At 36.2% G+C, this 144,179-nt stretch overlaps 4 protein-coding genes across 4 annotated transcripts; 2 read left to right on the forward strand and 2 right to left on the reverse strand.

The window, feature by feature from the left end:
- Positions 1-5,775: 5,775 nt before the first annotated feature.
- LOC140166075 (uncharacterized) lies at positions 5,776-25,412 on the forward strand. Its single transcript, XM_072189455.1, has 4 exons — positions 5,776-6,098; positions 13,433-13,784; positions 18,651-18,756; positions 24,088-25,412. The coding sequence occupies exons 2-4, from the start codon at positions 13,436-13,438 to the stop codon at positions 24,743-24,745; spliced, it is 1,113 nt and encodes a 370-aa protein (XP_072045556.1). The 5' UTR covers positions 5,776-6,098; positions 13,433-13,435; the 3' UTR covers positions 24,746-25,412.
- An 8,330-nt stretch (positions 25,413-33,742) lies between these two features.
- Positions 33,743-51,214, forward strand: LOC140166076 (uncharacterized). Its single transcript, XM_072189456.1, has 4 exons — positions 33,743-34,247; positions 37,982-39,217; positions 42,660-42,816; positions 49,985-51,214. Exons 1-4 carry the CDS (start codon positions 34,160-34,162, stop codon positions 50,394-50,396), a joined length of 1,893 nt encoding a protein of 630 aa, XP_072045557.1. The 5' UTR covers positions 33,743-34,159; the 3' UTR covers positions 50,397-51,214.
- Positions 51,215-60,819: 9,605 nt separating this feature from the next.
- LOC140165510 (uncharacterized) lies at positions 60,820-77,715 on the reverse strand. The gene is made up of 5 exons (XM_072188799.1): positions 76,704-77,715; positions 75,881-75,977; positions 65,122-65,262; positions 64,070-64,128; positions 60,820-60,944 (listed from the first exon to the last, which is right to left on the reverse strand). The coding sequence occupies exons 1-5, from the start codon at positions 77,692-77,694 to the stop codon at positions 60,820-60,822; spliced, it is 1,413 nt and encodes a 470-aa protein (XP_072044900.1). The 5' UTR covers positions 77,695-77,715.
- A 6,328-nt stretch (positions 77,716-84,043) lies between these two features.
- LOC140166757 (uncharacterized) lies at positions 84,044-88,684 on the reverse strand. Its single transcript, XM_072190251.1, has 5 exons — positions 88,627-88,684; positions 86,838-87,506; positions 86,418-86,508; positions 85,465-85,599; positions 84,044-84,492 (listed from the first exon to the last, which is right to left on the reverse strand). Exons 1-5 carry the CDS (start codon positions 88,682-88,684, stop codon positions 84,264-84,266), a joined length of 1,182 nt encoding a protein of 393 aa, XP_072046352.1. The 3' UTR covers positions 84,044-84,263.
- Between the last annotated feature and the right edge of the window lie 55,495 nt (positions 88,685-144,179).

Genomic DNA, 144,179 nt, shown 5'->3' on the forward strand with positions numbered 1-144,179 from the left:
TGTACCCAAAAACAATGGAAGGTCATTATGAATTACCATATTATGTTGAGGTTAAAAAATTATGCCTTTGATTTAATATTTCGGTAAATCCCATAAACCTTTGCGGGTAGACCTCTGATGTCGTCACGCTGATGTGTGCACATCGTTACTGCGCACTTCACGGTTTCCAATGCGCAATAACAATGTTCGCTAAACGATGTTCGCATCGGTTTGTTATCAAATGACGACATCTCGAGGTATATACTATCCACAATGGCATTTTAGATTTATCAAAAAGATGAATTGACAACATTGAGGCCAATAATCAGGTATTCCCTATATCAATATATTGTCAGTATATTAGACCTACTAATTGCTTACACTCTAACTACAAAACCAAACTTTGACATATTCAACCATGCTTTCAAGGCAGCCTCCCAGCAAACACAAGAACGTTTTTAAAACGTTTCAAATAAGTTATATTTTGGGTTTTGGTTTAAGTAAAAACGTTTTAATAACATTAAAATGGCGGGTTATATAGAGGTCATGAAATCGTTTCGTGAAAACATTTTAAAAACGTTATTGTAAATATTTTGGGCAAACATTTTTTGCAAAATATTTTTTCAACCCCAAAATAACATTCTGTTTTGTATGAAAACACATTACAACAATATTTTTAAAATGTTTTCGAAATTTCATTGTAAATTGTTTTTGCAAACATTTTTGGCCAAATATTTTGTCAACACTTAAATAACATTATGTTAAAATATTTGCACCCAGCAAACACAGAAATGTTCTTAAAATGTTTTTACAAAACGTTTTAATAACATTTAAATGTCGGGTTATATAAAGGTCGTGAAAACATGTTAAAAACGTTATTGTAAATATTTTGGGCAAACATTTTTTGCAAAATATTTTTTCAACCCCAAAATAACATTCTGTTTAGAATGATTTGTACCAAGTTTTCAATAATGTTTTTGTAAAGTTATTAAAACGTTTTTATACCCTTTATATAACCCGACATTTAAATGTTTTCTGTAAAACATTTGTGTTTGCTGTGCAGTAAATTACCAACAAATGTTATTTAATGTTATGAAAACGTTTTATACCATTAATGTACCCTTTATATAACCCGACAGTTAAACGTTTTCTGACAACCTTTTATAATCTTTTGCAAATGATGTCGAAAACGTTTTGTGTTTGCTGGGCTCTTTCCTCCATCCCATGACAATAGGAGTGAAGACGTGAAAAAAGAAACCAAGAAAACGAGCAAAGGGGATGAATGAAAAAGAGGAAAAGAAATAGAAACATGGAAAAGGAAAAGAAACAAATAGTAGAGCAGATTAGTGAATCAATGGACCAAAAGGTGATACAGTCAACAGAATTGGTATCTCCTTGTGGGTCACTCTTTTTAGAAACATACATTTCGCCATTTGTACAATCCCAGAATTCTTAAATCAAATTTATACAAAGGTCAACATTCAAAGTTGTTAAAAATAATTTGCTCAAACTAATTCCAAAATATTTCTCTGCTCACAAGGAATCAGAAAATGCCGATATAGTTTGACCTGTGGTTTGACCTACAACTTATCGTTCCAGAATGTGTCCGGATGTGTCCCCACAAAGCTCAAATTCAGCCTCCTTAAATCTGCCATTTTAGGCAAATCCACTACATTATGAGCACCATAATGTAAACTCATTGAAAGCACATTTTCTATTAAACAATTATTTCGCATCATCTCCCGACACACCCGATTAATATTTAAACCGTGCGGTTTATGCAGACACCTTTCAGACTAGTCTTGAAATTTGGTAAAATATTCCATACTTGTCAAGTCTGTACCTCAAACATGTCAAATCATAACGAATATTAAGGGCAGATACGTATTGTTGATCCGAAAAATCGATTTTCATTATCTAAATCAATATAATTATTATTAAAAATAACACTTTAATGTTTTGCAAATTTATTCTACAATTCATATACTTGCTTGATTTATTTTTGTTAATGAGTTATATACGTTTTACAAAAGTGTTGTTATTTAAGCCCTCTTTATACAACATAACTCAAGAACCAAAGAACCAAAGAACCTACATCTGTGATATTTGAATTCTTCTACACACTCGCTATGAAATGATCAATGCAATTTTTGCCAAAGCTCACTACCATTTGCAAGATGCTGTGAACTACCAAATCGCAACAGTTTAAAATAGTTGCTAACCTTGATGACTTCAAGTTAAGCATCCATTATACGCTGACAAAGTGACGTAATACTAGTAAATCTGATTAACTACCATATAGCAATAGGTGAGAACAATTTAGAATATATCGCGCTGCACTACAAACAGGTTGCACTCATCACCTGTGTATGTCTGCAATCATAGATTGAATACAATACCGGTCTTTTCAAAGATACTGATCTTACAGGTGCGAGTGATCAGCACGATATGGTTCAATGCAAAGGTACCACGTGAACGGACCAGTGCAGCGCGGTATATTCAAAAATTGCTTTCACACATTGCTATGGTAGTTAATCCGATTATTACATAACTTCGCCAGCGTAGTCCCTCATTTCAAATTAGTTTCTCTTTTGTTCAGAAACCAAAAATCAAGGGATTAAAGAGTAGATCAGATCTGGTCTGCAATCATAACACTATTATGCTGGGAGGACCATAAGTATAAATAGCCTATTGTGCTAAAATAATTATTACCATGATTATCGGAAATCTATCCCCGCGACGACACTGAGTTGATGCTCTCTGTCGAAGGTGGCATACTTTCATGTCACTGTATAATTACACCCGAGTTCTAGGCCTAGAAATCATATACATGCGCGTATATTGAGGGTGGGGTGGGGGCTTTGTTTGTATTAAACATAAATGATGCATGGAGATGATTTGATTATGAATTAGTTTATTATCCCCAGTAAGCACAACCCATACCTCTTACCTAGGCTCCCCTACCTATATGACCTCCTCTTCCCTAAGTGTCTCCTTCTCCCCCCCCCCTCCACGCCTCCCCTACATCCGATATCTCCTCTATCTCGAGCTCTCCTCCCCTTCCCTTTTCACTTCCAATGCTCTCTCCCATCTGTTTCTCTTTCTCCCTGCCCTTACCTATCCCCCCCCCCCACACACACACACACACCCACCCACTCTCTCTCTTTCCCCCTCTATCTCCTTTTTTTCAGTAAAAATTGCTTCAGTAACAGTCATTAGCATATCGGAAGTCATATAATGGCCTTCCATCGATTGTCGATAAGGGCATGAATCGATTTTGTTTATAACACCCGAGTCGCCCCTTTTGTAATGTCGAATGCAAATACTTCGATGGCCTATATTTTTTCACAGCTAAAATACCCATAGCTTATTGGATTTTCTAAAGCACGTTTTTCAATGTAGAATGTCATGCTCCATTTCTCTCCTTGTGAATATTGCACTGCGAAATTTAAACATTTCTTTCTTTTGTATACTTAGATCAGGTAACTTCAAACCAAGTGATTTTCTTCTTCACACCATTATATAAGAAACTGAAATGTAAACCGTATCTCCTTGATACAAATTTTAAGTTTCTAACAAAAGGTAGAAACAAAGATATCAATAATCGTGTGAGTCAAGAGGTTAGACAGGATAATAGGAAACCACGTGACAAAAACCAATACCAAAACTCAATTTGAATGAGCGTATTGTAAAGACAACATTTACCACGACTCATTGCACAGTAAACAATAAGATAGAGGCCAGTACACGTGTGACTATCATTGCAGGCCCCCTCTACATGTCTAATGTGTCAGAAAATACTCCGAAAGAGGTGCCATTTGGTCCTGACGCCTCAATATTGACTCACGGGGAGTAATGTCCGTTGATTTGACACTGATATCGGAGTGAATCGACATTTTTACACCGAAATGAGTCGGCAAACACCAGTAAGGTGTCAAAATAGTATTTGGATTTCGTCGTCTTCATTGCCGGGGCAACATTGCCACGTGGTGTGTCATTTTTAGTTTTACTCACGGGGAGTAATGTCCGTTGATTTGACACTGATATCGGAGTGAATCGACATTTTTACACCGAAATGAGTCGGTAAACACCAGTAAGGTGTCAGTATTTGGATTTCGTCGTCTTCATTGCCGGGGCAAAATTGCCACGTGGGGTGTCATTTTTAGTTTTACACCGAAAAGTGTCGCCTCTGACACCCAATTTTCTTTCAGTGTCTATCACCTTGGTGTCAATTGTGACCCAAAAATTGATTAATCTGCAGTACTAAAAGAAAGGCGGGAAACGATAGATTTAACAATATTATAATAATATTTGTGTAAGTTTCAGTTTCGAAGACAATAGAGAGCAATATCTTTATGTCAATATTATTTTTCTTCGGATGGAATAAAGCTTATTTCTTTTGCATCAAACATTTTCCATATAATTAAATTTCATTGCTAGATATCAGAGTGTTGCTATATCCCATGACCGCGTACGCCCTTCAAACTATTCAAAACCACTCTCCTGTATCGGTGCGAGGTTGCTTATTTGGTCAGTATTTAATATGTTGCGCGTACGAGATGAACGCACAGACGAACAAGAAAAATCCCGGCACAAAATTAACACAATTTGTCCATTTCATTGATTGTTTTATTCTAATCTCTGTTCTTGATCACCTACTTCTGCTCAGGCGTCCCTGCTGACTTAGTTGTCATCTTACTATAATTCACCGGAATCTGTCTGTCTGTCTGTCTGTCTCTGTCCGCATCTTTTCTCGGAGACTAGGGGTCGCACGTTCCTCAAACTTGGTGGGTGGGTGCAGCTTGATATGAGGAAGAACCAGTTTATATTTTTTAAGGTCAAAGGTCAACGACCGGGTCAAGTCCAATCGAAGTCTAATTTCAAATTGCTCCTATGGAGCTCAAACTTGGTGGGTGTATTAATCTTGGACTAACAAATAAAAGTTTCCACGGTGACATTTCATATTCGTCAGACCTACGGTTATAGGGTCATAGGTAGAAATTTCAAATTACCTCTATGGAGCTCAAACTTGGTGTGTGGGTGGATCTTGGACTAACAAACAAAAGTTTCACACGGTGACCTTTTGTCAGACCTACGGTTAAGAGGTCATAGGTCAAAAGGTAGAAATTTCAAATTGCCTCTATGGAGCTCAAACTTGGTGGGTGAGTGGACCTTGGACTAACAAACAAAAAGTTATCACATTTTACTAATTTGTCATAAAATTTGTATCATATCGTGAATTTCAAAAAATGAAAATTATTTGATATCAGAAAGACATTTTTCGTATTCAGAATGCAATTCGATATGTCTGGTGTGCTCTCATGTCCCATAAAAAATACTGTCGAAACGCTCAAAACGCTCATTACATCCCTTAACCCAGAGAACTAAGTATAATAATTTTCATACTTATGTGACTTCGTGTATTTGTGATAAATATGCGTCGTGCTAGTAATACGAAGGTCGCCGGTTCGAATCCGGCCGGAAGCACTGGGTTTTTTTTTCAACGTTTATGTGCACTGACCTACTCTGGGGAAAGATTAAAATTTGTTCATCCTATTAACCCAGAGAACTAAGTATAATAATTTTCACGTCCCTTAATTGTCCGGGACTACGGGGAAATTGTAGGCCTACAACTAAGCAATATACAGATGGAATTCAATAATTTGGTAATATCTAGAAAGCGTTCAAGTTCACTCCACATCCGGGGCTTTCCTATTTCAATCAGTCTGAATAAAACAATTTATTATTGTCAACACCGCCATCCATCTAACAGTCATGACAATACGTGCAATTGTACTCATCTATTGTGCATATCAACCTGATCAAAATCAAACAATATATTTATCCGGTCAGTCCTTGGTGGAAATTATTATCCCTGTACAAGGAACAAGGAAGTAAAAATGACATACCTGGTGTATAAATACAAAAGAATGAGGAAATAAAAAAACGTCCTGGAGTATTTCTTCACGCATTATTTTGATCAGCGCCTCTGAGCAGACGACGATGGGATAGTGTGTAAAATCAACGTAAAAACTATATATAGCGCGCCAAAATGACTGAATGACGTCGTCCATTTTCACATCTTGTATATTGTCAACCACGTTGCTTCCACTAATAAGGTAAGTCATTTACTGGCTACAAAATGTAATTTACATTGAACGCCCATTTAAAATAATTGTAAAGGTTACGTATTAGATACAATTCCGTTGAGTACTGTCTCAAAATTGAGATGTTTTTTTTTTTTTTTGGTTTTTTTTATTTCAAATTTTGTATTATAATGTAGATGATCCCGATTCATTTTAATGGGCCTAAACACCAGGTGCTGGAGTTACCATAAAATTAATTCATACAGGCGTATGTTTTACAATACACACAATAATACTGTGTGTTGCGCTTGTATTTTTAATATTTTTAATGGTATTTCATCAGTATCAGGATACTAGTATTTTTTTTTCAGCATTGAAATCAAATTTAGCAGATGAACATAAAACTGGTTGAATAATAAATTATCATCATTATTTGGAGTACCGTTATTAGATCACAGGATTTGCAATCGCGGATTTAAAAACAAAATTGAAATCGTAGCCCTTTTCCCCGCGTATAAAATTTTACAGAAATAATATGAGAAATTTGATATTGCAAAATAAATGGACGTTTCCAAGTATTGTAAGAGGAACGCGCATTCAACTCAATGTAAACACATATCGGAATCATGATAAAAATATATCTACTATAGTTGGAGCTTCGCTATGTCACGTGCGTGCAATTAAATGTGTGTGCAATTAACTATCAACAATGGAAAGCTTAAATCAAGTTCAATGTTATACAATGTTATACACAGAAATAGTGATTTTAAATTAACATTTTGTATTCACATTATAGTAACCGTAAAAAATTGGGACCCATTTATAGAGTTGACTAAATAATGTACAATATCGTTATAGGCTATTGCAAAATGTATAAAATTAATATATGGACAATTTCGCGATCCCAGCATCCTCATTTTATGGCATTTTTTCAGTAGATATCCATGAAAAAAGCTTATTCCCAATATTTCAGTCGATTTCGATTTTGCGTTTTCGAGTTACATGATTATGTACATTACACTCCTCCGTGTTGTAATTTCGTTCTGAAACGAATCAATCTGCAAGAAATGTTTTGTACATAAACATTATGTAGCCAGATGTTTCCAGTGCAGTGGTATAAAAATCTCAACTTTTTGGAGAAAAGTGGGAGGATGATGCTGTGGATCACGAAATGCCATTTTGAAGAAGAAAAAAATATAGCTGGCTTAATAATAACCGATTCGTATAGTAAAAGTTAACCCCAAAACGACCCATCCACACATACATGTAGGCCTACCTATAGTAAGTAGCATCGTAAAAAAATACAATTTTTAATTTTTACATAGCAATGGGTAAAAAATGTAACCCTAATCAGCAGCACAAATGTATATTCCCGGCATGTTATTAATAAAATAAAAATAAAATAAACGCTGAAAAAGAAACGTCTTTAAAACTCAACGCTCCCTCCTCACTCATTTCTGACTTCACTATTCACCCCCTGTATTCTAAAATGTGGTAACGTAACTTAATTATGACCGTATCAATTTGGATACTGAGATTTCAGAAATCAGAAAGTAAGCGTATGATTTTCAGAATTTTCAGAAATAGCCGGTACAAATACAAACAACATCCAATATTGTTAATGATATACCGTGCAGTACAGGGTTCAAGTACTGCATTAATTCAATGAGTAAATGTCAATTGACACAATATGCATTTCCCTGGATTTCCGACAACATAATAAAATGTTCCGTTTTCTCCAATATGCTAAGTATACAATGCAGATTATGTATTACGTTTTTTGAGATACTGCCCGTTTTGCATGCATGCTGTCATTATCCTATAACAGATCATGCGTGGAGTACGCTAAATGTTTTTATTCCGAACTAAAGAGCAAGCCATTAGTACAGACAGATATTATAACAAAAGATATAAAAGAAAACGAATTATTACTATGGTAACGTGAAAATCATATAACACGAGTTCTCAACCTACGCGGCTAAAATATATAATAAACATAATATTATAGCGTTTATTAAACCTAATATATATATAGATAGTGACTGAAGCGGTTCATTCTTCGCGTTGAAAAAGTGAATACTACTACCAGTTGCTAAATACCATTCCGATTTATGTAAAAAAATATAATTATAACGCGTATTGCAAATTATAAGATCAATTAAAAGTAAAATATATTTTTGCCATTTTTAACATAATATAAGTCACGCCTTTTGTTGTGATTTTGTGCGTTCTAAGTATGTTAATTTATATTAAGAATAACAAAAGAAAAATGTTGCTCTTTTTTTGTTTTGTTTTTGTTTTGGTTTTTTTTTTTTTGGTTTTTGTATAATATATATCTCTTCGGAAATAGCTGAAACAAAAATGCTCTTACAAGTAGGATGAAGCTGTATGATAATAACGACCATTTAAAATGCGGCAGGTCATACAGTGTACAGAACAGACGACACACCCTACATGCCCTATAGTAAAGTCAAGAAACGGAAAAATTGGTTAACAACATGAGTAAACATGATATGGGCGTTGTACGGTGCTTTATAATAAAATAAACTCCATAACCCACAAAGTCATCGCGATATTGTCTATGATGTGCATGCATGAACACACTTAATACACGAGCCATCGAATTGAAAAGGTGTACGCTTTCCACTACCAGCATAATACTAGTATATTCAAATACATTTAGCTTGCGTTTTGTTACATCATGTTGATAGTGTTAAACAAAAGATACTTGCAAACATTCACAATTAAATACAAACACACCCCACACACTCACCCCAAATTCTCAATCCTGTACACGTACCCATAAACACCAGCCATCGAATTGAAACTAATGTGCACTTTCCACCACCAGGATCTCCTTGGTACAAAATATACGTTATAGCATGTGTTTTGTTACTACAGGGTCAAGTGTCAACAAAATACACTTGCAAAACATTCACACACCCTACCCACACACCCCCACCCACCCACCCCACCCCATCCCCAATTCCTTTAACCTTATGGAAATCACATGATGTAAAAATTTCACACGTTAATTGTTTCCTTGTCGAGCTAAATTATCTCAATAAGGTTACCTGAACCCATGATTTATTCCACATGGCAAAAACACACTAATAAAACACACCATAAAACACTAACAAACACGCAGGGTAGACCCCCTAGAGACCTTTACTTTGTGTTTTTTTTTATTGTGTTTTTTTTTTTTTTTTTCAATTTTAATATACACCTTATGCAGAGTTGGGTGCATGTGGGGATTTTTTTTTCTTTTGCTCATCACTATTGCCTCATACGCACCTTACAGCAATTTCTATGCCTTATATGGTGCAACTTTCCTTACGGAGCATTGTTCTATGTCTCCAAAAGGACAAAATATCTCCATAAGCGTTGATGTTGACCTTATCTCCATAAGGTTGTTCTGAAACACACAATTGGTTCTTCACGTCATTAGCAATGCGATAAAATACAAGCCATCGAATTGGAATTAAAGTGCGTTTTCCACAATCAGCATCTCCCTGTACAAATGCGTTTAGCATGTGTTTACAGGCAAGGATAAACAAATACATAATGTAAATCATTCACACTTTGAGCCGCAAAGCAGACAATGCCAGATATGTAGTCGAATCGACTGTGTGGAGCAAGCATGAGCCACACCGAGTTAACTATATATGAAGGAGAAATTAGGCTTACGCAGGTGCATTTTCGATTCTCAACCCCTTCCCCGGACCCCACAATTTAACGTATAACACAAACAAAACTTAGCGCAAATTAAACACTAATCTATAGCTAGCTTTAATACCTGAAATTTAAGGAGACAGACACAAAGATCAACCTCTATGACTGTATGATGTAATTTATTCAAATGTGCAATATCCTTAAAAGCCCACTGAGTGATCCCAGTGGAAAAAAATAAAAAAACAAAATTGTGTGTAGATTGGTTAAAAGTGAGGGATAAGTCATTGAAATTGAAATTGTATTTTCTAAATTGAAATGTTTGCCAAATGAAAATGTTTGCCAAAAAAAACCAAGGAAAATGCGTATTATTGACAAAGTTGAACAGCCATTCAAAAACATGTAGCTACTTAAGTATATACATAAAAATACAGTTTTATGTAAAATGTCATATTTTGTCTAGATTACACGGCTGTCGATTTTAGGTTATGATAGCACTATTATATGTTATGTTAGTACATCTCTACCATTAAACGAGGGTGCAAAAACTGAATTTTGATCAATTTTACGATTTATTCGAATGAGCAAATCGCTGAATACATCGCTGAAGACCTTTAATTAATAATAAATTTAAGAAGACTTCTTATCACGGCACCATTACCATGTCAGCCCATTCATTCAATTCATAGTTCAACTTTAAACCTTCTCATGTGAGGTCTATGAATTGTACCCTCACTGGTCATAAAGCATTGCAATTAACATCCCATAAACATTCAGGTTTTCTAGTAAAAATGAGTAAAATTGGGTCATTAACATCGATTCTACATGGGTAGTATAATACACCACCCTACGCCATACATAAATCGGCATCGCCCTTCCCTAAAATGAAATACTGCACAAGAACATAAACACAATGGGGAACGATTGCTCGCTACAAGAGGAAACTGAATGTAATTAATAAGAAAGAAAGAACATTTTACCAACACAAAGTGTTACAACTATAAACAAGATTTCAAATTAACACAATGCCTTCCGGCAGACAACCCAAAAAGCAAGGGAATGTGCCGGAATGGGATTCGAACCCACGACCTTCCGATCACTAGACGGACGTCTTATCCATTAGCCCCATTACCTATACTTTACTTGTAGGATATTATGCTGGGAAACGAATTAGCATCAGTAATCATCTCCTCTACTTACGTATGCGTATAATTATCTGTTTGTGTATTGTATACCGACAGTACCGACTGCCTATATATAGCCTACTAGTAATGGATAAGGCGTTCGTCTATAGTGATCAGAAGGTCGTGGGTTCGAATCCCATGTCGTCGGCACATTCCCTTGCTTTTTTTCAAGTTGAGATGTGTGCCGGGCAGGATTTGTGTTTACTGTTGTCTTATTTAATTGTAACACTTTGGTTGGGTTGGTAAACAGTTCTTTCTTTCTTATTGATTATATTCAGATTCCTCTTGTAGCGAGCAATCGTTCCCCATTGTGCAGGATACGTAGCCCCATTACATATTTTACTAATAATTAGTCATTTAATTAGTCATTCAATTAGTAATGCGTGTAAATGACAATTAAATCACGATAAATCGCGAAATCATAAATTAACCTTTAATCGTGCAATTTCTTATTCTTTACTTGTTGAATATTATACGCTGGCGAAGTTACGTAATTAATCGGATTAATTACCATAGCAATAGGTGAAAACAATTTTGAACATATCGCGCTGCACTACAAGCAGGTTACACTCATCACATGTGTATGACTGCAATGATAGATTGAATACAATACTGGTCTTTTCAAAGATACTAATCTTACAGGTGCAAGTGATCAGCATGATATGGTTCAATGCAGAGGTACCGCGTGAACGTATCAGTGCAGCGCGGTATATTCAAAAATTGTTTTCACCTATTGCTATGGTAGTTAATCCGATTATTACGTAACTTCGCCAGCGTATAAGTCATGAAAATAAACTCAACCCAGAAAGTATCGAAACGATTATAGATGGTCAGATATATCGGGAACTGAAATATATAGCAAAAACTTATTTAATGTATATAATGCGCAGCTTTCTCCTGCGCATTTTGATACCTCTTTTGTTGCTCTACGATATCATTTGGTCGAGTTATGGGCGCTTGAGTGGCTTCAAATCGCATTTTGAAAGTTGCACTTAGCTCCTATTCAAGCCAATTAATGCGTTGTACTGCACAGACGAATCCAGGGAGTGATAGACAGTGATGGTGGGCACACCAAGTATTGAGATATCAGCAGAAAGAGTTCATGAGATAAGTCAGAGATAAGTAAAGGGTAGCAAGTATTGAAGTTGGAAGTTTTGGTCGAGTTATGGGCGCTTGAGTGGCTTCAAGTCGCATTTTGAAAGTTGCACTTAGCTCCTATTCAAGCCAATTAATGCGTTGTACTGCACAGACGAATCCGTGCAGGGAGTGATAGACAGTGATGGTGGGCACACCAAGTATTGAGATATCAGCAGAAAGAGTTCATGAGATAAGTCAGAGATAAGTAAAGGGTAGCAAGTATTGAAGTTGGAAGTTGAAGGAGTAAAATAAAGTAAAGTTCATGGTTAAGTAAACAGAGCACATCGGTGTCCTTTGTCTTGATTTTGTGGGTGGGGGTGTGTGTGTGTATGTATACACGACGAACGCGTTTGGCTTGAATAGGAGCTGGGTGCAACTTTCAAAATCCGACTTGAAGCCACTCAAGCGCCCATAACTCGACCAAATGATATCGTAGAGCAACAAAAGAGGTATCAAAATGCGCAGGAGAAAGCTGCGCTTTATATACATTAAATGAGAGTTTGCTATATTTTTCAGTTCCTGATATATCTGACCATCTATAATCGTTTCGATACTTTCTGGGTTATTAGTTCTTTTAGTATTAGGGGCCTACATACATCATTTCCTCATATTTTTCTTGAATAACAAAAGTATATATCACTAATTTCAATTGGTCGAATTAGACTCTTTTTTGACTAACATAAGTTTAACAGTTAATATATACTTGTGAGTTGTGACCAGTGTGGGTATTTCCCGCACTTATTTCAAAACCCATCTAATCTTATCTTGAACGTACGTGTATTTACATTTCGTATATATGAAAGGTTTCGGTTTCCTATAAAACAAGATATCAAATAAAAATATTATATTGACTGGTATTAAAGTGATTGTATTTAACCCAATAACATTTAAAAATGAAATATCCAAGAATTGAGTGTATTTAGTTCCGTGTAACTGGACAACATGGTATACGCTGTCTGAATGAAATATTGGCGTACTTTTCTTTTATTTTAGTTATTTATTTATTTTTTATTTATTTGTTTATTAATTAATTAATTAATTAATTAATTTATTTATTTATTTATTTATTTATTTATTTATTTATTTATTTATTTATTTATTTATTTATTTATTTATTTATTTATTTATTATTTATTATTTATTATTTATTATTTATTATTTATTCATTTATTTATTTATTTATTTTATTTATTTATTTATTTATTTATTTATTTATTTATTTATTTATTTATTTATTTATTTATTTATTTATTTATTTATTTATTTATTTATTTATTTATTTGTTTATTTATTTATTTATTTTGGGGGGATTAGAAGTTTGAGTTTTACTCATTTTTGCTACTTAATGTATGGATTTTATTTTTTTGATTCTTGCAGAGCATGATGATTCTTCTTCGTACCCTGTGTTTTCTTGGCTTTCTTTGGTGCGCCTCATGTCAAAATATGACAACGAATTCAACAGATTTACCAACGACAATTAATACAACGGAAGTAACAGATCTACAAACGATAAATGCAACATATTTACCAACAACATATGCATTAATGCCAACGGAGAACGCGACTACTACCACATTGGTGACGTCACTAAAGCCTACAACAGCTGGAGAAGCAACTACGGCAGCTGGTACGACACAAAATGTTACAACTGCCGGAATTTCCACCAATATTTCGGAAATTACACAATTGAGTTCTACTCTGACAACGGACATAACGACCGAAGAGGGAGGTAAGAGGCATTGGAACGTAATGATAGCGCTAATTTTTCGGCGAAAAAGATCACACTTAAAGGCATACAACAGTTTTAGAAAATCCAGGCAAAAATGCTATCATATAGGCCAAGATACTGTCCGGGGACTCCGGGGATACTGTCAAAGGCACGTTGATGAATGTTACACTATTTTAATAAGCCATAATAGATATTCATTAATTATGTACATGTCTCTTTTGTGCGTTTTTATCATTTATAGCGTTTGTATTCAGTTTTACTAGTCAGGTAGCATGAACCATGTTCATTCAGCTTTATTTCATTCAAAATTTAAATACAACACCAAAACAACAAATACAAACATTGAATCAGAACTTGGGTACTCAGAAGGCCGGATGGTCTTCCCATTTATACCCCCACCCCCCCTAAAAAAAAGAAAGTTCGTTTTGTGGTCAAGAATATGCCCGGGAGAATATGCAAGAGACTATCATGATAAATTCAATGTAATGTTACAGATTAGAGTCACGCGGTAGCATGACCAGCAAGTTTTTAAAAAAAACGACTGATAAAGAAGAATAAACAGATGCACCGCGAGACTATATTTACACGGAACAAAACTCTATTGTTCTATGATATTTTTCGCTGGGTACAAAATATATCTAAAACCATGCTAAATCGTATTTACTGTCCAAAGTGTCATATTTTAATAACTCTTTATTTCAAAAGTTACACCAATCTTACAGTCAATCCGATTGTTTGATAATAAACAAACATTCTTGCTTTATTTCACGCGGTATTTCATAGCCAAAATTAGTGGCAAATCATAGCTAATCATACTGATATCCACAATCTTTCGACACTGCTACAGCCATACATGGCTGTCACTGTCGCACTAATTTTTCAGATTCACTTTCAAATATACCCAGGCATTTTCCTGGATACCCTTCATACAAATTATGGACCCCATTCGCCAAAAAATCAAGTTTTTCACAATTCTTTTATTCTTTCCGGAGCACAGCATATATTCATATTAATAAATACTCCAATTTCACACATCGTAGTAACGGGACGTCCCCGTGGCGAAGTGGTTAAGGCCATGGACTTCTAATCCATTTATGAATTTTTGCTCAAGTTCGAAACTTCCCACCACTTTTTTTTTAAATGTTTTATTAATCAATTTATTGTCGTAAATTAAGAATAACACCATTTCGAACATCCATTGCTATTGTGATATTTTTTTTTCCATCAAACAAACATGTTTGATTTTTTATTCACATTTAGGCCTATAGGCCTTGGGCCTACTTTCACCATCCAGATGCTATCGCCATGCCTGACTATCATGGCATCTTCGTCATTTAAAACACATTTATCAGTGGCTCTGTACACAGCTCAGACTGAAATTATATTTGATATAAATATTATAAATGAAAATCACAAACCGCGAAAGATCGCCAACAACTGCCGCTGAATATTGATATCCAACTAGATTTCCCCACAGGGCTAAAGGGCAGGACTTAATAAGGGAATTAAAATCACAAACCGCGAAAGATCGCCGACAACCGCCGCTTAATAGGGGTATCCAACTAGATTGCCCCGCAGGGCTACAAAGAACTACAAACCGCGAAATTTGGATATCCAACCAGATTGTCCGCAGGCCTATCGATTATATGGATATCCAACAAATTAAGACCACAAACCGCGAAAGATCGCCAACAACTGCCGCTCAATATTGATATCCAAGTAGATTGCCCCGCAGGGCTATAAAGAACCACAAACCGCGAAATTTGGATATGGAACTATTGCCCCACAGGTCTTCAAAGAACCACAAACCACGAAATATGGATATCCAACAAGCTTAAACTACAAATTAGCTCCCGATAGAGAGCAGGACTTGATGAGGGAAATTAAAACCACAAAACACGAAAGATTACAAAGAACCACAAACCGCGAAAGACTAGATTGTCCGCAGACCTATCGATTATAAAGAATCACAAACCACGAAATACGGATATCCAACAAGCTTAGACTATAAACTAGCTCCCGATAGAGGGCAGGGCTTGATGAGGGAAATTAAAACCACAAACCACGATATTCAACTATATTGCCCCGCTGGGCTACAAAGAGCCACAAACCCCGAAATTTGGATATCCAATTAGATTGCCCGCAGGCCTATCGATTATTCGATTATAAAGAACCACAAACCGCGAAAGATCAACAACAACTGCCGCTCAATATTGATACCAACCCATATAACATATACTTATTGGGCCAATATTGGCAAAAAGTTGCATTGGCATTACATCAGTATATAATATTGGGCCAATATTGGCTCACCATTCATTGGCAGCTGATCTCTGGCCAATAATAAACCAATCATTGGTTTAATGTTGGCCTTTATATATCGTTTGATCAGTATATAATATTGGGCCAATCTTGGCTTTCAATTGGCAATTTTTACATTGGCATCATGTTGGCAGCCAATATAGGTTATCACACCAATTTCGGTAACAAATTGGGTAACAATATGGTAACAAATAATTATTGTGATGAGTACTAGTGTTTGGAAGACCTTATTTAAATCCTAAATATTATACTAAGTTGAAATAATAGGAAACAAAACCACGGATGATAAAACGCAGGGCAAACGCTATTTAACACCACGGATTATTTATTTTAAAGAAAATACACATGAATTTTCGGCAATTTCAATTCTAAGACCACACTTTTAAAGATAATTTCTAAAGTACGTGTCAACATGCTATCAAATACTCTTGATGGCTATTCAACACCACGGTGATGAGTCGTATAGTTCGATCATCTCTTACCGCGAAGCGGGCAAGAGATGATACCGTCGTCTTTTCCCGAGCCAATTATTAAAGTAATCCATTGCATCAATATTGGCCCAATACTAAAATTACATATTGTTAAAACATTGGCAGACAATTGTTTGCCAATGAGAAATAGGTACAGGCCCAATGTTGGTTCAATAACTGTGACAAGGTTTGGGCCAAGCTGGGGCCAACATTGGCCCAAGCCCAATATTGAGCCAACCTTGGGCCCATGAGCAAAACATGATTGGCCCAATACTGTCAGCCAATGTTGGGCCAATTGAACTCAAACATTGGCCCTTCATTGGGCCACCATTGCCATGCTATCTGGGAACTAGATTGCCCCGCAGGGCTATAAAGAACCACAAACCGCGAAATTTGGATATGCAACTAGATTACCCCACAGGGCTACAAAGAACCACAAACCACGAAATATGGATATTCAACAAGCTTAAACTATAAATTAGCTCCCGATAGAGTACAGGGCTTGATGAAAACCACAAACCACGAAAGATCGCCGACAACCGCCGCTTAATAGGAATATTCAACTAGGTTGCCCTGAAGGGCTACAAAGAACCACAAACCGCGAAATTCGGATAGCCAAGAAGATTGCCCGCAGGGCAAAAAGAACCACCAACATTAAAACACGATTATCTGGGGCATTTAGACGCTTCCGTAGTATAGGCTTAAATATATGCGCATTTACCAGTTCCGACATGAAGTAGGCCTAAATCGGATTTACTCTATGTGTGTCTCTCTGGCATTGTCAACATTGGGTGTGTGTTGTTTATATTTACATTTTATTTACATATTTACGTAGCCTTGAATAATTAAAGTATATTAAAATGTTTATTGATCATTGTGTACGCCTCTGAACATTACAGTCACGCGTGACGAGCAAGTTTTAAAAATAAACGACTGATAAAGTTTTGTTTAATTATTTATTGTCATGAATCAAGAATAGCAACTTCAAACATTCATTTTTCGTTTTATTCGTTTTATGGTGCACTTCGTAACTTGACTTTCCAAGCTTGGAGCTGCTTGGCTACATTCATAAAAAGAAAAGAAATCTACCAAAAAACGTTGACAACGTAAAGAAATCAGCAAGTTTAAAAAACCCACCTCGGCTCACTTTTTGAAACTTGGTCCCATTTGAACACCAACAGCAAATCAGTGTTTTTATTTTATTTCAACAGAATACAGCGTTTCCAACAAGATTACAAACAAGCCTACATGTTATTCGTTTAATTCAATCATTAATCATGATATTATAAAACAAAACACAAAAAGATATTGGCTTATCATGCAAGAACAAGATAATAACCGTTCAGGTCGTTCCAGAAAGCTTACAAATTAATATCGCATCTGCACATTAAAGATACATAACACTGGAAATGTTTTAAATTGATGTAAATATGATAAATATGACACAGTACCTTTTACAATGGGACCAAGTTTCAAAAAGTGAGCCGAGGTGGGTTTTTTTAAACTTGCTGATTTCTTTACGTTGTCAACGTTTTTTTGGTAGATAATAAGATACACAATGAAAATTACTTTAAGCCATACAAAGATATTAGATAAATCACTTGAAATAATTATCTTTAACTTTGGTAACTTGATCGTCTTTATATGTTTCTAAAGTGATTTTTGCAGTAAATTGCTTAGATTTGAATTAAGTGCCAAAAAATATTGGCGGGTTTTGTAATGCCACAATTCTTGCAATCAAAATAATTGATCTATCTAAATACCGTGTTCTTTACTTTAAAAAAAAAAAAACACCGCTGTGTTGTAATATTTAACGAAATTTGTGGATTGGGCGATTGGGGTATCAAAATGCGCGTAAATATTAAAATCTTTATTTCTATGCTAAATATTTATTTCTGAATAATTAATAGCTCTGAAGCTATAAAATAGGCATATTTGAAACGGCTGAGTTACTTTTTGTTAGGACTTTATTTTTTTGTAAAGTTCAGCATTGCTTACAACTCAAAATGGTATTTAGAACAAATTTCGGAACCATAAATACAAACTGCACTTTGTTGTTTTTCTTTTGTTTCAGTGTCACCAGTAGCTCTGTCTACCTCAGTAATAGCTGTTATATCAATTGTCGGTGCACTTCTTTTTGTAGTAATTCTTGCTGGTCTTGCAGTTCTCTACCAAAGAAGGTACGTAACCTTTGAATCTCCATCTGTCCTTTATTTAGAAATATTATTGGGTGATACATCCTTACCTTCATGACCTTACCCTCTTCCTCCTCGTTCTTATCATCAGCATCATCATCATCATCATCATCATCATCATCATCATCATCATCATCATCATCATCATCATCGTCATCGTCGTCGTCGTCGTCGTCGTCGTATTATATGAAAATTAGTATTACTATTACAGTTCAATTCAAGTAAGCAACTAATGTTGACTTTCCAGGAGACGGAGCTCCTTATTCGTCCGTATAAAGTCTACACCAATGCGTATTATCTATCACCATTAAGTTCATCATCACTATCATATCCACATCCACATCAGCAAGAACAAACAAAATATGATTATTAAGATATTCAAATACGCCAAAAAAAAGTGCTGACGGTTTTATTTTCTTCATCAATATCTGGGACACTATGCAGGAGTGGATACAAAATTAACCAACATGCACTATATTATAATGCTCGTGTGTACAGTCACAATGGTAGACTGTTGTATCTAAGGTCCCTGGTATCAGCGTATTCAATATAGAGAGACTAGTCACTAACACAAGTTCAGTCAGTAGTCCTTTCCAAAAGTTCACAAAAGAAAAGGCGTGTAAAGGTGGGGCATTATTATTGTAGGCCTATAAATTGTGTTGAAACATAATTTTGCACTTGTTTGTCCACTACGCAGGGGGGCATTAGAGAATGAATTTGGAGAAAACCGTCTGATAATTACAAACACTGCTGGTATTGATCAATACAACTGATCGTGTACGGGCCGCATAAAAGGTCAAGGAATCCCAGAAGCGGCCATCCTCTAAAATATTGCCAATACAAGTGAGCAACTAATGTTGGCTTTCCAGGAGACGGGTCTCCGTCTTCAGTATAAGTGCGCTGTACACTGTTGTCAACGTCGCGATCACATTTATCATCATTTAGGCCCTATTTATTATTTTTTTTAAATATTTTTATTTGTAACATGTTGGGTAGCCCGATTTAGCCGAATCTGCATGGTCTAACACGGGGCCGCCTGCAAAACACACAAGAAAGTTATGAAATTTTATTTTGTTTAATGCCGTTTAAAAGTTTGCCCATTAACTGAGTTTCTAATTGCAATATTGTTCCATAATTGCACACATAAGTGAACGATGATCTGAATTCTAAAATATTCCATGACATAACCATTAACTGAAGGTGGCAAAGCCAACCGATCAGCAGCTGCCTGTCTTGTGTTTAAATCATGAGTTGTATCAATCTGTTATACGTAGCCTACATCATGTACATGGTTAAAACAGTTTTGCGAGATAATGTGGCGCCAGGCATTAAGGCTAGGCCTACATGCTCTTTTTGGTTGAAATTTTTGGCGGGAAATAATCCCGCCAAAACATTAAAGTAATCTTTTCCCACAACTAAATATCATAGTCAGGAAATTAATGATGCATCTGGTAGCTTAGATCATAACTTTCATTGCACTTAGTTGCAATTATCCCAGAAAATTCTTGATTTGTTTTTACAGAGTCTTGAATTGTCGATGTTTTTGATCAAAAACATCACTCGGTGTATTTTGAAACTCGAGGCATTAACTCTTCTCAAATTAGCCCCAAATCATAATTTATTATATGCACGTGTAGCAAACACCAATGGGAATAATTGGACGTTGTTTGCGGAGCCTAAATTTGGTTTGATTTTATTTCACAATAATTCTAAGGTGAGAATTTTGACCTGACATTTACTTTTTGGATTTCAAATTTAAATTTATTGATATACATATTTTGAATAAATAAAGAGTACGCTTACCTTTCTGCAACACTTTCCGGTATCATTAAGCATCTGCTGATAACCAACATTTTAGCTGAAAACAGTCCCTTCCTATCATTTTTGAACAAAATATGGTTCAAAAGTCCGTACGCTGCGTGTATAAACTAGCACAGCGAGATAACGAACAGAGCTATTTACGGTGGGGTATCTATTGTAAGCTATTAGGGTAGGCCTATAGTATATCTTCCCGCAAGTGACAAGATGTGTCAAGCAGGGCGGTATATTCAAACGCTATTGTCTGGATCATTGAGTATCGATTGAGCACGTATACATGCAGCACGGATGTGTGTGGTCCTCCCAGGTTTTGACATAAATTACAAATAACGTCGTGAATGACCCAGCGTTTTCATTTTATTATTACTAAATTAATCGTCGTTTATCCCGGGCGTTTATCACGAGTGCTAAGAGTTGTACCAGTTCAATTCATCAAAATTAATTTGTATTAAATGAAAAACAAACAGACAAGTAGAGTCATATGTCTTTCTATGACCGTATTCCTACCAAAATCAAAATCAAAATGATTTTCAATACACTAGAAACGTGTTGATATGTATATCTTTGAAAATCGCCGAATGTTAACCACAGTCACCGTGGCACAGCATAGGCATCTTTAGCATTCAGTGAAATTGGCAGTGGTTCGAACCCCGGTGAAAATTTTAGTATTTTTTATTCTTTTTACTAATGCGCTGTGCCGTTTTACAAACACGCCCCTGAATGAAACTCATGGGCATGTACCCTTAATATAAGCATAATACCATTAATACGAGTGTGTATAGTCGACTCGTTCCCAACCAAAAACTCTGTCTAAAATTAAATCGGATGAAGTTAAGTTGTTCACGCTCAAAATCACTCTTGCACAGCGTTTTATGAAGTACATCAAGTTTGGAACTGTCATCTTTTAAACGACCATATCAAGAGATATTGCAATAGTCAAATATAGGCTGAACAAACGATTAGAAAATAACATTTGGTGTATCAATTTTAAAGAAAGGTTTCAAGAGTCTTACAGAAAACCTTTTGAACAATAACTTGATCGTACCATTTTAATTGATCATCAATTACAACACATAATTATGCATTGGCTTTTTCACTCTTGAAAGCACTTTACTTTACCATTTACAAATACAGAAAAAATTGGTCTCATTAACATTCCTTAACTAATTACTAGCAGTGTCAGTCAACATAATATTTGTCTTTCAGTGTTCAAACACATTTTAATAACGTTCAAACATTTCATTATTGAATCAAGATCAGAAGACAATTTAGCAGGAATATCTTGAGGGTCTTTACCACTGATGGGAAGTGCTGTGTCGTCAGCATGCATAGAGAATTAACAATGACTTTGTTCATACTGTTTATAAATATAATAAAAACAATGGGCCTAATATACTGCCCTGTGGTACACCTGTTGAAAATAGTGCAACACAATACTTAAGAAGTAATCCACTCAAGAAGCACCAAACACTTTAAGTTTACTAAGCTTTGAATGTTTTGCGCAAATCTATGAACGTAACACCAATCATTTTATCAGAATTCATATTCTATTGGTCCAAATTCATATCATATTTGAAGCACGTTCCAGACGTTCCAGTAAACTGAAAATCAGAAAGCGGCCAGAAGCGGCCATCCTCTAAAATATCGTCAATGCAAGTGAGAAACTATAATCAGATAATGGTGACTTTCCAGGAGACGGATCTTCTTCGGTATAGATCCGCTTTCACATTGTACGCTATTGTCATCGTCACTATTATCATTAATTACTACCTTCATTATCACATTCATTAGCACAACCTCATCATCATAGAACTGGGGGTTCTTGGATTCTTATTTTTTGACATTTTTGATAAATTAAACCAAAATGTGACTTTCATTTCAGATACAATAATTTGTGCGAAGGAGGCTTTCACCGAAACTCCCGACGAAATCTAGTCCCGTTAAGAAATCTGGTCCCGCTACGGTTTTTTTTTTCTGGTTCTGCTGAGGTATATTTTTACTTAAAACTGGTCCCTATCAAGGAACCCCAGATGGGTACCCAGAAAATCCTTAAGACCTACAACCCTCCCCCACCCTGGGTATTTGAATTAACATTTTGTCTTACTACATAAGCGGAGCCAATGTTTTTCGACATCCTTACACCTCAAATGGTAAAGAATTGGAAATTGTTGGCTATCGAATAAAGTACCACAGTGCAATTCGCATGATAAGGCCGTATAAAATTAATGTTTTGGTTCTCGTCCAGAGGATTTTCATGAATTGATGAGGGAGGGAGGTGTTTTTTTTTTTTTTTTTTTTCAATGTAAAATTAGCATTGTCAGTAGTTTTCGGTCTTCTCCAACAGTGCTCGAGGAAACGATGAGGCCCTTTTTTTTTTTTTTCAAATGTGAGATTCTGAGGATAAACCCCTAGAGTACCACAAAAGACTTGGAAGTGATGCTTGTTCTCTAATAAACTTATTTATATGTATGAAGATTTCATAAATCATTCCAAAGTCTAAAAAATTGAAAAATCTATAAAAAAAAAAAAAAATCTTGACAAATCCCAGAAATTGAGGAGGGAGGGGACGAGAACCAAAATATTAATTTTACACGGCCTAACACAATAAAACATATTAGGTATGAGTGGTTGTGGGATAGATCTAAACATGTCCTCCAACATGGCTGCCATTTCAATTGTTATACCGTTCCGGTTGGTTTATTGCATATACGCTCCATACCTTGCTCGTTTTCAGTATTTCCACTTCAACATTTCCCTCGTTTTATTCTATGTTTTTTAAACTTTTCAACAGCAACCGATGTTTTTAAATAATACTTGCATACTGGGAAAAAGTCGTTTATTTTCCATTATTATGGGAGTGCCTTACTATGTATGTATATAGTAGTAAAAGGTATAATTTGTAGCCTTTTATAGGTAAAAACAATATTAGGCTATAATATAAATGTGATTGCTACATTATCTTGATTGCCACATTATCTTGATGGCGCTGCTCATTAATCATCGTTTTACTTACATATGTAATTAGAACATCAAAAGTATATCCTTTTATAATTTAAAATACGATCGCTTTTATAAAAAAAAAATTATCACACACGTAACAGTTTCACTGCCAATGAACGATAGTTGGAGAAAGCTTGTAGTCGCCTGCTCCGCAGCCAACTGATGATGATGACGATGAACGTAATAATATATGATATGCATGAATTTATATGAGCACTTTATTCATCATCATCATCATCACAATACCATCATCTTCATCATCATCATCACCATCATCTTCTTCGTCTTCTTCTTCTTCATCATCATCGTCGTCACCATCGTCCTCATTATCACCATCATTATAGTCACTGATGGTATTATAGTAATTACGTTATTCTTAATACAAGGGAGACACTTATGCTGACTTTCTCCTTCTATATAAAGTCTACGTTATTTTTATTACACCTCATAGTAACATTTTTAAATAGATAATTTTCCTTTCCTGTTTCTGAATTACAGAAAACGACAAAAGAAAAGACAACCACGAAAGAAAAGGAATGACCGAAATGACGTCGGTTTATCCATCCACAGAGCTGAAAGTGTATTAATTATAGACGACAATAACCATGATAACAGAATGGATACTTTTAACACAAGTCGTAACGTAGACACCATCGGATACGACAATTCTGTTTTCCTTAAAGACGAAGAAGGTAAAAAAGGAATACCAAATGGTGAAACTGGCACAGTTGTTGAAGCAAATGGTGGAACCACAACGTTACCGTCAAAAACGAGCTTGGTTATTACAAATGAAATGGACACTCCGGTAGGAATCACTAATCAAAACGGACTTGCTAATGGTGCGGATGCAAAAATGGAAACACCTATAAGTGAAAGTGATATGAAAGCAGTACAAAATACAATAGATGAAATAATAGCAGAACAAAAACAAATGAACGGAGATGTGAAATCACCGGATTATGTTGTACTTGAACCTGGTGATAGTGACCCTAAACCGGATGAGCCCGAATCACAGGAAGACAACAATGAGGACACCTTGTCAACTGGGTTTAACGAGGAGGAGACAGATTCAGAAAGACCTGAGAGTGGGATACCATATGATATTACAGATATGGACAGTGTCTTGGAAGAGGGGAACGAAGACATGCAATCATAGACATTTTCTGTGTCATTTTTACAGTGGCGTAGCTGGTGCCCAGGGTGCACGGATACAAATTGACATTTTCTGTGACATTTCCTCCATTTCCTGTGACATGGGGGAGGCTTCAAAATGTTTGCAACGGAGGTATGCGCATTGGACTTCAAAATCTGTCAATTTTGTTTGTGTCTTGGAAGAGGTGAACGACATGCAATCATAGACATTGCCATGGGTGGCTTCAAAGTTTGTGTACGTTTTGTGCGCATTGGAGTCTATCACTTTTCACAGAAAGCATCTGATATCGATTTTGTCAAAATTGCACATCTTTGACGAAACAATGAAAATAACTTGATAACAAAATATGATCAATTCTTATCATTCGGCATGTTCAGGCACACTTGTCTCAATCTACTCAGAAAAACATCGCTGTGCATGTGCCGGCCTTTTCCTTAAATTAAAACTTAAAAGGCTGGTAGAACATGTTGAAGCATATCATACGCACTACCATGATAAAAAGGCAAAATTGGCATATTGGTTACTAATATCATTTATTATTTAGTGATAATATTAGACAATAAATGAGTGTTTAAGGGCTGGGGTATGAACGTTTGGACAGTATTTATTTTGGGACATTAGAGCACATCAGACATATCGAATCGCATTCTGAATACGAAGAATGTCATTCTGATATCAAATAATTTTGATTTTTGAAATTCGCAATTTAATACACATTTTATGGCAAATCATTAAAATTGATATTTTTGATATTTAACAGTACTCGAAGTAAACTTTATAAATCTGATGATTTATACTTAAAGTGTATGTAGGTGGGATAAAGCCGACGATCAATTGAAAATTTTGACCTTTCGTATTGAAGATATGGATTTTTTTCCAAAAACACCAAAAAAAAATAGTTCTTTTTGGGTAAATAATCCATATCTTCAATATGAAAGGTCAACATTTTCAATTGACCGTCGGCTTTTCCCTCCTGCTACATACACTTTAAGAATATATCATTAGATTTATATAATTTACTTCGAGGACTGTTATATATCAAAATTTGAAAAATATCAAATTTTTATAATTTGTCATAAAATTTGTATTATATTGTGATTTTCAAAAATGAAAATTATTTGATATCAGAAAGACATGCTTCGTATTCAGAATGCAATTCGATAGGTCTGAGGTGCTCTCATGTCCCATAAAAAATACTGTCGAAACGAAATAAACGCTCATTTTAGATCCCTTAAGATGGTATTTGGGGATTAACATGATTAATGTGGAAAATGCCAGGAGCCATATCCGAGGGAATAACTTATTGTCAGTTGGGGACCGTTTACAAACACTTGTGGGGGGACCTGATGCAAAAAAAATTTCATCGCGAAAATGATTTGCCCCCCCCCCCCCCCTTTTCAGACCTCAAAAATTTCAGGGCCCCCTTTTTAAGCATGAAAATTATGGGTCAACCCCATAGAAAAGCATATAAACACAATTTTCCCAAGAAAATTTGTGGTCATTTTTTCAAGACCCCCCTTAGGAGGGTCAAAACTTTTAAGGGTCCCCTTTTGCATCAGCCCCCCCCACAAGTGTTTGTGAACGGTCCCTTGTGTCTATCAAAAATGGGGTTGAATGGCGAAATCCTCTTTTTGACGATGCTGTCAAAAGTGCAGGAAAAACAAAAATAACAGTAAAACAATGGCGCTAGAAAATCGACAAATGGCGCTCTTCTTGCCTTCCTTACCTTTTACTAGAAATTTTTAAAATTTTTAATGAATTAATTAGGGAAATTTATCAATGTCTCTTGCAAAATATTGATAAAGTGCTAGATTAAAGTAAGCGTAGTTAGGCAAAAAAAAGCTTGTTTCCTGTAGCACGCATTACGTTTTTAACTGCTTATTTTGCGCATAGGAAATTTTTTCATTTACAAATTTAGAAAAAAAAAACAAAGCGGAAAAAATCGCTAATGGAGTAAACATTTACACATTAACAAACGAGCATAGTGAAAAATTACTGGAGAAAACATCACACATTTTTTAAATACCTTTTTAATCTGCAGGTTGAAAGGGTCTCATAAATATGAAGAAATATGGCTTTTTTGTGTGTCGGAGAGACCCACTGTAAATTCCCATTCCAATTTGCAGCAAAAATGTATTTTTTTTATTTGAAGACATGCATTATAAAAAAATATTAAAAATAAAAAACGGCATTTCGCATTTGACTTTTTGACCTGCTACAGGAAACAAACATGTTTTTTTGGCCTTATTTCAAATTATTATCCTATTGAATTATTGAACTATTTTTATACTTGAATTATACATTGTACATGTACTTTACTCAAATGCTGCCCTCAATTTTGAAATGAGGGCGCAGCATTTAGTGCTCATTACATGTCACTATATTGCAGAGTAACTATAATAACAGGTACGGTTTTGTTTATTTGTTTGTTTGCTTGTTTTCTTTGTTTACTTAAGTCTCCTCCTAAAACAAAATAATTAACAACACTGAAATGCGCAGCGTGGACTTTGTCAAAATTCTTTCGGGGTCCAAGTATTTTACATGTTAGGCTACTCCACATTAAAAAAAAATACAGCACTAATTTTTTGAGATTAAAAAAAAATATTATCAACTTCTTCTGCCAAATGAAACAAAGCTTAATATTAATTATTCATTAAGTACTTATTGGCAATAAAAGTTAAATATCACTATTTGACCAAATTTATGAATTAAGGGCAAAAAACATGCATTTTAGGGTGTTTTTCACATGCCTGGTGTGATCGAAGTTTAAGGACACGTGAAGTAAATTTATGTATTCTAATTTTTGCGAAAAACAATTTCATTCTTATAGCTAATTATTCAATTAAAGTAACACAAAAAGTACAAATTCGAGCGAAATTTTAACATCAAGATTTTGAATGCTTAGACTTGTCCCAAGTCTTTGATTTTTGTGACTTGATTATACCGAAAATGCATGTTTTTGGCTCTTTTTCAAGAAATTAATAGTGAATTTTTTTTATCTCCCGTTATATATACTGTAGTACTAAATGAATGATTAGGATTAATCTATGATTCAATTAGCAGAACTTTAAATCTAATACTTGATTGGTCCCTATAATCACAATCCTTTTAGGATTTATTTTAAATCCTTGAAATTTAGAGTGTACCGTGACAAATTTGTTTAATTTTACACTATTTTAGCCCAAGGTAAAGGTAAATTTTATATTGGTAGTGGTAGGTGGGTTTAGAGTTTAAAACTGGTTTTAGGGTGTTCAGAGGGTTGAGAGAAAACCCCGGTCCCCGCACTCCGTGCATCCGCGGGTATTCATGCTTGTCGGTGAACTTTAAAAACACCCCCTTTTTGCATCTCATTTCGCGAAGTTTTTAGAGGAAAAACACCCCTTTTTTTAGCGATTTCGCGAATTATTTGCCCTTCGACAATACCCCTATTTTCGCTAAAACGCGAACTTTATTTCTAATATAACCTTTCCTGGCAGAAACGCGTAGGCTGGTCGATGAAAATACCTTTTTTTTAATTTCGCGAACACGTGGTTTGAAAAAACACCCCTTGTTTCGCGAATCGCGTTTCTTCATCTAAAAAACACTCCTTATTTCGCGAAATTTTCGACGAGCATGAATACCCGCGGATGTACAGAGTGCGGGGACCGGGGAGAAAACCAACTCATTTGGGGGCTGTAACCTACACAGTTTTTGTATTGGGTCCTGAATTACGAATATGCAGCTGCAAAATATTGTTAATCATTCTTTGGGTGAAATATTTTAAAGAGGAAGCCCCGCCAGAGCAGTGTTTCTGGGGTGAACCAAACCTGCCTGGTTATCAAATTTATCAGTGACAATTTTATCTCTGAATTTGTCAGGTGCTAATTGAGGCAATAACATTATAACATCAATTAGCACCTGTTAAGGTTATACTAAGAAACGTATAAAAAACGTATAAAAGGCGTATAAAGTTGTTCTCTAAAACAGAGTTTTCTCAGTAATCAAATATCGCAGCAAGTGAAATGTTGGTGCATTGGATGTAGCGTAACATTTTTCTTGTGTATTTATACACATTTTTAGAATAAATTTGAAAATCCTTCGTTTAAAGCCGTTTTACGCACCATGTTCACAAGATCAAAAACGCGTTCCATGACGTTTTTTTCAAATGTGCGCCCCGTATAAAACTACACCGAGTGATTGTTTTCTTCTTTTTTGTATTGTACTACAAATCGATTAAAGAAATAATGTTGCCATGGGGAAGAACCAAATACAGTACCGATTAAATTTTAAAAGCCCGTTTTGGGGGAACATTTTCGAGAATCTTGTCTGAGAAAACACTGTTTTGTGAAATTATCGATATCTTGATTACGGGACGTTAATTTAGACATCTGAATACCTACATTATTTCTCAACATTCTGCTAATTGCTATCCCATTTGATTTTCACTCCAAATTGAAGCTAGTATTGCAAAAAACGAGGTTTTTCCTCCATCAGTTCGTTCAAAATTTCAGCGCCGACATGCGTGTTTATTCTAAGAGCCATTGTGCGGACGCGATTGTAATCAAGTAATTGCATCAAATTATAGTTATATATACGCTTCGAGAACAAGCAATTGCGTAAGCAGATGTATGGCCGAGTGGATAGAGCGTTTGACTTGTAATCTGTTATGAACAATTTTTGTGGGTTCGAGTCCCCGTGTGGCTGAATTGTCTTTTTTTTTTTCTCTTTACTCATTTTTACTTCCTTTCTTTCCTTTTTTCTTTCTCCTTTTCTTTTTTCTTTCTTTCTTTCTTTCTTTCTTTCTTTCTTTCTTTCTTTCTTTCTTTCTTTCTTTCTTTCTTTCTTTCTTTCTTTCTTTCTTCCTTTCTTTCTTTTCGTTCTTTTCTTTCTCTCTCTCTCTCTCTTCTCTTCTCTTTCTTTCTCTTTTTCACTATTTCTTTATTCTTTCTTGCTCCTTTCGTTTTAGTTTTATTTGATTGATTCGCTGACTGCAGTGAATCGTGATTGATTGTTTTTCACCTTTATATAATTCAGAAATTTGTAGGCCTGCTAAGTCTGTCTTGTTGAATATTCTTCTTCCCAAATTCGATTTGCAAATAATTGCTTTTTGATATTGTTGTTGATATTATTGTTGTACCCTATTACATTGTAATCAGGGGAATAGCAGCATTGAAATCATCAAAGATATCAACACATTTTCCAGGGCGTAGCTTGACGAAGTGCCCCAATCAATTTTAAAATTAATAAAATCTTTATGAAAATTGCCGTAAACGGCTTGTGCCCCCCCTCGGCATCCGACCCGGCATGCCGCCCCTCATGACACCCCCGCCTCCCGACACCCACCCCCGACTCACGAGCTCCGGGCACGAGCTAAGCCAAGTTTCATGTCTTGACCGTGGATCGATATTCTATTGTAATTGTAGGCCTACACGTCCCAGTACGCTTGTTCATGTTCTGCATGGCTGTTTCTGTTATGAACTTACGCCCCTCTGAAAACAAGCGCATGGAAAACTCTCGGCTAACCTTAAACTTATAACAAGGGCTTTCACATGATGGTCAGCAAGTTTTGGATTTGGCGCCCGATCGGGCGCGAGCGCGTTGAAATTTTAGATGCTATATGAAGATGAGAGACATATCTTATAACAAGGAGGTATCATACGGTGAGTTAAGGAGTGTCATTGTGGGTTCAGGGGTGTCGTGGTAGATTAAGGGGTGTCCGGTTGGATTAAAGGGTGTCATCATGGTGGGAGTAAGGCGGTGTCGGGTGAGTTAAAGAGAGTCATGGTGGATTTGGGGGTGCCATGGGGGTTAAGGTGTGTGATGGGTCACGTGCATAATGAGATGCATATATATAATATATATTCGTACTCCAATGCAATACACAGGTGTTTGACTCCAGATAAAGTGGGGTTTAGTGTTTCGACGGTGAGGCCTAAATGGATTCTAATTCTCTTCCAATTCCTGACCACGTATACATTTTTATACATAGCAGTTGGTCATGTACGGTTTATCAAGATTTTCTACCTTGATCTCGGGTAATAATAAATTATTTATACGGTTCAACAATTTTAATGTGCAAATGAAATAATACAAACCATTGAGTGAAATTGAACAAGATGTTAAAGATAGCCTGTCATTTTTTGCCCAAATATTTGTATGTAAATATCACAACATAACATAAATAACATAACATAACATAACATAACATAGGTAACATAACATATAACATACCCGGAAAGTGGCAATTACAAACGCAAAAACGTTTTAAGAAACGTTATAAACGTGTCGTGTCAAAACGTTTTGATAACATTTAAAAATGCCGGGTTATATAATTTATGAAGTCATGAAAATGTTTTTACAGCCTCTTTTATATAGTACATATACAGCCTGTCTCAAAAAAAGTTGTGCAAGTGAAAAGCGCCATCTATGGCAATTAGAAAATACCGTTGTGACATGACGCTTATATCAACGCCAAGGGCATTGTCTTAGCTCTCAGATGCCGTTTGTTCTGTTCAATTTGCTTGTTTTAATCTCGAGATATGTTTAGTTAACCACGATAGGGTGAAATCACAATTGTGCCACTTTTTCTAGGGAAGAGTGCTGTACTTGTAAAACAAGTAGGTCCTAGATCAATGATAGCTGATGTTTATGTGTCTAATTCACTCCCCCTTCGGGGCTCGTGCATAAGACGCATCAACCTCAGCGCGCATGCATTATTTTGTCTAATTTATCTCCCAACAAATAATACGCGTCCATTAACTTAACAATTTGCAACATTTGTTTGTCTTTTAACATGTCTTGAGTGACAAAGAAAACAGTATTACTATTACCATCATTGACCATGATAAAATCATTGACATGCACGTGTATTTACTTTTACAGCAGAATGTGAAATATCTATTTCTCTTTCAACCTGTTTTAAGAGGGAAAAAAAGAGAATCATATAATACATGTATCATGATAAAACAGTAAAATCAGTAAAAACTATTTTTATTGTTGTATAATTGATGCATTCTTTTGATTGCACGAAGGAACTCTTGATAAACTTGATGCTATCATTGATTTACATGTACTCTTGATCTTCCCTAGTAAAAGTGGCACAATTGTGATTTTACCCTTTCGTGGTTAACTAAACATATCTCGAGATTAAAACAAGTAAATTGAACAGAACAAACGGCATTTGAGAGCTAAGACAATGCCCTTGGCGTTGATATAAGCGTCATGTCACAACGGTATTTTCTAACTGCCATAGAGGGCGCTATTCACTTGCACAATTTTTTTTGAGACAGGCTGTATACCGGGTGTCCCAAAAAACCCAACAAAGCCTAAATCCAGAAGATAGTTATTAATTTCACTATGTTGATGATAGGAGCTTATACAGCATGCAGAAATGCCTTCACCAAAAACCTGTTTTTCTAAATGACCATCTTCCATTATTTGTTACCACCAAGTGTCTAGAAGCTCTAAAACTGATCTACTTTCAGTGTGCAATATTTATTTTTTCAATTTGTTTCTTTTGTGCAAAAGTTCAATCATGAAAAATAAGAGAAAAAAAAAGCAATAAAGAAACAATATGCAAACAAAGGTGTACTTGTGTTAAACTTTCGTTGTGCGATATTGTTATCCACTCTTGACACCCTGTCATCTTGGCTTTTAAGATATGGAATTTAAACTTAGCAAAGAGTTGCAAGAAGGATGAATAAATAATATCTAAAAAGTGACATTGTTATGTTGAGCCATCACAAAATGCGATTCATTTTCTACATGTAACCTTTTTATGGGACACCTTGTATGAAAAATACAACAACAGTTGAAAATATGTTGTCAATTAAATAACTAACCCATGATTTCCTATTTTAATCAGGTTACAATACACCACCGAAACATCAGTTATACACTTTCAGTTCATTATTTTGTTTCCTTTTTCAAAGAAGTCCTTAGCATAACAATATTATTATTCAATATATCGTACATGATATTAATAATAAACATACAATAGAAAAATGACGTCACGTGTTATTTTTAATATGCTCTATCAAAAGGCTCAACGTTTTTTTTTATGAAATATATAAAGCAAGTTGTATTGCCAACCTGATACCATGATGAAAGCCAAATCAGTTATGATAATTATAACCACGAATTCCATTATATTAACTTCATTGTAATTTTTTTAATTTGACGAGATCGGTTAATTTTCGCACGTATTACAATTATAATCTAATTTCTAGACCATTAATTTAATTTAGTGAACCTTCACCTTGTAATTGTAAGACCCATTTGTAAATCAAATCAATTTGGAATCATTTGTCATTAAACCCCGTTAATAAAATGTTCATCAAAGTTCATGTTTTGAGCTTTGTTTTGTTTTTAATCAGAGTTAAATTTTAATTGTCAAACAACGAAGCAAATAAATATTTGCCGCATTTTAATTCTATTGTTTTTTTGGGTGTTTTTTTTATTTTTTATTTTTTTGTTTTTGTTTTGTTTTTTTTTATTTATTTACTTATTGATTCATTTAGGCCTATTTATTTATTTTAATTTTTATTTGTACGTTATTTTCAAATAAAATGTTACCTTTGGTTTTATATTTAAGAATTTGTATCCAATTCGATTTTATATGTTTACATTCCTTAAACAATGATTTTCCTTTGAACTAGTATTAATAATAATAATTGAATCAACCAAGTCAATAAAACATATCCGAATGCATTCTTAAAAAGTCACACCTTCAAAATTGATCAGAATTGAAAAGAATAACATAAATATCTTGGATCATTGATTCGATTGTTAAACACGACCTCTATCGAATCGTGGGAAGGGACCGCGTCATCATCCACCAGGTGTGTTGGAGCGTGGTGGCGCGTTATCGCCGCTGGCAGTACCACGTGTCTTATTGCTCCACCGTTCCCCATCAATGAAGAAAAGGTTAATGATCACCAGCTAAAGTTAGAAACTGGAAGTAATCTTGCCTACGGTGGAATTTCGCATTTTCAAGGTAATCCCTGCTGTAAGTATTGGTGTCAGGGCCCAGAGGTGAACCTGCTTGAAAAGAAAAACCGGCATTTGGTTGTTGGATCATTGGTGTCTCTGGACCACTGCCGAGAAGGAAGTAGTGTTGGATAATATATCTGTTGGATGATAAAAATTAAGTTTTTGTGAATTGGTGAATGTCGTGTGTTTTGATGATTCTTGTATAACCTTGATATAAACTCTAAACGATGAATGGAACATTCATGACGGGGATTAAACAAACCGTGTAATTGGTATCAAAGTATTTACACGGTCGTGACCAGAACTATTATACGGATTTGTATATAAAACACATAGTGACAGTCTTGAGATGTAGTCCATTAGAAGCCAACATCGAGTGGTGTCAACACATACCTTAACACTCTTTCTCATGTGGAATATATTTTGCTTTACATCTTTTAAATACCGATGGAGGAACTATACATCATGCGAGGCGTCTATCGTGAACTAATACTGCTTCTCAAATACTTGATCATCATCTTTGCCATCGTCTCAGGTAACTGGGTAACAATTTCAAAGTATTAATTGCAAATATAAATATATAAACAAGAAAATATAAAGGTTCAGCTGGTACTGGACATTACATGTATACTATTTCAACGCGTGTTGAGGTTGAGCTCAAACGGTGACATGGTCTAATCATGGTCTAATAATAATATTGAAACCAAGTTAAAAATATCGTGCTCCTCGATAGCTTGACTATTTGTGTTACTCCAGTCCAGGATCCCTTGCTCAAATAAAATAGCGAGGTTAATTGGAGTTGGGTAAACACTAAATTTGCTTTAAGCTTACATGATACTTCCACATTGAATGCATTAATATTTCGTATTATTTTGTCAAAAAATTCACCAGGTAGGGCCTAGTGGTAGTGCTAAATTGTAAACATGTTCCAACTCCGCGGGCTCCAGCTACAGCTATATACAAAATGTAGGCCCTATAATTCTCAAGGTGTTATAAATTTTACTATAGCACTTTTCTGAAGAAAAAAATTACAGTATTTCTACGATATAGGCCTACCGTCGGAATATCACAGTACCCAGGCAGCCGGTCCCTGTGTGAGTGGATGAGCTTTCGTGTCTCTTTAATAACTTCATCAGGACTAGACCTCTAGTACTTTAGATCGTATTCCGGGGCCGGGGAAGTCAATACACAGCTGACGAAAGCTCGACCACTCACTGGTTTTACCGGTACTGTGATAACCGACGGTGTTCCGTTAAAATACTATAACTTTATATCATGAATTCCCGTCGAGAAAGCTACTTTTAAAGTATCGTATTAAAATTTGACTATCAATCAAAATAAGAAAGCATCATAAATTGATTTTAAAGGCCTAATTATTACTATCTTAATTTTGTTAATTGCTGCATGTTTCATACTTTAATTCAATAAATTGAAATATTTTGGGTCAATTATGATACTAAGTAGGCCTATACATAGTTGTGCACAATGATAACGGTACGTGGTCAGCAAAGGTCGCACTCGATCGTCCTTCTATTTTATATATGCTTATAAATGCACCGACAGATTCCATCAATTGCAAATGTACAGTCATTCATATCGAAATTATCTGATTAGAAAAGCACTTATGAACAGACTGTGATTGAAGAAGGGATATAAGAAGAATTGTAAATAAACATTGTCATCCTTCGGAATTCCCTAGATACATTTGGGTATTTCTATCTCTTCAGACAAATAAATGATAACAATTAAACATATGTCATGCTTGTCAGAAGAATGTCACTGACTTATACACGAGAGCAAAGTTCAATTCGATAAGAACAAGATTTTTCCCAAGTGATGCACGTAAAACATTGTTACTAATAATACTATAAACATGATAAAAAGATCATAGGTCAGTTCGAGAATCAATATTATATCTGTCAGAGATTTAGTTGTCATTTTTGTTTAGTAAGGGTCGTGTGTCTTGAGCTCGCCACCAAAAAAAGGTGGCGACGTTACATTTTGCCAAAGTCGACTCAAAACAAATCATGATATCTCTGTCAAGCAAGAAGGTATTGTCATGCTTGTGGTCTCATTTTATTGCTAAATAAAATGCACTTTCAACCCTGTAAAAAGAAATACTTGAACTTTTTTAATACTGACAGTGTGCTTCATGGAATTCAGAATGGGCAGGGTGGCGGTGATGGGGGATGTGGTACACACAAACTCTATGGGATTGCTATTTTTAGTGCGTAATCTGCTTCTGTAAAGGCTGTAAATTGGATTTGGACTCTATTTAGCATCTAAAACACTCATGGCCTTACAGCTAAACAATTCTACTAATTGTTTTTAATAATTTATGATTGGTTTAGTCTAGAAAATACAAACTTTTCCATACAAAACTACCCGTTGTCATATTAAACACTGTAGTAAGTAATGCAGATGTCTTCAAAATCTAAAAGTTACTGTAAAATTTTAATTACTTATCCTATCATAGTCAAAGTATAGATTTTCTGAAGGGAAATTTGACGAGGAATCTAAATATGGACATATTTTTCCTGTATGGGTTAGGGGGAAATGTTTAGGTTCAAAATATGTTGAATTGTAAAAAAACCTAACATACTTTTGGACACCCTATATTCCTAGATTACCAAACAGCTGTGATTTTGGTTTCTTCTAAAGTCAGTTGGCTCTCCATATCCTCTAACCAAATGAATGTTGCTTACTTCCAGTTTATTACTGTAAGTTGGTAATAAGCAATGCATTGAGTGACCCATTTTTTATCAAAATCTTTTTTATTCCACCCTGTATAACTTGCAGGTCACCCTGTATAATGAGTTGAAATGTATATATTTGAATTGCTTATGCCTTCAGCTTTCCAAAAATGTATACTTTTTTAGTTTAGGGTTGATGATTGTCGAGATAATCTAATTAGAAACCCGGTGGGTGTTAAAATTCATAATATTTGTCATGTAACGCTAAGGGTGGCGAGTTCAGGACACACGGCCTAAGATGTTAAAATCTAGCAAAATTGATTATTGATTTGATACGAGTTTTAGGAAATATCAACTTAAAATACGAGGTCGTCAGCCCTATCATGTTTGTGTAACAAAATAGTCAAAATGTACAAAATGGGAAAATAAATTGTGTGAAGGTCGACTTTTTATATAGTGAGCAGACTTTGAGATGCCTCATTAGGATTGGGCCGGGATTGGGGGCCCTGTACAGCCATTTTTATCACAAAATGAGATGATATTGTGAACTTGCGCTCTACATTTTAGTACAATGTATCTTTAAAGTTCAAATGACAAAACTTTGAACACGAACCGTCTGATCTGAGGTCGTTGGCAGAGTGTACAATTAACTTATTTTATAGACCATGAAATACCTTGCTTTATTTTCTCGTATTGTACTATATATTCAGCCATAGGTAATATTATTCATGGTCTAAGGAATCTTTTTGTGGTCTTTATTATGGCTGAATTCCCATGTCCTGACAGAATTCCTTTCATATTAAATAATACCTTGTTGTACCGATTAGACTGCATTTGAATAGACGAAGGGTGCTATTGCCTTCATTTGTACTGTTTGTATTATTAGTCATCGTTATCGCAATTCCACCGCGCAATTCGATGATAATAGCCTGATAATTGTGTGATTTACACAGTTTCCAAGGTCTTAATTTCTAGTAGGCTATATATTTAAAAAGGGATTACATTCATTTCAATATACTTGTTTAAAAATTCCCTCATAATACCTTCTTAAAAAGGATTTAATACTAAATAATAGTAATTGTTAAGCCAAATTTCAAATATTTTATGTCAACATTTGAATGAGATATTTGATTAACTCTATTAAATAAGTTTCTTCGCCAAATTTAGTTTCGTTTCAAACTTAAAGACCATGTGTATATACAAAATGACACAAAATTTAATCTATAAAATTGATATGGTTTTTATTCTTGAAATGACATTGATCAGTGGCTGGAAAATACATTCAAATCAATAAGAATAATATTATTACGTGGGGTAATGCTATGTATAGCAAACGCATTGGATTATTTTAACATGTTAATAGAACTCCTGTTGGTGCGATAGTTCAGTGGATTCCATTCACAGTGAGACAGAAAGTTGAAAATTAGATGAATTCAAAAGATGATTGTGTTGCACGAAGCACTCTACATGAACCCACTGACTTTTGTTGCACATTGTATATATTGAAACAAGGAAAATATAAAGCCAATTTTTACAATGCATTTTGCAAAACTTCTTTCCCTTCTTTTATTCTCAGGATCATGTGGAACCAATGCAACAACGGTGTCGCCAACCTTTTCACCAACATCAACAAACAGACTGCAGTCAAACCTTTCAACACCTCAACCAACACCAGAAGCCAAAGAAATCATAGAAATTATCACGGAAACTATTGATTATACCGAGATTCCTGAGGATGGCGATGCTGTAGCTGAGATATTTAATGAAGCGATACAGACAACCCAATTAAGCGATGTTCGTGTTGCTCAAACGACTCAAATATCAAGTGTTTCATCAAGTTTGATAAACAATGATGTAACAACACAGACAACAGTGTCAACACCGACCGAAACAGCTTCTAGCCAGAGGCTTCAAACAAGCCCTACCCCAGTGATGCCTCGAAGTACAGAATCTTCTTTTGTTGCAGCTCAAGATCAAAGTAGCCCCTTAGTAACGTCTAGAAAACAGACGACTCTGTTGAATTTTAATTTTACAACTGTTTTGTCGCAGAGCTCAGAAACAGGTAGAACGTTTGAAACAAGTCAGAGTACCACAAACGCAAAAGCTACAACTTTAGTGACTACTCCAACTTACAGAACTAACAGAAGTAGTGTAACTGCATTACTTACTAGATTAACAAGCAAAGCAACTCTAACTCCAAATATTAATACCAGAACAACTACTCAAATTGGTATCAGTGAAACAAGTGTTTCTCCAAGTGTTTCTCCTAGTGTTTCTCCAACTACTGTTTCTCCAAGCACAAGTCACAGTATTACGAGCAGTTATCCTAGTACCTCTCTACTCGTAACAAGGCAAAGTACTATATCTCAGAGTACAAGTGGTAGACAAACTACTTCACCTATATTAAGTACAAGTAACAATCCAACTACTTCATCATCAAGTATTATCAGTAGGACACCAACTTTAAGCCAAACAACTACTACACATATAGCTCCAAGTACAAATATTACAACAACTTTACCAAATTCAGCATTAAACATTACCAGCAGTCAAACACTTACACCAACGACCAAAACGGAGCAATGGTCATCGAGTGTGACGCCAAAAAGTACAAGTACCACATACTCTATCAGTACAGAAAGTATTATTACACCAAATACCACGCAAAGTAAGAGAAATAGTACTGATTATCAAAGTGCAAGTAAAAGTGAAGTTGTAAAGACGACCCCATCAGATGAACCTCTTACAACAAGTAGTGATGACCATACGAGGAACATCACCGTCATTTATATGGACGAGACGCCAGAAAAAGGTAAATGTTTACTTAAGAATCAATGAAAAATTACACTGTAAAATAGTGTCTTGTCATCAGACATGTCTTCAATATATAGTAAACATAATAAATGTAATGGGGTGTGTCTTGCTTGAATCTCAGACGTGTTGTGTAGAGCCTCTTTTGAGACACCTCCAGAGTTTCGTCTCTACACAAGACATCATATCTAAGACACAAAGACGTGCCTAAAATGCAAGAGGTGTCATTTCAAACCATTCTTGAGACACGTCTTTATTTAACGTCTTCTGGTTAGAATGATATAGACATAATTTACCGGAAAATGATGGAAGTAGGATTATTGATTTTCAGATATAGCCAAAGAAAGACATTTCTTTGTTGCATATTATTTTGGAAACACTTCAACTGTTCATGTAAAAAACTGAAAATTGAATATGAACGACTTCAGACTGATTTTGATTGATATATCTGTCTCAAAAAAGTGAGCGTGATATGCATATGTCTGAGCTTACATGTATGTCCTCAAGCAAGACAGGTTTCTATACGTATTTTTTGTTGCAGACATGTCTGTTTGCAAAGACACTAAAATGATTGGTACATGTATATACCCATCAATTTTGATGTTTATTGAAAAATTGACAAGCCTGCCTCTTCCAAATGCAACATTGGATACTATGTCATGTATGTAGTACTTTTGAAATGCACAGGGTGTATAGTTTATGACTTGCTTGAAATTATTAGGATCTTATGTTGAATTTTTGATGTGTCAGGCTCATCCAGTATCAATGGAACTGATGGACCAATTATTTTATACAGCTTGTACCGCAGCCTTTCAAGGTACCATTTGCAATATGTTTGTGCAAGGTGATCTGAACCATTAGTGAAACTAATACTGAAGTTCATAAAGCAGTACCTTTCTTCAAATTCTTAGCGTAATTTAGGATCAATTATTACAGCTATAAAGTTTTGTTGGAACTTTTCCAGGTAACCTAGTGCACAAATTCAAACAGAGTGAACTTTAACATTATTTAACGTGTTCATCAGGACTGTTATTGAAAATAAAGACGAATTTCATAGTTCTAGTCCTATTAAAACAGCACTTATTGTGGACGTTTCGAATTCTGTCAGATTTCTTTATAAACACTGATATTGTTGTGACCATAGACAACACGTTGAGACTCGGCAATCTGGCAGAATTCGAAACGTCCACAGTAAGTGCTGTTTTAATTGGACTAGAACTATGAAATTCGTCTTTATTTTCAATAACAGTCCTGATGAACACGCTCAACAATGTTAAAGTTCACTCTGTTTGAGTTTGTGCAAATGCTAGGTTACCTGGAAAAGTTCAACAAAACTTTATAATAAGGTATAATAATGGATCCTAAATTAAGAATTTGAAGAAAGATACTGCTTTATAAAGCAGTATCGCATTTTAGAAAAGTATCTTGAGAACCCCTTTTTATAGACAACTTTTAAATTCGGGCAATTTGCGGTTAATGAAGTGCAAGCATGGTTGTAATTAGTCTAATATTTTAAATATTGTGATGTTGTAACTTTAAACTAAAGACGTGTTTTATTTCAAGGTGTTTTTTTTCTTTCAAAATCTTTTTATCTTGATATTTGGATTGCAATCATAGCACCTGGATAAATCCATTATTGTCGTCGTAATAATAGAAAAATAATTTGAAATCAGTGTAATATTGAACAGGTCAGTCTGATCAGAATCGGACTAGTGACGGCTCTTATCACGGATTTATCAAGTCTCAATGATTCTAATGAATGACAAAAATGATAATCTGAGATTAATATTCCACGATTTTAATCTGGATTATAATGAAATCATATTGGTGGAAAATTTTATCAGAGGCGTGACTTTTTTTCTGTTTTAACTGGAATTCATGGTTTTTAAATTTTTGTTTTTTATACCCAAATTTCCGCGTTTTTATTTTAGCCTGTTTTGGAGCATTTTTGTCAGATTTTAACACGCTATTTATTCTGATTTTTTTTTCTTTGGAGGGGGTGTTTTCTTTTTGTTTGTTTGTTTGTTTGTTTGTTATTTTTTGTCTTCAGAATTTTTCCATATTGTCAAACTGGATGATATTTATTTGTATAATTTCTTATTGTGGTTCTGATATTGATTGCTATTATTTCTCATAACTTACTTTTTCAGTAAAATATTATTGTATAATATGATTCTTGATTTGACCTAGTGTGCAAATGTTTCCAATTATTCGTACCTACTACTGCTTTATACGAAAACTAAACTGCAGAATTTGTGTAGCCCACTGGTTCACAGTGGTGCGTTAACCCTGAACTTGAAAAACCAGGTCTTTCGTACGCGGAGGGTTCAGTTCTTGTTTTGAATGGTAACATTGTATTGAATGGTATACCTGCAGTTACCTGCAGTATGGTTTATGATATTTTGCTGAAAAAAGCTAAAACATTTGAACATAATCAACACAGATTGACCATAGAGCTATTATTAACACAGGACCTACGAATTACTAGCCCGACGCTTTACACATATACATACATGTAGGTTTGCATGTTGCTAGCTATAACGAATACACGTCCAAGATTATAGATGATGTGTGTGATTTGAACATCTTTTGCTATAGGTCCTACGTAGTATATAGATTGAGATTTCGGTTTTGTTATTGTTATACCGATCATGACGCAGAATTCATTGGGGTTCCTTATTCCTCAACGCTCTTTGCTAGTCGTTCCGTTTACCATTAGCACATCTATTTACAGGGGCTTAATGAAATGAAGTTTATTGTAATTGTTAGTAAAACTGTACGTCAACTTTCAAACACTTTGTGAAGCATACCCTATAGTCTTCAAAAAAAAAATTAATTAATTAATTAATTAATAAAAGTGCTAAATGAACAATTTTGGTAACTTTTAAATCAGTGTAAAAAACCATTTCAATGAGAAGTATAAAGTGCAAAATATCAACAGAAATAAAATGTTCCCGCGACCGCCTATGAACTTGTTTAAACAACACAATACAATGGTTCTTTTATAGGTCAAGGGCATCATAATTGTCAATGTTAAATCTTTTAATTGCACAATGATAATAAATGTTTTAAAAAGTACGCACAAATCAATATTTCATTCTATTGATAGATTAAAAGTTTCCTAAACTGTGATTATAGGAGACCTAGAGGGCAAGGCTAACATGAAATTCCCATACGCCTTCAAATGTAGACTGATTTAGCAGTCCCTTTTTGCTTACAACTCACCCGAGCTATTCCCTTAGCTATGAAACATATATACTCGTATAGTAACACATCATCTGTTATTGTTTTGAACTTACAAAATATGAGATTGTTTTGAACTTACAATTCTGAGATGAGACTGAAATAATTATATGACCAGGTGTTCACAGGTATGGTTGTTTTTTAATAAATATGTATTCTCTAAAGATCATTAACAGCTAATTATCTGCATTTCTTTACAGATGATCTACCTATACTTCTAATCGTTATCGCTGCAACAGTTGCCATTTTAGTCACTCTTCTACTCGTGTTCTTCCTGGGAATCCTCTGCGTAACTAAGAAGAGACAAGAACGTAAAAATGCTAAATATTATGATTACAAGAAGAGATGGGTAAAAAGGTTGGTATATGGACGAATTTCTTTGCTTTCTTCAGTTGACGTATAACATAGACGAGTCTCTTTTTGTAATGCGTCATTATTTCAGTATAGTGCCGAATAAAAATTACTATAGACCGTCCTTAAACCTGTGGAGTAGCTTAGCCTATTCGTGAGAGGCTTTTGCACTGTAAAACTGTAAAACGTCGCCTGTAGTCAATAACAAAGCGATGAAGACGTGAACGGTTTATAGCTGTCTGCTTTTCGGCACTATGAGGTATTCACATTGCATCATTCCATAGGGCACTTGTGACATTCTCATATATGTCACTGGTGACATTCTCATATCCACCTTCGAATGTCGATGTTCACGCGGCGCTTACAAACTTATCAAGCTTATACTACCGTAAAGTTTCGCCTAATGGCGCATATGGTTCCCTAGACATATTACCTAACTGGAGTTTTAGGTAGAAACTAAAGTAGTACCCTCCAGTAAATCCCACCAGCATAAGGGCACGGACCCTAATTCCTGTGGGGATTTTCAGAGGAAGGAGCTCTATTTGCACATGAAATTTACCCCTAAGCAAAGGAGCCATGTGCGCCATTAGGCGAATCTTTACGGTATTGTACTTTGGTTCACCTCAAATTCGGTAGTGACGTCAATGCTTTTTCATGTTTGCGCCGCGCCGTTAATGTCATGAATGTGCCAACAAAACGGTTTTGTACGCGAGCGTGTACGTTCTGTACTATAAACTATACGCTCATGTATCGATACCGCGCCCACCTATTGAGGTTCGTCCTGAAGTGTGAAGGATCCTATAATTATATGCAATTCTTAACACTTGAGAAAGTTCCTGCAATCTTATTGGTTCTTAACCGTGTGATATGACACGATATAACACGGTTTATCGCGTGCGAGTGGACGCGATATTTGAACCAATTGGAGGTGCATAGCAACAACGGGACTGATCGATTCTAAGCCATAGGTAATTCCTTGTAAAATGTAGGATTTAATTTGGTTAAAATTTGGTATACTATGATTAATATTTTTATTTGAATTGAAGTGTTTAAGAATGAGAATAAAGGCATTGTTTTTTTAGCCGCTGCAGTGCATCTAGATCGTCTCATATTATATTATTATTATTATTATTGTTAACAATATAACACGCGACATCATTATTTTTGGCGTACAACAACTCGACTTCCCTCGTTGTTTACTTGAAATAATGATGTCGATCGTGTTATATGAGACAATAGATGCACGACAGCGGCTAAAAACAATACCTTTATTCTCTAATTCTATGTTAGTAAAAAATATCTTATTATGAAAACGGAGGCAAAAGGGACAAAGACAAGAGTATATCTTTTTAGTGAAGCCCTTAATAGCATTTATCATGTTTATTACTTGCGTAAATCAGAAGATTTTTTTTTTTGGTTGTACTAGTTTTGGAACGTGTTACACAAGTGATGGGTCATGTCAGTGTGTCTTGGATTTTATTTGCTCCCATAATAACGTAATCTAATACAGTGACCGATTTGTAGAAAAATCCTTAATAATCTTAAACTACTAAAAGTCAGTCTTGTTGCTCCACGACTATTTGCACAGATTAAGCTGTTCAAACTGTCTGTTGGTTTGATTTCTCGAAGACCAGTCTGGGGATGTTGTTTCTGTGTTGTTTGAGATAAGAATTGCGAAACGTGCGTTCCTTTCTCATGGTGAGATTACACTGCAGATGATTGACGTCAGTATTTTAAAGCACTAAAAAGAGTCTTCAGTTTCTGAAAGGTTTATGTTTTGTATATTGTTTACAGTGTTTGAATTAAAAGTAATTGAATATCTTCAAAATTAACATAATTACTGTAAATGTGGCTGTATCAAAATGCAGTATTTTTACAGTTTTTGACGGCTAGAATCGAGACTACTCTACAGTAAGCCAAAAAATTAAGGTACCAGTTACGTTTTACCCCTGTATATCCTAAACAAAAAGAAATGTCATAATTGGAACCAGCAGCCAATAGCTGCATTGCAACTTTTTATTTCGTCTTTTCGGTAGGTTTTAGATCACCGTTTCTCTAATTCTCAACCAATTTCAACAAATAAGGTCTTGAATCAGAGCTAAAGAGTTCATTACCGGAACTCTTTAGCTCTGATTCAAGACCTTATTTGTTGAAATTGGTTGAGAATTAGAGAAACGGTGATCTAAAACCTACCGAAAAGACGAAATAAAAAGTTGCAATGCAGCTATTGGCTGCTGGTTCCAATTATGACATTTACCTGCTTGTTTTAATTTTGACATATTTGTCTTTATTTAGGATATACAGAGGTGAACATAACTGGTACCTTAATTTTTTGGCTTACTGTAGACCATGTTCCATGTATAGACTCCCAACATTTCAATTCACCCGCTAGCGGAATACACTATGACAGAATAGGCATATACATTCTCTCATGTATAAAAACTCACAAAATTACGTGCTTTTTTACATGTATATGGCTACAATTCTACTTTTATGGCATATATTTTAGGATTGAGCTAATGTACAAGTTTGTTTATTTGATCGGTGTGTTTAGATAGATGGGCAACATAATAGGGTCACCTTTAAAAGTAAGGGTAGTAAAAGTGCATCAGACATTGTCTGGCAGAAAGGCTGGTATATACATCTTTGACGTACAAAATACTGATAAGTAATCCCGGGATATGTAATTAGCCTCTATAAAATAATATGCTCTATGCCTATTGATCCTTATTTTCCACGGTCTATATTTGATCGGATGGCATCTTGTCCGGGGTATAAGGATGTTAATATGTCACTTAGAATAACAATGCATAATTTGACGACTTTATATAAAGTCGTCCATGATTTGGGTGGTAAAACACTTATGGTTTCAGTTCAAATTGTTTCTTAGAAGATATCATAATTATGTTAAGGCACTGACAGGTGGTTCATTTCTAGTCTACAATATTTAATATGCAAAAGTTGTCGTATTTAACGATTTTTCGACAATTTTATGCTGACGCCCTGGTCTTGACTCTGTTACGTGACTTGTAATATAAATACATTTATATATACGTGTAGGAATAACAAATTGCATAAAATCATTTAGTCTTCATGAACAAAATAATGAAATTACACCACTCTTCACGTTTCTTATAGTTTCGAACTTGAACCTTGTAAATTGATACTTGCCAATCACTGTGGAACCACAAATCACCTTCAATACAATGCAAGTAATCTCCTTTACATCTGTGATCAGGGATGATAGTCTTGATAGTTCATTGTAGGTTCGCATCAGTTCAACCATTAAATAGTTCATTGTAGGTTCACAGTTCAACCATTAATAATGGTATAATAATACAAACAATATTGCTTAAATGTAGCATTTGATAATTGAATCGTTCTTTAGCCTACTTTTGAACTCATTATTCACTGCTGCGTAACTAACGTATTCAAACCATGCAAACCTGAAACAAATGAGTTAATTATAAAACCAGCAGTGATTTGGGATGAGTATGTTGATTGTGGGATAACAATTCATCCATTCATAATAAATGACGCTTAAGGTAATACAACTATTCATTAGGCTATAGGTGGGTCAATATTGTATTGGATAATTAAAGGTCATTATTCAATGGAATTAAGGTGACACTACCCGTAATCGCGATTTTTGAACGGTTTTATGATCTTTATTTTGTTCTTCAAAATTCAGATTGAAAATTGACACTTGCATAGTTAGTATTAAGTCTTAGTTTAAATAATGACATTGCAGCTTTAATAGCCGGTCATCAAGTTCTTTCGATAAATGTTAACATTTGGAAAACTCACTCGGTATTATTTTTTTTTTTTGCGTTACGCACACGCGAACTGGAAGACCTCCGATTGAAGTATTTGAATTTCTTAACAAATTCCGTTTTCAAAATAGCTCATCATTATATTTATTTTAATGAAAATACTCCATGTTTGCAAAGAGCCTCATAAACTGAATGTTTACCAGTTGCCTAAAATATTTTAAATATGTTGTTTAAGAATGCTATTCCTACCAGTTTAATTACATGTACATGGTGTATTGTTAAACAACTGATGTTCAGTTCACTACATAACTAAGCAGGTTTAGTTGTTTAAACAGGTTGTTAAATAGCGTTTTAACAATGTAAAAAAACTACCCGCATTTTTTACCACATTATTTACATTTATTTACCCATGAAAGTCTAGGCTATAGCCATGCAATGTTTTCTCTATTATGTCATAACATGTGCAACAATGTATCATTGCTAGGAAATATTTTTATGATTACAAGTCGTGAGAACCAATCTTTCTGCGATTATGCTTTTGTAATATGCCCTGTTCGTGATAAGTCAGGCATGTTTTGAAACAAAAAAGTATACCGGCGCGGTGGGGCAATTTACAATACGAAAATGCAATAGCCATATAAAGTGGCAACAGGTCACTGTGAACTTGAATTGTTATGGTTAGAGGGGATTTTAACCAATCGCTCATATGGGACCATTCAGAGCGTTTACCTTATTCACAATAACAGAATCAGTACATGTTAAAACTAAATTTTAACTTTGAAAATTTCCCATGCAAAAGTGCAGTGGGAAATAGAAAATCAAATTGACCTGTCTGAATGACTTGCTATCCCGCGGCTATGTTTAGTGTTTTATTTTTCATTGTGGTGTTTAACAAAAACCAAACAATTAAACAACGGTTTGGTAAAATTACTATTCAGTTGAGTTTTTATGACATAATATTATAAAAAAAAGTTCAACTCCTACTACCGGTATATTATTGTTAGAACCCGAATACGTTGTAGACATTTTCAGTGTAATCAGATTTTACGACCTTTTGCCTGAAATTTATGTAAATCTATGTAAAATTTTATTAAAAGCGTGTCCCGATTGTATAAACACTTGTTGTCTTCTTCCATATTGAGGACCATCACCAAAACATTCTTATTTCAAGTTTTGAGTTAAATTATTGCTCCATTTGGATTTTGTAGAAGCACAATGGGTATCACATAGTCACATCACAAGACTTCCCGGGAGGTAACCACGATGCTACCATGTTTTTGTTTATACCGCCTAGAGCAAACCATCATTTTAAAACGAAACATATTTCAGGCCTAAATTTTCACTGGGGGAAAATGTGAGCTTTCACCTGCCAATATCTGCATTTTGATGGGATTAAGCCAGGTGAGACTGTAAATCGGGTCACTAAAGGAAACGATATGCAGAGAGCAATGACGACATCCGGTCCTTTTTCATTCGTAGAAAGTATAAGAAGGGCCCAAGTGGTAGAACACGAACGTGAAAGTAAAATACCGTAGAGTTCCGTCTACAAGCATATACTTCTAAATAAGTTGGGTTTTTGGGTTTTTTTTTGTTTTGGTTTGTTTTTGACGAAAGAGACGAAAGGCCGACACCCACAACAAAAACCATATGGAGTTTGAGCAACTTTATAATTACTGATACATGCGGCTGTACAAACATGTATCATTTATTGTAAGACCAATATATTGCGATGTTTTTGTATAGGGTGTCTGTCTTTCGTCTCTTTCGTTACAAAAATAATTTTTTTTAAAACCACTCATTTAGAAGCATACCCAGCAAATACAGAAATGTTTAAAAAAACGTTATAAATGTGTTATAAACGCGGTAAGTTTTGGTCAGAACGTTTTAATAACATTTAAAAGACGGGTTATATAACAGTCATGAAAATATTTTGAAAACGTTTGAAATGAAAAAACACTACAACATTTAACACTGTAAAAATGATGTGGAAATGTTATTGCAAAATATGTTTTTTGCCAAACATCTTTCATTCAACATGGTATTAGATTGTTTTGCATTCTCCACGGTAGTTTAAATTCTAATATATTCCTTTCCACCACCCCATCTCGTCGTAGCGTTATGGAAATCCAGAAATACAAAGCTTCATAACGCTCTGTCATCTTTTTAGCACAATCCTGATTTGAATATGAATTTCAATAAAAACTCAAAATATCATATAGAGCCAAAATGCTTGTTGTTATAACCATCCCTTATTTATTTATTTTTAATTGTCAGTGGAACATTTCCACTTAAATATCAATCAATTTATTGTTGTGACAAGTTTGATCTTTCACGTACTACTTTAAGAGCAATAAAAACCTACAAAATGTGGAACCAATTCCATGGTGGAAGTAAGCCAAGTCCCTTCCAAATCATGCATGCATTATGTATGGGGTTTACCCGGCCCATCACGTAATGCAGAGAACTAGTGATTCATAGATCTGTTATTTGGGTCAAAGTTTATAGAGATCAAATTACCATGCAGTTGCTAGAATTCGCAATTCGTAACTAATCCATTAACAAGAACATCAAGAAAAGCACAAACCTATCAAACCATGATCAAACCCAAAACTATACACATCATTAGACTTCAAGGGGGTTAGAAAGTTGGGGTCGGGGAAAAAGGTTTTTTTTTTTAATTTCATGCCTTAATACACAGTTTTATTGGTGGAGAAAGTTTTTGTTTTAGTGTTGGTGGGGAATGATTTTTTATTTGCTCATGTAGTGGGGGAAGTTTTGGTTTTTTCAAAAGTTCCTACCCCCCCTTGAAGTCTAATGGTGCGTCCCTAAGCTCACCCACCTTGCACCGCCTACGACAAGTGAGTCGTGACGGGCGCAAAGAGGGGACGGAGGGGCAGAGATCAATTAGTGCAATGACCTTTTGTCCCCCAGTCAGTGGTGATTTTTGCGGGGATTTTTGGTACTCACAAAGTGGTGATTTTGGTGTGGTGGTTGGTTCCCGGGGTAGTTTCTCTTTGAGATTCGGGTTTTAGACATATACATGTATACAATGTATCAAACATCAATATGGTGACATGATGGTGATGGATACTTTCATAACATCACTATATACAACCTCCAACAGAGCAGTATTTTGATAAAGTCTCACAAGAGTAACACAATACACCTTGCAATCAGACCGTTTCCAAATTTGGCATGTTTGAGCTCTAAAATCCTCGATATTAAGTGCTTTAAAGTATTTTAAAGATGTAATGATACAATAGACCCTTGTTGTAATTGTTAACAAAGTTCGTATTTATACGTCTTTTAGAATTGCACTAAGCTTTTCAGGTAAGCTTTCAAATCGTTTTATACCAATTCATGACTTGTAGCTTTTCATTTTTTTTACTCTTTCTTTTCAGGGCGCCAAGACCAAAATACGAGAAAGTCAAACAAAATTTACACCGGAACGATAGAGAAGCCGCCGGGTCTGGCTGGGTTTTTCGAGACGGTACCGATCCTTCCAAACAAATCACGCTTGAACTTCGACCTCGTAATTCTCAACTAACGCCCGAGGATATCACAGATAATGGAAACATAAACTCGAGAAATTTTTTCCCACCTGATATGTTGTCCTCGTCACAAGAGGTCGCTGTTAATTTAGATGATGATAGCATAGGCTCGCTACGTCTTTCCAAAAGTTTGGACCGAACTGATAGAGGGAGTTCTAGCGATGTAGATTCGGGTATTTTAGCACTTGGAGATGATACATGGTCACCGACCAAAGGAGTGCCTTTTCATTTTATTTCAGATGATGCTGTTATAGAACTATGATATTCACCTTGCCAACATTAAAATTATAATGTGAATAGTACAGTTTGTCCACTTTGAAGTACGAAGTAAATTACACAGTTTCGGCGCACCGTAATGTCAATAGCCGCACACAAATGCATGAGCGTCTTAATACGTGGCGCACAATACACTTACGCAAAATGTGCGTACCTTACTTCGTACTTCAGAATAAACTGTAGTAGATGACTATATCGACGGCACGGTCTTTCGTATAAACGCATCATTGTGCTGACGCCAAGACGCCTGCGCTGAAATTAGCGCATATTACTGAGAGGGCACGAGACATGTCACACGATAATTCGTGCTCAGATGGCTCTATTCCATTTGATATCCATGCACCTCCATGGAAGACATGACCTTAATCTTCCACACAGCTCATGTGCATTTCAAATGGGGTTACCTGAATGGTTGGCTTCATTTGAAATCTACACCCCTGCCTATTATGGGATCTTCCATACGAGGTGTATGGATTTCAACTGGAATAGTCCGATTTGATCAGTCATTAAGGGATCTGGAATGCGCGTTTTAAGCGTTTTGACAGTATTTTTTGTGGGACATGCGAGCACATCAGACATATCGAATTGCATTCTGAATACGAAGAATGTCTTTCTGATATCAAATAATTTTCATTTTTTGAAATTCACGATATAATACAAATTTTATGACAAATTATTCAAATCTGATATTTTTCACATTTTTGATATATAACAGTCCTCGAAGTAAATTTTATAAATCTAATGATATATTCTTAAAGTGTATGTAGCTGGGAGGAAAAGCCGACGATCAATTGAAAATTTTGACCTTTCATATTGAAGATATGGATTTTTTCCCAAAAGACCTAATTTTTTTGATGTCTTCGGAAAAAATCCATATCTTCAATACGAAAGGTCAAAATATTCAATTGATCGTCGGCTTTTCACCCCACCTACATACACTTTAAGTATAAATCATCAGATTTATAAAGTTTACAGAGTACTGTTAAATATCAAAAATATCAATTTTTTATGATTTGCTATAAAATGTGTATTACATGCGAATTTCAAACAAAAATTCAATATTATTTGATATCAGAAGGACATTCTTCGTATTCAGAATGCAATTCGATATGTCTGATGTGCTCAAATGTCCCACAATACATACCGTACTGTCCAAACGTTCATACCCCATCCCTTAATCATAGTTACTTGACCTCATTTCTGATTCAAGCGCATCGGTAAAATAACGTGGAAGAATTGTGATCTCTACTGTGATTCTTTGGATTTCTATCATTCTGGAAAAACTGAATTCGCTGAGAGAAATAACGGTGCTGCACTTTGCAAATATGTATAAAACGTTTATATTTTATTTCGTGACAAAACAAAAACATGTTCACATTATTTAAATAATTGAAATTATAATTGCAACTACTTAATATGACTTCATTTAGAGATTGTTTGGTATAATAATTTATTGCAATTTAACTTCAAATAATTTCCTAGGAGTGTCTACAACTTCAGTACGCTAATTAGTCATGCTTTGAACTAATCTCACATATTACTCATGACACCAGCGGGAGCGCCAGTGACCAAATTGCGTCATTAATGTCGTCTGGTATGGGCCTACCTTGCACACAACTCAACAGCAATTTCTGTTCTTGCACACCTTGGTACCACAAACCGTGGAATATTCGCAAGTTGACTCTACTCCCCGAAAAGCGTTAATAATCCAGAATTGGAAGTTGGTCATCAAACGCCACTGCGCACGCTGGCACTATTATGCATGCTCGGCACCACTGTGCATGTGCATACTCGAAACATGTGTGATATAAAATTGGATCGGTTGAGCCCATATTTATTGGTTGAGCTATGAGTTTTGAAATATTGGACGAGGCGTAGTCGAGTCCAATATTTTACAACTCATAGCGAGACCAATAAATATTGGGCGTAAAGCATCCAATTTTCTCATTATTATGTTTTGGATCCACTATTTTCACACACTTGGATCCATCAAAACATAATGCCTATAATTGTTCCTTCATCGAGGCAGTAATTTAGATGTTACTTTTTATTGCATCTCTAAAACGTAATGATGATAAGTATATAAAAGTATAGTCCATTGTCATAAATGGACATTTCGCAAGAAATCCAACTAGCATAACATATTCCTGTGAGCGGTTTGGGAGAAAATCGAAAAATTTGATTTTATTGTACTGCCTCGAGGAAGAACTATAGACCCTAATAGTTTCATGATCAACAATACGATGCGATGATAAGTGCATTATAAGCAATGTGAAAATTATATTTGTAAAAATGTTACGTTTTCTTTACCTTTGATTCCATCAGATAAACATTTATCAATATCAAATTGTCACAAGAAATGTATAATATTAATTGCCCTATTTTTGGGTGATAAGAGAAGTGTAAATTTATTAAAATATTTTTTATAATTATTATTGATATCGGGCTTTATTCCATGCGGTGAACTTCAATTTTAAGCTCGGTCACGAAATCAAATTGAAAACCAATCCACATAGACAATAATTTCTTTATCTTTAATTGGCACTCTTCAGTTAGCTCATTCGGTAAAGGGTTCGACTCCGGTGCATTGGTTTGTGGTGATGCGAGTTCGAGCCGTGGCGCTGTCCCTGTTTATTCTCATGATTGAGCTAGCATTTGAGATGGTATATTGTGGTTTGTATAGATGAGTTGACCTCAATGTTTATGAACAAAGGCAAGGGACTGGTATATCGATATGCTTGAGTGAACCCCATGCCATCACTACACTGTTTAATAGCCTTATTGTGATGTGGCGGGATTTTTAAAAACACGAGCCCTGAACAAAGTATGATGCCCGCGCATACTGCCAGGCAAAAAATAATGGAAATTGTGATGATGCGCCCGCATACTGCCAGGCAAAAGACAATGGAAATTGTGATGATGCGTGCGAATACTGCCAGGCATTGACGTCAGAAGTCACCTCATCTATAGTGTGTGCGCTTCTTCAATGCCTGGTTATTGCCAAATGGTTTTGTATGGTGATTATTGGGCCACAGTGCATGGTCAGCGGATGCCTCTAAATTATACTGAGGCCGATTTATATGCCTATAGCGCTTTAAATCACTGCACTTTTTTTCAGCCGCAAATTTGTAGAAATCACGTGATTTAAAAATATTGAAACCGATATCAAAAAGGATATCACGCGTGTGATATAATCACATGATATCAACTTGACCTCGCTTTCGTTTTTCATAATCACGTGATAGTTGATGCCAAGGCTATTTACCCCATGTACTGCTGAAGTGTGCCAATCAGAAGAATCGTCTATTTATGCCAGGTCTATGCCGCCAGGAATTATGATGTAATTAATAAGCAAATTGAGTGATCTTTATGGTCTAAAAGGTGTCAGACGGTCAAAATAATAAGTACATATTTTGTTATTTATTAATTCTTCTAGCCTATTTATTATGTTTCCCTGTTCTCGCGTTATCTCGTTAGCATTTACTTTGAAAAGCAAACATCGAAGATGCACTTCAATTCGTAATTAATAAGATCTAAACATGCTAAACTTTTCTTATTATTCTTACATACCAAGTCATATGTGATTTGCTCACAGCGACGCCCTCAATTTGTCTGGAATTTCTAGTTTTTTGCATAATTGTAATGCCTAATTGTGTACTAAAATACCACTTGAAAGACTAAGCCTGAAGTGCTTTAATTACATTATAAGTTATATTAAATCCGGAGATATCCGGTGTTATTCTAAGTTCACCGATCGAGTGATGGCTAACACGTCTCGTGCGTGTGAGCTCATTTATACATGTTTCATTGAATCAGTGACGTATAAACTGTGTGCATATCGGTATTCGTCTTGCGTCTTTTTTATACGTCCCAGTTGTGCGAAGCTCTGCTCCACAATACATGTAATAGGGGACAGTGTGATCAGTGAAAACTATAACATTTAAATAAGAATCTATTCTTTATGCAAATCACAAATTATTGCTTTAATATGAAACCGTATAATCAAAGTAAGATTAAGGGGGTACTACGTACCCCTGGCCAATTTTGTGCCTATTTTTGCGTTTTTCTCAAAAATTATAGCACATTGATGACGGGCAAGATATGTATAAGGGCAAGGACAACAACTACTGTACTGAAAATTCAGCAACTCAAAGCAAGTAGTTATTGATTTATTGATCAAATATTGGTTTTCCCTCATTTTTGACTGTAAAGTGCTCCACAGACTCCGAGTATTACACGTACAATATTGTATGCAACATATCTACGTTATTTGATCTATTGCTATTCTATTTCCAGTAATGTTTAAGTTCTAACGAATGTTTGATGACGAAAAATCGATAATATGTTACATGTAATATCTCGTAGAAATATATTATCGATTTTACGTCATCAAACATTCGTTAGAACTTAAACATTACTGGAAATAGAATGGCAATAGATTAAACAACGTAGATATGTTGCATACAATATTTTACGTACAATAAAAAGTCTGAATACTGCTTTATTCCACAACTGTTGTTTGTGCTGAAATAAAATTTCCAGTGCAGTAGTTGTAGTCCTTGCCCCTATAATATACATCTTACTTGTCCCCAGTGCACTATAATTTTAAAGAAAATGCAAAAATAGACACAAAATTGGGCAGGGGTGTAGTACCCCCTTAATGGCATGTACGGTTATGTGCAGCGAGCCCGTGATGCATGCGTGTGGTAGCAGAATTTGATTCAAGCCTGCAAGATTTAAAGCAAACAAAAAGAAATAACCTACCGTAGAATTACATCTACAAGCATGCCTCTAAATGAGTGTTTGACGAAAGAGACAAAAGGCAGACACCCTCCATGAACATGACAAAAACATTATTTGGAGTTCGAGCAAGAATACCGATACAGGCGGTTGTACAAACGTGATATTGTATGATCAATTGTAATGTTTTTTTGTGGAGGGATCTTCCTTTTGTTATAAACAACACTCATTTAGATGCATGGCGAAGTGGTGTAATAATCGGATTAACTACCATACCAATAGGGTAAAACAATTTTTGAATATACCGCACTTCACTAGTACGTTCACCTGTAAGATTAGTATCTTTGAAAAGGACGGTATTGTATTCAATCTATGATTGCAGACATGCACAGGTGATGAGTGCAACCTGCTTGTAGTGCAGCGCGATATATTTAAAAATATATGCTATAGTAGTTAATCCGATTATTACATCACTTCGCCAGCGAATAGCTTATAGATGGAATTCTACGGTATAAGATGTAAGACACAGCCAAGTGTCTCGGGTTGGTAATCATAATCATATTGCGATGAAGGAACATCTTGGCCAGTAGCTGATGTGTATTGTCACAACTGGCTGACGAATGTAATCTGTCTGCATGCAGAGGAGAGGAGAGCGTTTAATTGAATTAAAAAAAACAATTACGAAGTATTTTTACTCATTGTAGAGAAAATTATGATATAAATCAGAAAAATGTCCCTCTATTTTGCTTCCAAATTAAAGATATGAATATTTCGTACACTGCACATTTCACAGAACACATAAATGATAACATCTTTTTGGACACCTCGGACGCATGCAATTGTATTTTTGTATGTTTTTACAAATAATAGATTATATTTCCGAAATAAAGTGTTATCTTCTTTCTAAAGTATTTCATATTATATCCCAAAGATAAAGAGCATTTATTTTTATTTGTGAACATTTTAATGTTCAAAAATAAAAATAAGCTGTGGGTATGCTGTTTACCTCAGATTTGCTTCTTCAACACATTCATAGAAATGACTTGTTCGCCTTGTTGGCGCAATTCAAAAGGAGTAAGTTTGGACAACTCAAAAATAGTGTAAAAGTTGCCAAAACAAAATTCATTTTAGTTATCCGAACTTAAAAAAGCTCAAAAGTTCCGTCAACTAATCAACTTTGTTGGCATTACTTAAAAAGTTGATGTAAGTCGTTGCATCAACTTTTTAAGTAATGCCAACTTCTGAATTTAAGTTCAGGGAACTTAGAAAAATAAACAAGGTTCAAAGAACCAATTAGTTGAGTTATTGTAACTCAACATGTAAGTTGATGTAACTCGTAAGTTACTGGTACTTATTGTTTTGAGTTATTCCAATTTGGTACTTTGTTACTTAATTCACGTAATTGGATCATTTTCTGCACAATTAGCAGTATTCAAATATATATTTTTGTAATCATTGCAAAATTGTTTATACTATAGCACACCTCTAGAAAATTATGCTAACCTAGGCTAGTTTCATTTTCTGAGTTGTAACAACTCAATAAAGTAAGTGCAAATGAGCATGATGAGTGCGACCAACATAATGATATCGAGTCAGCGTTACTCAAAATTGTACTCGTTGGCATTACTCGGAAAGTTGACGCAACGACTTACATCAACTTACTGAGTAATGCCAACGAACAATTTCTATGAGTGCACTTTCATTTTGACAATTCTTCTAAAATAAAAACTAATAAAACAATGATCAAAAGTGCTAATGGCGTCCGCATTATTATAAAGTGGAATATAATGCAGCTCAATTTTACTTTATCATGTTTATCTCGCTATTTGGGGATAGAGCATGATTTTATTAGTTTAAACCAAAAAAAATATCATGTAAAGCAAGAAACTAGCCCTACTGAGAAGTACATATAGATTATACTACGAACACGTACCGGATGTTTAAAAAGTGTTATTATAAAGGTGTTCTGTGAAATGTTGCAGTTTAGTTTTCATTATTCAATGTATGTAATAAATAAACAGTAATTTTTGTACAAAGGCATATTTTCATTTATTTCCGTCAAGTGGTCACGGTGGTTTCGTGTTGCTGTTTCCTTTACATTAGCAGAAATATTGTAAAGGTAGCTCATCCCAGCAAACACTGAAATGTTATTATTATATTCAAAACGATTTGATAATGTTTAAATATCGGGTTATAATAAAGTCATGAAAACGGTTTTAAAACGATTTATATGAAAAATGCTACAACAACATTTTTAAAATGACAAAAATGTTATTGTATCATATTTTTGGCAAACTTTTTTGCAATTTTTTTTGTCAACTTTTAAATGACATGCTACAATAAAACGTTATGCGTTTGCTGGGATATTATATCTTCATATTATTGTAGCTGCGATATGTGAAACAAAATTCGTCTAAAGTATGCTGAGGCTTGTGGATCAACGTCTAGGCGTTGTGTCTATGCGTTGCATAAGTTACTGCGCTTTTTTGTACAGGGTGTTCCATAAAATAACCTCCCAATTCACATCTTGAGTAAATCCCGAAAGGCTTTTCGATCTAGCCCTTTACGTCACGCCGATTCAACATCGCTAGCAGCTATCGTTACTACGCATGGTGAACTGTGCAACTATCGTTACGCATGGTGAATTGTGCAACTATACGCATGGTGAACTGTGCAACTGTCGTTACTACGCATGGTGAACTGTGCAACTATCGTTACTATGCATGGTAAATTGTGCAACTATCGTTACTAAGCGGGTTAAGCATGGTGAACCGTGGAACTATCTTTACTACGCATGGTGAACTGTACAACTATCGTTACTAGTACGCATGGTGAATTGTGCAAGTATCGTTACGACGCTTGGTGAACTGTGCAACTATCGTTCTAATTTTTTTTTATTCACCAATTCCTACATAGAGCTCCACAGTTAAGCGGTACCCCGGTATTTTGTTGCAAAAATTGCATTGATCATTTCATAGCGAGTGTGTAGAAAAATTGAAATACCACAGATATACTTTTATAGGTCCTGTGGTTCTTGAGTTATGTTGTAAAGAGGGCTGAAACAACAGCACTTTTGTAAAACGTACATAACTCATTAACAACAATAAATTAAGCACGTTTTCAGTTCATGATTTGTGGAATGAACTTCTGCAAAACACCGGTGTTATTTTTCAATAATATATTGAGTAAGATAATGAAAATCGATATTTTGGGTGCTTCGACCAACAATACCGCGTCTACCCTAAAAATGATGAGAATACCTTCTTAACAGATGTTACCATGGTTACTATTATTATGTAATACTCCATGGGAAAGAATTACAAACATGGCAAAATTAAAATTTAACCGATATCATACATTATGGCTCTAAGGAGGTTTATTCTGTTCTATTTATTCACATGTAATTAAAGTTTTGTTTTGCATTGTTTCATCGGTAATTGTCTGAACAGCATCGTGATATGCATGCTGTATCAAAATGATCGGTACCCATCAGCAGGTCTCGTCAAAATTTAAAATTGTTGTTACATTAAGGGAACTGGAATGAGCGTTTTGAGCGTTTCGACAGCATTTTTGTGGGACATGAGAGCACATCAGACCTATCGAATTGCATTCTTAATAAGAAGAATGTCTTTCTGATATCAAATAATTTTCATTTCATGAAATTCACGATATAATACAAATTTTATGACAAATTATTAAAATTTGATATTTTTCACATTTTGGAGATACAACAGTCCTCGAAGCAAATTTTATAAATTTAATGATATAGTCTTAAAGTAGGCATATCACTTCAAAAATAAGCGCAGCAGAAACATGTTATTTAATGTTTCTACATGAATGAGCTTTATTAAAGCATCAAAAATCAAAAAACGGAATTGAAATCGGTCAATGCACTGTGATGTAGTGTCAATTTAAAGATGCTCATAAATGGAATAAAAACCTGCCACAAAATGGCTGCAATGACAAAATTGGCACATTCCGAGATTTTGACGGTTTATTTGGACGCTTGCTTGAAAAAGCAGCGTTAATCTAAGTATCACAGGTTAAATGCCTATCTTTCCTGACTTCGTTAAAGAAAACAAAATTAAAAAATTTATCATTGAATAATTATAATAAATTAACCAAATGTACTATTTTAGCAATTTCGGCCAATCTGCAGACAAATTAAAGCTGAAAAAATGACTATGTTCAGCTAATTGATATGCAAAATTGATGCCAGTGGAAAACCGTACACGATATCAGGGTGCGGGTTTTTTTGCACACATATGTATACGAAGTTCTTTCAATTGATAACAAAAAATACACAAAAAGTAATTAATTATGCAAATTAGATAATTATGTATTCATGATATTATTATGTAAATTAGGCATGAGTAATTTTGGTGTTTTTTAATATTTAATAAAAGTCTATTCATTCACCATAAATTTGTCAAGTATGAACCTGTTATGATGTTGAATAAAGATACAGCAGTTAATTACTTTAAAATAATACAAACAATACAAAGTTTGACATTTTGATGGTGTCTGGAATAGAATTTTCTTTTTTACTGTCAACATGGTATGTGTCACCATTACTCAAAGCCAAATCCGAAAAGTAAAAATAAAAATTCATTTGCAATGAGACTTAAAATTAACATTTTGTTATCTGGATTAACGTAGGAGGGCAAATGGTAAAAGGAAGCGCCGTTTCACTCAAGCGCGTATACAAAATTAGTATGGCCTTGGACACACACAATGGCTTAAAGCTATTGTGGTTTGGAAAACTACTCCCTATGGAATATCTTTGGTAATATTATGTTTTAACTAGTGTTCCTCAAGTGCTTCATTCAATGTAGACGGAAATAATTTACATGCTAAGAAAGATTAGTATTTTAGCTAAATGGTGGTAGATCAGACTATTTCAATAGGCCTATATTTACTGGTTTATGAGCGATCGTCAAAAAATTCATTAAACAGGCAGTAATTCTTGAACAAAGCAAAATTTAATTTTGTCGGATTCAATGGTAGCTTCAGAAAGGTTTCATATACCATATATTAAAATTTCAAACAATTAGGATAAATGGAACATACTAAGGAAATTCATTTTTGACATTGATGTTTTCCGAAAATCAGCCGACTTTGATGCGCGCGCTTTTTAATTCACTGTTATGCTTGCATGCACAGTGTGGCAGAATTATTGCGCAGCCACTGTGACATACCTACTTAAAGTGTATATAGCTGGGAGGAAAAGCCGACGATCAATTGACAATTTTGACCTTTCAGCTTGAAGATATGGATTTTTTTCCCAAAAAGACCTAATTTTTTTTTGGTGTTTTTGGAAAAAAATCCATATCTTCAATACGAAAGGTCAAAATTTTCAATAGATCGTCGGCTTTTCATCCCACCTACATACACTTTAAGTATAAATCATCAGATTTATAAAGTTTACTTCGAGTACTGTTAAATATCAAAATATCAATTTTAATAATTTGCCATTAAAATGTGTATTACATTGCGAATTTCAAAAAATTGCAATTCCAAGAAGATCCTATTTTGCATTAAAAAGAATCGGTTGGTACAAATCATTTTAATGCAGCTTCTATCATCCAGTTACATTTCCATTTGCAATTCCTACATTATCGTGTCGATTGCGAAGTTTGACATTTCTTCACAGAAAGGTTGAATCCTCATTATCGTGCAGGCTTCCATCCACTCCAATCATGTCGATCTTCACATCCGGTTTTGCCACCTCGTCGATACCCGAATGCTTTACTATCTCCAAAGATGTTGAAAGGGACACTAAGCCAGTTGAAGGCTGGGAAGCAACAGAAGAAAACTAGAGTCAACAGACGCTGAATACAAGCCGCAATTTGACCCTATAACTTGACCCCTGGGTTACGGATGGGGTCAACTGCTCTTACATTGTGCTTAGGATGTCATAAGAAATATTCCTGGTCAATTTCAGCTTAATCGGAACTTATGCATGGATGTTGATTTTTTAAATTTTTGATTGACCTTTTGACCCCCTTAATGACCTTTGACCTCAATGAAAAAAAAAACCTTATGTACACCGACAAAATGCATTGTTCCAATTTTAATTAAAAAATTCTAACATGTTCAGTTCTTGAGATAAAAATTCTTAAAGTTATTCAGCTAAAAACAGGAAGTGACCCCTTAATGACCTTTGACCCCCCAAAATAAAAATACCATGCATACATCAGGTAACACTAATTCATGTATGATGGTTATATTACTCTGGTCTGTTTACATTTTGAGATAAAAATTTTTTGAACATTTTTGATAATTTTGGTTCTTGACCGGAAGTAACCCCTTAATGACATTTGACCCCAAAACTGTAGACATCCTAAGGACCCTGGCTAATAGCAATGCATGTGTGTTAATGGCGACTCTCTGCTATGTAATTTGTACAGACAGTGATTTTTTGAATATTTTTTACAAATTTTTCAGATTTTGACCGGAAATGACCCCTTAATGACCTTTGACCTCAATTCTTTTTAAGAAGTTTTAAGCACTGCCACATGTTGATTCATATGCATGAGTCACATGATCATTGCATGAAATTTGTGGAAGGAGTAGCATTTTTGTGAAATCACATTTTGACCATTATAGCTAGGTCAAAGGTCACAGCGAGGTCAAAGTCAAATGAAAGGTTTGGCCTAGCCCAATGGTCATTTGGTTCAACTTTGGTTGAAATCTGTCAATCCCTTGCGGAGCTACATGCAGTTGATTGCGGTTGCCAGAAGAAAGAAGAAACTAGAGTCAACAGACGCTGATACAAGCCGCAATTTGACCCCTATAACTTGACCCCTGGGTTACGGATGGGGTCAACTGCTCTTGCATTGTGCTTAGGAGGTCATAAGAAATATTCCTGGTGAATTTCAGCTTAATCGGAACTTATACATGGATTTTGATTTTTTGAAAATTTTGATTGACCTTTTTACCCCCTTAATGACCTTTGACCTCAATGAAAAAAAACCTTGTGTACACCGACAAAATGCATTGTTCCAATTTTAATTAAAAAATTCTAACATGTTTAGTTCTTGAGATAAAAATTCTTAAAGTTATTCAGCTAAAAACAGGAAGTGACCCCTTAATGACCTTTGACCCCCAAAATAAAAATACCATGCATACATCAGGGAACACTGATTCATGTATTATGGTTATATTACTCTGGTCTGTTTACATTTTGAGATAAAATTTTTTTGAATATTTCGGTTTTTGACCGGAAGTAACCCTATAATGACCTTTGACCCCAAAACTGTAGGCATCCTAAAGACCCTGGCTAGTAGCGATGCATGTGTGCTAAAGGCGACTCTCTGCTATATAATTTGTAAAGACAGTGATTTTTGAATATTTTAGCTTTCAGACCGGAAATGACCCCTTAATGACCTTTGACCTCAACTCTTTTTAGCACGGTATAAGCACTGCTACATGTTGATTCATATGCATGAGTCACATGATCATTGCATGTAATTTGTGTGAAATCACATTTTTGACCATTATAGCTAGGTCAAAGGTCACAGCGAGGTCAAAGTCAAATGGAAGGTTTGGCCTAGCCCAATGGTCATTTGGGTCAACTTTGGTTGAAATCTGTCAATCCCTTGCGGAGCTACATGCAGTTGATTGCGGTTGCCAGAAGAAGAAAGAAGAAAGAAGAAGAAAGAAGAATTGAGAAGAGACAGCACAAGCCGACGTTTGACGTCGGCTTGTAAGAACTAGATATGGTTGCGGTCGCCTGCGACCGCGAGCATGCACAACCGCCAGGTATTTTAGAAGGTATTTTGTTTAACACCGGAAGTGACGCCTCATAACCTTTGACCCTAAATAAAAATCAATAATGTAAACGAGATCTGATTGCGTTCGCCTGCGACCGCGAGGATGCACAGCCAGCAGTGACAAATGAGTTATGGCTCCGAATCTGTGAGAACCGGAAGTGATCCCTTAATTACCTTTGACCCCGCAAAAATATTACATAGTGCTTAGGATGTCATAAGGAATATTCCTGGTGAATTTTCAGCTTTATCGGAACTTATACATGGATTATGATTTTTTTTTTTTTATGATTGACCTTTTGACCCCTTTAATGACCTTTGACCTCAATGAAAATAAAACCTTATATACAACGACAAAATGCATTGTTCCACTTTTAATTAAAAAATTCTACTATGTTTAGTTGTGGAGATAAAAATTCTTGAAGTTATTTAGCTAAAACAGGAAGTTACCCCTTAATGACCTTTGACCCCCAAAATAAAAAATACCATGCATACACCATGTAACACTAATTCATGTATGATGGGTATATTACTCTGGTTTGTTTACATTTTGAGATAAAAAAAATGTAAACTTTTTGATAATTTTGGTTTTTTACCTGAAGTAACCCCTTAATGACCTTTGACCCCAAAACTGTAGGCATCCTAAAGACCCTAGATAATAGCGATGCATGTGTGCTAATGGCGACTCTCTGCTATGTAATTTGTAAAGACAGTGATTTTTTGAATATTTTTTACAAATTTTTCAGACTTTTACCGGAAGTGACCCCTTAATGACCTTTGATTCCAATTTTGTGGTATAACTTTTAGACACTGGCTATAGATGATGCATGTGTGTAAGTGACGTCACGGTGCTATGTAATATGTGGGAGGAGTAGCATTTTTAGTGAAAATCCAAGTTTTGGCCATTGACCGGAAGTGGATGACATTTGACCGGAAGTTGATCATGTGACATCTGTGGCACCACCAAACGGTTATACTGACCAAGTATGGTCAACATGCCTGAAAGCATGTGGCTACGATGGCTGATCATAGTGTTGACAGAAGAAAGAAAGAAAGAAGAAGAACGCGGTAAAAAGAATGCACATCGCCGATGGCGGATGTGCAAGAAAGAAGAAAGAAGAATTGAGAAGAGACAGAACAAGCCGACATCCGTCGTCGGCTTGTAATAACCAATTGTCGGCTTCCACTTCATCGGCGTTAGTTTTGCTTTGAAGAAAAAGAAATCAGTCACTATTTAAGGGTCTCGTAGCAGTAGTGCAGCTTTGAGGTTTGTCGGCGGGGAAACCCTATGTGAGCGGGTGCTCAAATTCCAAATTAAAAGCACAATTATATGTCGGGATAAATACTGTGTGCATGTGGGGCAGGGACCAAAATTCACGAAAAAGAACAGTTACCATGGTTACGACGTTAGAAAAGGAAATTTAACCCCGTAAATGTTCATCCTTTGAACAATGTCATATAGATGAAATCTCAATGTTTATCAACAAAGGCAAGGGACTGGTATATCTATATGATTGAGCGAACTGCATACAACCACTGCACCGTTCAATAGCCGTATCGTGATGTGGCGCGAGTTTTAAAAGCACGGTCCCTGAACAAAATGGAACAAAATATGATACGCTCGCATACTGCCTGGCAATGAACAATGGGAATTGTGATGATGCGCGTGCATCCTGCCAGGCAATGACGATTATGACGTCACAGGTCAACTCATAGAAGCTCATGAGCGCAACTTTAGGTCAACTTTTGAGCTATATTTGTTAAATAGAGGTTAATGGACTGTGTCGTCAGAAATGAGGTCGGCTCTCAACACGCGATATTCAAAATTCCCGCGCCGAAATTGCCGGTGGCACTGACGTCATGGTTATTTGTGCTCATTATCATGATTATTGTCGTCAGCCTTCATTGTGTTACTGGGACGTCATTGCCACAGGCAATTTCGGTGCTCGGGAAATTTGAATATCGCGTGGTGAGAGACGGCTGTTCTTGTTCGTTTTTAAGGTCAATGTGAGTTTGTTTTAAATAAAATCACGTGATTCGTGCTTGATAATTATTTTTCTAACATAAGGCATAATGTTGTGATTGCCGGAGACGTCCTATAAGTCAAATGTTCAAAAACTACGTTTATGCAAGAATCGATTCTCACCGAATTTTGCAGGCCTGGGAGTAATGAACTTATTGATTTATATGTACACTTACTTCTCTTTTGACTGTGATTTTTCTTCACCCTCTTTAGTCGAATCTTCCACTTCAGTAACTGTTGTATTTCTACTATCTTGTGTTGGCGGTTTTCCACCGTTTCCTACCTTTCCTATCGGTCCTCTAGTTTGCGATTCAATCCTGTTGTGAATGACAAAACAAGTATCGACCGAAATTCAATGTACATGATGTAAAATCATCTGAATTTAGTATTTCATCGACAAAATCAATTTCTATACTTTCTTAGCAACATGAAAGATGCCCATTCCTTTTTATTGATAGTTAATCTGAAAAATATCTTAACTGAGTGAGTGTAGAAAACGTCATCGCAATATGATTTCTTAATTTAGGAATAGTGCTAGTTTTCCACTTTTGTACCATATTTCACCAGTGTAGCTTGAATATGGTAACATTTTTCGCGCGATTCTCGCGCATTTGTACCATAAACTTACTTTGTCGCCAAAAAGTGCTACATTCACTCAGTACTTCAAGAAAAAATGTTCACCCGCCTTGTCAAAAGGAAAACTCCGCCACTGGTATTAATAATTTGTTCCAAAAAAGTGTATTTTGAGGGCGCTACCATGAGTTTTAGTCATCACCATGATCACCAAGCAAGGACAGGCGTGACATCGACAGAACTCGCATAACCATGATAACCTGTGCAATTCGCGCAAAGCGCGGCGTGTTCACGTGCATTTTTGAGTGCTTTGCTGAGGTTTTCCGCTTCAATTATTATAGTTTTATTAAGGGGTTATTGAACATTATTCAAATTAATGACAACCATTATAATTAGCATCTTTGAAATTAATTTTACCCATTAAAATACTAACAGGTATCGATTTTCGGTTTTCAAATAATTTGGAATAAGGAAACCTGTTGAACATCATTTTGCACATTTGTATACTGTGATGTGCCCTGAGTAATTTGATTTAATTTAATTATTTAACTTTGTTTACAAGCTGAAAGTATTTCATGAGATGGGAAACCCCTTGTATTTTGGAATTCCCCAAATTATTGTAAACAAAGTCAGATCTATGTTTGGAACTTGGAAATTCCCAGTTCAGTATATTGCACCATAGTCAGGAAAACCCCCCAGGAAGTGATGTAATGTGAAAGGTGAATGTGTATAATTAATCTTGGGAAATCCCAAGATTGCAGCAATGTTGTGAAAATGTGATTGAAGTAATGGTTTATTAATAGATGATGGGTTTTTTACATGAGTACTGATATAAAAAGCTGGAGGTTTTTGTTGGGACTTGACAGAATGTCATGTGAGATTGAAAACTCCACATGTGTGTGATGGTCTTCGTGCTTCAAAAAAGAAGTACATTTTAACCAGTTTATATAGCCAATAATTGAGCTAATTTTAATACAGCAACGAAGAAGACAGCGAGCACATAAAAGTGCTCTTCCTCATCAAAGGATTAAAAGTTCTTCTGTCAAATTGCTGGAGTTTGCTGGGTTTGTGAAGGCCACACATCTGTCAAAAATCAGCGGAGCTGTGTTAAAGAAACCTGTTCCCTGGAAAAAGAGTGATTGATGGTGAAAGAAACACCATTTTTGGAGAAAGCAGCGCAAGGAGATATATTTGTGGATAAAGCAGCGCAAGGAGATATATTTGTGGAGATAGCAGCGCAAAGGAGATTGGAGGAAGCATCATCATTTTCGTATGAGGATTTTATACGCAAGGATTTATAAATGCAAGTGTACTATGGACTTCGCTGATTTTTGCAGGACAAGTGAATAAGGATATATTACATCAGTCGTCCAGAACATTGCAAGAACTCTAGGATCACCAACAAGAAGGCAGCTGGTTAAGTACTGATATAGTAAAACTGTCATTGTGTGATTTTATTGTATATGCGATATTGTTATTATATGTACCAATCATACTCTGTTTTCAATTAAAGACTTAGATTATGTTAGCTTAATCAAACAGTGTATTTATGTTGTGCATTTGTGTGAGTTCGGGAAAAAGGTGATTTTGGCCTTGAGTCAAGTACGACTCGTAACAAAAATTGGGGGCTCGTCCGGGATAATACACTGTAAAAAAGTTGACATTATTATACTGAGTCTTGAAAGTGAAAGTACAGTATGGCAGAGTTCAAAGCAGAAGAGTTTCTTGAAACTATAGATTGGGAGAAATTTGATAAGTTGAAGAAGCCTGATTTATTAGCATTTGCCAAACATTATGACTTGAAAGTTAAGCAAGCTACAAGAAAGCAAATAATCAAAAATGCCTTGATTGATGTTTTGGTCGGAGAAGATATTTTTGATGAATCCTATTTGGAAGAGAAACTTGAAGTAGAAATTGGTGGGGATTCAGCATTTAAGTTGAAAGAGTTGGAAATTCAATTAGAATTGAGGAAAATGGAAATGGACCAAAAGAAAATGGAAATGGACCAAAAGAAAATAGAAATGGACCAAAAAGAAAAACTGGAAATGATCAAGTTAGAGAATGAAAATAAAGAAAAACAAGAACGGCTAGACATTGAAAAACAAAAACTAGCAATGGAAGACAAAGCACGCCAAGAAAAGATGGCGCTTGAGCACCAAAAATTAGAAACAGAAGAAAAGGAAAAGGTAGCAAAATTGGAACTTGAAAAACAAAAATTGGAAATGGAAGAAAAGGAAAAGTTAGCAAAACTAGAAATGGAAGAAAAGGACAGGCAAGCAAAGCTCAATTTGGAAGCACATTTGAAAGAAAGAGAAATTGAGGAAAAGTACAAGTTTGAACAAGAGAAGTTGGCAAAGCTAGGTGACAAATACTCATCAAGTTTCTCCTCAAAGTCAGGGTTTGATGTTACAAAGTATGTAAAGCTTGTGCCTAAATTCAAAGAGAAAGAAGTTGACGAGTACTTTCAACATTTTGAAAAGGTAGCTACAAATTTGAAATGGCCTCCAGAGCATTGGACCCTACTGTTACAAAGTAGTTTTTGTGGGGAAGGCCAGGGAAACTTACTCAGCTCTACCAATAGAGAAGTGTAATGATTATGAAGAAGTCAAACAGGCAGTCCTTAAGGCCTATGAACTGGTGCCTGAAGCATACAGACAAAAGTTCAGAGATTCAAGAAAGCAAGCAGATCAAACCCATGTAGAATTTGCTAGAGTAAAAGAACAAATGTTTGACAGGTGGCTTGGGTCAAAAGAAGTCAAAGATGATTTCGGCCAACTTAAGCAATTAGTTCTTATAGAAGAGTTCAAGAAATGTGTCCACGTTGACATTAAAACCCATTTGGATGAAAGCGCTAGCAAAATTAAGACGCTAAACGAAGCGGCGACAATGGCGGACGACTATGGCTTAACTCACAAATTGAATGGGAGTAGATTTAGTCATAACAGAAGTTATTCAAACAGGTTCAGCCATAATCAACCTAGAGCAAATCAGGGTGGTACACAAGAAGTGAAACCTCAGTCTAATTCACAGCATAGTGCTGGTGGTAGAGGGACCCCAGGGAGTTCAGGTAACAGAGCAAAATTTGGGACTGAATTTAAAGCCAAAGTAACTTGTACTCATTGTAAGAGACCAGGGCATACGATGACCCAGTGTTATTTCTTAAAAGGCACACAAGACGCACAAAAACAGCAGCAAACTGCTAGTAATACTGTAGGATGTGCAGTGTCACTTGTGTCAAAGAAACAAGTCAGTCAAATCAAGAAACAAGAATTCCCACAAAAGGGAAGTGAGACAGACAAGGTGTGTGAAGAATTTGAACCATTTGTGTTAGAGGGAGTGGTATCACTTGGTGATAATGGTAGTCCAAAGCCCATTAAGATTGTGCGAGATACGTGTTGTGCACGGTCTATGATTCTGGAAGGAACTTTGCCCTTTAATGAGGATAGTTCAGCAGGTAATGCTTTGATCCAGGGTATTGGGATGGAAATAATTAGTGTACCTCTCCACAAAATTAACTTGAAATCTGACTTAGTTTCTGGTCCTGTAACCATAGGAGTTAGACATGAATTGCCAGTCAAGGGAGTGTCCATGTTGCTAGGAAATGATCTGGCAGGGGGGGAAGGTTTTTCCTGACCCAATAGTCACAGATAAGCCCTGTTTACGGGCAATGAGTAAGAGAGCCTCATTAGAAACAATTGAGGACAACCAAATTGATGACTTAGGCTACAATTTGGAAGACACATTTGTGTCAAAGTTGAATGAGAAAGAAGATAAACTTCCTTCTCCTGGGGATAAAAATACCCCTAAAGAGGACACAGCCTCTGAGCATGAACAAATTGGGGAAACCATGAAAGACCCATTAAGTCATGACAAGCTGATTCTGGAGCAACAAAATGACCCAGAACTCAAAGAGATCAATCAAAGGGCATTGACCCTAGAAGAAGCAGAACAAAATTCTGTCTGTTTTACAAACAAGATGGTGTGCTAATGAGAAAATGGCGCCCCCTGATGTACCTGCCGATGAAGAGTGGAAGGTAGTGCACCAAATTGTGGTACCAAAAGTCTACCACACTGAAGTTATTAACATAGCACATGATAGTCCCATGGCAGGGCATTTGGGTGTTAAGAAAACTCATGAAAGAATTCTGAGACATTTCTGGTGGCCCACTCTCAGAAAAGATGTTTCTGAATATTGCAAAACATGTCACATATGCCAAGTAGTAGGGAAGCCAAATCAGAAAATACCTCCTGCTCCATTAAAGCCAATTCCAGCCTTTGATGAACCATTTAGTAGGGTTATTATTGATTGTGTAGGCCCCTACCAAAGACTAAGTCAGGTAATCAATACCTTCTGACAATTATGTGCGCGTCAACACGCTTTCCTGAAGCCATACCCTTGAGAAATATTAAAGCAGTGACTATAGTGAAAGCTTTAACCAAGTTCTTCACATTTGTGGGGCTCCCCAAGTCCATACAGTCAGACCAAGGATCAAACTTTACTTCTGGAGTATTTCAGCAGGTCATGTATCAATTAGGTATAGAACAGTATACCTCAAGTGCTTACCATCCAGAATCACAAGGTGCACTAGAAAGGTTCCACCAAACATTGAAAAACATGATCAGGACATACTGTTTGGAATTTCAGAGGGACTGGGATGAGGGAGTACACTTGTTGTTGTTTGCTGCTAGGGAAGCTGTTCAGGAAACTTTAGGATTTAGTCCTTTTGAGTTAGTGTTTGGACACACAGTGCGCGGGCCCTTAAAGTTGTTGAAAGAAAAGTGGCTCAATGAGAAATCAGATATCAATTTGTTGGATTATGTCTCCAATTTTAAGCATAGGCTTAACAGAGTAACTGATATTGCCAAAGAAAACTTGAAACAGGGTCAGGCCAAAATGAAACAATGGTATGATAAACATGCCAAAGAGAGAGTGTTCAAACCAGGTGACAAAGTTCTAGTACTGTTTCCAATTCCAGGACACCCACTACAAGCCAGATATCATGGCCCATGTGAGGTAGAGTCAAAAGTGGGTGAAGTAGATTATATTATCAAGACTCCTGGTAGACGCAAGAGCAGGCAGTTATGCCACATAAATATGCTCAAAGAGTATGTTGAAAGAAGTGACAGTGGCATTCCAAAACCTGTGTGTACAGTAAAACATGCTGATAATGTAGACAAACATGCCGATGTAGACAAAATCGCCAATGTAGACAAGAGTAAAGATGACAATTCTGATGTCACATTTGACCAGGATAAAGAGCTGGAGCACAAGGAGTATAATGTAAAGTTGAACAATTCTGATGTGCTCACTAATTTGGACTTAAAGTTAGGTCATCTTTCTCAAGATCAACAAAGTCAAATTGCAAATTTGATTCACAAATTTGACAATATATTTCCTGATACGCCAAGTAGAACAAATGCTGCATTTCATGATGTAGATGTTGGTGATACAAAACCAATCAAGCAGCATCCTTATAGAGTCAATCCATTGAAAATGGAACATCTCAAAAATGAGATCAATTACATGCTAGACAATGATATCATAGAACCAAGTAGTAGTGAATGGAGTTCACCGTGTATACTTGTTCCCAAGCCTGATGGTTCATACCGATTGGTCGCAGACATGAGAGCTGCAAATGTTCATTCAAAGACAGACTCGTACCCAATTCCAAGAATTGATGATTGCATAGACAAAATTGGGAATGCAAAATTTGTTAGCAAATTTGATCTTTTGAAAGGGTACTGGCAGGTTCCACTCACAGACCGTGCCAAAGAGATTTCTGCTTTTTGTACACCATTTGGTCTTTACCAATACAAAGTTATGCCATTCGGTTTGAAAAACGCCCCAGCAACATTTCAGAGAATGGTGAACCAAATGGTGGCAGACATAGAGGGATGTGAAGCGTATGTAGATGATTTGATTGTTTACAGTCAAACTTGGGAACAACACATGGAACAACTCCATCAATTGTTTGAGAAGCTGTCAGAAGTACAATTGACAGTCAACCTGGTAAAAAGTGAGTTTTGCCATGCCACAGTCACATACTTGGGATATGTTGTAGGTCAAGGTCAGGTGAAACCTATCAAAGCCAAAGTTGAAGCAATTGAGCAATACCCCACACCTGTAAACAAGAAGGCACTCATGAGATTTCTAGGAATGGTTGGCTATTATAGAAAGTTCTGTCCAAACTTTTCAGAGATAGCAAGTCCTTTGACTGATTTGTTGAAGAAAGATGCAAAATTCATTTGGTCAGAACAGTGTGAAAATGCTTTTCACAAAGTCAAATCGATACTCATGAGTTCACCAGTGCTTACTGCACCTGATTTTCAGAAGCAGTTCAAGTTGACTGTTGATGCCAGTGACATAGGCTGTGGAGGTGTTGTGATGCAAGAGGGTGAAGATCAAATAGATCACCCCATTTGTTACTTTTCAAGGAAATTCAACAAGCACCAGAGAAATTACTCCACAATTGAAAAGGAGTGTCTAGCATTGCTATTAGCATTGCTACATTTTGATGTGTATTTGGGTACCACAGTATACCCTGCGCTTGTTTTCACAGATCACAATCCCCTAACCTTCATCAACAGGATGAAGAACAAAAACCAAAGACTGGTGAGGTGGAGTTTGACCTTGCAAGAGTACAATCTGGACATCAAACATATTAAGGGAAAAGACAATGTAATGGCTGATGCCCTGTCCAGAATTGCATAATAAGGGCTGATAAACAAAAATTTCCTTTAAAAGGGAAGTTGTGTGTGACAAGTAGTCACTGTGTATGATGAGTTAAATACTCAAAGTTGATAATATGTTGAAGTTGATGTAAAAGAAGAAAACATTTAAGAAAGTTTTCATTACATTCGAACTTTCTTCTTTTAAGGGGAGGGTGTGATGTGCCCTGAGTAATTTGATTTAATTTAATTATTTAACTTTGTTTACAAGCTGAAAGTATTTCATGAGATGGGAAACCCCTTGTATTTTGGAATTCCCCAAATTATTGTAAACAAAGTCAGATCTATGTTTGGAACTTGGAAATTCCCAGTTCAGTATATTGCACCATAGTCAGGAAAACCCCCCAGGAAGTGATGTAATGTGAAAGGTGAATGTGTATAATTAATCTTGGGAAATCCCAAGATTGCAGCAATGTTGTGAAAATGTGATTGAAGTAATGGTTTATTAATAGATGATGGGTTTTTACATGAGTACTGATATAAAAAGCTGGAGGTTTTTGTTGGGACTTGACAGAATGTCATGTGAGATTGAAAACTCCACATGTGTGTGATGGTCTTCGTGCTTCAAAAAAGAAGTACATTTTAACCAGTTTATATAGCCAATAATTGAGCTAATTTTAATACAGCAACGAAGAAGACAGCGAGCACATAAAAGTGCTCTTCCTCATCAAAGGATTAAAAGTTCTTCTGTCAAATTGCTGGAGTTTGCTGGGTTTGTGAAGGCCACACATCTGTCAAAAATCAGCGGAGCTGTGTTAAAGAAACCTGTTCCCTGGAAAAAGAGTGATTGATGGTGAAAGAAACACCATTTTTGGAGAAAGCAGCGCAAGGAGATATATTTGTGGATAAAGCAGCGCAAGGAGATATATTTGTGGAGATAGCAGCGCAAAGGAGATTGGAGGAAGCATCATCATTTTCGTATGAGGATTTTATACGCAAGGATTTATAAATGCAAGTGTACTATGGATGGACTTCGCTGATTTTTGCAGGACAAGTGAATAAGGATATATTACATCAGTCGTCCAGAACATTGCAAGAACTCTAGGATCACCAACAAGAAGGCAGCTGGTTAAGTACTGATATAGTAAAACTGTCATTGTGTGATTTTATTGTATATGCGATATTGTTATTATATGTACCAATCATACTCTGTTTTCAATTAAAGACTTAGATTATGTTAGCTTAATCAAACAGAGTATTTATGTTGTGCATTTGTGTGAGTTCGGGAAAAAGGTGATTTTGGCCTTGAGTCAAGTACGACTCGTAACAATACCTTCTCAAGTATTATCATTTGTTTCACAGACTCACGTGATTAACATTGCGTTATTTGAAGGGAGGGAATAATCGATGATGCAGACAACTGTAAGGAAAGTTGTCATAAAAATTACCTAGAAGTTCCGCCGCACAGTGTCGACTTCCTATTCGATAAATATAAATTTAATACTCCGTTGGTGAGCGACGGGCGACTCTTATTTCACCGAACGCAAGAAAAGAAGTTCTATCTGATTGGCTAGCAATCGATCGCTTAGGTCGCTTAGTAGTCAACTACAAACTCAAAACTGAGCATCGTATTCAATTCGATTGAAATCGATATTCTATTATTGCCGTAGATAAAGAGAGTGATAGTGTGTCAATAATGTACATTGTATTGCAGCTGGATTTTACATGCATTCTTTTATATAAATTTTTTCTCAAAGAGTTGAATATGATTAAAATTTTTACTCAGGATTTCAAATTTTTTACCCGCAAATTGCAGTTAAACATATCCACAGCAAAATACAGGTCCTCATGCACTAATTAGTGTATTTAATTTCCAGTTAGTGTATTTAAGATAAAACCTGACAACAAATAAAATTTTCTTGCAATAGAAATATCATATGGGATACTGATATGGTAGGCCGCAACCGCCACAACGTGGAGCTGCTACGCGTAGCTGACTTTTTGCTCCGTGGAGCCAAATTGACCAATCATGATCATGTTAGAGTTTTTCATTGCTCGGAGGTAAAACTGACTAATTAAGTACGACTTACTCATTACGTGAAGCGAATTTATTCATTAAGAATTTGCCAGACGAGCGTCACGTAGTTGCAAGATATCCTCGGTCACGAAAGTTATGATTCAAAAAGTAGTTTATGAAAAGTACGAACTGACTTATTATTAAGATGGACATGCACTCATAAGAAACTCATACAGTATTGTACATAACTATATAGCTAGGCAGAGTGGTGGTAAACTATGCACGCAGTTCTGTGATCTGCAGTGTATCGCCGGGAGCTAATTTGTATAACTTGCGCGGTGTCCCTGCGGAATTCGACCTTCAGCAAACTGCAAACCAGTTCGGATTTACTTTATATACTAGTAGTAGGCCACACATACTGTAGTTACTGTCCGTTTTCCTATACACAATACTCAGTGCGCTCACCATTGACGCGTGACCTCTACAAATAGTGTATGTTAGAAGTATAGGCCATTGCCTAGTTGACGTCACTACTGTGTAAAAAATAACCGGCCAATATTTAAAGTATTCTCTGAAATTCTAGAAAATATAGTTTTGTAACATGTCCTAAATTTTTAGCTAATTTAGGTGTTTGGAAATATTGGTACTTTTGTACCAAAAAATATGAAGAAATTATTTCTAAACCGTGTTAAGTCATTAAGCTTCTCATTTTCAAGAACGCTGGTTAACAATAAGCAGACTATTGTCTCATTTCGTAAACAAAAGCCCACAGTATTGTTACCTTGCGTTCGCTTTATAATCGTTCACCCAACTGAAACTATAATACCAGCTCATTGCTCATTGCACAGGTAAAACAGACACAAGTGCAGTGTGTATTTAACCAGAGAAGATCTGATGTAACATAGTTGAGCCGTTTTCATTGAGTGTTATCTTGGTTTAATAGCTTTTAATAGGGTTTAAGTCCTTCAAAGGTCGTGGTGAGTTCTACTGTAGACATGACTGCATCATGATTATTTTTAAGTCAACAACATTCAACAATATGATCACCGTGATAGTATGAGAGTATCAGTACCGTGGGTGTCAGTGATCCTGGCCTGACACAGTAGACAAACAAACAAACAAACACGCCACACACATGACACATGCATGCATGCAAGGTAACATTGACTATACACTAATCAAACAATGGTATTGATCCTGTACAACTGGTCGTGGTTTATTTACAATCGATTCATTTAATATCCCCATAGTAAACATTCATTTTGGCAAGAGTTTTCTCTCTCTGGAACGAGAATGCATCCACTGGCTCCGCGTAATGAAAAGATCTAACATGATTGGTCAATTTAGCTCCGCGAAGTGAAAAGTAAGCTACGCGTAGCAGCTGCACGTTGTGGCGGTTACGGCCAGCCATATATTGATCATGCGAAAATCGTAAAACATAGAATAGAAACAGTGTGGCAGGCGCTCAAAATCTCAAATTGTATGCTTAGCCTGAGTTGCACGGCCTATCTTGAATAAAATCACCATGCGTAGTTGTTGAAAAACGTGAGGATTCATCGTACTATCACGGCAATTTTAACACGAAGATATAGGGATGTTGACGGTGTGCGCCGTCATCCATCAAAAATATGGGTATAAAATAATAATGTAAATAATAATAATTGTATTGTTTGTACCTGTCTCTCTTCCGAATCCGTCGACATTGAAAGATGACTAAACAACTGATTACACCAAGCGATAAAGTAGCGACCGCTATGCAGATTACCACTATTGCTGCAATAAAATATAATTACAGAAAATGCAAAATACTTCTTTCATAAAACATCAAAGTAAGACACTTCGGGGGGCTGCCAAGTCTTAGATATGGGTTATTCCAGTTGAAATCCTTACACCCCACCCCGCCTTTGGAAGACATGACTATAATCATCCACACATACACAGGGGTGTAGATTTCAAATGGAGTCACCTATTCAGGTAACCCTATTTAAAATTCACACTCCCTTTGTGGAAAATTAAGGTTATGTATTCCATGGGGGTTGTATAGCCCATTGCATTGAATAAATACTGTCGTAATTATATAAATTATTCATGAATGATAATACAAAATTTTCCTGTTTTGGAAAGTAAAAGAGCCAAGGAAATTCTAAGACACAGGTTTGTTATTTTTGTAAATGTGCATGTTCAAAATTAGGTCTTTGAATGATTCAGTTAAAGTTTTTAGGTTCTAAGACTCACGTCTGAGGTCGATGTTTTCAATGTTTTGAATATCGGTCTAATTTTGTGTAATATTGAACAAATAAGGCAAAAAAGTAATTTGCCCTAATTGGGCACTTTTAGAAACACCTTTGATGCATTGGTCTCAACTCATCAATTATTGCTACCAATTTATATTTTGTAGTAATGTTGGTGTTGTTGTTCTTCTTCTCTTCTTGTTCTTTTGCATTGAATCTATGGGAAATAATTTGCTTTTTGGTTTCAAATTTTTTACCAAATATTTACCTTTATTATCTTTCCGTGGCGGTTCTTGTGATATTGGTGTTTCTCGCAAAACAGGCGGTAAATCTGCATCAGACGTCGATCTTGGTATTGACTCCACAGAGACCCTGATAGATGGCGTCGTACTTTGCGAAAATGTTGGTGTCCTGGCTTCTGTGGATGCCGACAGCATAGACAAGGTACTATGCCCTTCATATTTGGTAGATGACGTTGTCGGATTTGTCGTTGGTGGCGCCGATTCTGTATTTACATCAGTTTGGTCCATTATAGCTGAGTATGTCGTAGATACCGTGGTTGCAACGTCATTGTTTGTGATGCGCATAGAAGTTGTATTAGTAGACGTTTTGATGGATGTCACATTGTGCGATTCATCAGTAAAAATGAAAGTATCCGTCGTTATCTTGGACGAGGGTGCAGAAGGTGATGTGATCTGTCTTGTCGTTGGTGGCGCCGCTGTATCAGTTTGGTCAGTTGTAACTGAGTACGTCTTAGATACGGTGGTTGCAAAGTCATCGTTATTAATGGTCATAGAAGTTGTATCGGAAGATGTTTTGCCGAATGTCACATTTTGCGATTCATCAGTAGAAATGAAACTATCCGTCGTTATCTTGAACGAGGAGGACGAGGATGCAGAAGATGATGTGATCTGTCTTGTCGTTGGTGGCGGCGCTTCTGTATCAGTTTGGTCAGTTGTAACTGAGTACGTCATAGATGCGGTGGTTGCAATAGAAGTTGTATCGGAAGTTGTTTTGCCGAATGTCATATTTTGCGATTCATAAGTAGAAATGAAACTATCCGTCGTTATCTTGAACGAGGAGGACGAGGATGCAGAAGGTGATGTGATATGCCTTGTCGTTGGTGGCGCCGCTTCTGTATTTACATCAGTTTGGTCAGTTGTAACTGAGTACGTCATAGATATGGTGGTTTCAAGGTCATCGTTGTTGATGATCATAGAAGTTGTATTGAATGTCACGGTTTCTGTTTCTGTTCCCATGGTTGCGTTTTCGCGTGTTACCTGGCAATAAACTGATATAGATAAATATATATAAGTGTTTCATATTGTCTAATTTACTTATTTATTTTTTACTCATTGGTGGTAGAACTTACAGTATCATGTTTACTTTTCATTGCTAAACATTATAATAATAATAATCGAGGTAGAATTTAGATGCTCTTTTCATTGAAATGACCTGAGAACACTATAATACTCTCTAAATATAACAGAGTGAAAACCTCACTCGCCAAAAGAGTAATTCACTTATAAGACCACTCAAAGAAAAAAAAAGACTCTTTCAAGGAGTTAAATGAAGGACAACTCTAAAAATGTGAGTGTGTTATAAGTGAATCACTCTTTTGGGGAGTGAGTTTTCCACTCTTTTACATTTAGAGAGTATGTTTGTCCCAGAAATATTTCATCTAAATTTTATATTATCTTGCACGGTTGTTTGATGGGATCATTTATTAGTTTTTCAAACAATATCATGTACACCCAAATTTTAGGCTTAAACAGCTAAAGGCGATATCATGCTAATTTGTTCATATGCTTTTGAGTCATTCTCAACTTGAATTTCCCCTCTTTTACAAAATTATTCACCTTTACAGCATTTTTAAAGCTTTTTCGGACATAAAATGTATCTATTAATGCCAAAAATGGTGGCGCTATTTAGTTACTGGAAATTACTCTTTCAAGCTTTTGATACAACTAATTCCTTTTATTGTTTGATGAAATATGTTTATAAAATTTCCTTGTTGCTTGTTTTACCTATTCCAGCTGTATTAATCACCTACCCCTTGCAAATAAAGAAATATGAATTAGAATAAATAGCGCCATCTATAGTTTGCATTTAGTTAATAATGAAGCCAATTATATATACATCAAACAACCGTGCTTGTAGGGCAATTTTGTATACTTATTTTCTAAAAACGCGCTGCTTAAACGCAATTAATGTTATACATAAAATATTGAAATCCTTGTACTGGGGGTCGCCTTACCGCAGCAGCTAAGGACCTGCTCTCCGTTATAAAGATAAAGCATGACTGGAAATGCTAACTTGGACTTCCAGAAGAGCAATTCGTTAATGCCCAAACTAATGGAAGAAGTGTTAAAAAGATCATCCCATGACGTCCTCCTGATAATCTCGTTATGCAGAAAGCGTGTCATGAGCTTGGCGGTGTTACCTAAAACAGGAAAAGTTGAAACAATCTTGCCTGTGACTGATGCTAACTTCCTGGCAGAAGTCTTAGGAAGAAGATCAATCAAAGAAATGATTATAAATCGAAGATGTCCTCAATCCGGTCACAAGATACCTGCAGAGATCCATCTTTACAGTCCCATCCGAGCCATTGCAACTCCTCAGGCGCTGTGCGGGAATCCAAATAGATTTTTCACATTTTGGAACAAGACCATGTGTTAATCAGATCTAACTTTACCCTCTGAGCAATAATAGAACAGCTTCATCAGCAGTCTGGTCCTACTTACCTGCCCAGGAAACCATATGGAAAGATTTCTATACAAAAACGATTCTCTTATAAACCATCATGCGCACAATTTCCACTTCGATACACCTGAGCACACATTTTCGTCCAAAAGCTCTCAAGCAAGCAGTGAATTGTCTCCGCACAGTCTTTGATTACACTACATGGTTGAGTGCAGAGCAATGTAAGAGCTGTGGAGCTTCTAGCTGAAAATGGGCCTCTTTGATTGGTTTTTGTCGAAACCTCAAGTGTTCCCTTCATCCTATCAAGAATTGTTTATATCAAACGAAAGCTAACACTTCCCCCTAAAAACATTTTTCGTCACTAGGTCAACAGATAACCGAATTCAATGCAAGGCGAATGTGGAAAATCTGTTGAAAACTACCTATCCAAGCACAGTTTTTGAACGAAATGTAGGTTTTGAAAGTCAAAACCTCAAGTGTTCCTTACAATATTTGTCAAGTTTTATGTCATTAAATAAAAAAGCACACATATATTGTCCATATACTAGCGTCATTGCCAATCTTGTGCAAAAAGTTACTATTTTCGCATGTTTTGTCATACGGTTGTAAATTCAATGAACTATGACTTTGCTAAAGAGCGCCTACAAATTGATATGACTGCCAGACCAGGCAGCATCTTTCGAATTGGGGAGACTAAGCCCTAAATTGTTCATGACGATCGGGGACATCTTTACTATTACTATTATTATTATTATATTATGAGCTACATCTAATTTGATAATTTTTCACCTGGCAAAAAATAATACCGGAGGAAGATAATTTAAATAACAAAACAATTTCTAACGGTGTTTTGAACATTTGATTTAAATATGCAAATTACCTTTAAAAAGTACGAATGATTGTATATCCAATGATAATATTATGTAATTTTACTTACTTTTTTACTCTAAACCAAGAAATATTGGTCTGTTAAAGGATAAGGAAGTGTTTTCTGGGCTGGCAGTCGGACCGGACTGATTAGGGGCCTGACATAAACCGCCTTCTAAATATAAAACAAGAAAACCCCACAATTTTTCCAATGCTTTACCAATGGCCTCAATCATTTAGTGAAAACATAGGGAGCTGATAGCAATCCAAAAGGCAGTTAAGTAGCTTAAAGTGAATGTAAAAAAAACCAATCTTGTTTGTTTCATTGAAAGACCATGAAAATCTAAAATATTGCTGGTGTGGGGAAATGGTGGTGATAACTGGACCTCAAATCAAATGAAAATAAAAGATCACCTTTTGAAATATAACTGTGGGCAAATCTGGCAATCATAAAATGTCACTTCATCTTTCCATTTATAGACACTGACGTGCCTTAAATCTAAGATTAATCTGGGCTTACTTGAATTTTGCTCAGAAGCTCTCAGAAACAGACAGCGGATTAAACTACAGTAGGTTTATTAGATATCACTGCTATAGCCCGCACTTACTAAGTCTAAAATAGCTTTAGAAACAACATCGGCGTGAGCTAGGGAAGACTCTAGGAAAACTTATTTTTTTCTTAAGAACTACTTATGTTGGTGATGAAATGTGTGTAACACCGGGTGGCTTGAACGGGCAGTTTGCTCTGAAATGACCTGGTCGCCAACATCAGAGGCTTGTGTCTGTTGATAGTTAGAGCCGCGAAAAAAAATCAGCGGAAGTAGCAGCCATGTTGGATTTGGTGCTGGTGGTGTTGGTTGTGTTGGTTGTGTTGTGTTGTGTTGGTGGTGTTGGTTGTGTTGGTGGTGTTGGTGGTGGTGGTGGTGGTGGTGGTGGTGGTGGTGGTGGTGGTGGTGGTGGTGGTGGTGGTGGTGGTGGTGGTGATGGTGATGGTGATGGTGGTGGTGGTGGTGGTGGTGGTGGTGGTGGTGGTGGTGGTGGTGGTGGCGGCGGTGGCGGTGTCGGTGGCGATACTGGTACAGTACATTAAGTTGGAAGAAAGACTGTTTGTTCGTAAGTTAAGCATTATTAGTACATGTAGTAACAGAATGCGGTGATGGGTAAGTGTCACGATAATTTTGCAGGTATCATTTTCTATCTCTTTAACATTTTAAATCAAAATAATTCAAGAAACTTACCAATTTGTAAACATAGGTATATTCCTAAAACAGTGGTGAGTCTTCTAGAAGCGCCCATTTCCAGATGCTGATTAACGGATAAAAGACCAAATTATTATATCGTTTTAATATAATATTTACCAGGTTCGATCGCCGTCGTAAACAATAAAGGAGACAAGCAGAAAAAGTGATCCCGTCTGAGAATCAAACCCAGGACTCGGACCTCAGGTTCGATTCCGGGGCGGGATCACTTTGTCTGCTTGTCTCCTTTCTTATTTTCGACGGCGAACCTGGTGAAAAAATATTTTTTATTTATATAATTCCCGTCGATCATGCCACTGTTTTTCCATGTTATCATAATAATAATGAAAATTTAGCAATGAAATTTTCTTCTTCTTCTGCACCCATTTATTGATTTTTAACCACTGTATATAGGGAGGAGGCAAAGCAACATGGGTATACCAAAATGGTTAATAGCAATTGAGTTGGGCCAGCTTTTGGCGGAAAAGGTCAAATTTTCAACTTGATCAAACCATTAGTCATTGTTAAAAACAATATCAATAATCCTTTCATCACAAGGATTGAGAAATTGTATGGTTTGACTTATCTCCGAGTCCGACGTATTTGTTCTTGAGTTATTGGAAATTAAATCGGAACAAATTGTCAGTTTTTGCCACGTTCACCCATTACAAGGGACTGACATATACGTACCATGTAGGCCTAATCTTTGTAGCAATTTCGTTGAGCTTACAAATGCAGTGCGGAGAGAAGTCATGGACCTTCACTTCAGAGAGGAAGGACTCCTGATTTCATTCCAAAACGAGAGAAAGTTGCGATTTTTTGACAAACTGAAACAGATTTTGAATGCTGAAAGGTTGCAGATCATTTTACACGAAATTTCTAATTTCTCAATAAAAAAAAGAAGAAGAAAAAATTACCATGTGAAGAGTTTTTCATGCCACCTATATAATATAAATGCTGTTTTCTTACCTGCTATTTCAGATGACAACTGCACAAAAGGTAAGCTTTTAACGAGGAAACGTACGGTGTGTAATTTTGACGTTTTAGACAACCTGCTTGAAAAATCAGTTCCAGAATTTAAGTAAAAATACTTCCATTTGTAACAATGTAGCCGGCTTTTGGGCGTGTGCACAATTCTCCAATCAAATCAAGAGTTGATATTTGGTCAATACTTGAGACAGAACATCAGCTGACCATCATATACTAGAGGAGGAATTTCCATCCGCAATGTATTGCTTTATTTAATCTAGTAATAAGAATTTGAATTATAAGAATTTGATTCAAATAAAAAGTTGCTATTCTATTCAAAATTTAGTGTTGATTAGGATAAAAACGTGGTTTATATGTTCAAATTTTTCTTTTTTTTAATGCAATTTGAATACAAACAATTTGTATCCTGTTTGGAAGCGAAATCTCACGTATCTTGAGGAAACGAGGAAAACGTCGGGTTTCGATTAGAATAAAATTACTTCAGACATGGTTCGAGGATATATGTAAAAGAATAGGTATTAAAATGACCCTTATAGACCATTCAATCAAATGTTATGATACTTTGCTTGATAAATAACATCATATGATATTATGTGAAAGTTATTATCGACGGATATGAAGAGTGGGAATTGGGAATTTTGTAATAATTTAAGTGTTCCTTCTGTGCGGTCAGACGTAACAAGTACGCTGTCCCCTTTGTACAAAATTATCGCGCGCATATCAGCCAGGTCGGAAGACGAGACACGCAGCCAGCTGTATATGCGCACACTAGTTTTTCGATGTGCCCAAGACAATGGGACTAGCTGTAATACAATGCTAGATTTTAAAATATCACTGAGACATGGTCTAGTAGACCTAGGCGATGCTACGATTTGTGATCAAAATGTCGACATACGCCTATTTTGCATAATGGTGGTGGTCATACAAGCAGATTTGTTTTGTCTAACACTGCTTTCAGCAGTGACACACGTTACCAACTGTCAACATTTGACAATCAATCAATCAATTTTTTTATGGAAAGTTGGTACAATTCATTCCGCGTAATATGATTTTGCAATAATTTGGTGTCAAGTTTATTGTACATGTGGCACAAACGCAGGGAGCTGGTGTTTGTCTTAAATGAACGCCAGAGCTTGCGGAGGTTTATTCTGGGCCACATTTGACGCATTTATTCACAAGTCATGTAAAGATACTTTTAGAGACATTCAAAGCGTTATTCTTTAACTTTTATATGAACTTTCCGTGCTTGTTCTGAAACGGCACGGCTGAAATTATACATTCATTTACCAGTCCGGTCCGACTGCCTGATCAGGAAGTACTGCCGAATCAGGCAGCATGTTGCCGAGTTAGGCAACACAGGCTTTGGTAACCCTTCCGAATTCGACAGACTAAGGACTAAATTGTTCATGGCCAGTGATTTTATAAATGTCGGTGGAAATTTTACTTTGACACACATGAGCTACATGTAAGTAAAAAAAATTCCACCGGGAGAAAAATAATTTAAATAACAAAACAATTTCAAACGGTTTTTTAAAAATTTTGATTTAAATATGCAAATTAACTTTATTTTAACTAAAATTGATGAAAAATTACTACTAATTGTAAATTCATTGATAATTTTATATATTTTACCTACTTCTTTACCCTAAACCAAGAAATAACGGTATATTAAAAGATGCTCTATTTGAAATAGAGCATTGCGTTGTGGGATACCATACTGCCTGACTCGGCAACATGCTGCCTGATTCGTAGATACATGACATTTGTATACGCATGGTTCGTCACCACGATATCTCCATCATAATTATAGAAAATTGAATTAAAACGGAACCAATTCAGCCCGTTGCTGTTCAGACAATTGCTATAGTAATGTTGATTTTCGGCAATGAAATTTATTTTAAACCCACAAAACATAAGCAGAGTATAATTATTTCAACAAAAAAGAGACAGGAACATCCCTGTACAAGGACGATATGCGCTTCGTCATAGCACCTCGATTGCGAAATCGGCTGCGAAGTTTTAAAATCTATTTACAGTTTGGTCTCATAAAACGTTGCATTTCCATCCATTCCAATCATTTCGATCTTCACATCGGATTTTGGCGTTTCGTCGATATCCGACTGCTTTTCTATCTCCAAAGATGTTGAATAAGCCATTAAGCCAGTTGAAGGCTGGGAAGCAACAGAAGAGAATAACCAAGTGTCGGCTTCATTTACTTCATCGGCGTTAGTAATGTTGTCGCCATTGGGCTGGATGATTCTTTGAAGAAAACGAAATAAAATTGTTTATAATGATGGTCTCATATCAGTGGCATAGCTATAGTGTTTGGATCAGTGGAACCGCAAGCCTTATAGGGTGGGGTCCAAATCCACAAAAAAAGACAATTACAACATAAGCAAAGTAAATTTAGCACTGGTATGGCCGGCTGGGTTATGGCCTCCCCAACCCCTATGACACTAGTACACCGCTTATATATATGTGTGATCAGCCATGATATAGTTAACACATTAATGTGGTCCACAGTGCCGCCGAGAGCCATTACGGGCCCGGGGGTAAAATGAACGTCAGGGTCCCCTTTTTAACGGGCCCCTGAGGTCTCCTTTCGTTGCTTTTATGGGCCCATTGAGGTATGTTTTCTTTATTTCTATGGGCATCTAGGACCCCGGGTCCGGGGGTAACGCACCCCCTTAACCCCCTTGTCGGCGACACTGTGGTCCATGAATGTTGTATATAGTCATATTAACAACTTCTGGAAAGAGGACAAGTTTTGAGCCATGGTTTGTTTGTTTTTTTGTTAATGGAGGTCAATTAATTATGTCATTAGCCTCCCCCCCCAGATTCGTATGCCTTTTTGCCCATTTTTTAATAGTTTCGTTAAATTTGGCCACGAAATGTCCTCTTGTCCCCCATTTGCCTTACTTATGAAAAGAATCCTGCCAACGTAGTAACTGATCCTCAGTAGTTCAATAGTACTTTCATAGGAAGGGATCAGTATTTTTTATTAATAATATTCTGTGCCATATTTTGTACAATGATCGACTTGAGGACTGAGGTCCAGTGTTCTTTAAAGCCATAATGTAGTACATTGTACGATCTTACAATCATTTTGAGTAAAGAATAACAAAATTAAAAATCGATTGAAATCGTACATTATGGCTTTAGCCTTCTTCCAAAACTCGATTGGAATCTACCATAGGACTGTCGTAATATTATGGCTTATTATTAACTTACTTCTCTTTTGACTGTGAAGTTTCGTCGCCATCTTTAGTTTCATCTTTTGGTTTAGTTGTACTTCCGCTGTCTTGTGTTGGCGGTTTTTTACCGTTTCCTGTCACGCATATCGGTCCTTTAGTATATGAATCAAACCTTTTGTTAGGTGAAAGACACATAAGCATTGATTTTAGTATGCATATGCTGAAATTCGATGAAAATCATCTGAACTCAAATTGCAAAAAAATCGGTTGCTATTTTCCCAGCAATACAGATACCAGTATTCTTTTATTTATTATTTCTGCATAAAACGCCATCCCATAGACGATTTCAAAAATCGGGATTGTTGAAAGTAAAATGTGTACTCTGAGGGCGTCTACTATGAGTTTTAGTAAGAGCAGGCCTGAGTAAGAGGTCTGACATAAATCACTGTCCTATAGCGTAAAGGCCAATAATAGTCCAACAACGTTTCCCCGTGCTTCTTTCAGTTTTTTGCTGATGTTTTTCGCTCAAATTATTCTATTTTATTCGGGGCTCCTTTATGGCATTGTATTACTGCAAACAGTAGGCCTACGTGTTACACTTGATACAATAGAATAATTAAGCCATAATAAACATAATGAAATAACAAAATAATTGAAATTGATGACACCCATATAATTACAATTCTTGATATTATTAAATTTACTCAGTCAAATATTAACAATTGGTGTCGATTTTCGGATTTTGAATATTAAGGAAATCTACTCAACACCATAACATTGCATATGTAAATAATTTCTCACAATATTAGAAATTTTTTCACAGAGTCACGTGATTTATACAGCATGACGTCATTTAAAATAATTCAAATTAGAGAACAAAATCGTTCATTTTGATGTGACAGTTTTAATTGTCTAGATTTTGGACAAACGAGATACTAACCCACAAAATATTCTGAATGAGTGTAAATATAATAATTGTATTATTTGTACCTGTTTTTCCATACCATACTGCATGTAAAGATGAGCACACAATTGATAAGGCCAAGCGATAATGAAAAGGCCATCAAGACTATCAATATCGCTGCAATAAAATATAATTAAAAACATGTAATGAAAGTAAGTTGTGACACAAAACCATGGGACTAAATACAAAGAAACTACGACAATCTTTGTAGGAATCTTCAAAAGTATTGCAAACTAAATTTATCAGGATATGTATCAAGTATAGGCTAACTCATTTAAGTATTGCTAGCAACTTATAATCAATCTGAGTCATATGCCATTAGTCCTGAAAATGGAACATATATGATTGCACCTCGTATCTTCGTGTGTTTGTTTGTGAGTTTGGTTACAAACTCTATGAAAACATATTTGTTTCTTATTTGGGCCTAATATTTCAAACATATTTACCTTGATTATCAATCCATGATGGTTCTTGTGATCTTGTTGCTAATCCTGAAGTATCCAAAGTGGACGGTAAATCTGCATCAGACGTCGATCTCGGAACTCTGTTAGGAACTCTGGTAGTTGGCATATCTTGTGTTGATGTCGTACTGTCCGAAAGCGTTGATGTCTTGACTTCTGTGGATCCACCGTGATCTTCATATTTGGTAAACCTGTCTTTTAATCCCGTAGTCTGATCTGAATTAGTAAAGATGTTTGTTTTCTTGTGCAATTGATCAACAGAAGTGACGATATTATTTGTTACCTCGAATGAGGAGGACGAGGATGCAGAAGATGATGTAATCTGTTTTGCCGTTGGTGGCGCCGTTTTTGTATTTACATAAGTTTGGTCGATTGTAACCGGGTATGTCGTAGATACAGTAGAAGTTACCTCGAACCTCGAGGTGGACGAGGATGGAGATGATGGTAGTGTTTGTTTTGTCGTTGGTGGCGCAATTTCTGTATCTGCACCAGTTTGGTCAAATGTAACTGAGGATATCGTAGATATAGTTGTGGCAAGGTCATCGTTGGTGATAGTCATAGAAGTTGTATTGGTAGATGCTTTGCTTGACGTAAGAGCCCAAGTTTCTGTTTCTGTTTCGACGGGTACATATTTGCTTGTTTCCTGGCAACAAACTGTTATAAGATATGATAAATATCGTACTATGAGTTTAAGATCTTGAACTTCCGCTTTTGACTATCTTGAAGGACATGAATAAGGCCCGGACATACGGCTTAATTTTACTTCATTTTATGGTGATCGTAATAAGATATACTAACTTGACTTCCCGATTTCCTAACTTATTTATTTATCTTTTAGTTATTAATGCTGGAACTTACATTATGCAAGTTACGCATGCACTTATCATTGTCAAACACTATTATCAAAGTAGGCAAAAATTATGTTATAACGTCAAACTTATCATTGTCAAACACTATTATCAAAGTAGGATTTAGATGCCCCTTTTGTTGAAATGGCCTGAAACCTATATAACATTATATTTCTTCAAGAAATAATCAAGCCATCATGAAGGGTTGCAATCTAATATTTATATACATAAACTGGTTTACCGTATTTGATCTTACCAGTATATTTTTGCTCTATGTTGGGATGCCTTTAAATTAAATTCGTTCCAGTTACCTACTTTCTTAAATTGACCGATTGGAATATTTCAATCGTTTAACAGTTGATGATAGGCATTTATTGCTATTTTAGTGCCATTGCAATCCGTGCAAATGCAATAGTCCATTTTCCATTGTACCCCACCATGGCAACGCTAATAAACTCACGCGAGTTAAGTTTCAGGCGCGCGGTGACCACCTTGACTCGCCAATTACATATGAGCAGAGGAGGCTTAAAGGCATTCCTACAATGCACTATGATTGGGAAATTTGATCAATATAACCTAATTTTAAAGGCAAAGTCCCCATTGCCACACACACAAAATAGTAATTTTAAAACAAACATTTTGCTTTTTTATTCGTCCATTGGAAAGAATATTTTCATTCGGTGAAATATGAAAAGCCTCGTTGAATGACAAAGTTCATACTGATACCTCATGAAAGTATTCTTATAATTGCAGTCATAAAAATTCAATATCGTATAATGTATACTGATAAACAGATTTGATCCCACAATTCACGGATGAAAATTATGTGAATTTGTAATAATATGTTGAAAATAAATTTTGTTCCAAATTAAGCGCATAATATTCTATATTAGACAGTGGTAATAAAATAATTAAAAGGAACTTACCAATTTGTAAACAAATGTATATTCCTAACACAATGGCGAGTATTCTAAAAGCAGACATTGCAAGATGTTTTACTTAATGCATTTATCATATATATATTGTTTATAAAGTCCAAATTGGTGTCACAAAATGAAACGTTGCACTAATACTATTTAATATTTGACACTATCATCATGACAATAATACTAAGTGCCAATAAAATGTCAGTTTCGGTTTTACTGTCTAGTCGGGCAGGGACTTTGTGGTTCGCGCCTTTCTTCATGTTAAGAAATAATATTTTCAGGACAAACCCTAGTTTGAATATAGACAAATTAAGACCTGTTATATTAACCTAGGCCTATGGCTAATAAAAAAAACCCGGAATAATACCATTAAAAATAGGCTATTTCTTCTTTTTCTTTCTCAAATCAACAAGCAAAAACTGAAGTATCACATGCAAGATTTATCAGCAGTACACACAAAATTGTCTATTGTTGACCTAAATCTTTATTCACCAACGCCCTCCGCATTACAACAAGTTGCAGAGCGAGTGACACACTCTAATGAGCTGTGACATCATCACCCAATTTACATCTCGCCGTGATTTAAGGGCTGGGGTATGAACGTTTGGACAGTATTTATTTTGGGACATTAAAGCACATCAGACATATCGAATTGCATTCTGAATACGAAGAATGTCGTTCTGATATCAAATAATTTTGATTTTTGAAATTCGCAATTTAATACACATTTTATGGCAAATCATTAAAATTGATATTTTTGATATTTAACAGTACTTGAAGTAAACTTTATAAATCTGATGATTTATACTTAAAGTGTATGTAGGTGGGATGAAAAGCCGACGATCAATTGAAAATTTTGACCTTTCGTATTGAAGATATGGATTTTTTTCCCAAAACACCAAAAAAAATTAGGTCTTTTTGGGAAAAAATCCATATCTTCAATATGAAAGGTCAAAATTTTCAATTGACCGTCGGCTTTTTCCTCCCTGCTACATACACTTTAAAATATATCATTAGATTTATATAATTACTTCGAGGACTGTTATATATCAAAATTTGAAAAATATCAAATTTTTATAATTTGTCATAAAATTTGTATTATATTGTGATTGTCAAAAAATGAAAATTATTTGATATCAGAAAGACATGCTTCGTATTCAGAATGCAATTCGATAGGTCTGAGGTGCTTTCATGTCCCACAAAAAATACTATCGAAACGCAATAAACGCTCATTTTAGATCCCTTAATAGTGTAATTACTATGCAAATAACCACATTCCTTGCTCCACAGTATATCGGGAACTAACCCTTTATTATGCTAAATAGCTTTCCCAATTTTACGTCTTGAAGGCCACACTCTCTATACCTCAGTAAACATCAAAAGAGAAGCTACCTATTTTTCGTGTCATTTTTTAGCGCATTTGTGTATAATATTTGTGTAGTGATTTGCCAAATATGGGCATTATAATGGTATATTTATGAATATTGCATGGTACATGAAGGCAAAATACAGGGTGTCCCCCCAAAAAAAAAGAGGCCCCACATTGCGCCCTCTTTTTCTCCTATTTCGGAAAAGTTGATCAAATATATTTTGGTATGTAAAGAGACCTTCAATCGTTAGCTTTAATAAACCAAAACAATTATTTCAATCGGCTCATAACTTTTGAAGATATGTCCTTTTAAAGAAATGTATCCGTTTTTCACTCTGTCCACGGAGGAGGTTTGGCTACTTCAAAGATTGAAAAGTGCATATACCATGCATGAATATAAAACATTCCTCGATGATAACTTTATAAAATAACAACTTTATTTAAGGAAATGGGCTTTACCGGTGGGCTTATGGGTTATGGATTTTGTTAAGTGTCATTAATTTGGGCGAAATTGATGTGGGATGGGACTTCTTTTGCTATACTTGCAATTACTTATGTTTTTCTCGTTTCTTGCTTTCTTTTTATTGACAACATAAGTCATTTCTCTTTTTGGAATAAAAGGTAGCCCTGAAAAGGGCTGTTTAGTTTGTATTTGGTTCTTTTGAAGTGAGTTTACTGTGCTGCTCTGCCCTCTACCTGGTTGCCTCCGTGACGAATACAGGTTTCAGCCCTAGTTCTCATTGCATTAATTGCGTTGCGTACCATCCTAAGGCCTTGTGCGCCGGATACATGCGAATGCAGCAGTAATACGGGGTTGCAAAGATGTTTGAAGCTAGCTGGTGATCCTCGCTTATAGTGAATGCTTTCCCAAGACTAATGCTATTATCTATCCATGTCATTAACCGTGTGTTTCGTTTAAATCTTTGATGTAGCCAATCCTCATCCGTGGACAGAGTGAAAACGGGTACATTTCTTAAAGAGGGCATATCTTCAAAAATTGTGAGCCGATTGAAAGAATTGTTTTGGTTTATTAAAGCTAACGATTTAGGGTTTCTCTACATACCAAAATATATTTGATCAACGTTTCAGAAATAGGAGAAAAAGAGGGCGCAATGTGGGCCTCTTTTTGGGGGGGACACCCTGTACTCGGATGGCGTCCAAAGACCCGTATGGCGTCCGAATATATCTTATGGTCGATACTATCGAGTGAGTTTGATATTTTTATGAATGAACTGTAGTATGAATGGTAGGACGCCGCCATCCACATTCACATTCACTACGAAACAGTGAAATGCTTGGTTGAAATTACATCAGGTACCTGTGTCGGGTTTTTAAGTTTTTGAATTCTTTTTTTTATGATAATATTTTGGCCTAAATACATTTGTTTAGCAAGGCTTTCGAAAAGAGTGGATACGTGCAGTTGGCCTATACCTTCAGTGTGTGATTATTACGTAGTCGATTCACCACGACTCGGATGAATGGGAGATGTCCTCCAAACTCCCCCCCCACCCGGCTACGTAACTGAAGGTGACCGTTGTTTAACCTTTCATGACCTTTATCGGCTAATAGCAGCTACCGCGGCTCAATTGCTATCACCCATCTATATAGCTCCAAGAGCTATTCGATCATTAGTAGCTTTAGCTAAGTACTGCTTCTCTCTAGTGCAGTCCAGTAGCATAGGCAAAGGGGTGGTGAACTCCCCCGCCCACTTGTGTCACTCAGTCGCGGGGAATGCACGAATGTAATACAGCTAGTCGAAGGAAAATGTATGGGTATAGATGATGTGACTTCTGACGTCAATGCCTGAGAGTATGCGCACGCATCATCACAATTTCCATTGTTTTTGCCTGGCAGTATGCGTGCGCATCATATTTTGTTCAGGGCTCGTGTTTTTAAAACTCCCGCCACATCATAATAAGGCAATTGAACAGTGTAGTGGTTGCATGGGGTTCATTCAAGCATAAAGATATACCAGTCCCTTGCCTTTGTTGAGAAACATTGAGGTCACCTCATCTATACAAAATTATTGACAGGGTCGTCTGTAGAGGGACGTCAAGCATCAAGCAACACGATTAAAAGTTGTTGATAATGAACAATTGGAACATTAAAAAAACATTGGTACCCCCGGGTGGTTCCTCACCCCTTAGTAAATAAGCGTTAAACCAAAACTACCTCGGAAAAATACGCCACCTTCAGCAGCTCATAGCAACTTTGATGCATACTGGTAGGCTGGTAAGGGAAGGCTTCAAAACTCAACCACATGTTGCCCGCTGGTTCCGCCCGATTCTGTCTAGTTGGAGTCGGTTTCTATTATTCTAAACAACAGAACGCTGTTCAACTGCCATCAACTGGTACGTGGCGGTTGAAGTTATTTTAAATCTTTAACCGTCGGTCGCGTTTTGAAGCCGTCCCTAAGCACATGATGCTTTGAACGCCACAAGGAAGTACAAAGTTTATTAGCCATGGACTCAAATTTTTTGAATCAGATTGTTTTTGTGATAAGGTAGAAAAACACGATATGAAATTTATTGGACGACCTACCTTTAACATTTATATCACATAGCATAATCAATAGTAAAAAAAAAGGTCACTTAACAATACAAATATAACGATGAAAATTGCCGTTACATCATGGCGTTGATTTTGTTTTTGGCTGTTCTTTACGTGATGTTACCAGGTAAGCCAAAAATTTATAATCAACATGTCTCCAAAATCATGAAAATGGTAGAAAACAGACAAATTGAGTGACTGCTATTCTGACGCAAACCTCAGAGGAGAATAAAAACACATTGTTCTAGTAAAGAAACTGAACAAGATGATAAGCCGAGTTTTTATTCTTTTCAATTAAAATACCAAGTATAATTGATTAAATATTTTATCATTTTAATGACCATTGAATACAATAACGCATATTTGTTATTCGACCTCGAATTAAGTCTGAATCAATCTCTTGACAATTTATCTTTTGAGACTCCATGTGGGGTTTTTTTTTGCAGAAACTGCTGCTCAGATTTGCGAGCATCCTTGTAATTGGGAAGAAGAATCAAGTGGTTTTGTAAATATTATCGATGAAATGTATACCGGAATATGGAACGCATCTTGCGACAATGAACTTGGTATTGATACTGGCAACATTAAAAGAGAAGGAGGTATGTGAGCTCCTTTCCGACTTTTATAAAGCTATGTTGCATCTATTTGCCAATTACGTTGCTTTCAGCTTCTATTTCAATATCATGTAACTTTTGAAGAGACAATTAGGGACTTTCTGTTCAAAGGCAAAATGGTCATAACAGGTCAAGTGCTATATGCTATCACCATAGGTGTATTGTTAGAGTCAGTGGCGTAGATTACTACTACTGCTACTACTACTACTACTACTACTACTACTACTACTACTACTACTACTACTACTACTACTACTACTACTACTACTACTACTACTACTACTACTGCTGCTGCTACTGCTACTACTGATAATAATAATAATAATAATAATAATAATAATAATAATAATAAATATAACATTAATAAAAAATAATAATACAGGGTGTCCCAATAAAAATAGAACCCTCATTGCGCCCACTTTTTCTCTTATTTCTGAAAACTTGATTCAATGTATTTTGATATGTTAATAAACCAAAATAATTATTTCAATCGGCTCACAAGAATTGAAGATATGCCCTCTTTAAGAAATATACCTGTTTTTTACTCTGGACACGTCAAAGATTAAAATGAAACAAACGGTTAATGACATTCATAGATAAAAGCATTAGGCTTTGGAACGCATTCACTATGAACGACGATCACCAGCTAGCCTCCGACATCTTCGCAACCGTATCACTGCTACATTCGCAAGTATACGGCGCACAAGGAGGGTACGCGATGCAATTGATGCAATGAGGACCAGGGCTGAAACCTGTATTCGTCAAGGAATCAACCCGATAGAGGGCAGACAGCAGAGTAAACTCACTTCAGAAGAACCAAGCACATACCAAACAGCCCTTTTCAGGCTACCTTTTATCCCCAAAAGAGAAAATGACATGTTGTTAATAAAAAAGAAAGCAAGAAACAACAAAGTAAGAAAGTAAGAAACATAATAAAACAAAATGGCATTAAGAACCAAGAAAAACTAAGTTTAATTGGAAGTATAGCAAGAGAAGTCCCATCCCACATCCATTTTACCGACAATTTAATGACACTTAACACAATCCATAGCCCATAGGCTAACCGGTAAAGCCCATTCCACAAATAAAGTTCGTTATTTTATAAAGTTGTCATTGAGGAATGCTTTGATATTCATACATGGTACGTGTAATCCTTTTCAATCTTTGAAGTAGCCAAACGTCCGTGGACAGAGTGAAAAACGGGTACATTTCTTTAATAGAGCATATCTTCAAAAGTTGTGAGCCGATTGAAATATTGCTTTCGGTTTAATAAAGCTAACGAATAAAGGTTTCTTAACATATCAAAATATATTTGATTAACTTTATAGAAATAGGGGGAAAAGAGGACGCAATGAGGGTTCAGTTTTTATTGGGACACCCTGTACCTTTCCTTTTCCATATCTTACAGAGTGTTATTTATTTGTGAAGCAAAATTCTACCTCTAAACTGGTATCACCGTGTTACATGCCAAACGATATAGTGAGACTTACATTTGACTATCACAAGCCAGCCTGGGGTGCTCCTTATCACTCTGATGAATGGTACATCAACGTCTTCATGATTCCATTTTGCGATATTGAATCGGATCATATAAGGATGCTGCAATCAATAAGTTCAATTATAATGGACTGGAAACTTCAGCTTGATTTATTTATTGACAGAAACGATCAACCAAATGGCCCTTTCGCGGTAAGAAATTTAAACTCAGTCCATGATTTCCCAATCTAAGCAACTACGATCAACTGGTTGAAAATTACAGGCAGGGAAATAGACATAGAAGGAACAAAACAAATAAAAACACATAACACAAATTAATACAAAGGAAATACAAGTATTTTGCATATGATTTAAAAATTAGATTGACTCAGATTGTTCGTTCCAATCGCTTCAAATTTTCGCGTTGTACAATTTATTATTATGATTTTTATATTTAATAGTCGGTCAAATTTTCGTTTTTGGCTTAATTTGGAAATATGTATATCTTCAACATTTCAGGTTTTAATTTCGCCCATACATTATAAATTCCTGCAATGTATCAGTACGGTTATTTTTTATTTATATACAATCTTTTTCAGATACAAATAACGGCCATTTCCGGTTCCCAAATTGTAGATAAACCGAACGAAGGCATTGGAATTGACAACATTGTGATACACGGTGTGTATTTTGCAAAATAAATCGAACCTGATTTTTTCTCGTAAGAGGGCAAAATGAGTTCTGTGGTCATGACTGGTTTACCCTTTCTAAACTGCACATTGATGTACAGCATTACATTTTATCACAGCTTTCACTGAGATCTGCATTTTATTATATACGTCCATTGTCACAAATTTTATTTATTATATATTTTATTCAAATCATGACTTTTCATCTTGTATAATTTTGAGTGATCTTACAACCATATACACTAAAAAACACCCTTTTTATTATCATTGGTTACCAAATCAATTTCAGATGAGCGTACAAAAAATCGTATCTGTAGTTAGAGTTACTTGCATGAGTTTTGTAACAACTCCTTCTATTCATGGTTTGCTTTATTGCAAAATAAATAGCACTTCTTCCACCACTTTAAAAGTCCTTCGGTTCAGTACCTTTGAGTACATGACACTGTGCGATTTATTTTGCTACATTAGTGGAAACAATGTTCTTTGGCATCCGTACACCTGAATAATAAAACTAAAATTGGTTCTATTTTTCATATATGCACCCTATGCTTCCCACGAGGGGTCGAAGGGCGTAATGGGCAGAAACTCAAAAATGGTTCTATCTTGACCACTTAGTTGTCATATATCTTACATTATTCCTCTCATCGGTAGGAATAAAAAAAAAGTCAAGATCGTTCTACGATGCTTAGTTCAGGGGAAACAAATCTTTCCTTTACAGGTGCCTACATTATTCAGCCTTCTACAGAAATCATGGGACCATCGACTACCAAAAATACAACCATGCCTACACCCAGTCAACCTTCGCATACAGCTACAACATCCCAACCTTCAAATAAATCACAAACAAATGGTAAGAAGCTTTCCAAAATTATGTTTTTCATATCTTTCGTTCTACTTTTTTATTAGATTTTGTTTTCTTTCCATTTTCAAATAAAGATTTTCAATCTCTTGGAGTGATGGTAGGTGCTATCTTCTATTTTCTCTACGTCATAATTAAAATATTACATTTGTAGTCCTCCAGTACTGATCAATATTGGGCGGGGCCGTGACATTTCAAAGATCTACTATACGATTCTCTATTAGAAACATTAACTTCCTACAAAACACCGCCAACGTCAAGAATTGGTAGAAGATCAGACATTCAGCATCGCAAAGTGTAGTGGAACAGTTTTAAATTATCTCTTGCTGTAAATGATGATGATAATGATGATGATGAAGATGATGATGATGATGATGATGATGATGATGATGATGATGATGATGATGAAGATGATTTGTACCCTTTGTTTTGTTTTGTTTAGTAATCCTTTATTCGATAGGAGCCGTGATTGGTGCGTTAATCCTAGTATTCATCATTGTTAAACTGATACTGTACATTGTCTATCGCACAAAGCGGTTAGTATACCCCCAAAGATGACACTTGGATTCCCGACTCTTTTCCCCCTCAATATTGCATGGGAATTCCGGTTATGAAAATGAGTACTTGCATAGGAATTCCCATCATGAAAATGTCTCTTGTGTGGGATTTCCCATCATTAAAACGAAGTATCCCCCAAAGATGATACTGTGAATTCCCAGTCACTTTCCTGTCAATATCCCATCACCAGTGGTTTAGCCAATGGTGGGCTGGGGATGTGGAAACTGCCCCACCCCCAGAAATGTTCAGGGAATTAATATGGGGACAGCAAAGAGTAGCAATGACTGAAAACGGGACTACAAATTGACAAATTAGGACGCAAACCTGGCTTTGCCCATCACATTAAAAGGCTGGCTCTGCTGCTGCCCATACATCCCCGTACACCCCCCCCCCATACACAGGATGCACACACAAACAAAGAAACACGAGAAATAAAGTAGATTATTCCCAGGGAGTGTGTAATAATACTAATAATTTTAATTTCTTCTTTATTTGAAGTAATGCAAATGCTTTACGTTATTTTTATTTCGCCACAGGGGCAGCAATAATGGAAGTAATGCAGAAGTGAGACACGATGGACAAAATCATGTCCACGTACACAAAGACCTAGTATTTCCCTCTTCTGAAGGGAACACGAATGATATGTCTAACCGGAACCACGGTTACCAAGAACCAAATCACAACATTACTGCCACCAGCGATGCAGAAATATCGCGATACGATAATATGTTTGGGTCAAGATACGAAAATGTCGGGCCAGGAAACACAAATGCTACATGTATTTCTAATCGTAACCAGGGGTACGAAGAACCCAATACTGACCACATGACTGGCTTTAGCGATGTAGACAAGTCTCAATACGAGAATGTTTTAGGGTCAAGAAATGAAAATGTAGAGCCTAACTCATTCCAATCACTGGATGCTTCGGGAGTACCAGTATACGTTAACACGATCTCTTCCGGAAACCAAACAGATGCTTTTACCAATCAGCTCTGAGTCAAAAAAAAATGGGAAAGACATTAACAGGGAGGTGTCATGATAAACTAATAAATAGTGGTGGTTAAGACCTCCTTGGTGGGAATCATTGATTTTGTAAACACACACAAAAAGAAAAAAAAGCTTTTTTAAAACGTTACATGTAAACAAAATTGGCACATATATACTCCTTATAGGTTAGCTTAGCTTTATAAAGACAATATTACTCAAATACAATACTGTTCAAGGTTACGCCGCAGGCTTACAAAGAAACAATGTTGCTCCAAAAACAATATCCAACAAGTTTATACTATAAATTACCCCCCCGATAGATGGCATATGGACCAAAAAATGAGGGAAACTATGGGGTAGAAAGTAACAAAAGTGAAAAGTATGAAATGGGTGACGGGCTATCTCTAAGTATAAATATGGCTGGTGACAGCCCATCACCCCGTAAAGACAGTCCGTCATCCTTAAGCTTACTCTTGATTTCTTGCTCTGCGGGTCATTATATTGGGGTCTCACTGGGCCCCATACCAACAAAAACATCAAGGCCGCAGGACAGGTAGGCCCGAGGCCGGCGACTCCCATACGACGACTAAACACTCCAAATGAGACCCAATATAAGGGCGCCGCAGGGCAAGCAAGAGTAACCTTAAGGGTGACGGCCGGACTGTCTCTAAAAACAACCTTAATGTGAAAACATTAAGTAACCTTCGTGTAACGACCTTGAAATGTAAAGATAACGTACTACATGTACGTATTTTGACAACGGGGTACACCGTGTACAGGGTATTTATCCAGCCGGTGTTCACCATGTAGATGTGGTACGTAGCTATACGGTGTGTTCCGTGTAGATACAGGTATGGGGTGAATGGGGTGCACAAGAGCTCCCATAAGGAGAGTGGGGGGTGTGTGTGTGCCATGTAGCTTGTATGACCTTAGACTCAATTTTGCCCCATGGATTAATGTGCAGTACTATAATGGACCCAATGATGATGAACCGTCGCGTCGTTTGCACGCTTTTGTGGGTAGACCTAACCCAGGGTGGTAGTCCTGATCTAAAAAAAATTATAGGTGAGTAATGTAAATTGAAAAGCACTATTTTCGATAATAATCAATGATAACAAATTATTACCACCAACACAAAACTATGGATAATAAGACCACAGAATTCTGTGGATAAGAGTGAGGAAGTACAAAGTTTATTCGGACTGTGAGGTGATAAGTTTATGGCATCAGTGTGTGGTGTTTTAATAGCAACACGGGGAACATGAGGAAGTAGGCATCATTATAATCATGGCCGTGACATTAGCGTTGGTACTCATTTTTGCAATCTCAGTGACAGGTAAGCTAAGTTAGGGGGGGGGGGAAATTATTTATTTTTATGAATCATTCATCATATAGCCCTAGCATTCACAATATTAAAATAACCGTTTTTAATACAATAGAAAAGCCATTTTCACCAAATGCATATAACAAATTACAAAAACAAAGGAAAACTTGGGTACCCCAAAGAGACAAATCTAATCATGGTGGCTCCCCGTGAAACTATAGAAATAATATACTATGGAAATTACTCTCATATATTAAAAAAAAACAATACTGTTAAGAACTGATTAAATAAAATGAATTGATGATCAATTAACGGTTGCCACCCATGACACCAGTGGCATAGCCAGGGGTCAGAGTGTCCCACAGAAACTTTTCAGGGATAAAATGGGGACGGCAAAGAGTAAAGTGTCCTTAAAAAGACTTAAAATGCACAAAAAAAATGACAAATGGGGACTAACAAAAATTTTGGCTTTGAGACATAACAAATTTTTTTATTTTTATCCTAAGGAAATGAGTGTCTTTGAGTAATGGGGTAGCCAGAATTTTTTTAGGGGGGCTATTAAGGTAACTTTCAAGGAGGGCAAAAATTGGACGAAAATGGCTGAAAAGGTACAAAAAAGGCCTACAATCTTAAACATCTGGGCGATCAGCATCTCAGAGGGGAGCAAGAGGGGGCACGATTTCTCACGAGGGGGCAGCTGCCCTCTTTTCCCTCCTTTGTGTCTACGTCACTGCCTTTGAGGGAGGGTCTCACCTTTCAACCCGTAAATCTGAGAATTCCGAGTTTGAACACATTTTTTATGTTTGGATCAAAAGTTTTGGATTCCAAGACCCCATTCCATTGAGTTTGTACGGGTTGTATGGCATTGACCAAAGCTGTCCAAATCCAAAAACTATATAATACATGTGTTGGTCATTTCTACTATGATTACAATATTTTGCTTTGCAGTTTTAAGTGTGATAAACAAAGCGAGTTAAATAAACAAAACCATGAACTACGTTTTTGTTGTGTTTTTTTTTCAGAAACTGCTGCTCAAATTTGCGATCATCCTTGTATTTGGGAAGATGAGTCAAGTGGTTTTGTAAATATTGTTGACAACAAGACGTATACCGGAATATGGAAGGCATCTTGCGATAATGAACTTGGTATTGATACTGGTAACGTCAAAAGACCCGGAGGTATGTTGGCTCCTTTCCCACTTTCTGGAGGTATTATCCTTTTGCCAATTATATTGCTCTCAATAATAAATGTAACTATTAAAGTGACAATCACAGATTTTATGTACCAGATAATTATATATCACATGTCATTTTTGATCATAATATTTATGTTTATTTCATCCGTTGCATAATTAAAGTGCTTTTTAGAATGATATGTTCACTCTTTTTCCACTCAATTTGCACTCTTTTTTTTATTATTTCACGCCATTGGAGTGATCACTGTGAGTACTCTGTGAAATACTTTCCTTTTCTCTCTTTTACATTATAGGCAGATAAATTGTGTTTTCTAAAATGGGTTACATTTGGGCTTTTGCATAACGTTTATTTTCATATTAAAGGAAATCTGTACCATAAACTAATCAATGGCTAATATAGTTATATACCCCTAAATTAAACATACCAGACGGTCTATATGAATTTCGGAATAATCCTAACAAAGAAAAAGCACTTTTAATCCTTCGTTTCTGCGATTCAAGGAAGCCGCCATGATAGCTGCTTGCGAATCATTTCTGCCACAAGCGGTAGTGTAACCTTTCACACAGACCCTCGGCTACCTTCGGCGAGCGTGTGGTGCTGTATGGCATTCGCGACCCCCACAGCGAATTTGGTTTTTAGTGCTGTTTTTACACTTTTCGTTCTCAAAAGACATTGTTGATCATAAATAATAATACACAAATATTACTTATAATACATTTTTTTATGTTCTTTTGTAGTTTTATGGGTAAAAATTGCCGCGTTTTCTTTTGAACGAATGTTGAATCTGAACTTTGGTAGTATTCGCTTCGTGTCACCAAAGTTCACGAGGGACGAGGCTTGTGGCACGGATTTCGCTGGTTTCAAAATCGGGGTACCGTTACAGCATAAAAAATACATCGGGTATCAATATGGCAGCCACCATGGATTGCAAACTGACCGCTGATCGTCGTAAGGAATTAAGAATTTCTCCTTTATTTGGACGTATGTTTGTCGCTTTTATTATTACTGCAACTATATAGCCATTGATTAGTTTATGGTACAGATTTCCATTAACACCAATCTGAGTTGCTTTTGACAATACAGTGTAGTCCAAAAACAACTTTACCCAATTTCAGAGGGTGGTTGCTCGAATTGTAGAAGAGCTATTCATGATATTGTTACATATTCTAAATGTATATCTTTCTTAAAGTATGTGATGAAGAAAGGAAAGCAAAAGCTAAATTAACAAAATGGGGCTAGTTTTACGTCCGAGGGTCAAAAATCCCTTTGTCCACACGTAATTCAATGGGATGTGTCTGATTGCTAAGCGTAAGGCGTACATAAGCGTTAGGCACACATGTAATTGGTAAACACGTTTGGCTTGTCTTTGAAAAGTGATAATTGTTTTACATGCATGAACGAAATACAATCGAATTTAACAATTACACAATTACAAAGTTTCACGTGGCGCAATTTTTGAATTTCGAATAGGCCTTCGTGCATTTTGTGACTACGTAGCTTATTTCTAAATAGAGCCATTCCATGTCAACTCCAGGGATGTGCACCGCAGCACCTCTTCATTTTTTTTCTTTTTCTGTGTGGTGGTAGATATTGATGAGAAAGTAAAATTCCGAAAATTTGACCTTCATACTCCATTTCGTTTTCCCGTGGCATCAATTTGAAATTTAGGGGGGTCAGCGTAAAAAATGTGTCGCAACGCGAAAGACAATGTTTGGAGGTCCATAAATGTATAAAGGGAACCATTTACAACTTTGAAAAGTATGTATTCTGGGGTACTTATTTGTGTAGAATTCAAATCTGGCATCAGAAAACTTGTAACTCCTTTACTCTAAAAGATATAGGGCCCTCAAAATGCAAGTTCGTCCATCCAGGACCAACTTTGGGGGGTCAAAACTCCAAAAGTAAAAATAATTTTATTGTCCATTTTTTGGCCAGTCGGAGCCCTTTGGTAGGACATTACTCTTATCCAATATTGAGCCTATTAGAATACTTTTAGCTGAGATATTAACCCATGCAAAACCCCAATTGTACATTTTTGTACATTTTGACCCCCCTGAAAACCAATGTCAGACATTTTTCCCCACCATCAACTTCAGGTATCTTGAAGATATGTCCTTGGACAACATTTCTGAGAGATATTGGCTTTGGGACTCGATGGCTTCAACACATCAGTAAGGTTTGCATTCTCCATAGAGTTGTACACATTTTTGATTTCGCATGTATAATGACTTAGGGATCAAATCAAAACTCGACCGCCGGTTGCCCGCCGGTTCCGGGCGGTTCCGTCCGGTTGGCAGAGGTCATTGGTATATGAATATTCAAGAATGCATGAGTAGCAACCGCCGGTTGGTTTAAGCACATAACCGGAGAGATTAACAAAATGTCGATATGTTTATTTCGCGATCACAAAAGCGCATACTTGAGATTTCACGGTCACAATAGCCCATACTTGAAAGTACTACACGATGATCGATTTTTCTTAGTCGTGTGTCTATTCGCTTGTCATCAAAGCAAATTAATTTTGGAAATGATATCTTGTTTATGGTTAAAATTGCTTGAATATATCACCATGCATTGTTTAGATCAGTTAATTTCAGTTCAGAACAGTGTTTCAATGATTTCTATAGGTTAAGTAATTTAGAAGTTGTGAATTTATTATTTTATGAATCACATAGGCCTGTATTGGTGATGGACAATTATTATTATTTATATACGGAAGGTCATTAGTTCAAATCTGCCTCCAGAAGACATGATGCGTGCATAAATCACAAAAGAAATTCCCAGTTGAAGTGATAATTGATTGACTAATTTGCTTTGTACTTCAACTGGGGATTTCTTTATGCAAGCAATTGCAACTTCAATACTAAAATGAACAAAATTGAGGACAATCATGTCCTAAAATCGTACCAAAGGAAGATGCATAGGCCTTTTACAACTTTTGGTTATATTTTAGTCCCGGTAGGCTTTTTTGATCCACCTAAAAGTATTATATCAGAGGAGCTGATTTACATAATAGAAAGGATAGAATTATACTCTCATTTTTGAGATTCGTGTTCAAGTTCGAGATTTAAAAAAAAGGAATTTTCGAGGGTACTTCTCGCAGATCTACTCATAGAATGGCATTGGACTATTCTAGAAAATAAGTGCACACCCCCTATAGAGGAGTAAATTTTCAATCAAAGAAATGTCCGGATTTCCAAGTTGGCTTTCTGAAAACGACTGGAATTCCAGTTGCCAATGTCATGTGAAAAAGCTTGGAAATCCAATTAAATAAAGGAAAAATTCAGGATTTCTGATTTTGAGCTATTTTTCTGCTGGATTCTTTTGCCGATTTTGGACACTTTAAAAGTTTGGATTCCAACAGTCACTGGACAAAAAGACCAGAAATCCGAACTCCTCTATAGGGGGTGTGCATCAATTTTCTGGAATAGCCAATTACCGAGATAGAAGCGCGCAGCAATTTGGCATTTTAATATATGGTGGCTATCATTTTCTTCTTTGGTCATCAAATTTTATGACCCCCCCCATTTTTCTTTCCAAACATTTAAGCCCCCCCCCCCGTATATTTGAGACACCTCCCCGCCCCCTTTCGAAGAAAATGATAGCCCAAAATGGGGTTGATTTTGGGTCTAAAATAGACCAAAAGGAAGATTTTGTCACAACATTTCTGACGACTGAGCAGGGGAGGGGAATGACTTGCCACCCTACCCCGATGGCTAATCTCCATTGGTGCTGATGAAGGGCGCGGTGCCGAGGGTTGATGGTATTCGCATATATTTTGTCGATCTTGCAAAATCATTAGTTCTTCTTGCACATCACCTCAACGAGCCTGGCCAACATCATTGTAGGCCGGCCTAATATTACGAACTTAGTGTAGTTTTTTATTCCCCCTCTCTCTCTCTCTCTCATGTGATGTGAGGGACACATCTCATACTCTCACCCCTTTTCCACCTCTCACCCATCCTCCCTCTTCCTCCCCCTCTCTCTACCCCTTCTTTCTTCCTTTTCTTTCTTCTTTCTCTCTCTTTTCCCTTTTTAGGGATCACCAGGAGGTGTCGTACACCACAGCACCATGGCGACGGCTTTCTCTCCTCTCCTCCTTTTTTCTTTCTTACGTTCTTCTTTCTTTCGTTCTTTCTTTCTTTCTCTCTCTCTCCTCCCATTTTTCGTTTTTTCTTTCTTTCTTTGATTCTTTTTGCTGCTTTCTTTCTTTTGATTATAAACACAGTTTATGAAAAATGCATTACCCTTGCGTTTTAAAACATGCAGAATTCCGTGATCGCGATTATCCCCTCGGAAATGAAACTTTAAGATAGGTCTTGTCTAACCTGTCACGATGTAAAATAATTAGAAATAAATAGACCAAGTCTCTGCTTATATTTTGATCAAGATAAAATGCTAAAAGTAGCTACATTGATTGAGAAGAACTCCGAGAAGGAAAATCGATTATTCCTATTGTACTAAATTTGAAAAGAAACCACTTGAAATCACTCCACTCATTCACTCGATGATACCAACCGGCCATATGAACCAGGGTGTGACGACTGACCTCATTACTGTGTATAATTTAGAACCGGACGGAACCGCCCGGAACCGGCGGGCAACCGGCGGTCGAGTTTTGATTTGATCCCTTATTTATTTTTGATTTCGCATGTATAATGACTTATGTACAACTCTATGGAGAATGCAAACCTTACTGATGTGTTGAAGCCATCGAGTCCCAAAGCCAATATCTCTCAGAAATGTTGTCCAAGGACATATTTTCAACATACCTGAAGTTGATGGTGGATCAAAATGCCTGACATTGGTTTTCAGGGGGGTCAAAATGTACAAAAAATGTACAATTGGGGTTTTGCATGGGTAATATCTCAGCTAAAAATATTCTAATAGGCTCAATATTGGTTAAGAGTAATGTCCTACCAAAGGGCTCTGACTAGCAAAAAAATGGACCAAAAATTATTTTTACTTTTGGAGTTTTGACCCCCCAAAGTTGGTCCCGGATGGACGAAGTTGCATTTTGAGGGCCCTATATCTTTTAAAGTAAAGGAGTTACAAGTTTTCTGATGCCAGATTTGAATTCTACACAAATAAGTACCCCAGGATACATACTTTTCAAAGTTGTAAATGGTTCCCTTTATACATTCATGGACCTCCAAACATCGTCTTTCGCGTTGCGACACATTTTTTTACGCTGACCCCTAAATTTCAAATTGATGCCACGGGAAAACGAAATGGAGTATGAAGCTCAAATTTTCAGGATTTTACTTTCTCATCAATATCTACCACCACACAGAAAAAGAAAAAAATTGAAGAGGTGCTGCGGTGCACATCCCTGGAGTTGACATGGAATGGACCAATAGGTTTACAAGGTATCAAAATTTACAACACAAGAGATGATTTTTATGGCAGTGGTATACTTAAGAACAGAAAGCTTTTAGGAAGTGCTGCGTCAATTTCGGATTCGTTTCCCGAACGTAAGAGTCCCGCCAACCTACCATAACACTACATACGAACTGGCCGTTCAGCTGCAAATATTGCAGCGGTTCAAAGGGAAGCTTACAATTGCAGCTTGCAATAAGTTCAAACTTTCTTGTAGATAACATTTCGTAATGACAAAATATGAGGTATGAGTGTACATTTGTTCAATTTAATCAATCATGCAGTGATTGTCAAATATAAAACTTGGAATGGGGCAAAAATCACTATGTAACATCGTGTCCTTTGTTTTTCATATAACAATAATAATTAATAGTACCAATACTATACTAATAATATTAATAATTGATAATTGATACTACTACTACTACTACTACTACTACTACTACTACTACTACTACTACTACTACTACTACTACTACTACTACTACTACTACTACTACTACTAATAATAATAATAATAATAATAATAATAACACTAATAATAATAATAATAATAATAATAATAATACATTCTCATTTCTTACAGAATGTTATTTATTTGTGAAACAAACCTCTATTTCAAAACTGGTATCACCTTGTTATATGCCAACTGATACAGTGGGAATTACATTTGATTATCACAAGCCAAGTTGGGGTGTTCCTGACGGATGGTACATCGACGTTTTCATCAATCTAGGTTGTGACACGGACGCGGATTTTAAGCTACTGGAATCCATAAGTCAAATTGTGTTAAACTGGAAACTTCAACATGATATAATAATTGGAGATATTGATCAACCAAATGGACCTTTCGTGGTAAGAAATTTAAAATCAGGCTAATCCGTGCATGATTTCCAGATCTAAAGCACCTTCAACCAAATGTTTGAAATCATAAAGCACATGTAAACACAGACAGGGAAATAGAATGGAGCAAAGTAAAACACATAACATCCATAAGATACAAATGTACAATGATTATTTTCTATATGAGAAAGGATTATTCCCGTGCCAGAGAGTTGGTCAAATCATTGTAGTCCAGGATCTATCAGGGTTTAATGTGCACCCCCCCCCCCAGGACTCTACCAAACCAACTTTTTAGCTTCCTTTTATGGTCCTATAACACATTCAAGATGTTAACCAGCACTCCAGCCATATTCAAGGTTAAAGGTCAACACAGTGGTCAAATTTCAAAGTTGCTCAAACAAGCACGCCAAATTATTTCTCTCATTGCAAGGATTCAGAAAACGTATAGTTTGACCTATCTGCGACATACCGTTCTTGAGGTATAAGCAAAAAGGTCAAATTTGGGCGGTGGTCAGTTTTTTTGGCCACTTTTACATAACAAGCAATTTGAAACCAATTTCGTTCAAATCGGAGCATGTTTGGCCCCTGTAAGGGGCAAAGTTCTGGTAGGTCAAACTATACTTTTTCTGAATCCTTGCAATGAGAGGAATAATTGGGCGTGCTTGTTAACCAGATTTGAGCAACTTTGAAATTTGACCACTGTGTTGACCTTTAACCTTGAAAATATTTTTGTTAACATCTTGTTATATAGGACCATAAAAGGAATCTAAAAAATTTGGTTTGGTAGAGTCCTGGGGGATGCACATTAAAACCTGGTGGATACTGGACTATTGAGAGTCATCATAATTATGCTTTACCACATTTACGCTGATGACGTTCAGATCTATAGAATCTTTGATCCGAACTGTTTCGGCGATGCGGTTTGTGTGTAAAGCTTACGAGGTGAAAGTGATTTTTTGAAATATTATTCTTATCAAGTTCATATTTGGTCACAATGATACTCAGGTGAAACCAATTTGAAAAATGGATGAACGAAAAATTCTGCGCATACGGTTGCCATGGAAACGGCGGCCATCTTGGATTTTAAGGATATCAGATTGCGCGCAGTTTTTTGATTACATTTTACTTCCAATTATCAGAATTCATGAAATCCCAGCAAACACAAAACGTTTTCGACATCATTCGCAAAAGGTTATAAAAGGTTGTCAGAAAACGTTTAAATGTCGGGTTATATAAAGGGTATATTAAGAGTATAAAACGTTTTCATAACCTTAAAAAACATTTTTGATAATCTACTGCTCAGCAAACAAAAATGTTTTACAGAAAACGTTTAAATGTTGGGTTATATAAGTATACAAACGTTTTAATAACATTCCAAAAACATTCTTGAAAACTTGATACAAAACATTAAAACAGAATGTTATTTTGGGGTTGAAAATATATTTTGCGAAAAATGTTTGCCCAAAATATTTTCAATAACGTTTTAAAAACGTTTTCATGACCTTTATATAACCCGACATTTAAATGTTATTAAAAGGTTTGGAAAAAAACATTTTAAGAACATTTCTGTGTTTGCTGGGTTCAATTATTTTAACATAATGTTATTTAAGTATTGACACAATATTTGGCAAAAATTTTTGCAAAAATAGTTTTCAATAACATTTTTGGAAAACATTTAAAAATGTTGTTGTAGTGTGTTTTCATACAAAACGTTTTAAAACGTTATCATGACCTTTATATAACCCGACATTTTAATGTTATTAAAACGTTTTTACCTAAACCAAAAGCCAAAATATAACTTATTTAAAACGTTTTTAAAACGTTTTTGTGTTTGCTGGGATTTGGTATAATTACAGGGTATGCATACCTTTAAACTCAAACGGACCATATGGCGGTATAAATGGAATTACTTTTACAAAAACAAGAAAGAGGGCTTGGTTACTGGAAGCTAAATAATAGCCTACTGCAAGACCAAGAATATAATGAGGGTATAGAAAAACTTGTTACTGGTACTACACAGGAATGTCAGGGTATATGCATACCTTAAAACTCAAACGGAAAGCGTTTTTTTTTTTGACAAATTAAAATCAATTAGGGTAACGTGGTCTTTAAAATCCAAATTACACATTTTCCCGCCCAAACATTAGAAAAAATCCCTTTTTTTTAAATTTTTTTTTTAAAGCTCTCCATTTGAGTTTGAAGGTATGTAACCTCTACATACATGCCAAATTTCATTGAGTTGTGATAATACAGAAAAAAGCTGCGCGCAAGGTCAAAATAACGCGAAACAACAAAATAGCTGAAAATGACGTTTAAAGTCTAGAAACACTGAATTTTAAACATTTGGTTAAATTATTTGACTTGTCAATTTCAAATTCTCAAAAATGTTTAAATAATTATTATTGTTAATCTCAAGCCGGTTATCGTGCCCCACCACCGTTCGAGGCCAAGAAAATATCACCACCTCCGAGAGCCTTCTTTAAAAGACCCATCTCTTTCCCACTGCTGCGTAGTTCTTTCCGTTTCTTATCTTTTAGCGCTTTATAAGTCTCATTGTTTATGTTTATGATCAAACTCATTATTTCGACTGTTCTTCGTTATTCCACACATTCCCACTCTCACAATGTCGTATAAACTTAGATTTATGTAGTGAAGGTTATTAAGTGGTCTAACGGAAGGTCAAATTTGTTGGAATACAATGTAATGTGTAATATATCAATATACCTTCTTCAGGTATACAATTATTTACACTAACATAATTACATTTGTTCACTGTACTACATCCATAAAGTGAATGATGGGAATTATCAAATATTTTATTTGTTTATGTATAAAAAAATTTATAACCATTTCTGGAATGATCTATCCGCTGATATTTTTTATTTTTCTTACTTTTTTCAGATTCAAATAGTGGCTGTATCAAGTTCAAAAACAGATCCACCGAACGAAGGCATTGGAATTGACAACATTGTAATACATGGTTTGTATTTTTTAAATACCGACCCCTTCTCCGGCACCTTCTATCTCCCAAGTCTCTCAGTTCAGTACCATTGAAAGATCTGAACTTGGCTAATATATGTCTAATGTAATCTTCGTCAGTGTAGCACTACGAAATAAAACGGCTACAGAAAAGTAGAATTCTTACTTTCTTGCCCGAAATCAGGTGGTGGCTAAATTAAGAACTTGAGATAGGCTTGAGTAAAAGCGTTTCTTCTATATGGTCAGAATCTGCTCAAGCGTTTGGCTGAAGAACCTCATTGTCGTTATACCATAGTTGAATGAGTTCTGCCATTTGGATAATCAAAATGGTGTTGTTTGAATTAATCTCAAAATTGAAACTCCAATGAAAAGTTAATTTGGTTTATAGTTAATACATTGATAGCAAAAGTAACTACAAACATTGTCCTGCGGGGCAGAAAAGGCTATCTGAAAAAGTTTATTTTACGTGCTTTTCAATGAACATGATGAAAGCCTTTATTTGATGGTCTACACCTTGTTTAGTTCTTATTTTTATTCTCGGTGATCTTTTTTGTTCTCGGTGGAGTTTTTAACTTTCTCAATGAGTGTTTAGAAGTGTCTCTGAACAGATTCATCAGGATCGTTCATAAAAGCTTCCTGTTTCGAAGTGGTTCTTTCCAAACAACATGAACAAGCTGTCGATCATGTTTTCTCAACTGCGGGACCACGCTTCTGGAACGAGTTCCCCACACCGTCCGAGGCCAAGAAAATATCACCACCTCCAAGAACCTTCTTTAAAAGACCCATCTCTTTCCCACTGCTGCGTAGTTCTTTCCGTTTCTTGTCTTTTAGCGCTTTATAAGTCTCATTGTTTATGTTTATGATCAGACTCATTATTTCGACAGTTCTTCGTTATTCCAAACATTCCCACTTTCTCAATGTTGTATAAACTTATGATTTATGTAATGAAGGTTATTAGGTGGTCTAATGGATGGTCAAATTTATGGGAATATATGTAATATGTTATATATATATATATATCAATATAACTTTTACATAGGTATACAATTATTTACCCAAAGAACATAATTGAAACCAAGGAAAAGTTAATTTGGTTTATAGTTAATACATTGATAGCAAAAGTAACCAAAATATTGTCCTGCGGGGCAGAAATGGCTGTCTGAAAACGTTTAATTTTACGTGCTTTTTAATGAACATGACGAAAGGCCTATTTGATGGTCTACATCCTGTTTAGTATACATCACTGACTATTTAGTATAATATCGCTTGTTGATAACATTGATGCAACAAGATCTGCTTTTCATGCATGCTTTTTATCGTTCACGATTTTAATCCTGACGTGTCTACTTACCACTGATAAAATAAGCAGAAAGATAATTTTGGATTCAGCGATATGAAGTTAAAATGTATGATGTACATGATGTTTATGAAGTTAAAATGTATCGACCAACGAATGTTTCCTTAACAGGTGCCGAAATTATTCAGCCTTCGACAGAAAGTATGAGAACATCAACTCCCAAAACGACAGTCACGCCTTTACCAAGTCAACCTTCACATACATCTACGACATCTCAACCTTCAAATAAATCACAAACACTTGGTAAGAAGCCCATACCTTTGCCAAATGTTTTTTTTTAATTTTTGGTCACCCTTCATCACTTTGATTTTCCCCTCCATTTGTTCTTCCTGTCCACGTATGTTTGAAGACAAATAATCCTTCGACCTCTGCGACCCAGGCTTGCTTGGAAGTACATACTGCAAAGTATGTTCGATGTGTTCAAATGAGGTTTTCTTGCAGGATCAAATAGATGTGTGGAAAATATCTTCCCACTAGCTCCAAGTCTATGTACAGAAAACAAGGGGACGACAAACGAAGTTTCAGTGTTATAGTCGCTGAGTAAGAAAATTAATGTTTGAATAAAATGTCATTATTAGACGTTTATATTACGACTACAATGTTAGTTATGTTATTATGTGCCTGTACGAAGAGAAAAGAAACAAAGAAACAGAATTGAAGAAGCAAAGCAAAGCAAAGAAAGGCCATTCTCCACAAATCAATTGTACAATTTTACTCATAGTCCTTGGTCAAGATATAAGAAATTTCATCAATGCAAGCAACGCAACATTTATAGCAGCACAAACTATCTCACGAATGAATGCTTTATACGAGTTGGTAGAAGACATAAAGAGAGTAATTTAAAACTGTTCAACAACACTGGCATTTTCATCAAACTTCTCCGTCATCAGCAATCATGGCGATGCTGACTGGCCGATCCTCTACCTATCCTTAACGTTGATGGTGTGTTGTAGGCAGTTGTGTGTCAAAGAGAGAATTGCAGATCTTTGACAGTTCATGGGCCTCCCAGGATGGGCCTTGTACATGATAAGGGTGTTTAGACAAGTATGTATTGTTGGGATCCTGAGATAAATAGGTGTCTAAATTGTGGATAGGATAGGCAACCCTAGATTTCCCCTTTGGCAGTTTGTGCACACCATCCTAACTTTTGACCAGTATAAAACCTGCATGGCCCTAAGCGCGCATGGTTAGTTCTCAATTTCATGAGTGTGTTCCAGTTGTGTATGATTTGAGTGAGTCATAAATAAGCCTCTTCTTATATTATATCAGATTGTCTGATTGAGTTCTTGTGTATATTCGTCTGTACAAACCCAACAGAATGGAACATACTGCCAAAACGGCAAGTAATACCTTGGCCCTAACTGAACATACATAAAAGCATACAATGAGACGAACCACACACTTAAAAGGTACATGAGAGGTCATGAAACATCAAAGATTTGCGATTCTCTGCTAGAAACACCAACCTACTATAAGACTCCACTAACGTCAAGGATTTGAGAATTGGTAGAAAATCAGAAACACAGCAACGCTTATGATGGGGGCAACAACGCTAAACAGAAAGACAGCAACGCTAAGATGGGGGAGAGAAGGGATAGAGAAAGAGGGAATCCATAAGCCTACGATGTGTAGTGAAATACGATTATTATCAATATACTCGACAATATACTTGACTTCTTGAAGACAAAGAAATAGAAATCTTTTGAAATGCTAATTGCACAAAAGCATCTATAGGAGCAGTATATTGACTTAAACAAATACAGCAATAAAATGGTCAACCCAAAAAGAAAAGTCGAAAAAGGTGGTCAAGGCTGTGTCCGACATGCTTCTTGTATTGCATGCATCAACCGAACATTTTCAGTATCGACACAAAATTGGTCGATTTAATCATTTACCATTGAGCTATTTCAAACTTAGGGCCGAATTTACCATTAGACCATATGGGGTCCAGGCCCCTAAAATAGCCTAAGGTATGTTCCCCAAAACACCATGTTTTGAACCGAAATATGGTAACATTGCAAAATTTTTCCCGCTTCGCGCGCACTGGCCTTAACGTAAAATTTACCTTCATTTTGGGCTAAAATTGTCTGAAATTGGAAATTTTTAGCGCACTTTAACCAGGAAATTAGCAAGAATTATGTCCAAAATTCATTTCTATTCAGATCAAATTAGTAATAAAAAAGCAAATTTTTCTCGTGGAGCGCGCAATTTCTTTAACCCAGTTTACCATTTTCCCTCTTGGGCCACTGTATTGCCAAATTTAAACTTATTTCCTTTTTTATTTTTTTTTGATATATTTGAAAGTGTATACTTTTCTTTGAAAGTATTCGATGGGGGTGTGTCGCACCACCCGTACCTACCCCCATTTTTGTTTGGTGGATTTGAGCCCCGCCCCATACAGGCTTGCCCCCCCCCCCCTGGAAAAATTCCCAGCTACGCCACTGATGACGGAGAAAGGTTTCTCTGAAAAAATCATATAACAACGTAAATGTTGTTGAACAGGATTTAATTAATTTCTTTACAAAGTGTCTCCTGCTCTGTTTTGTTTTGTTCAGTAATCCTCTATTCGATAGTAGCCGTGATCGGTGTGTTATTCCTGGTACTCATCATTATTAAACTGATAATTTACATTGTCAACAACAAAAAGCGGTTAGTATACATTTATAGGTATCTGTTATTATGGTAGTTGGTGCATGTGTATATTATCCAGTAAATTTTAAGAATCTTGCGTGACAATTCTCCAACAAAATACCAAAGAAATATCGCCCTGTCCAGTGAACTATAAACGTGCAAGAGGACATTAAACCCATCATCATGTAGAATTACCAGGGGCGTAGCAAGCGGGTGGACATGGTGGGTGGGCCCGAGAGTCCATGGACCCCGAGAGTTCCGAGGCCCCGAACAAAAGCGAAAATGAAATAAAGGCTGATAAAGGATATACTAAATATTTAAAAAGGGCCCCGCATTGCTCCTTGTCCATGGGCCCCGACGCTCTTGCTACGCCCCTGAGAATTACACGATAAAAAAAGCTACAAAAACAACACTGTAAACCAAGACGGTTGACACCTACTGAATACCAACGCACCCGCACCCCACCGCCACTACACACATCCACATAACAAACGATACTAAATTATGACCCCCCCCCCCTCTTTTGTTCAAAGTAGCTCATATAGTAATGCACTTCAGAATCATGACAATATAAAAAGAACCAATACTGTTTTACGCTATTTGTATTTCACTGCAGGGGAATTAATAATGGAAGTAATGCAGAAGTGAGAAACGAGGGACAGAATCATGTCTACAAAGACCTAGTCTTCTCGTCTTCCGAAGGAAATACAAATGCCGATAACCAGAACCATGGCTATGAAGACTTAAAAACTGACCACATTATTGGCATTACTGGCACTAGCGATGCAGAAATTGCTCCATACGAGAATATGGTAGGGTCAAAATACGAAAATGTCGGATTAGAAAACACAAATGCTACCTGTATGGCTAACATTAACCATGGGTACGAAGAACCAAATACTGACCACATCACCGGCACAAGGGATACCGAAAATGCTCAGTACGAGGCTATAGATGGGTCAAGACCGAAGGTTCAGATGTAAATACGCTCGTATGTAGGGCCTAACCATACTAACCAAACAATGGATTCATAATAAAGTACCTGTATACATTAATATGATCTTTTCCGAGAACCCAATAGTTGCTTTCACCGATCAGCTCTAACTTTGGTTATAGATCAGAATTGGGAAAGGCGTTCACGTTAGAAATGTGTATATGCTAACATGTCACTCTGATAATACTTATTGCTCCTGTTGTTTGAAAGTAATAGTGTTACCCAGAAGCTTAGCTATATGTATCTTTAAGGGCCTCGGTCTGGCAATATTGCAGGGACATAGGCTCGGGAGTATCAACATGTTCTTTTTCGAGAATTGTCTGAATGAAATACCAGTTCAGATGCTTGCCAGAAACGTCTTTTCCTTACAGCTTGGAGCGATCGAGGTCCTTTTTGCCACATCTTGTCAAATGTTCCTTTGATGTCCTGGGTAATTAAACAGTTAGGGCCAGTAGTGTTGAATTTGCCAAAATCCCGTGATTTCCAACGATACTGAGTACTTTATAAATGCCTGTATAGTGTAGTATAATAGTATTTAGAGATTAAACGATAGGAATTTTTGTTTTTACTATCCTCTACCGTGTGATAGACGACAGGCAGGTCCAATATTTTGAGTAGTGGATGATGCCGGCACAGTTAAATATTATTTTAATAACTGTAAGCTATATTTTTAAGCAAAACTAAGTTACCTTAAAAAAATCCCCTTATTATAAAATGAACGAAACTTGTTTACAACTTCACGTATTCTGTAGCGCGTATAGCTAGCGCGTGCGAGTATTCCGCACTAGTCTACGCATACAACGCGATACGTACGTTTTTTCAACACTCATGATGACATGAGGTCGTCTATGGCCTGATAGACGGCACCCGAAATCATGCGATTGTCCAATCAGATTATGTGTCTACGAACTAGACCACTCCCACTGAATGTTCATCGTTAGGTTATTCCTTTCATTTAATTTGACACTTAATGACGTAAGCACATATTATGAAGTCGACACATTAGCTTTCCCGTCGTAAGGGCCCGGGCGTACGGGCTTCATGACCTCGGCAAGTGACGGCATGTCTACCTGGCTACCAGTTTGCAGACTATATTTATAAATACGTATTTATAAATACGCACGTGACCACCTCCGCGCTGCAATAACAGCATGTAGACAGTAAGTCTCGAAGTGCCCTTCTACAGAGCGGGTGGTCTTCCTTTACATTTGAATGCAAAGGCGGTAATCAACGCGAGACTACTGTGGAGCAAAATTGTCTATTTTGTTCAACTTTGTGATTATATTGTAAACGTTTCCGTCGATAAATATTTTTTCCGTCCGCAAATACTTTCAAAATGTTGCTTTTGATAACGTATTACACGTGTAACAATTTTGCTATTCAATTAATGGATGGGGTAATTTATTTTTAAATTGAGGAGAAATGGGAGGATTTTGGCATGTTTGCCGTGATTGTTTGCCTAGCAATATTGATCACAAGTACACAATTGATGGCGCATATCAAGGACCAAACTCTGTAGTTTTATATTTGAGCATGATCACTTCTGTAAGGTCATGGGAAATTATGTAAATCGGCTTTTATATTTGATGTTGCATATCGGCTCACGCACTTTTTTTTTTTTTGTACCTAGTATTTCACAAAGTCCCTGTACTCTGATGACCCTATGACTTTTTGCTGGTATGTTGAGCACTTTAAACAAATAATTATAGTACTTACCTCCTACTTTAGGAACGTGCATATGCCTTAATGTTTCCTTTCGCTATTTTGCCAATCAAAATTCATAAATTGTCCAACTTTTTTGACAAAAAAGAGTTCTGCATACATTCCGGCAGCAAGGAAACACACATTTATGTGTACTCAGTGCGTCCTTTGCGTTTAAATAGTTCAGTTTATTGTCAAGTTGTGCTTCTATACGCCATATTTACGGAATTGATGATACGAGCGGATACGGAATTTTTGAACCCAAATTCCTTGAAATATACATTACCTTTTCAACTTCTCGCCACGAAATTGGATTCATAAGAAGGTCAAATACAAGCCTTCCACTATTGCTGCATTCATCATCTCGATTGGTGTCTTGTGTTAGTATTATTCCATATTTTGCTGGTAGAAGTTCAATGAAACACTCCATAATTCACGACTCCTGTCACTTGTCTTATAAACTCGATGTGTTTACTACATTGTCGCTCCGGGTCCGCGACTATCGCAGGGGCCGGTCTATTAGCTATTCTATACACTTTTCAATAGCCTTATTGTGATGTGCGGGAGTTTTAATTGCCGAGCCATGAACAAAATATAATGCGAGCACCCGGGGGGGCATCAACTTTAGAAGTGACGGTATGTGCCTGTCAATATATGCCCCTCTTTTGAAGTAGATTATACCCAATGACCATAAACCTTCAGTTTTCAAAATATTATACCCTTTTTCATTTTGATTGTACATAATGACCCCTTTTTTATATAAAAAAAACACCAACGTTATGTACTGATATGCCCCTACTTCGCGACGCTTGTAGGCACATACCCATCAATTCTAAAGTTGAGTGCCCCGGGGCGAGCGCATACTGCGGGCCAATGAACATCGAGATAGCGGCTTTTCTGATATCGCTTTGAGGAACTGTGAAGTATAAATCAGACAACGAGTAGAAGGAGCACAAAAACAACAGCTAAATATCATATTCCAGCAGCATGTACATTTTTTTTTTAGTTTTTCATGACGAGTTATTATATGGTAGAATAGGAGTAAGAGCAGAGTGAGGTATTTGGGATATGGGGATATGTTTGAAGTCGACATGGTCGATGGCGTGTGGATTTGTGGATGTGGGTGCTACGCGGTGTGTGAGGTGTGGGGTGTGGGGTGTGTGTGTATTAAGGGTTGCGGGGTGAGGAGTTAGAAGTGAGAGTTAGGATTAAGAGAGTCATGGGTTAAGGTTTGGGGTTATAGGGCTAGGTTTAGGTTTAGGATTAAAGCTTAGGTTATAAGTTAGTGTATAGGGTATAGAACAAAATTACTGGGTTTTGGACTAATGACCTCAAGAATATCGGCGTGTAACCCATGACTTCTCGACACTGTCTTGAATATTAATTAAGTTTTATCCTAATTGTGAACAAAAAGAAAGACCTTAATGTTGCATGAATGTTTAATTCACTGAAACATTTAACCTCAATGACTTTATGAAAATAATGCCACAAGTTAAGGGCAAAATCAGGAAAATGTACATTATTTGGAAGGCATAAAGTGACGACGTTTTAACGTTAGTATTTCCCAAACCTATTTTTTTTTACATATTTGTGAACTTTACACATGCCCCATGGCACCTTATTGGACTCAAATAAATTTGCTGTTTTATAGAGGATAACGTATGAATTTTGATTTATTTATTTATTTATTTATTTATTTATTTATTTATTTATTTATTTATTTATTTATTTATTTATTTATTTATTCATTTATTTATTTATTTATTTATTTATTTATTTATTTATTTATTTATTTATTTATTTATTTATTTATTTATTTATTTATTTATTTATTTATTTATTTATTTATTTATTTCATTTTCCTCATCATTTCGGCTTTAAATGTTATTACGTATATTATTTCATCATCTTTCAAAATTCAAATTTGACAAGAATTTCACATTATGGTGTTAAATGTTGTACATTCCTGTTATAAATAACTATCATGTGGAAGATAAGTAAATTAAGGTGAAACTGTTTCTGCTATACGTGTCTGTCTATTAGAAAATTAATAATAAATGAAATGTAAGTCCTCAACTTCGCACAGGTGCTATCACACAAAGCACACATCACACCGAACATTTTAAGCCGAAATGATGAGGTAACCACATCTTAACACAAGCCCCCACCCACACATGCATCATCATGTTACGTCTATATAAACTCTGCAAAACTCTGCAAACTAACTCACAACTCCCCAATAAATGATTCCCAAAAATGCAGATTAATGCTGTCCGGTCACTCATGTGTGTCCAAATTGCACAAGACAAGCTGTTATGTCAATTGTTATACTGTTCCGGTTGGTTTATTACCTACCATTGCCTACGAGATGCAGTTCTAAGGTGACAGAGGGACAGGTCTGCAATTCGATTCCACAACCATTCATACCTTTCATCTGTTTTATTGTATTATCGTGCGAATTGCTCCGTGGTACCTTACGGGTACCTGAATTTTATTTGAATGAAGATGACTCTGTCATGTTCGACATCATATTGCATAATTTCTATACAGTATATGCAATAAACCAACCAGAACAGTATAACAATTGAAATAATAGGCACGTTGGAGGGTAGTTCTAAGATAGGTTAAGAAGAATATAACGTCACAATTCTGTATTATCATGATTATTATTCAAGGTTGTAACGTGTGTCTATGCTGTCATGTACCTGGCAACAGACACGCCCCCGGTTCAAACAGATGAAATTTGTAGAAAAGCGTGATTATGACAAAAACATTAAAAAATGATACTTTAAGGTATTGTTTTTTTAATTTTTGTATGGCAGATCATACATACACATGTGATGAGGTCAAAAAGGTAACAATTTTGTTTTTGACCCCTGACTCACCTGTCATTCCAAACAACCCCTTAATAATAAAATTTGATGATATTTATCTAAAGAGTCCTTATCTTTTTCAGTGGCATGATGATTTGGTCACGCTTGTTGGTCTCGGTGTGTCAGGCCCATGGGTCATGTGCGTAATATAAATACGTATTTATAAATATAGTCGAAGCATACTGGTTACAGATGATATTCTTTTACTGACCATGAAAAATAGTCAGTATCAGAAATAAAGATGAAAACTGACTAAAGTTACACCATATAAAGATTTCTTGTCTACTTCTCATAGTTAAGCGCCGTATAAATAGAATAATCTTTTATTGTAAAATTTTTAAGGAACTGACACCAGATCAACTGTGATGTAAGGAAGTTTCACACTTCGAAAAAAAGCGCAGTGTTTTATAGTGTGCTATGCACAGGCACTACGCCTAGACATTGATCCAAAAGCCTCAGCACACTTTACAGGTTGTCGCTCACCATCACGGTCCCACATCATTCCATAAACCATATAACAAAAACTCAGGCACAGTATCGACAGCCTCTAAATAAATATTTTTCCCTGCGATGAACATGATGAATCACGTCCTAATACTCCGTTGGTGAGCGACGGGCGATTGGTATTTCACCAATAAGATACCTCGCCTTTCCGAACGCAAGAAAAGGAGTCCTATCTGATTGGCTAGAAACCGATCGCTAGATCGCTCAGTGATATAGTACAAACTCAGATGTAGAGATGTATTCAATTCCATTTAAATCGATATTCTATTATTGATGCAGATAAAGAAAGTTGCATAGTGTCTCACTATAGTACAATGTATTATAGACTTGTGATTTAATATTCTATAGCCAGTGCTGACAGGCAGCGTGGTCTGACCTGAATGGGATATGCTGTTCTTTTCATAATGATATTATTCTCAAACAGTTGAATAAATCACATTATTATCGTACGATTTAAAAACGTTACGGTGAAAAATGCAGTTAAATATATGTGTTTAAAGAAAACAGCAATCGCGGCTGAGTGTATTGAATGTCCAGTTTGTGTATTGAAAACAAAACCTGCGTTTTACCTGACAACAAATCGAATTCCCTTGCAATGGCTACGCCATATGGGGTACTGAGCATGCGCAGATCGTATAAACGTGTATGAACGGAAATGCTGCGGTATCCCATATCGTGTAAGTGATATGCTTAGCCTGAGTCGCTAGGCCTATCTCGAACACAATCGCCATTCGTAGCTTTTAAAGAACGAGTGGATTCGTCGTACTATCGCGGAAATTTTGACACGAAGATATAGGGATGATGACGCTGTGTCAGGAACTTTGCAGCTTCAAGAGCGAACACCCTAGACATTCCACAAATTGGCCTTCGCAACCACGATCAGCTCCCCGAGTTTCGTACGGGTTACAACGAGATATTTAGTAGTAAGTTCCTTCCTAACTCAATTTTCCACGAGAGCATACTAAGCCACCGCCAGGGTTCGAACCCGCAACCTCTCGCACCATAGTTGAACGCCTTATCAATTGAGCTAACTTGATTACTTCACACTCTCTGCGATTCGGGATCGATTCCAAGCATCTGAATTTGTATGTTTTGCTTCATCCATTTTGACCATTTTATTTTCATATGTATAACGGATGAAATCAAAACTCGACCGGCGGTTGACTGCCGGTATACCTGTTGCACTGAGAAATGTATTTGTGCCATTGTTTGCTCCTTCTCAGGTAGGCATACATAATTAAAAATAGCAATTCCGTACTTGATTAGCATGGTGAATTGCAGACTTTCGACTTGCGAAAAAATAAATTCGATTCTGTACGGTGTTTTTGCGTGAGAATTGAACCAATCATATAACATTGGGTAAAGTTACAGAATCCGTTTGTCTGTTGCTATAGTTCGATGCTCTATACTCAATTCGTATGTGGAATTAGGGTTTATCTGCCATAAAGCTAATTTCAAATTGAGTCGTCTCAAAATTGTTTTCTCAGAAATGTTTTCCTTATTTTGTTTCTTTATTATTATTTTGCTTTTTCTACAACATCCCAAATGAAAATAAGACTGAGATATTAAATGATGGCTTTTATCGGTCAGCATTTTTTCACCTGTGCTATTTCTATTTATTGTATTTTAAAATGTTAACTTTATATATTAACAATGTATACATATTTTACTATCATGTAATTTTATATTCTTGTGTATATATTTTGATTTGGAAACGGATAAAATCAATAAATCAATATGAGGGAACCATAGAAGTAGTGAATAGTGTAACGCGGCTGGGCCGCGGGGGTGAATACTGAGAATCCGGAACCTGGAACGACTGGACAAAAAGACAACTTTACGAAATGCCATCTAAAATGGTGAACTATTCTTATTGAGCAAATTTCACTGGTTCTTAAAAATATTACTCATGGCGGGAGCTTTCGACTGATGCCAGCTTGTCTATCAGTTTGGCAATTGAGTAATTTAGGCCAATCAGAAGTCAAATTTACATTTACATTTACATTTACCGACACTTATATAGCGCCTTTACCGCTGGATTCAAAGCGCAATAAAAATAAAAACAAAGAAGCAAAAATCAAGAAAAACTAAACATAGGAAATCTGAAACAGATGAGTTTTGAGAGCAGATTTGAAGGCTTCAACTGTTGGAGAATTGCGAATGTGATTTGGGAGATTATTCCAAGCTGTGGGGCCAGCCACTGAGAAGACCCTGTCGCCAGCACATTTATGTGTCTTAGGGACCTCAAGGTTCATGTTGTGACAAGAACGGGTGGTTACTGACCCAAGACGAGGTTTTTTCACCACCAGACAGTCTTTCATGTACTGGGGACAGAGTCCATTCAGTGACTTATACACACAGAGGAGAAGTTTGAACTTGATGCGGTCATCAATACGGAGCCAGTGCAAGTCAGTGAGCAAGGGGGTGATATGGCAAGATTTTGGTTGTTGGTAAATCAGCCGGGCACATTTGTTTTGGAGCTTCTGCAAACGATTCAAATCTTTTTGTTTGATACCATTTAACAGAAGATTGCAGTAGTCTAGACGGGAGATGATGAGAGATCTAACAATATTAGCACAAGTATCAAAATCTATGAATCTGCGAATCCTGTAAATATTGCGAATTTGCCAGTTAATGGATTGACTCAAACTGGTGATATGCTGAGACAAGGTCATATTTTGATCAAAAATGACACCCAGGTTGCGCACATTAGACGATACAAATATAACAGTATCATCAAGGTTGAGGCTGAGATCTTGTAAGAAGACATAACAAAGAACTCTGTCTTGTCAGGGTTGAGTTTCAATTTGTTATACACCATCCATTTGTTGATGTCTTTGACACACTGAGAGCTTAAATATGGCACAAGCTGCATCTCCAGGGATGCATGGGTCAACAGTGATATAAACCTGTATGTCATAAAGGTGATACTGCAGATTATGTTGGCGAAGTATACGACCGACAACATGAGTATAGAAAACAAATCCTAAGGGACCTATAACTGAGCCCTGGGGTAGACCGTACTTGAGAGCGATGTTGTCTGAATACACCCCTGAAACAAATACACGGAAAGATCTGTTGTCAAGGTATGTTCTGAACCAAGTTTGAATTGAACCAGCAATGCTAAATTCTTGATCTAATCTATGCAGTAATATTTCAGAGTCCACGGTATCAAATGCCGCACTGAGGTCTAACATGATAAGAAAGACAGCTTTCTGCTTATCTAGAGCACACAAGAAATTGTTATGAACACATGCAAGCGCAGTTTCAGTGCTGTGATTCACATGATCCAGAACTTGGGTAGCAACGCACTTTTCAATTATTTTTGAAATGAACGGCAGGTTGGCAACTGGCCTATAGTGTTTCAACTCATTCTTATTGAGGGAAGGTTTCTTCAACACAGGTGTTATGATGGCATTGCGGAGATCAGATGGAAAGGTCCCAGATGACAGGGACATGTTAACAATTCTTCCAAGAACAGGAAGTAGCTCAGTGGAATGTTGTTTAACCAACCAAGTAGGTAATACATCTAAGGCACACGACTTGTTGGGACACTTATTTATAACTTTCAACAAGTCGCTTTCAGGAACCTCATTGAAATGTTTCAGCTTGGGTATGTTAGGACTCACATTTGAAGTATTGTCTAATACATCGCATACATTATCATTGTTACAAAATTCTGTGCCAATATTGTCAACCTCATTACGAATGGTTTCAACCTTATTCACAAAGAATTCGCCAAACTGATTGGCAAGCTGTTTGGGACAATCAGCATCTGGTATGGGCTTACTGTCTTTGTTAAGAAGTTCTTTTACAATATGATACATATCCTTAGGACTACAGTTCTCAAGTCTTTCTTTATAATACATAGTCTTTGAACCAGCAACTGATGTTTTCACTGCTTTCTTGGCTGCAGTGTATTCAGCAAGATGTTCAGGAGAGCCAGTCTTACGCCACAGTCTCTCACTACGCCGCCTTTCCCTACGAGCGATATCAATAGACTCTCCATACCAACCAGGCCGATGTTTGACAGTTCTTGTTTTGGTAATAGATGGAGCATGGGTGTTGAGGACTTCTAAACATGATGTGTTAAAGTCCTTTAGCAGAAGATTAACATTAGTATACTCCATTTGCATGATGGGAGCCATTTTTGCTGAGAGATCAACAGAGAAGGCTTGATGGTCAATATTCCTGTATTTGCGGAAAGTTTGAGACACTTTGATGGGATTTGGTTTACACATGTTAAGGGTACAGTTGATCATGTAGTGATCAATGGTGAAGGTGATGGAATCAACATTAACCGAGTCAATGAGGGAATCATTTGGTCTTGTGATTACATGATCAAGAATATTTCCAGACCTATGGGTAGGCTGGTCAACATGCTGAACCATACCTACTGACTCAATGCTAGTATTATACCTTTTCACATCCCATTTCTGAGGACGATTAACATGAACATTGAAATCTCCTAAGAGGAGAACTTTACCGGGCAGAAGATTTACATGATCAGTGAAGGTGTCAAATTCATCAAGTAACGCTGAAGCTGTGAGCTGGTTTTCAGCAGATGGGGGAGCTCTATAAACCAAGGCAATATAAATTGAGTGAGACATATTTGAAACAATGGTATATTCAAATGAATGAAAGTCTGGAAAATCGTGATTTGTAATTTGACCAAGACTTAATTGAGATTTGTACAATATCCCAATACTACCCCGATGATTGTTGGAGTTTCTAGGTACGTTGATGAAACTGTAACCAGGGGGAGATATTTCTCCTATCACAACAGGATCGTCTCTTCTCAACCACGTCTCTGTTAAACAGAGGATATCTATGTCACGGTCAGTCACATATTCACAAATGGGTTTGTTACCCACTGACTGGGAATTCCATAAACTTAAGTTAAAAGTGCTTGTTGAATCATTAGTTATAGGCTCCTGTACGGCAGGCCTACTGGTCTCTGGGTTTATGTTTGGAACACTCCTTTTTCCTCCTCTGAAACCACGCTGAGTAGGTTGTACTCCACAAATGTGTAGCTCTTTCAAAGTTTGGTAAGTTGAGAGAGGTAGTTCACACTTACGTGGCATTAACTCCAGTAATTCCAATCTTGAGTAGCTGATGATTGGAGCCATAATCAATCCAAGCTGGATCAATAAGGTGACCAAATTAGTTCCAAAAATCAGCCATGTGCATCCTAGTAGCAAATTTGTGAAAAACAGTGAAGATGAACAACACAGTACTGTACTATTGCAGTGTAGTTAGTTTCAGACAGGAAAAATTCAGCAAAAATGATTTTCATAAACTATGAAAAATCAGCCAAATTTCAGGAAAAGTTAAGTAGACAGAGTTGATCCCGGGCAAATTTCTTTGTGATATAAAAATCAATAAATAAATTCAGAAAATAATAGGCTTCAGCCTATTTAATTACTTTTGAAGTCACTGGCAGATTTTCCACGTACTTTCCTTGATTCTGAAGTATAGAACTGCACAATTAATAGAATAAACAGGAAGTTCCTTTTTAATTCATAAACAACGAGTGTGCCTTTAATTCATAACACCTAAATTCAGAGCCACCATCTGCATGGCATGCATGCACATCATAATGCAAGGCTAAGCTTAGCCTTTCTTGAAGACTAGGAACTTCCCCTTTTATATTCTATCGTAATTAAATTAATGATTAAACCATTGTTTTATCAGTCACGATGAACCAAGATGTCCAAGAGAAGCAGAGGGCCCAAGAGCCTAAGTAAGCTTAAACTTTCCAGGCCACCTACAGGCGCTAAAAGTCGCAAGGCAGCAGCCTAGGCCACCTAAGCTTACCAGTTTATGACGATTTGTGACTGTAAAGATGCTGAAAATTGTGCAGTTCTATAGGCCTATCTTCGAGGTAGACAATTAAGCATTCATGGGAACCAAAAATTATTAAACTACGAAGCGGAGAAAGCTAGGCTAGCCTTGAAAAAGGCTCGATGATGACAACCCACTTTACACTGCTGACATGGCTGCATGTCGTCTGCTACATTTTGACCATCATTTTTGGCTGAAAGTTCCCATAAATTGCATTAAATGTCTTCCACATCGAAGCTGAAGTTTACTGAACCAATGTCAAGGAAAGCGAGGCTACGGCAGTGAGTGGCAATCACTTCCAATGCCCGATGAGTCTCATTTCAAATCTGCTGTGACAGAGCTGACCAGGGCGTGACTGCCCTGGCAGCGTCAAACCAAAAAGGTGAGCAATTTTGGCGAGCAGCCGCTTTTATAGTGAGCAATTTATCGCGAAAACACGCACAAAACGAGAGTTGAGTGAGCAGAAAAATCACTTTCCTTGCTCGCGAGCAATTTATCGTCTTTTCTCGTGAGCAAGAAAACAGCACATTCTGCTCACGAGAACTCACTCACCGAAAAGGTTTCTGATCGACTGAAAAACATGAAAAACAAACGCGGCGCAAACCCAGACAAGCGAAAATCCGTCCATAGACATCCCCAGACGGGGTCGATCTCCAGAAAAAAAAGCGAGTTGCCAGGGCCGTAAATTTGACAGAATCTTTACTAGATTCAGAGAATTACGCCCAAAATTCGACAAAGAACTGGCAACATGTAAACAAATCAAAACTTTCCCAGATCGAAAATATGCACGAAACACATCATTTTAAATCAATAAATTTGAGCTGAAATTCATTTCAGATTTCAATAAAAGTAATTTAGGTAGTATTTCCACCTGTGCTTTGCTATAAACTTTGATTAATTTGCACAATATAAGAATTTGGATCATAAAAATCTGGCGACAAAATCAGTGACTGGTGAGTAATACAATTTACTCTTCATTCAGTAAGCTTATAAAAATGCATGACCAGAACATCGAAATCGAGGACTCATCAAAATTGATCAAATTTGGTTATAAAAATCATGATAACTAGTCCAACAGAGATAGGTACGTGTAACAATACAAAAATAAGACCATAAGCCTCACACGAGCTCAAATAACCAATTTTTAGAGAATGAGCGAAAATCCATTTTCGTTACAATAGTATAAAGCAGGAAATGGCAAAAATTGTACAAAGTAAACTGTATTTTGGCAGAATGTTTGCCAACACGGTCTAGAACATTTTGAAACTGATTTCACCGATGGGTCGACAATGTTTTTAATCGATCTCAAGTTGCTCTCCTCTGATCATTGGGATTATTTTACAAACTTCAGAATTTATAGGATTGTAATTTACTTCCAGTTTTGTCAATTGAAACAAGGCTAATTCTAATCCATTAGTTGGTTCTAACTGGCAATAAAAGTCAAGTTTGAATATTTGCCCATTTTGGCATTAAGGGCCAAAAGCATGCGTTTTTAGGGTGTTTTTCGTATCTTGTTAAGCTCAAAGACAAGACTAATTTCAGGAAATGCATTCTAATATTTGGAAAACATGTTAGCTAATATTTTTCATAGCCAAATATCAAAACTAATATAAGATATTAAATTTATGAGTAAACTCGTAGCCTTTACAATAAATTTTGAATACTTAGAGTGACTTTGAATTTTGTGACTGAAATGGTAAGAAATCGTGCAAAGTTGAATGTTTTTTACCCATTTTCCCTCAACTTGCAAAACTATTAAAATTCGACTTTTATTGCCAATTGGAACTAACTAAAGGATTAAGATTTAGCAATGTTTCATTTACCAAAACAGGATAAAAATCATAAAATTTCCTTAATTTTTTTGTAATGTGCAGATTCGCTGATACCCGCATTCATTATCTATGCGCTGATAATGATTTTCTTACATTTTAAATCATTTGCACGGTATCAAATTTAAAAGGGAATTTAACTGATATATCCCAGCAAACACAAAAACGTTTTTAAAACGTTTTAAGTAAGTTATATTTTGGGGTTTGGTTTAGGTAAAAACGTTTTAATAACATTAAAATGTCGGGTTATATAAAGGTCATGAAATCGTTTTAAAACGTTTTGTATGAAAACACACTACAACAATATTTTTAAAATGTTTTCGAAATGTCATTGTAAATTATTTTTGCAAACATTTTTGGCCAAATATTTTGTCAACACTTAAATAATATTATGTTAAAATATTTGCACCTAGCAAACACAGAAATATTCTTAAAATGTTTTTTACAAAACGTTTTAATAACATTTAAATGTCGGGTTATATAAAGGTCGTGAAAACATTATAAAAACGTTATTTAAAATATTTTGGACAAATATTTTTTGCAAAATATTTTTTCAACCCCAAAATAACATTCTGTTTAGAATGATTTGTACTAAGTTTTCACAAATGTTTTTGGAATGTTATTAAAACGTTTTATACCCTTTATATAACCCGACATTTAAATGTTTTCTGTAAAACATTTGTGTTTGCTGTGCAGTAAATTACCAACAAATATTATTTAATGTTATGAAAACGTTTTATACTCTTAATGTACCCTTTATATAACCCGACATTTAAACGTTTTCTGACAACCTTTTATAACCTTTTGCGAATGATGTCGAAAACGTTTTGTGTTTGCTGGGATGTGACTTTTCACGTCGAAACGCTGGTAAAGTCGGCCCCTGGTCAATTTTGTTTTTTCCGTGTTTAGAAAATATATATCATAAGCTTTACAATGATATACCATTTGACTTCAAACGATATCCAGAAGCGGAGTTATGGCTTGTTACACTTTGCTCCTTCAGTAAAAGGGTACATTATTTTGGTGCTACAATATTTCGCTTTTTCTCCATTGCTGGTATTAAATATCAAATGGTCATAATTGGCGGTCACTTCAAATCATCCCCAAGTCAACGAGGTTCAGGAATGTCCTCTCATTGTTAATTGTTGGTTAACCCACCACTTGAATAGGATTTAGCCAAAGCAAACAAAGACTAAAGCTATTTACTATAAGTATAAGCTTATTATCCTCTTCAACAATAGGATTAAAGATTGGTGTTTGACTGGACTAAAATGAGAAACATGTAGGGCAATTATTAGGTACATTATGAATACAAGCTTTATGCACAGTTGTAGTCTCGATCAATCAAACTATATAGGTGAGTATGTAGCGCTGAACTTTATAACTAATTTAAAGGAAAGTGACATAGAAAGACCGTGTTTAAACACTAGAATAGGCCACATGGTTAATACTTAAAATGTCATTTTGTGTGCACATTTACTGTATACTGAATGACGAACCCATTAATTAATAATGATAAAAACCAAAGTATATCAGGCCATTGCTGTACGTCATAGCGCATCACGATCGAAAATAGCGTTGAACCCTCTGAAATTTGTACAGATACCGTAGTTTATTTCAAACATAACAACAATCAATGATAAAAAAAAATATAAAAACTAAGTATAGATTAATAAAATAGATAAGAGTGAGGAAGTACAAAGTTTATTATTACCGAGAGGTGACAAGGTTATGGCATCATTGTGTGCTATTTTAATATCAACAACAAGTAGAAATCTCTGTATCATTATAATCATGGTAGTTGTATTAGTGTTGGTTTTTCTTTTTGCAATCTCAGCGACAGGTAAGCTTATTTTCCTTTGCTTTGGAAATTATTTATCTATAGCAATAATGAATGTAGCATTCGAAAAGTCTTGAGTATATGAATGATTATACATGCGCAAATTAAGATGTATAGTGCCTTTCAACATCCAATATGCACTAGTCAATGTTATTTGATTGCAACGATATGTCTCACACTACGATAATTCTGATATTGTAAACAATATGAGAAACTTAACAATAAAGTTTTGTCTTGATTGAGGTACTGTAGTAGCAATTTCAAGTGGGTTTTGACAATCAGCTCGTGGCGTGAGCTCAAAAGTAGATAGACTTTGCCTTTCAAGTCTGAGGTGAAACATCAAGTATCATTGGAATTCCGAGTCACTAGTACTAATAGCCGCAGTCTGTGGTCCTCATGGTCCTACAATCCTGGTGGAAATTCGTTGCCACACCTGATAATTTTAGATTATTCTAAAATGAACATTTTGTTAATTGGATTTTGCTTTCTCGTTTGACACCCTGTTCGTGAAAATCGAACAAGAATTGACAGAGATAAGCGCCTCTAACGATTTTCAATGGGAACGTATCGTTGTATTGCACACAAGCACCGCGGTCCAATCAAGAAAGCACACAATGTAACAGGCACGATAATTGAATCGTTAAACTTGCAACTTTTGATTTTGGGGTTTGGGGGGTTGAATACAGCACCTTTTGGCGACAGAATAAGTTTACGTTACAGATGCACGTGTAGCGCGCGAAAAATTTTGCTATATTGAACTTAAAATGGTGAAATATGGTGCAAAAAGTAGAATAAATCCGCGCGAAGCGCGCAAAAATTGACAAAATTGGCTAAAATGGGCAAATATGAGGTTAATTTGGTCATACACCCACATACAGGCGTCAACATTGGGCGCCTACCTATCCCATTATTGGGAGATTTATCCCCCATACCCCGGGATCTACGCCTATGCCAGCTTGAAGTGATGCACCGATCACAATGCACAAAGCTCTAACCAGGGATATCCCTGCTCTAACGCAACCTATCTGGATAGTTTATCAATTATCAACAGAGCCCGAAAGTAATGTTAGAGTACCCGATGACAGATTACAGTCTCACTTTCGCTGAAGCAAGATGGAATACCATTAGTTCCATTAACTGCTATCAGGTCCGTATAATTATGTCATAATGTAAAAACAACCTGAAGGCTTGATTACAGGACTATCTGAACTGCAAGACCTTAATCCATTAGTTGTATACATTGTTGAATGGAATTCATAATTCCATGCGATACATGTCACGTGTATATAGGTTGATCAGCTCTACCATAATATAAATATTTTACTATCAGATGAAATATACAAAGCGAAATAAATAACACCACCAACCTGTTTTTCTTTTTCAGAAAAAGTTTGCGAGCAGCCTTGTAATTGGGAAAATGAATCTAGTGGTTTTAAAAATATTATCGACGAGGCGTATACCGGAATATGGAACGCATCTTGCGATAAAGAACTTGGTATTGATACTGGTATCGACAAAAGAGGTACGTGTGCGCCTTCCCGAATTTTCTAGCTTTGTCCCTTTATTGCCAATTATTTTACTTTCATCTTAGACAATCAGAGCTTTTTGTACAAAATAGCTGGTCTATCAGTATATCTGCTCCACCAATTTCTTCCAGGTCATGTTGATTACCTCACCCTTATTTCATATTGCATTGCATATTGCAAAACGTTTATATACAGTAAGCCAAAGAATTAAGGTACCAGTTGTGTTCACCCCTGTATATCCTAAATAAAGACAAAATGTGTCATAATTAAAACAGGCAGGCAAAACCTTTACTCTTTTGCTCTGATTTAAAACATTATTTGTTGAAATTGGTTGAGAATTAAAGAAACGGTGATCTAAAACCTACTGAAGAAACGAAATCAAAAGTTGCACTTTTGTGCTCTAATCAATGAAAGCACGACGCTAGTTTTAACGTGCTAATCAATGAAAGCGTGGCGCTAGTTCTCTTGTTAACGAAAGCTTTGTGTACAAATCAATAGCAGGGCATGCAATGCAGGAAACTGCAACTTTTACATTGGTATCTTCCTTGGGTTTTGCGTTCGCCGTGTCTTTATTTCTTGAACAATGTCAACGACTGAGGTCTTAAATTCGAGCTAAAAGATGCAGCTATTGGCTGCTGGTTCCAATTATGACATATATGTCTTTGTTTAGGATATACAGGAGGTGAACATAACTGGTACCTTAATTTTTTGGCTTACTGTATACTAGAACCATAAGTTTTCCGTTTTACTAATCCCCTAGCGATCATGGTGATGTACAGGGTGTCCTAATAAAAACAGAACTCTCATTGCGCCCTCTTTTTATCATATTCTAAAAAATTGATCAAATGTATAGGGTCCAGAACTTATACGTTCCCCTCTAAATACTTTTTAAAATAAATTGAAAAATATTTGACAAAATGCAAACGTGTACAAAGGTATGGATAGTCGTATTTATTTTACACATATGGACCAAATTATAGCGTCACACGCAATTGCGTTCAGTCACAATGGTTCATTATGTAAAAAAGAGACCGTTTTAAATAGTGTTAAAAGTTGCATCTGAGTCCATAGGAGTCAGTTCTCAAACAATACAGTAGGCCAGGTCTATTCATGTGTTTGTTAAAGAAAACCTGACTGCTATATGGACTCAGATGCAACTTTTAAAACGGCCTCTTTTCTTCACAAATAACCATTGTGATTGAACGCAATGACGTGTTACGCTATAAATTGGTACACATGTGTAAAACAAATAGGGCTATATATATCTGTTTGACTTATTCTAAAAAGTATTAGGGGGAACTTATAAGTTGTGGACAGTATATTTTGGTATGTAAAGAAACCTTAAATCGTTAGCTTTTATAAATCAAAACAATTATTGCAATCGGCTCACATTTTTTGAAGATGTGCCCTCTTTAAGAAATATACGCGTTTTTCACTCGTTCCGCGGATGAGGTTTGGCTACATCAAAGATTAAAACGAAACACATGGTTATGACATGGATAGATAATAGCATCAGGCATTGGAACGCATTCACTATGAGCGAGGATCACCAGCTAGCCTCCAACATCTTCACAACCGTATTACTGCTGCATTCGCAAGCATATGGCGCACAAGGAGGGTACGTAAATGCAATTGATGCAATGAGGTCCAGGGTGGCGTAGCGGAACGGGCGCTGACTCATAATCGGAAGGTTGCGGGTTCGAGCCCCGGCGACGCCATCGTGTTGTGCCCTTGAGTAAGGCACTTCATCTCGATTACTCCTCTCCACCCAGGTGTTTAAATGGGACCGGCATTCTTAAATGGTTGGAAGGTAACAGACTCGCTGTAGAGGAGGTGTAGCGATCCCCTATAGCAACATTACATGGAGGAGTCTGGCCCAATCGCCAATGAAAGAGAGATGGGCACTGCGATCACTGTTTATACAGGATCGTTTCCTTTACCTTTACCTTTTTACCAGGGCTAAAACCTGTATTCGTTAATGAGGCAACCAGGTAGATGGCAAAGCAGCACAGTAAACTCACTGCAGAAGAACCAAGGACATACCAAACAGCCCTTTTCAGGCTACCTTTTATCCCCAAAAGAGAAAATGACATGTTGAAAATAAAAAGAAAGCAAGAAACAACAAAGTAAGAAAGTAAGACACATAATAAAACAAAAAAGCATAAATAACCAAGAAAAAATAAGTTTAATTGCAAGTATATCAAGAGAAGTCCCATCCCACATCCATTTTGCCGACACTTAACACAATCCACAGCCCATACAGCTCAACTTACCGTACTTTGCCTAACCAGACAGTCCATGCCAAAATTGTTACTACACCTTTACATTTCATCGAATCTCTTTTTGATGTCTGTCATTTTGAACATCACACTTGAAAGATGTATGCTATGTAGAAACTTTATTTTGCAATTTCATAATTTGCATATTATTAGCATATTTGCAAGAAAAAACATGAAAATCAATAAATACCTATATTTTTCACAATTTCAATATTTTATTAGAAATTAAGCATGTAGGCCGTTTGTTATGACTTGATGAATGAAGCTGTTAAAACAGATTATCCCCAGACACTGAAATGACGAAAACACTTACACCAAAATTTGGGCCTCTGGTCAGCCATTCAGAAAGAACGCATAATTTATTCAAGCAATGTTTTTAGAAAATTCCTGGAATCAGCCAAATAATAATGATTTCTGGACAACTTTTTCGAACGGAGTAAATACCCGACCGAGCCTCCCAACAATTACTGGGAAGCTTGTTGCGCCTATAACCCAAGAGTTCCCCTTAACACACTGGGAACTATTTTGCTAGGCACTCATCTAGCGATCAACTCCTTATCGAGGAGGAAAAGCTCCATATACCAATGGACAAATATTTCGCTAGGCAATCCTCTACACGATCATCTCCTCGGAGGAGGAAATAAAAGCTCCATAATACCAATGGAGAGAATATAAAATGCCGCGGACTTACATGAATTCGCTAGGCAGTCATCTAGCGCGTCAAAAGAAATTAAATGGCTGATACCTTTCTCATTTTCCTATTATATTCATATTCAGATTACATAGTGGCCATCGGTAAATATACCCATGCCAAATACCCAGTAGGTAGATGCCTACGGATATTGGAACTACTAAATCGAATTTATTAATGTAGTACATGTATAATTCTGTACATTAAATCGATAATTTTAGAAAAATGATCCAAAAACTGCCACAAGGACTACTTGTTAACATCCGTACCCTGTACCATGGAATAAGCTATTTCTGATCCCCTCATTTCCTTTGCTAGTAAATACCGCAAGATCCACACTTATGATTATTTGAAGAGCCTCTGAATTTTACGGTTGAGGCCTCTTCACCACAGTGGACCATTAACCCGATTTGAACATGTTGAAGGAGTTAATTGCAAAACCCGTTATTTTTCGCTGCCAACGCCAAGCAAACACAGTGCCATGCTCTGCACATTTATGATTTTTTTTTTCGAATACATAACTAGGATACCATGTCTAATACAAAAAGCAGCCTTTAACAGAAATTAACGCGATAACCAGCCGGTTGCGCAACCTCATAAAAACTTGAACCCAATATTTCATTTATTATTTATACTTTGATGAACAAGAAAATCTGAGGGCATAGTACTTGGCCCCTGTCTAGCTATCCCATGCCAACCTGGTGTTAATTCCTCCCGTCCTGCTATAATTAAAATTACTCGACCTAAGACTGAAGGGTATTACCACCTAAGACTGAAAGTGGTACCAATTGTATCGATTTTGTTAATGCTTCTGAAGACACATTAGAGTGAACACATTATACAAAATAGAATTTAAAAAAAAATACAACTGCGCAACAGAATAGAATGTGTTGCTGAGTGCTGAGATAGAAACTGAACCTAAAGTGATATACTCACGCACACTCTCACACCCGTATACAATAGTCATACTACTATGTAATTCAACAAACCTCAATGTAATTAGAATATTATTCAAATTCGGAGAACTCTCAATCGAATATATTTACATTTCTCCTTCGTATTTCATCTCATTCCTAATTACCTTTTAATTTGAAGACCGACACTTTATATGTACTTGTCTCACTACTGCGAGACTCAAATTTTATGACCCACTATCAAACTCTTGAAATCAATTTTAAACAGATATCAAATATTACATATGGGGAGTGGTGGGTGGGATAAAAAATTTCTGCCTCCGTTCTTGCTGAAAAACTGACAGAGAATGGCCTTAGCCAACAAAATGGCCACCGACGGCTCCAAGCAAGGATGCCCGTGATTGGCCCTCCTGATACCAAACAAGGCACCCAATTGGCTCCTCATGAAAACATCGCGTGACCTCACGAGGGCGATCCCATTTCAGCTGCAGGGATACTTTTATGTTTCATTTGATATGTACAAATTAAACTGCATTTTGATATTTTTGCTTATTTTTCCTTTTTTGCCCCAAAATGTGTAAAAATCAACATTTTTTGGATGACCTATATTTTCTTTGAATATTTATCAAATTTCTTAATTTAGGTATAATACAGTGCAGAAAAAGATGTCAAAAAAATCTGTTAAAACAGATTTCCAATAAATTGTTCAATTTTCCATTTTGGGTTAAATACTCAATTTTCATGCGCGGGATATTTGAAACATAAAATGAAAACATGTCCATTGCACTTTTTCCTCGAGATGTACTATAATATCAAGGTTACGGATATATTATAATCCCTTCTTATCTTCACTGATCCATCAGATACCTATTGTTATGAATGATCAATGAAAAGGTTCAGAACTGGGCTACTAATGGTCTGTCAAGTATCTATAGTTATTTTCATGACTGTGTCAACTCAAAAATCATGCAAGGTCGAATGTAGGAAAAGTATGATCAGTTGAGCTGTATGCCCACCGGTAAAGCCCATTCCGTAAATAAAATTTTTTTATAAAGCCACATTGAGGAATGCTTGATATTCATGCATGGTACGTATACTCCTTTTTAATCTTTGAAGTAGCCAAACCTCCTCCGTGGACAGAGTGAAAAACGGATACATTTCTTTAAAAAAGCGTATCTTCAAAAGTTGTGAGCCAATTCAAATATTTCTTTCGGTTTATTAAAGCTAACGAATGAAGTTTTCTTTTGATTTTATAAACTTTTCAGAAATGAGGGTTCTTTTTTTTTGGTGGGTCCTGACTCTGATTCGAATCTAAATTTAATAATAATAATAACAATAATAATAATAATAATAATAATAATAATAATAATAATAATAATAACAATAACAATAATAATAATAATAATAATAATAATAATAATAATAATAATAATAATAATAACACTAATAATAATAATAATGATAAAAAAAATAATAAACCCTTTCTTTTCCCCTTTCTTACAGAATGCTATTTATTTGTGAAACAAACCTCTACTTCTAAACTGGTATCACCTTGTTATATGCCAACTGATACAGTGAGAATAAAATTTGATTATCACAAGCCAGGATGGGCTGATCCTGACGAATGGTACATCGACGTTTCAATGATTCCTGGCTGTACTGGATCGGAGTTTAAGATGCTGCAATCCATAAGCAATTACATATTATTCTGGGAACTTGAACATGATATAATTCTTGAAGAAAGCAATCACCCAAACGGACCTTTCGCGGTAAGAAATATTAAATCAGCGTAAAGCTGGCAACCCAATTATTTTTCATTCATTCATGGTTTATTAAAAAAAAGACACAGTAGCAGCTAAAAGCTGAATTGTTGTGAAATGTACAATCATTAAAAAAAAAAAAAGCATGACATATTTAAATAACAAAAATATCACTTAAAGTACACAAAATAAACCAAGGGGCGAGACCTCATCCTGCAACCAGGTCCGCAGCTAAAAGTGCGGTCAACTGAACATGAGAAAATGGTGGAAAGGATGTGGTCTCACCCCAAGGATAAAATTATACTAATACTGACCAATAAATATGATATTGCACGTGAAGAAATACATTATTCAAAATAGATAACAGTAAAAAGAAGGAGTCGTGTTGGGGCGAGTCATCATGATCCCAGAGGGGTGGGAGAGAAAGAGATGGGGAAAAAAGCACCAAACCCCTAATGAGGACATGATCACTCGCTCCAAAGCAACTACACCAATAAAATATATCAAAGCATACAAGAAGATCAAAAGTTTAAATACTATTGCACGTATGGAATATATATAAAAGATGTAACACGGGCATTGTAAACAATAGCGACACATTCAAATTGTTGAAATGCACATCAGGTATGAAAACATCACTATAAAAATGGTTGGCACATATTGCAGTTAAGAGTTCAGCAGTCTGGTTAGGTAAGGTATTGCACTATCATAGTATCTTTTGGTTTTCGAAGTTTGGGTTGTGAGTTTGTGAGCTCCATGCAAGTTTCTGCCATGGACAGAACGCCTATCAGTGGGTAACCATTCACGGAAGGTTGGGTCTTCAAGTAATTTTTTGGCAAAGTCAAGACATATTTGATGCCTTCTTGTAGCCAACGAGTCTAGGGAGCATAAACAAAATATTTTTTCATTATAGATTTTTGAAAGTCTATTTTATTTTTCATTTGAGCATAATCTAGCAGTTGATGTTGTTGTTGCAAACTGTGCGCACAGTAATAAAACAATAATTTGTTTAAAATATTTTGTTTTTCTGATGACTTGCAGTTAATGTAAGATTTCTATTTGTGTGGCTGTAGTGTAAATGATGATGACGACGACGATGATGATGATGATGATGGTGATGATGATGGTGATAATGATGATGGTTTAGATGATGATGATGATGATGATGATGTTGTTTTTGTTGTTGTTGTTGTTGATGATGATGATGATGATGATGATGATGATGATGATGATGATGATGATGATGATGATGGATAATACAACTGATGTCAGATGATTATTAGAGTCGTGATGGTGACGATGATGGCAGTGATGAGGGATTTAATTTAGTATGAAATTCTCAACCCCCCTCCCGCACCCAACAGTCAATGTTGTTTTGATACTGAGACAGGAACGGACAATTGGTCTAGTATTGGCTCCAACATTGCTTGGGGGGGGGGGTTGCAAGCAATATGAAACATTAATGTTTGCCACTCATGTTACTTGTAATGTTTAAACAAAGAGCACGTTTCTATGGTATCACTCACAGCATGGAAATAGTAGACATGCTCACATTTTCGGCAAGCCCCACGTGTCAAGGCCAAATCGACTTTTACAATGTTTATTGAAGAGATAAGATAAGATAAGAAGATAAGAGGTCAAACGTTTCCATGTTAAAAATAGAATTACATGCTAGGCATGTTTGTTTCTCTTTGTCGTTTGTGTATTAAATATCATCATCATCATCATCATCATCATCATCGTCATCATCATCATCATCATCATCATCATCATCATCATCATCATCGTCGTCGTCATCATTATCATCATCATCATCGTCGTCGTCGTCGTCGTCGTCGTCATCATCATCATCATATCATCATCATCATCACCATCATCATTACATGACTACTAGCCACAACTGAAACCCATACCAAGGAAAATAAAATATCAATTTTGCTGCAAACCCTCAGAGAAAATTAATATATAAATATTTAAAATCGTGTTTTATTACAACGTATCTAATAGTAATAGGAATTTACACACAACCATGACAACTGCTAAATTAAGCTGAAATGAAGAAAAAATAGACTATAAAAAAGTCTAAAATGAAAATAAATGTTGTTTAAAACAGTTTGCATATCTGAAGTCAGCTGATTGCATACTAAGCTAGCTGAATATTAAGTATGGTTTCATACTTATCAAAAGGCTTATCACCATGCCCAGCTAGTATAATTTCATACTTATAGCAGAAGACATCATTGACCAAACACATTGTAAATTATTATTTCGATCAACAAAAATCTGAAATCTATTCTGTAGAAGTAAATACTAAGGAAAAATAAAATAACGGGATCAAAATAAAAAAGTAGCATGTAGTATTCGAACCCGTGCGGTTAACTTTTCCCGTTTAAATGGTACGCGCTCTACCAATTGAGCTATTTAATGATACTCCATTTGTTTGGGATAATTTAGACCATATCAATGTATGAGTTTTACGGTATGCAGACACAATAAAGATTTTAATACTAAGTCTCTATACTGTTTACTGGATTGCATACCGTGCAATTTTCTATTTATGTCAAGTTTTGGAATCTAATTTGTGAAGAACAGGTCTGAATACCGTGGTTCTCTATTCAATAAGCCAATTATTATTGCATAAAACAAGTGGATTAGTTTTTAACACTTTTTATTCGTTTATAATGAATCTATAGTACAAAGGTGCACGTAGAATAACAACACCTCAATAGCTCAGTGGATAAGGAGACTGACAGTTAACGGAAGGGCGTGGGTTCAATTCCCGGCATTTTTTTTCCATTTGTTTTGTTTTAATTTGCTTTTGCCTATGAATAGGCCTCGTTGTCCGAGTCGTGGGTTCAGCCGCGTAACATGGGGCGCGCTTCGCGCGTCCTAAGCCGCGTAGCTGCCTCGTTGTCCGAGGAAATGAGCCAGTTCTAGGTAAAGACAATGTACGTGTGCATGGAGTTCGATAATGAACGATAAACCAAATCATATCTATTCAAATTCTTGAGACATCGCTAAATTAAAATCTATACTCTCATCTGAGATTTTAAAAAGGGATAAGGTGCAGATTTTTTAAGTAAAAAAACAGGCGACAATGGGACTCGAACTCTAGATCTCGTGATCACAAAGCATTAACAAAACCACTATACACTGTAGGAGGGCCGTTGTTAGTCGTGCTGATTTATTTATAATAAGTATAACGCTAACGGTCGACACAATCAGTTTAAAAAGAAATCAACGTAATGTTCTTTCTTTAAATTTTGTCGACCGTGGGGAAGTTAATGAATCAAAATTCCAAATTTAATTTTACAACCCTAAATACATTGCCAACAAATATATTCGGAGTAAACCGATAAAATTATGTCTATTTGATACGTTTCAGTTAAGTTTTCTATCACGCCACGGACCATACGTACATTGAATAACTTAATATACATTATAAATCGATTAACTGTTCAGAGAGTTCCTCGTGTTGCAGCGGCAGAGGCTGTGACTTGTGAACTATATAGGTTATAATGATAGCCATGAGTTCGAATCTTCTGTAGTGCTATTTTTTAATAATATTACTTTTCCTATCCTCTTCTGTACGATATGTTTAAAAGCTTTTTTACCTCAACTTCTTTCTTTCTTTCTTTCATTCTTACATACTTACATGTTAGCAATATTCCAAATTGGCCGATGTTTTTGCCCCTAAGCACTAAGTATGATATCATACTTATCGAAAGGACGATACACACACAATTCCCCTAGTAAGTATGTTTTCATACTAAACAAGTACGTATTCATACTTATAGCAGAAAACATACTTGGCTCATGCCTATATTAAATCATACTTCAAACAAAATATTTTTTCATTATAGATTTTTGAAAGTCTATTTTATTTTTCATTTGAGCATAATCTAGCAGTTGATGTTGTTGTTGCAAACTGTGCGCACAGTAATAAAACAATAATTTGTTTAAAATATTTTGTTTTTCTGATGACTTGCAGTTAATGTAAGATTTCTATTTGTGTGGCTATAGTGTAAATGATGATGATGACGACGATGATGATGATGATGATGGTGATGATGATGGTGATAATGATGATGGTTTAGATGATGATGATGATGATGATGTTGTTGTTTTTGTTGTTGTTGTTGTTGTTGTTGATGATGATGATGATGATGATGATGATGATGATGATGGATAATACAACTGATGTCAGATGATTATTAGAGTCGTGATGGTGACGATGATGGCAGTGATGAGGATTTAATTTAGTATGAAATTCTCAACCCCCCCCCCTCCCGCACCCAACAGTCAATGTTGTTTTGATACTGAGACAGGAACGGACAATTGGTCTAGTATTGGCTCCAACATTGCTTTGGGGTTGTAAGCAATATGAAACATTAACGTTTGCCACTCATGTTACTTGTAATGTTTAAACAAAGAGCACGTTTCTATGGTATCACTCACAGCATGGAAATAGTAGACATGCTCACATTTTCGGCAAGCCCCACGTGTCAAGGCCAAATCGACTTTTACAATGTTTATTGAAGAGATAAGGTATGCATAATCTTAGTTTGCGAGAAGATAAGAGGTCAAACGTTTCCATGTTAAAAATAGAATTACATGCTAGGCATGTTTGTTCCTCTTTGTCGTTTGTGTATTAATTATCATCATCATCATCATCATCATCATCGTCATCGTCATCGTCATCATCATCATCATCATCATCATCATCATCGTCGTCATCATTATCATCATCATCGTCGTCATCGTCGTCGTCGTCGTCGTCATCATCATCATCATATCATCATCATCATCACCATCATCATTACCTGACTACTAGCCACAACTGAAACCCATACCAAGGAAAATAAAATATCAATTTTGCTGCAAACCCTCAGAGAAAATTAATATACAAATATTTAAAATCGTGTTTTATTACAACGTATCTAATAGTAATAGAAATTTACACACAACCATGACAACTGCTAAATTAAGCTGAAATGAAGAAAAAATAGACTATAAAAAAGTCTAAAATGAAAATAAATGTTGTTCATACTTGAAGTGCATCATGATAAGATATGTATTGTTGACGCAACATGATGCCCGCTTCTGGACTCTTTCTAAAGCAGCGGATTGAACATTTGTGAGACTGCTATGCCACACAGGGACCGAGTACTCTAGCAGTGGTCTGATGAAGCCAACGTAAATGGTGATCAGATCTTGCAGGGGCAAGTTAAACCGCTTAAGAGTAGTTAACATGAACAATCTACCTGCAGCACGTTTTATGACACTATTGATATGAATGTCCCACTTTAAGTCACTGCTGATCTGAACACCCAAGACCTTGACGACATCAACCTCTGCTAATTGCTGATTGCATAATAATAGCGGAGAAGGTGTGACTGGTGATTTAGAAAAACCAACCATCATCGACATGCACTTGGTTGCATTGGGTGACATATTATTGCTTACAGACCATTGGTCAAAGTTATTAAGATGCTCTTGGAGATGACTTCGCTGATTCAGCCTACATTTCTCCACTAGTGTGATATCATCTACATATTTCAGTGCAGAAATTTGCTGAACATTGGAGATGGCAGCATCATTGTTTAACACTAAGAATGAACCTGGGCCAACCAAGGTACCTTGTGGAACACCCCCTTTTAGGGTTCTCCAACTAGAAGTGATAGACTGATAACGCACACACTGAGACCTGTTGCTAAGACAATCGCACAACCACGGAATGATTTCAGGTCTGGTACCCATATCAAGGAGCTTGGGGATGATGATGTTGTGATCAACCCGATCAAATGCCTTACTAAAATCAGTTACCACTACTCTACACGTACTCTTTTGTTACTCTTTTTACTTTTTGTTAATTCGGGTATACTGAATTCAAACATTGTGTCTTCCAAGCTGTATTTGAACATAGATCATCTAAATTTAGAGGTATTTCGATGATCTATGATTTGAACCCTGTGACAATAAAAAAAAGACCCCAAAAGCCCTACATGATCATACAGGGGACAAAAATGACTTCCCAACTCCCAATTCACTAAAAAGCATGTCAAATTATTCGTCTGGGCCTAAGGCCCTGGCCTAAGGATCACAAAAATGTAACATATTTGCGCGTAGGATATAATTATTTTTACCAAGTTATGAGGCTCAACAGGTCTAAGGTGCATGTTGTACAGGGGTGAAAATTAAAGTTGCTCCGATTTTTGTAAAAATATGCGATTTGAAGGTCAGAAGATGACAAATAAATACAAATGCCATTGAATCATTATGGAATCCTACATATCATTTAACTCTTTGCTGCATAGCATGCTAACAAGACATCGCAGATAGTGCAAACTCTAAGATTTGCCTCAACTTGGAGCAACTTTGACTTTTGACCCATACACAATAAGCAACCCGACCTTAGACCTTTAGTGTCGCATAACCTTTTAACGATATGTCGTACACGCACAAACATTATATTTCTGGGATCCGTGGGGCCAGACGCATAATTTGACATGTTTGAAAGTGCTATCGGAATCAAATTAAATTTGCACCCTATGATCCTATGGTGTCATTTGGGGTGTTTTAGGGTCTCTATATACTGCTTGGCAGATAACAGTTTCGAGTTCAGCATACCCAAATTAACGCAAACGTGCCGGTTGGAATGCGAATTTTCCAAAATAGAAATATAGAGCTATGATCAGTCTGGTTCGCAACGAGAAAGTGTCAGTACCTGAAATTAACGGGTTAACGTCATCGATGACTGTTTCTGCGATATCAAGGTAAAGAGTGTTGTGTTACCTTTGATATTTTTCGGATTTAATGAACATTGCCGCATTAACGGTTTGCCGCCAGTTGCATTAGAAACAAGTAATCCAAGTTGGCGCCTTAATCACGGTGTTGGTATGAATGGTATCATTGACCGACGACATGCCACACACCGACACCGCCTGGCTATTAATTATTTGGTGCAGAAGGGACACTAAAATGAATACACGGGATCGATACACGTGAATTGCTATGCACGATTTTGATATCAGACGAAAATCTTCGTATACCGGGTTAGAAAATGATGAATATCTCCGTTATGATTTTTTCTCAAGAAACCAGATTTGGTCTCATACACTTGAAAATACGTGTTGAACAGATATGATAGTCGCTAGAATGCGCTTTGAAAATTGGCCGTGCGCTTTGAACTCAAAATTTGACCATTTTATATTGCGTTGGTCCTGTATAAGACTACAGCGTGCAGCGTGTAGAACAGCTGTACTCACTGTAGGCAGTATAAAAGTCGACGACCATTGACCTCAATGGGGTATACAAGCTTATTCACGCACAACCAAGATCGATTACCCGGCTATTGTGAGTAGCCTTAGTTATGTCCCTCGACTAATTATTTGTTTTAAAGAGCTTTAAAGGTTTGAACCAAATGGCTAATAGTGGCTGTGGATTCAGCCTACCATGGCTATTCCTGCCATGAAGATATAGGGTCGATGACACTGTGTGCCATCGATGGCTGAACGTAGTTCCGTGTACGTCTTAAACTATTGACCTTTGTCTGGTGCCCTCTACATGCAATTTGACGGACTTCCGTAAGAAAACGTATTTTAGCTGCGGTCCAGACTGTGTTTGATTTCCTGATCTAAGCAACCACACTATCCCAATTGGTTGAAATAAGAGCATATACAAGCAGGGAAATATACCCATAGGGAGGAAAAACAAATAAAAACATAAGATAACAAAATATTCAACAACTCTTCCTATACCTCTGTACAAGAGCCAAGCGTTGTTAATCCGTGATGAATCCACAGTTTAGTAGCGTACACGCGAACGCAGGGTTACTCGTACGCGTTACGCGTGACCGGGTAAATTTCGTCATGCCTGGAACGTATGCGTAAACATGAACTCTCTTATGTTGACGGTAGCAGCTAAATATTACCGCTTTATTCTTTAGTTTTATCGGTGATATCAACAGAGAAATACCGTGATTAAA

This window comes from Amphiura filiformis, chromosome 12 (assembly GCF_039555335.1).
Source record: "Amphiura filiformis chromosome 12, Afil_fr2py, whole genome shotgun sequence".
In the NCBI taxonomy this organism is placed as follows: Eukaryota; Metazoa; Echinodermata; class Ophiuroidea; order Amphilepidida; family Amphiuridae; genus Amphiura; species Amphiura filiformis.

Excerpts from the sequence above, each read along its gene's own strand:
- LOC140166075 (XM_072189455.1), top strand. The coding sequence starts at position 13,436 with ATGATGATTCTTCTTCGTACCCTGTGTTTTCTTGGCTTTCTTTGGTGC. Across the intron at positions 13,785-18,650 it reads CATAACGACCGAAGAGGGAG|TGTCACCAGTAGCTCTGTCT; the intron begins GTAAGAGGCATT and ends CTTTTGTTTCAG. Across the intron at positions 18,757-24,087 it reads GCAGTTCTCTACCAAAGAAG|AAAACGACAAAAGAAAAGAC; the intron begins GTACGTAACCTT and ends TCTGAATTACAG.
- LOC140166076 (XM_072189456.1), top strand. The coding sequence starts at position 34,160 with ATGGAGGAACTATACATCATGCGAGGCGTCTATCGTGAACTAATACTG. Across the intron at positions 34,248-37,981 it reads CATCTTTGCCATCGTCTCAG|GATCATGTGGAACCAATGCA; the intron begins GTAACTGGGTAA and ends TTTTATTCTCAG. Across the intron at positions 39,218-42,659 it reads GGACGAGACGCCAGAAAAAG|ATGATCTACCTATACTTCTA; the intron begins GTAAATGTTTAC and ends ATTTCTTTACAG.
- LOC140165510 (XM_072188799.1), bottom strand. The coding sequence starts at position 77,694 with ATGGGAACAGAAACAGAAACCGTGACATTCAATACAACTTCTATGATC. Across the intron at positions 65,263-75,880 it reads CGGATTCGGAAGAGAGACAG|GATTGAATCGCAAACTAGAG; the intron begins GTACAAACAATA and ends CATTCACAACAG. Across the intron at positions 60,945-64,069 it reads ATTACAAGCCGACGACGGAT|CCTTCAACTGGCTTAGTGTC; the intron begins GTCGGCTTGTTC and ends GTTGCTTCCCAG.
- LOC140166757 (XM_072190251.1), bottom strand. The coding sequence starts at position 88,684 with ATGTCTGCTTTTAGAATACTCGCCATTGTGTTAGGAATATACATTTGT. Across the intron at positions 87,507-88,626 it reads ATACATTTGTTTACAAATTG|TTTGTTGCCAGGAAACAAGC; the intron begins GTAAGTTCCTTT and ends ATCTTATAACAG. Across the intron at positions 86,509-86,837 it reads ATCATGGATTGATAATCAAG|CGATATTGATAGTCTTGATG; the intron begins GTAAATATGTTT and ends ATTTTATTGCAG.